The sequence below is a fragment of the Haplochromis burtoni genome, unplaced genomic scaffold (genome assembly GCF_018398535.1).
Source record: "Haplochromis burtoni strain Fernald_Lab_line unplaced genomic scaffold, NCSU_Asbu1 Contig_46, whole genome shotgun sequence".
In the NCBI taxonomy this organism is placed as follows: Eukaryota; Metazoa; Chordata; class Actinopteri; order Cichliformes; family Cichlidae; genus Haplochromis; species Haplochromis burtoni.
Genome location: NW_024582407.1, coordinates 290,922 through 435,100, shown reverse-complemented (window position 1 = coordinate 435,100; position 144,179 = coordinate 290,922). Strand labels below are relative to the sequence as shown.

The 144,179-nt window shown below is 38.0% G+C and overlaps 3 protein-coding genes and 1 long non-coding RNA gene across 8 annotated transcripts in view; 1 reads left to right on the top strand and 3 right to left on the bottom strand.

Annotated features, from left to right (window-relative positions):
- LOC102313319 overlaps positions 1-17,564 on the top strand; it is an 85,227-nt gene extending 67,663 nt beyond the window's left edge. For both annotated transcript variants that reach the window (XR_006054340.1, XR_006054339.1), the window contains one exon: positions 89-17,564. This is a non-coding gene — a long non-coding RNA (uncharacterized LOC102313319). The remainder of the gene's footprint in view (positions 1-88) is intronic.
- Positions 17,565-42,553: 24,989 nt separating this feature from the next.
- On the bottom strand, positions 42,554-74,272 carry LOC102313613. Of its 2 annotated transcripts, XM_005941297.2 has the most exons (4): positions 74,104-74,272; positions 71,270-71,655; positions 64,227-64,348; positions 42,554-47,514 (listed from the first exon to the last, which is right to left on the bottom strand). In XM_005941297.2, exons 1-4 carry the CDS (start codon positions 74,112-74,114, stop codon positions 47,362-47,364), a joined length of 672 nt encoding a protein of 223 aa, XP_005941359.1. In that variant the 5' UTR covers positions 74,115-74,272; the 3' UTR covers positions 42,554-47,361. The 2 variants fall into 2 exon arrangements, 1 of the variants encoding a protein (XP_005941359.1); XR_006054338.1 differs by lacking the exon at positions 71,270-71,655 and having other exon boundaries at positions 74,104-74,271.
- A 26,519-nt stretch (positions 74,273-100,791) lies between these two features.
- LOC102312780 (monocarboxylate transporter 12-B) lies at positions 100,792-110,401 on the bottom strand. 2 transcript variants are annotated; one of them, XM_005941296.3, is made up of 10 exons: positions 109,956-110,401; positions 108,502-108,578; positions 108,145-108,378; positions 106,427-106,530; positions 105,735-105,878; positions 103,639-103,734; positions 103,258-103,414; positions 102,177-102,896; positions 102,021-102,082; positions 100,792-101,463 (listed from the first exon to the last, which is right to left on the bottom strand). In XM_005941296.3, the coding sequence occupies exons 3-10, from the start codon at positions 108,291-108,293 to the stop codon at positions 101,276-101,278; spliced, it is 1,620 nt and encodes a 539-aa protein (XP_005941358.1). In that variant the 5' UTR covers positions 108,294-108,378; positions 108,502-108,578; positions 109,956-110,401; the 3' UTR covers positions 100,792-101,275. The 2 variants fall into 2 exon arrangements, with proteins under 2 accessions (XP_005941358.1, XP_005941357.1); XM_005941295.3 differs by having other exon boundaries at positions 101,823-102,082; positions 109,956-110,390.
- Positions 110,402-116,258: 5,857 nt separating this feature from the next.
- Positions 116,259-140,514, bottom strand: pank1a (pantothenate kinase 1a). Of its 2 annotated transcripts, none has more exons than XM_005941293.3 (8): positions 139,576-140,514; positions 126,125-126,271; positions 125,719-125,924; positions 123,779-124,032; positions 121,897-122,073; positions 119,369-119,492; positions 117,596-117,721; positions 116,259-117,440 (listed from the first exon to the last, which is right to left on the bottom strand). In XM_005941293.3, exons 1-8 carry the CDS (start codon positions 139,865-139,867, stop codon positions 117,381-117,383), a joined length of 1,386 nt encoding a protein of 461 aa, XP_005941355.1. In that variant the 5' UTR covers positions 139,868-140,514; the 3' UTR covers positions 116,259-117,380. The 2 variants fall into 2 exon arrangements, with proteins under 2 accessions (XP_005941355.1, XP_005941356.1); XM_005941294.3 differs by lacking the exon at positions 139,576-140,514 and adding an exon at positions 138,879-139,539.
- Positions 140,515-144,179: the final 3,665 nt, after the last annotated feature.

The window sequence follows — 144,179 nt, the reverse complement described above, 5'->3', positions numbered from 1 at the left end:
TTTGTTTACAGTTTTTGGACCCTGACTCTTTCTGACTTTAACAAAAAAAAAAAAAAGTCTAAAAAGAACTTATCATTTACATTGACAGTATGCAGCCAGTTATGGCCACCAGTGAATGTCGGCCGTGTCTTGGGAGGCAGATGGGACTGTATGCTAATGAGAAGGTTAGTGCTGAAGTGTCCTTGGGCAAAATACTGAACCCCAAAATTGCCCCCTACATCTGTCTGTAAGCATGATAGTTAGAAAGTGCTTAAAGGAAACCACTCCCTATATTGAGAGATACAACGGATGTTACTTTTCTTTCATGAAATATATCAAAACCTAATGAGGTTAGAATTAGAACAATTACGCATGTCTGTCTGGAACAGCTCTTTTAAAAAACAGCCCCAGAAATGGAATCGCTCAGGAGCTCTCATGACACATTTTTTTTATTTTGCATTTCTGGATTTAGAGCATGTGTCCCTAGATTTCTCTTCTCATCTTGTATTTGATCTGTTTTTGGGGCCAGTGATTTTTTTTCTCTTCCTTTCACAGGATTCTTTGCAGTTTACTTCTCTTTGGCTATCTTGGTTTAAAAGCAAAGACTAAATTAGTACAGATACATTTCTTTTTATCTTCCAAGATCATGACTAATAGGCAGAGAAAAGCTGTTGCACTTCAGTTCTCACTGTAAATGGAACTTAGTCTTCATATGCAACAAAACTGCACAAATTTCCTGCTCTTTTTGTCTTTACAAAAACACACAAAAAAAGCTTTAAGCTTTGCTAAAATTCATCTTCCTTGAAAGAGAGAGAGCTACAGCTCCATACAAGGTGCATGGAAAAGAGCACAAAGTCTGAAGAGGTTAAAGCTCCAGCAGTGCTTTTAATATAAAGAACAGCTTCAGTGCATTTCGGCTTAATCGAGCACTGACATTGTTCTTTAAAAGCAAAATAACTTGTATCCTAAGAAAATTCTGTCATGGCTCCTGGGTCATTGACTCAGTATTTTGAGATTGTTCTCTTATTTCAGTTAAGATTTTTCTTATCTATGATATCCAGTGTGCTTATAATTATGTTTGGATTTTGTGCTTGAGTTCTAGTTTCCTGAATAGAATAGAATAGAACAGAACAGAACAGAACAGAACAGAATAGAATAGAATAGAATAGAATAGAATAATCCTTTAATTGTCCCACAAGAGGAAATTTGGTGTATCAGCAGCAAAAACACACATATACAAACAGAACAGGACACAGAATAGAAACACAATGTTTACATATTCACATCATGGACAATAGTTGCCAAAATTTGAGGTGATGTTTTTTTTATTAGCATTCTGCTTTGGGTAATTTGGTATAGTGTCTTGTTATTTTCCGTAGCCTTCCCTCAGTGTAGGAGTTCTAATGTGTCATTGTTTCCTTATTTTGCCAGTCCCTCATCTTCAGTTTTGTGGTTTCTTGTCTTGTTAGTTAAATTCTCTTCACCTGTGCCTCATTTTCCACAGCCGTGTCCTCTCCTCAGATACTTTGTGTGTTTTTAAGCCTTCAGTTTTCCTCAGTTCCTTGTCGTGTTCTCCTACGTGCTCTGTGCGCCTTCCTTCTGTGGTTTCCCTTTTGACTCCAAGATTGCACTTCTAGCTCCAGCTTAGTTTTGTTTTGCATTTCCTTGAGTCCCAGTCTCATGAGTTTACCTTTACTCTGCATACTGGGTACTAAATCTGCCTAACACACAGCATATCGTGATAAATTCAATCTGCTGTCACAAACACACAAACGGCATCAATTTAAAGATACAAATTCTTAATTTAAAAGGAGTGCCTTTGGTTGTTATCGCATCAAAAAAAAGTGTCAAGATGAATACTAAACTTAATTTTCTTAATGATTCATTTGGCAATCTGTCAAAACCGAAACCTTTCATATTTAAAAGTTAGAAAGCACAGCGATGATGCCATTAAATGAACTGATTAATATTTATTTATTTATTCATACAGAGATGCAATAATGTTAAATATCTTAACACATTCAGTTTTATTTTGATAAATGCACTCGGTAGGAGCTAAATGCAGATCCACTAAAGCAAACAGGGAAGACAAAGCACCCACTCATCCATCAGACTGGTTAATCTAGTCCTGTACCTTCAGTAAATTATTCATCAAACTTGTGTTTTTGTCCTGAGAGAAAAGAATCACTGGAGTGAACGGGCACTCCCGTTGTATACCGCTTTCTTCAAAAAGTTGTTTACTTTTGAGGAGAAGCAGATTGTGGTTAAAGTGCTGCGAGTGTGAGCAGTTTGAGCTCTGGGGCTATTGTACAAATTAGTAAGGGTATTTATATAACGGATATAAAACACTATGTTTTTTCTCAGTGTCCTGAGATCCGACCTTATGCAGCTATGCTTTTGACAATAATCTCAAACCCTAAAAATGCAGCTTGAGCTGCATGCTGAAATGTCTTTCACAGCAATACCGAGTCTGAAACTAAGTGGGCCTCCACTTTAAAAGGGCAACAGACTAATTTATCTCCTTAGCTCTTAGCAGAATGATTAACAGCATCACCAAAGCAAAAAAATTTCTAGCCGTCCGGCCTGTAATAGGTGCAGTGTGAGGAGAAAGGGTGGGTTATAAATGGAAGACTGTAATTTATCTTGTTGCACGTCTTACAAAGTCTTTAATCACAGTGTTCACCTATGGTACTTTAAGATGGCTAAAGACATTCATCCTCAGGAGGAGATCCTGTCAGTTAGGGGACAACTGTAGAAATTTGTCTTAATAATGTGGTTGTGTACACTTTGTATACTGTGTCTGTTTTATATTGTGCAAACTTACATAAGAGAGCTCAGTTTCCGGGGATTTTAGCTGTGTCGTTTCTCCCAAAACTAATTTTAAATAAAAGCCAAGAGCAGAACATTTATAGTTGTGTAAAATGCTAGTGGCAGCTGCTCTTTAAACATAGTGTGCAGAGACGAGCAGGAAATACAAATTATTACATTATTTGTGAAAAAAACCCCCAGGTGATTTTAGAAATTCCTTGCTGCAAGTGGATCTGTATTAGAAAACATGTATTTCTTGCTGAAATAAGACATAAATTAACAAAAATAGTAAAAATAATAAATGAACTGGAGACTGGAAACATGAAGGACGAGTCTTAATGATCAGCATGTTGTGTTAAAAAGTAACCTCAATCAAACGGAAAACATATGGTTCATCCTCAGTTAAAACACTTGCAACTAAGCATAAGGTTTCCAAAAAATTCATCTGCTAAAGGCCTTAAGCGTAAATGTCTGCTAACAGCTTTCATCTTTTTCCATCTTTTCCACCGATCCACAAAGCTAGGGTTCCTATTGTCTGTTGTGTAGCCAAAACTGTAAGGCTCTTTCTTCAGACAGAGCCACAGAAACACTTTGTTTTAGTCTGTTTAGACTGTGCAGACAGGGTCCATTGTGACTTAGCACAGCAACCGTCATCCTAATAATTAGCCTTAAAACTAAATCTGATATGGTAAATTCTGTTTAAGCAAGTACAAGTTTCAAAAACTTTAACCTTGACCCCACATGCATTAAACTTTGTTTTTAATTATGAAAAAGTACTTATTATTTTAACAACTCCAGAGTTAGAGCGTGACATTCAATGGAAAGTAAATAATGTCAGGCCTGTAATATTTTACTGACTATAATTTAACTGTATTTCTTGGCAGAGATTATACTTGTATGCTCAGTGGGGTGTTATAAGATTGTGTAACAGAAGAAATAACCACCAATTTAAAATTGGTTAATGCCTTTGACTTAGAAGCTCACAGTGAGCGTTCACTTTTTCAGCCCTGCACTGGAAGTAATTACTTATTGTCTTCAGTAAAAAACTGCAACTCTAGAAGTACAAGTTTAAGAGTAGTTACTACAGAACTCCAAAGGGTTCACAAGCTTTTTCTTGAAACTGTTATCATCTTACAACAGTTTATGGTGCAGACTGTTTCCTCTATATTGAGGTTCTTTTGAACCAATAGTTTATGCAACAGTTTTTCTCTTTAGACGTCTAGGCTAATAACTTAGATCTCACCTGCTTCAGAGCTGGTAAGGCTTGTGAGAAGTCTCAGATAAATTAAGGATGAACAAGCTAATCTGTTAGATTAAATGGTCAGGGTAAAGGTAGCTATCCAAACTTTTCTCCAGGTTCCAATTATTAGTGGAATACACACACGCACAAGCTACTGTAGCATGGTACATATTCACCTATAAACAGATTGCCAACGTATTATGCCTAGTAGTCTGGACAAACTGGTGTAAACAAGAAAATGAATAGATGATGGGAGGATATCTTTGAAAAGTGAGTGTCTTTTTAATTATTTTCATGTCCAAACCTAACCTAATTGCTGTGGCTTTGTCTGTGGAAAAAGGAAGGGAAAAGAAACGACATACACCAATAAGTTTAATAAGAGTGGAGAATCATCTCTGGATTGTGAATTACATTGTATTTTTAGTCATGATCACAGCCCAATTTTTCCTTTGTTTTGATGATCGTTGCCGTGTGTGTGTGTGTGTGTGTGTGTGTGTGTGTGTGTGTGTGTGTGTGTGTGTGTGTGTGTGTGTGTGGAGCCAAAGTGGGAAGCTACAGAGATGTTGGACAATTTGACACAGATGTTTCTGTGAATTTATAAACACTAGGTTGTAGTAAAGAAATAACATCCACTACATTTGCAGTCCAGTTGTTTTTTTTGTCTACACTTGTGTTTGTGTTTGCAAAGGCGGTACTTATCTACTCTAAGTGCACAGAAGCTCACTTTTCCTAAAGTTTGAAAAAGTTAAGTCTCCTAACTTTGCTAATGACTACATATGAACAGTTGAGAACCGAAACATTTTAGAGATCAAATTGTGCGGTAGCCTACGTTTCAGTGGCATAATTTAGCTTTATACATAGCTCATAAAATGATACATTTCATAAACTTTTGTGAACTCTACAGACATGTCTAAAGATTAAAAACCTACAAACTTTAAACTGTAGCTGTATACTTTCTGATAAAGAACTTTGCATGTCTTTATGCTGTTCAGTTCTAGTATCTAAAAAGGAAATATGAGCAGAGCGTCACTCCCAACGTTTCAGATACAGTCACAGTTTACTGCACTGGGCTTGGAATCAATTTTTAGCATGCAGGGCAGGAGACGTTGCTTTCAAGTATATTTTTGGGTGAAAAATTTTGAATAGGTGTATATTAGATCTTTTTATAGTTTTGTAATTGAAATTAATTTTAGCATTATAGTAGGTTAATATGCTAAAACAACAGTCTACAGAATATTGCCAAAGGATATGTGTCATAAAGCGCAGACTGAACAGAATCAGAAACGGAGCAGCCCTGGGTTCCTCGGCGGCAGATATTCAGATACCTTCCAGTTCTCTCCCTTACTTCCTACTACTACTTCCTTATGTGGCTCAAACACTGATAAGTCACCTTATGAGGCCTCGCGATGCTATGCGTCAATAGCCCATGAAGAAAGCCTGAGGGTGCAGGTGCTCTGTCTGCCACTGTGTTCAGAGCTGTATGTGGATTACTCTTGTGTAATATCATCACACGCACACACAAGCACACCGTTCGCCTGAGACGAATTCTAATCGCTCGAATTTGAAACACTCCGTGTGAGATAAATGCAACATTTCTAAAATAGCAATCGCTGTGACCAAGATTCTTGTGCTTGACACAATGAGATACCTTCCTTTCGTGTTTTATTTACACCTTTTAACAAAATACACTGATTAACTAAAGAATATGGAGTAAACATACTCATAAAATATTCAACATAAATCTAACTAGTTCTAATGATTAAATGTGGCCAGAAAACAAAATGAAATGGCAAGTAAAACTTAAACTGGTTAGTAATATTCCTCCTGCAAATTGAAGAGATGATTCAGCCGCCACTCTGGTTAAAAGGGAGTAGGCTTCTGCGTTCAGATGTTGGAGACACTTACAGCTTTGATATGAATTTGATTTTAATGTCAGCCTGATACATACATTACTATGCACCAACCTTCATCAGTAATGCAGTGTGTAGTAGCCCGAGAAAGAGCTCAGAGTTATAAAAAAAGATGCTGCTATTTAAGCAGTCCTGTGAATTGTTTGATGAAGTTCTTTTCACAACAACAGTTGTGAAGTGGTAGTAAATAAATCTAGTAGCGCTTTATAAATAGATTGATTTTTGATGAGTTTAGAAATGTTGTCAGTGTGGTATCAGTTGAGAGGGAGACATGCCCTCATCTCCTAGGATTTGTAAGTCTAACTAAGACATTTGATCCTTCAAAGGAAAATTTCCAAAGGCTTTTAGAAAATAATCAGACGTTGAGCATGAACATAACTGAAAATGTGTAATTGTAATTGAACTCAGCAAATGCAGCTCAGGTTGTGCTGCATATAACGAGAATGCACACGTGGTGCCAACTACAACAAGTGCTGTAGCTAACTTATAAGGGTTTATTCTAAAACATTTATTTTTGATGTTGGAAAACGTATTGTGATTGTGTTGCATTGTGTGCTTTTCTAACTACAGTACTAATGATGCCTAATAATATCAGATGACCGCTTAATGCAGCGTCTCCTTATGTTTTAACAGTTTCTTTATGTCTTTTCCTACACTTCATCATTTCCATGTTTTCCATGTCTTGCCCTGCATCCTAACAATATTTTTCTCTGGGTTTGTTCCAGTTGAGATGTTGCTGAGGCACTTTGTGGTTATGACCTCATCATCATGAGATGGAAAGGCTGGTGACTGCAGGCAGCTACAGAAGAGGTGGTGCTGTGTTGTGGTTTGCAGCTGCTGGTTCTTGGCAAAATAAATTGCACTGTGGAGATGCCTCAGGGAATTATTTGCTCAAAGGTTGAAAGGATGAACAAAAAAAGGAATTCAAGAGGTATTTGTGATTCAGACTGTGTTTGTCTGTAGTTGTGACTTAGATGTATCTCAGATCAAATTTCGTAATCGATGGAGAAACTGTTTTTAAAAAAATATTTATTTATTATTTTTAATCAGAAATATCTTTTTACACCAGCGATTAAGTTCCACAGTTTAAGGACTAACTGGTCTGGTTGACTGACACTGCTGAGTAACACTACAGTGTTTTAAAACCATTAACAGGCTGCCATTCATGGGGCGAGTGGGCTTCATGGCTATTGTCACACATTACAACCACGTAGTAAAATTTTAAAAAGCCGTTATTGCTGAGAACATGTCATTCATCAGAAATGTGCACACATTTTACATGATAGGAACTGTTTTTTCCCCACTTCTCCTGAAATATACTACATCAGGAAAAAATGGTTTTTACCCTAAAATTCCCATGTTTTGAGCAGGGTTTTGAAAAATTTTCCGTCCTGAGTCATAGGTATGACTTCAGCAATGTTAGGGAACTTCTTTAGATGGTGTTAAAGAGCTTAACAGGCGCCTCCTTGTAGGAATGTAATGACTGCGCTTCTGTTTGGAGAAACCCCAGATCTAAAGAGCTCCTCTTTTCTGTGTTTTAAGAGAAAGATATACTCCTCTCTTTTCTACTTTTTAAATGTATCCATACTCTTGCATTCATAGGAATTGGCATTAAAACGAGTGGATAGAAACTACGTGAAAAATGAGTCATGCCTAGAAAACCCTGACCCTAGAAAATGTTGATATACACCGGTTTATTCCCTTAACTATATAAAGATTGGTGCCTGAATTTTTTTTTCTGCATGTGTAAGATTTGTAACATGTAACATTTCCATTCTACAACATGAAGTGGGAAGACTACATGTAGTCTTGTACCTACAATCTTGAATTTCAAGACCTGATGTGGATGCTTGTCTCACCTACTTTTTCCCTGTACTTGTTTTGCTCTAACATTACCATTAATTAATAAACTAATTATCTAGCCTATGGAATTGATACATTTGGCTGTTAATTATTAAAAAAGAAGCACACACTATTCTTATGGGCCAATCAATAATCTAAAAGAAGCTTTGACAAATCAACACTTTTAATAGTCAATTAATAGTCAATATATGACCCCACACCCCTGCACACACACACACACACACACACACGCACACACACACACGCACACACACACACATAGAAAAAAAACATGAAAACATGACTTGGTTTAGTTTGACCTCTGTTACATTGAGGCAGTGATATTTGAGTGCTGAGCAGGAAGCAGGTTCTCACAGCCGTGTCTTTTTCCCCATGTTGAAAATGGTGGCACAGAATGTAAGATTGTAATGTATGAAGTACCAAGGAAATTTTGCTATGAAATAAAAAAATTTAATAAAATGCAGTTTTTCTTAAGAGTCATGGAGTTTTCAGGTATCATGTTTAGGAAATGCTTCAGTGAAGTGATACTTTTTAAAGCAAGTGGGTGATTGATCGGTGAACTGAGGAGTTTAATGTGGCATGGACATTCAGGTTCAGGTGTAATTTCTCGCACAATATGCCGATCAGTATGGTACATACAAAAGAGTGGACAGGAAAAGAGCTCAGTTTGTTCATATGGGTAATGCAGACAAAAAAAATACATTTGCAGTGTGTGTGTGTGTGTGTGTGTGTGTGTGTGTGTGTGTTTGTGTATTGTAAAAGGAACCGTGTAAACTTAAAAGAGGGACAAAGACCAAAGAAGGAAGAGTGCATGTGAAAAAGAGAAAGACAAAGTGGTGAGAGAGGGCGTATATCTTTAGCTGCCTATAAAGCTCTGCGTGCTTCTCATTTTAGGCAGAAGTGAATCCTGGCTGTAAGAAATGATGACAATACACTAATAAAGCATCTCAAACTGAGGAACTTGTCTGTTGTGTTTGTTGGTACACTTTAAGGAGCCACAGTTCACATTTCAATAAAAGATGTTCACATTCTGTACATTTGGTTTAGTTCATTCAGTTCACATTCCTTTTTCAGTTTGTTTTAACTGGACTGGCAAGTATAACTGGAAAGGAAAGAATAACTGAGATGTTTACTACAAATTGGGTATCTCTTTCCTGATCTATTAAAATATTTATGATGACAAAGCTTCAAATGGATAGGTGGCACACGTTAATGTGAATATCAGTGTTATTCAGGGAGTGTTGCTTCCTCTTGGCTAGGACATAGAGTGCAATTGTTGATAGCTTCAAATGTAAACCGTGTTCTCACACTTTTAGATGGACACTTTGGCTCCCAAATATAGACCTTTTTTTTTTTTTTTTACAGCATTGGCACTTAGATCAATTGAGCTACAAGTGCCATGATTATCTCAATTCTTTTCCTGGACCATGAACTGACTTGTGAAAATAAACAAATAAAGTGTTGTTTTTGTTTTTGTACAGATTATTTTACAGATAGATTATGACGATCATTTTCATTATTATTATTATTAGCTATTTTTGTCATCACCACCACCTGTGCTTATAGATATATGTAAACCACCACCTCCTGTGCTGACTTTTAAAGTATTTAATAAAAACTATAAAAATGAGGTGGGACGTTGGACATGCCAAAACAATCACACAACAGTTTTACCATTACCAGTGAACTGCAAGTGAGGCTAATATGATTAGTTTGAGACAAATATGCATCCATAAACTTTCGAAATCTCAGTATAAAGCATTATTTCCTGAAAAATCTTTCAGCTATCTCCTCTGGAGTCCTGGAAAAACTCACACCTGAGTGCCCCTTTATTCTATAGTGTTCATTTGCTCTTCAGTGTTCTTCAAAGCTGTTGAGATCATACAAAACTGCTTAAAAGGTCAGATCACTAAATGGTTTGAAGGTACTTCACCTCAGTAGTTCAAAGGTCATTTAGCTCAGTGATGTGTAGCTAACATCTGCCTGCTACTTATTTCACTTCAAGTTTTTACAAGGTGCTAATTGTGTGCAACCAGTACTATTCTAAACGCATGAGAATGGCATCATGTCATTTCCGTAGCTACAGCTTTAAATCACCAGAGGCAACAGCAGCTGTGACACATGCACACTGACGTTTAGGTACATTAAGAAGTCATGATACATGTAATTTTAGATTCAACACAACTTCTACTTAATATGCATACATAAAATCTATATTGGACAAATGACCACAGATACTTATTTAGAAAATACAAATTAAATTAAGCTCTGTATAACATGAGAACTTTTTTAAGAACAAAAGTAATCCAGTGATAGTTGTCAGTTGGTGGTGATGATGGTTTGTCAGCAGTTTACACTATTGGTGTGGGGGGAAAAGGCAGTGGAGATTTCTTGAATAAGTTTAGTCTGAAACAGATATACCTCTTATGAGTAAAAGTTTCAATTTGAATCTATCATTAATCAAATTCACTGGTTTCACAAATGGGAGGTTCATTTTTTTAAGCTGAGGTTGGATAAGGTCACAGATATGCATAAACAGGCACTGGTTGCTAATTCTACACATGTCAGAGGGTGTCTTCTGTGTTTCTTTGAAACTGTTCTTTTGATTTCAACAAAGTTACTAATTTGTCAATTCCAATAACAGTTTCAGTAATCATCACATTCAACCTCTTAGCTTGCAGACTCTAAGAAAATGCAGTGTTGTAAAGTACTTTGTTCCCAGTAAACTAAGATTGAAAATAAAAAATGTTAATAAATGAGTCCACAAATTGGACAGCTTATTGTTGTGCATCCTTGCAGAGCAAAGAGCAGACTGGAAAGTTTGGTGTGTCTGTGGCTTTGGTTTGATCAGTTGATCTAAACAGAGATTAGATGTGACAGACAACAATAGAAACTAAAAAGGACTGGCTGTAATACTGACGTTTTGATCAGGTCATGTGCAGTGATGCACACAAGATACACCAACAGATGGATGAATGCCAGTACACAGTGTCAGTTTATCCCATTCATCTGCCTATAAATGCTTTATCTTGACTGGGAGACAATCATCGGGAATAAATGGGAGACGAAACAAGGCTGGTGTATCTAAAGGAAATGTGGCTGCATGGTTACAAATGTTATTGACTGTAAAATCATTTTATTTGGACAAGGGAGTGAAAACTAGTGAAAGCTCTAGCATTGTTTTTAAGGCTCCAAGTAAGTATAGAAACCCAGTCTTTCAGATTTTAAGGCAGATTTTTTTCTCTACTTCAAAATTTCTCTCTCTAGTATTTCATAAGGTTGTTAATTTTGTCCCTACATGTTTTATGCTTGGATGTAACTTTGAGCCGCCAGTGAGCTGACCAGTTTTGACGTTAATGTGTCAAGATGACAAAGATTTCATCACATTACACTGAACCCGACTGCAGTGTTGATCACAAGGACAGTGTTACATAAATAAAGAAAACGAATAATCTGTCAAGTTGTTTTACACACAGTCATGACAACAAACTAAAGAAACACACACAAAATTATAAAACGTGGCTAAAGACTGAAAACTGCATAGTAAATGGAAGGATTTGTATTTGTGTACTTTTTTGGGGTTCCTTTTACTAAGGTGTGTTTAGTGTGTTTTCTTTTGGCTTAGATTAGATTTGGATAAGATTTCCATGTACTGAATGTTAAAAAACTATATGACAGCTCATCTGTCTGTGTGTACCTCACTCATTGTACTGCCTTAGGCCTCTGTGCGGCACTTACTGAGAATACGCCCAGACATGTCCAAGAACAAAATTACCACAGGCACACGCACACATGCGCACACTGCAGAGATACAAGCACGTGCGTGCGTACACACACACACTTAGGTGCAACACATACGCACACAGAGCCATGGACTGTGGTTAAACCAGCTGCTCAGCTGGTTTACAGCCCAGATAAGGCAGTCCAATCCCACTCTCACACCATGGATTCACTTACTAGTAAACTCAACAACAACCGCTGACCTCAAACAGCCAGTTAGAAAAATCCTAAATGTACAAGCTGCCCTCTTTAATGTGCTGTTCTATCCAAAGTACAAATGAAATGGCAATGACACATTTGTAGTCATATCTAATTATACTCCTGGTTTGGGAACTGTTTACTGAAGACAGGAAATATTCACGAGACCCATTTGTACTTGGCTGCTTTATTATTAAATTTTTTTGAGACAATTTTGCAATATTGATGACAAAGAAAAAAATGTTTCCCTGTAAATCCATCTACATATCATCTTTAACATCAGGAAATTGAAAAGATAAAATAAGAAAGATCAGGGGAATCAGGTGCAGTTCTTTGATCTGATGTTAATTCAACAAAATGCAGCAAACTAACACTCCTTCATAAACTCAGATACTGAATCTGGAGTACATCCCCTTATTGTTTCCTCCACCCTTGACAGTGGGGTTTTCCATGGTAGCAAATATTCTTATCTATGAAGAAATAGTCATCCTCAGCAGGATATAGGACAACCTCCAGAATTTATGGGCTTGTTATGAACCGCCTTCACAACATGTAATAAATTAGGTAATCATGTAACTGCATATGTAGGCCAGTATATTAATGAAGCAAACAGCTTAACACAGTAATTTGTGATACTAGAGTTATCAGTGTCATCATGAATGTGAAAACAGTCTCAGCCAATAATATAAATGCAGTCACTTTTTCATTAGGTCTTTTCGCCATGTATATGAATATAATTATTTGCAGTATAGCCTAAAACTGCATAAATTAATCATCTTATGTAGCACTAATGACCTCTCTGCCCTTCTGCATGTGTTAAGAATGCATCAGGCATGAAAAGCAGCAGCAAGACATCTGTAACAACAGATAGCAGAACATAAGAGAACATTAAACATGCAGTTACTAGCTCATCTGTACTGTCAAAAGAAAAAAAATCTGTACTCTGGTTAGAGCTGCCAACTACATGTAACTCTAGATAAATCATGTAAAAGGGAAGTACCATAATAAGAAAAGGAGAAATAACTTTAAAAAGTGGAATGTATATATATATATATATAGGTACCTATAAGCTAATGTTTTTTTTGACAATAAGAAAGAGAAAGCAAGCAAAGCCAAAGGGTGCTTCCAAAGAAATCTTTTTATAGAATATTGTTAAATTTACCCACATTAAATATGAGGAAATGTTGCTTGGGAAAAATAAATATGGTGTGTTTTATTATGTTATATATGCTTATATTTTACTGATAAATGACCTCTTTGGGTTGTGCCAATCATGTCTATAATGTCTCAGAACTAAATGCAGAAGTAGGACATTTGAGTACCAGCAACCCTTTTATGGAGGAAGTCATGGTGGCTAAACATCAAAATGTCAAACATTTTGTATATTTCTAGTAATTAAATTAAATTTCTTAACTATGATCAACATCGGAGCTGCAGAGATGATTCATGCGATGGCTGATTTGATAGATAAATGTGAAAATGTGCAGCTTTTCTTAGTCTCACATTGTAGTAAATGCTTTTTGGATTTTTATTGTTTATAATTGATTGTTTTCAAATAAGAAAATCAATTAACCAAAATACTATACTTCCTCCTAATAACTATGTGAGCTTTTCAAAGTTGAATCTATCTATCGCAGAAGATGAGAAACACTCACTTTCCTGTGCTTCCAAAATACAGCCTGAGTGCCAGTGGTGCCAGCAATTTATTTGGCTTGTGGGGGAACAGAGAGAAAAGAAAGTGTAGTCATCTACAGTTCATATCATACTATAAAACAGCAGGGCAGAATGAGACCATTTCAAATCTTTTGAGTTTTCATACACGGACTTTGAAAACAGACTACAGTTGGTGTCAAGGAATCCAACAGCCACCTCACTAATGGTTAAAAAATATAAAACAGCTAAACCAACATAAAACACCAACAAACAAATCATAAATACTATATTAAAGTGGATTTTACCTGTACAGCTTTTAGCTATGTGCTGGTTCCTTAAAGCAGGACTTGGTCATCAAAATGTTAAAAATCTGCTCTAGAAAAACAAACAGAAACAATATCTGATCTGACTTCAGTGTTAGCAGACAACACAACCTGCCCTGTCATAACTATCACTCAAACTATGAGAAATCACTGTACATTGTTGACTTTCATATTTTTTGCTAAATGTGGTAAAGGTTGGGCTCCAGTCACACAGTCCTGGAGCAAGTTGGTGACCTCCTGGACATCACTAGTCTTTAAGAAAAAATATGCATAACTGGTATCTTCAGCGAGTGGTTGCTAAAGTCCCAATCATGCAGGCACAGAGACTGGTCACTAACCCCTTGGCAACAACAGGTGGAGTATGAAAAGTGTGTGTTTCCCAACCAGTTGGAGATGGGAGTCACCAGGCTTAATCTGGTGCGCAGAGGTATGGTCCTGCATTGACGGTCAACATTGTTAATTTTGTGTTTGTGGTGCAGTTTGTCTTAGGTTTATTTCTGTTCTGGAAGTAGTTGGCAAGTGTTTGCAGACAAATCAGTATCTTCTTTGCAGCCAATTTTATTTAGCAACAGTTAGCAGCCTCCAGCATGCCATTGTGTTCATAAAACAAACCAGCAGACACTGTGGTTGGCAAACAGTATCGATGATTCGGGTAAGTTTCAGTCATTTACTAAATGACAAGGTTCTGATGCATTCATGGTCATCTTTCCGAAGAAGCATATTTGCAGTGTGATGCTTTTCTTTTTGTTCTTTTTTTTAAGCAACTAGGACATGAGTAAAACCAGCCAGTCAGAGTCAGCTGAAGGAAGGAGTAATGCCAAAGAAGGGTTTACTCCCAATCATGGGTATATAAAATGAGATCTACAACATGATGTGAAAGGAACCTTAAACTATGTTTTGAACGGTTCAGAATTAGATTTATACTCTGATATAAGTTTACGCTGTGACAAAAATGTATACAGTTAAAATTTATACAGAAAAATTATATTTAAAAGACACATATTTGGACTAATTGACATTCTATCACATTCTACAAACTGACTTTGGGGTGGTGCATGTTATTCCAAAACAAATCTGCAACTGTAACTCTGCAAGGTCTGGTTTTCTATAATTTGGCTAAAATGTTTGCCAGTATTTGACCTATTATTACCAAAGTAGTACTCTTTTTGTTGTTGTTGGTGGTGGTGGTTTTTTTTTTGTTTTTTTTACATAATTTGTCTGTCTAAAACAAAATATTTGCAGTAGGGTTGAAGTATGATGAAGACCTTTCAGGCTTAAATGTCATCAGCTAAGACACAAAAGACAGAAGGAGGAAGAAGACAGGAAGGAAGGAAGGCGTTTTTGCAGACTTTAAGACAGGGATGGAAAGATTCATGTGAGAAATATTTTTGATTTAGTTTCTCTTTCTGTGTGACTCAGTTTTCTGAAACTCCTGCCTAGCTGACACATCGTCTCGCCTCGATCCCACAGCTCAAGGAAGGCAACACAGCAGATGAATTTGTTCTGAGCAATCATTTCAAGTGCTGTCACACTTAACAGTACAGTAAATAAAGACTCATGATTTCATTCAGCAACAACATTTAATGGAAAAACCAAGGGCTTTCAGGTGCTTCATTTGTGGTTGCACAGTTAAGTATATTTAAGGGTAAATGGAGTGGAGTTAGTTTAGCTTACGACACTACTTTATTCTACAATGTAATCCTCTCGAAGTTCTCCTTTCTGTAGAAAAGCCAGACTAAGGATCAGGAGTATTTTATATCAAACATCCACTTCCACTGTCACAAGACAAACTTGTGCCATTTTCTACAACTTCCTTATGCAAATAAATTGCAACAGCAAATGTGTTTCAAGAGAAGCATAGTGCAATCAGTTTCTGATTAATAAGATAAAAATTACAATATTTGGCAAGTCCACCACCAAAAACTTTCCATTTGCAGTGATTACAGCTTTATTAAACCTTTTTAAGCACGCACAGCATTTCATTTTAAATTTAGGTAAAGATTGTGACTCCCGACATGACACAAGTTTTTGCTTATTACTAGCCACAGATGGGACTGAGTCACACACTTTGTACACCCTATCATCCAGCCTAACCTTATGCAAACTCTGCTACGGTTCAAAAATGTAGTGTTTCAATTATTGACGTTTATTCTGAATAGCAATGTAATTTCTCAAGTCATTTTCCCACATGCACTGTAGTCCTGAAGTCTTCTCAACACTTTTGTGATGCATCTGCATTTGACAAGGATCTGACACAATCATCAGATACAACCAGGGCTAGCCCATGTGGCATCTAATTGGCATCTCTTAGCAAAAACAGCAGTCTGAAGAATTTGCATTATTATGCACAATATGTGTCCTGCCTACTGCACACTATCCAGCTAGCACTCTTATCAAAACCAAATGTAATATTTCCAGACGAGAGACCATCTCTCACCATGTACTCCAGTACATGTGAAAGAGAACAACTCTGGACAATATCCCAATGTCCTTTTATGCATGAAAATAATGCTAACATGAGATTAGAAAATACAAAACTTTTCCTAACCTTCATACTTAATCATGCTTAGAAACTATGTAGAGTACAGTTCAACTATGAGTAGATATTGTATTGAAACAGTAGACATTATAAGGCAACATGTTAATATTTTTGCAATACATATATTTCAGATACATTTAGGATTAACATGTTATGACCCGTCAATAACAACATGTTCTCATCATGATCAGTAATAAACACAATCAAAGCAAAATAATGTTGCAAAAGGGACTTTTTACTTTGAACACCACAAAGAGAAATACATGCAAGTTGTAACAAATTAGAACTGCCATTTAAAGGTGAATTACTGTGTAATGTGTCAGAAACAAGTCATTCGTTTTATAAAGTAGTTGTCAACTAATCAAGCCTTATCTCTGAAGACATTCTTTTTTTCCCTTGTCATTGTTGACGCTAGTAGTTCAGTGAAATATGTTTATCAAAGAGGAAGAGCTGAGGCATAGATCTAACCACTGGCACTCCATATGGCATCTTTGCCTGAAAGGAAAACTGGATTTGGTCAGAAGGGTTTGTAATGGTGCCCACAGTTTACAGTTTTACTTAAACATTTTATTTTATTTTATTTTTCCTCTGGAATGAAGTTATAGCTCCAAATGATAGCTGGTTTACAAGCAAAGGTGGCTGCTGAATCATAAGGGAAAGCTTTTGAAATGTGTTGAGAGAGCTCACTCAGCATAAACAGAAATGCATCTCATGCATCTGTGACTAATAAAGAGTTCATATTTCATATTTCGTGACCACTTTCGTTAACTGTCAAGGTTAAAATGTGTAAAGTTGGAACTCTGCGTAGCGCTCAATGGTCACACTAATTTGAAACAAAGTGATTAGAATCCAGTCCTGACATGTGAAACCACACACAGATACACACATACAAATGTGACACAATGTGCTATTTTGAAAGTTGTTGAGTAGATAACATTTGCATCAGTGGTGTGGGGCATATGGTGTGGCCATTGCAAACGTTAAATGTCAGATCTATGTTTGTTAGTTTGTTGCTTTGCACTCTGTGTTTTTGTGATGTCAAAGTCAAATGAGAAAAGATGAAAACGTGTCTACATTTACAACATCTAAATTTAAAAAAAGGAATTTAGTGAATTATGATCTGTCTAAAAATTGTTTACTCACTTGGAACAAAACGAGACACAAACTAGTGCTTTCCTGTCATGAAAAAGACATGCGGTCACTGGTTTTCTTCTGTTCAGAGTAAAGAAAATGTTTTTTCCCTTGCATTTTGCAAAAAATAACCATTGGCATAAAAAGTCTTTTGCAACCCACATACACATGAAAATGAAGACTCTGGTTAAAATGGTGTAGCGGAGGAGGCATGAAGACACACACGTATACATCCCCCAATATGGTGTAGTAAGGCTGCTGGTGAGTTTAGGGAAGGTGCTGACTTTCTTTTCTTTTTGTTTTTTAACAAACCGGACATCAGGCGGACATGTTGAAATCTGAAACTGCACAGTCATACTCACACTGATGTAGTCATGTGTGATGTCATCCGGAAGTGTAGCAATTCCTTTTTCGTGTCAGGGATATAAGATGAGAAGTGCTTTCTGTACCTGTCCTTATTTATTTAGTGGCTATTACATGTATTTACATTCCAAACCATGCCCTGCAGTTAAAACTTCAGCAAGGACTAGATAAATTTTGTTTGTTAAAGGGCTGTGTCAAAAGTCCATATTAAAATAGTTTATTGTTTTCAGTCTGATTTTGTATTTTGTAGTAGCCTTCAGTAATTAAGATTTAACAAATCAGCTTTGGGCATTTGGAGAATTTTGCACATATGAAAACCACTTAGGGCACCCATGAAGAAGTTTCAAGTCAAATAAAAAATCTGAACCAGGAAAACTAACATGCAAGAATGAGCTATAAAAAGAGCCCAAATCCTTTAAGCAACAAAACCTGTAACAAGGGACAGAAAAAAGTGTGATATATAACAACAGATGTGCTTTTGAAAACTTCAAGTGCACAGTCAGAAGAGCTATGACTGGGCAAGAGGTGCTCGTTATAAAGGGGGCATATGCAGGTTTCTTGAATTTATGGGCTCCTGCGATGACTATTCACTGCAAAGCTGGCAAGGATAAAGAAATGAGAGAGAGCAGGTGGCATGGAGCACTTTACCCCTGGATCATATGTTATAGTAAAGGATAGTAAACTATACTCAGGATAGTAAACTGAGTAAACTGAGTATAGTAAACTCACTGCATTTGCAAAAACAGACACTTGCTAGATGAGCATTGAATTTAACAAGACCTCTAAAGCTGGGCACCAAAACATTAGCAGAAAATCCTTTGTAACCTAGAAGTATTTATGTGCTCTATAAGCTAAATAAAATTAAAATTGGTAAGCTAGGAAATTTGCTCTCATACTATTTTTGTTTTTAGCAAAACACAGATTGATCTGAGATCTTCTGCCATCTTTTTGCCAGTTAAAAGACGCATCAGGATTTAGCATTCATTTGTTTGAGTACATAGGGCACATAGGGAGACTCAAAAGGTGGTTTTAGAGTCAGGGTTACAATTTAGTTATGTTAGGGTTATGCTTTCATTTTTGGTGGTTAGGGTAGGCAGCTAGGGAAAGCATTATGTCAGTTAGATGTCCCCACAAGGATATGGAAACACGACAGTGTGTGTGTTTGTGTTTATAATTTAATGATGTTTTATATTCCTCTGTAACCTGGAGTAGTTTAGAGCAGGGGTGGTCAATTAATTTTCCCAAAGGGCCACATGAAAAAACTTGGACTGTTGTTGGAGACCACACCAATAAACTTATAAAGAGCTAAAATTAATATTGAGCAGAATTTAGTGAACTTGTTGGTCTAGGCCTCTACAAAAGTCCCAGTTTCTCATTTATCCCCATGGTAAAATTCATTGCCCACCCCTGGTTTATAGGCTGAATGTGGGAACAATGGCTATCATTAGAAAATTTACAAGATTTTCTCTTTAGCAAATCTGAATTTAAAAAAGCCTCTCTCTACCCTGCTCTCTTTCTGTAAATAAATCTGCAAAATCTCTGCTGTGTTTGTATATCTGTACAAGAATTGCTATTCAGTGTGTAGAAGATGAACTGCTGGGTTGGCAGTGTGAGAAGGATGAGTCATTATGACTAAATAGAATGAACACCTCCAGGTCAAAACGCCTACCTCAAAGGCAGGATGCTCCTGCTGAAAGAGGCCATAGTGCCATCAGGGAATACCACTGCCATTCAAGGCTGTGGAACAGTGTTTAGATAGGTGGAACATTACAAATGAACATTCACATGAATGCCAAGACCATTATCAACCTTTCAGTGGACAATACAATCCACCATGACATAATTTCAAAGAGCATGGCATAAATATATCGCTACTTGTTGAGCTGCTTTTCAAAAGGAAAAAATAAGGTTAAACAGGGATGAAGCGAATGTGTTGTTAAAAACAGTTTTATGGTAGGTATATTATTTTATTAATACAATTTTTTCTTTATTATAATTTTATTACTATATTATGACATATGCCTATAGGCATAATCTGATTCTAATGTGTTTTCAGATTCAGGTGCCTACTTTAGATGCTTTCAGCGATGGCAACATCAAGCTTCAGAGTGCAAATGCACAGTGCTGTGAAAAGTATTTACCCCCTTATGGATTTCTTTAAAAAAATAAATAAATAAAATTAACAAGGGAGATGAAGCAAACGTGGGGATGATGCTACAATGAGCATAGAAAAACAGGGGGCTTAAATATACACAGGTTAATGAGAGGATAGGAAACAGGACCTGGAACTAATACAGACTAACAGGACAGGGAAAGCAAAACTGAACATGCTGAACACAGGCAACTCTCAAAATAAAACAGGAAGTACAAATAACCACGGAGACAAAGACTATGACGGGCTTGACAATGCTGACTGGGGAGATAGAAAGGGAACAACAAAGGTGGAGACAAGACTCAAACAAACATGATGACAAGGCTGACAAAACAAGGACCGTGAAACACAGAGGAAACAGAACCAAAGGACCAGATGACAAAACCAAGACCAGAAACTAAAAATATTAGACAAAGCAGAAAAACAACTAAAAGAGCCAGAACCAAGAATATACACTAAATCTCAAATAAACTAGAATCCAAAAGCAAACACTGGGTACTGTAACAAAGATAACCTCAGTAAATACAACATGCATTTTTTTAATACGGAGCCCCGCAAGGGACATGGGAGAAAAAAAAATTAAGACGGACTTTTGCGAGATCTCGCAAAACAAGATCTCGCAAAACAAACTCGGGATCTCGCAAAACTTTTAGCCGCATTCTTTGGAGGCCGCCAGCTCAAAGCCAACCGGGAGGTCGATGCACGATGTGCCGGGAGAGCGGTGTTCCTCCCGGCTGTAGTAGGTCTCAACCTCCCGTTAGCTTCGAGATAGTGGGTGTCAGATCTCCGAAAACGTCGGAGCACTTTTGCAAATATGTGATGTCTTGTAAACCGAGCAGATATTTGACGTTTACACAACTACATTCACGCCTCAAAATATCTTAAAAGTTTATTTTGTGACCCAGAATGAGTAATATTATACGGAGCCCCGCAGGGGACATGGGAGAAAAAAAAATTAAGACGGACTTTTGCGAGATCTCGCAAAAGTTCATCCGTATTTTAATGATGATTCATTAAGGGAAAAATCTATCAAACTTACAGGTGTGAACAGCCTGATTGGATATGACTCTGGTCTTTGACTAGGCCACTCCATTATTTATTTATTTATTTATTTCTGAGCCATTCAGAGGTGGACTTGCTGGTGTATTTTCTTATCATTGTCCTGCTGCATAAGCCAAGTATGGTTGAGCTTCAAGGCATGAACTGATGATTGGACATTCTCCTTTAGGATTTTCAGGTAGAGAGCAGAATTCATGGTTCCATCAGTTACAGCAAGTCATCCAGGTCATAAAGCAGCAAAGCATTATACTATCACCACCATATTTGACTGTTGGTACGATATTCTTTTTGTGAAATGCTGTTAGTTTTACGTCAGATATAATGCAACTCCAAGTGTCTCATTTGTCCATAGAAAAACTTCCCAAAAATCTTGAGACTCATCAAGGTATCTTTTAGCAAATGTTAAATTAATCCTTTTGTTTCTTTTGGTCAGCAGTGGTTTCACCTTTTAACTTTCTCATGGATACACTGACCTTAACTAAGGCAAGTAAGACCTACTGCTCTTTAGATGCTGTTTAGAATTCTTTAGTGACCTATTAGATGAGATGTGCTCTTGGAGTAATGTTGGTAAGCCAGCCACTCTTGGGAAAGTTCACCAATTCCAGCTTTTTGCCATTTATGGATAATGGCTCTTACTGCGATTTACTGGTGTCCCAAAACCTCAGATAGTAACCCTTTCCAGACTAATAGATGTTAATGACATGTTGTCCAGCTGTTTCATTAGATCGTCGCATGCTGCATTGTTTTTTGAGATCTTTTAGCCTGTGGATAGTGAAACTGAAATCAGCTTCTCAAAAAAACATATGATGACTCAAAGTTAAATCATGTTTTAACAAAGGGTAAATTAGTTTTTCACACTTGGCCAGACAGGTTTGGATACGTTTTTCCTCTTAATATAATAAATCTTAATTTAAAAACTGATTTTTCTTTTTAGAGCTTCTATAGGACTGGGCCACAATGACCGTATTGTGTCCACAAGCATAATTTTGGGTGCTCATAAAATTGGGCAAGGCTGGCTTTTAGACTTTATATTATGAACTTTATTTCATCTGCAACTTAAACTTTGTCAAGAAATGTATTCAGGTGATTATGTGTGTATGAAGCCATTAAGAAATAAAAAAATTTCCCTTAATTTGGGTGTCTTTATGTTTCTTTTTAAGCAGGTTTACCTCCCTCTAAAAACTAGTAATCTTAATTTGCGAGTAGTTTTTTATTTTATTTTATTACAAATTGAAAACTAATATTTGAAAACCAAATATATCCCTGCATTTATTTGTTGTAGACTTGAAGTAAAAGCAAGAAAGTCTTTCACCTCTATTTTTTTTCTGGATGGATAAAACATTATCTAATTATCAGATTGGAAATCAAGATGTGACTATATGTGCCAAAGAATCACTTTCCAATCTCTTCACTTTTATTCAGCTTGCACATGCAGTGGGTATGCTTACTTCACTCTGAGCTTGGTCACAAAATCTCAGCTCTGTTTATATAGCTCTACAAGAATAGCCCAACCAATCACAAACAGAGACAGGTATTTTGAATCCCCCAATCAGCAGCCACATTAATGCTAGGGAGATGAGTCACAGTGAATAAATAAAAGTAGACAGCTGACTGGTGAGAAGTATCTGAATCACCAGGCAACAGTGTCTCATTGGTGGACATGACAACCAATGACAAGTGTGAATGTTTATGTTCCTGAGAAACACCATAGAAAAGAAGAAAATGAATGACTGTGTCATAGTTAATGAAAGGAGAGCAGTTTTAACTTTAGCTATTAACTAATAAGCTGTATACTGACTATTTTCAAGAGTCTTACAGTTGTTACAGTCTGAATACAGAAATGAAATATGATTTGTAATTTCATCCAGTGACAAAGGATTACTTTTGTACATTATAATAAAGCTGTCTTACCATTCCTGTTTATTGTAATGTTTTAAATGTTTTTCCTGTTTTCTTCACATTTCTTCTTACGTGTTCTGTCACCTTAACTGAATGTTAACTTAGAGAAAAAACTACTAGATGCAGTTCAAACTTCAAAATAGTCAATGCAAATCAAACAGTAGCTTTAGCTTTGTCAGACAACCACAATATCAACCAAAGTGTTTTCCATCAATGCTCACACATTTTTGTAAGAGCAGCTTTCTGCACTCCCTTCATCCCCAACCAGTCATAGTGGATGGCTGCGTCTCACTTAGCCTGGTTCAGCTAAAGGTTTCTTCCGGTAAAAGGGAGATTTATCTTCCCACTGTCACCAACTACTTGCTCACAGAGAGTTGTGTGATTGTTGGGGTTTCTTTCTAACACTGTAGGATCTTTAACTTAGAATATAAAGTGCTGCAGGTTTTCCTCTCTCTCCCTGTGTGCCACTAGAGGAACACAGATTGAAAGTCCAAATAAATGTCCAATAAAAATGAGTAGGTATATTGAAGTTTACCAATTGTTAAATATCGTGCTACACTGACTATTTTGATACAAAAACAGTGCAGATAAAAAGTAAGCAAAACAAATTTCAGCTGCTGCCTGAACACAATATATTGTGAGTTTATAGGAACTCGCAGTGCAGGAATACAGTATATGGGTAAGACATTAAATATTGGACCACTACATGATACCAGGAAAATATGGTACAAAAATGATACAATGAAGCATCCACTTCATCTTTGTTATCTTAAGCATTCTTGCCTCATATATTAAAGTTGTTCGGGCAAATTTTGACATGAATCTGCCTTTGTTGACGACTCTATGAGCATCATGTCAATAAATAACAAAATCACTGAAAGGAAAATGTACACAAAGACTGGAAACAGCTGGAAGGGAGCAGCTGTAAAATTGACTGAACAATGACAACAATCTTATTTATTTTGGTTCATAATCTACCATAAAATGTCCACCATTAACCAGTGATAAACAGTTTATCTGGTTCTAAATATTCTGCGGCTTCATACAGGGATTCCCCTGCACCCACACACACAGCTGCAAGTGTAAGGATCTATGCGAACCTCGTGTTTTGTTTTAAACTACTTGATGGGTATAGTTTATTTTACTCGAGACTCGTCATTTATCACTTGTGGAGGAATTTATTTACCTAAAAATAAATAATAGAAAATATTGTTCCATGGTGTTTTGCTAAGAGGATTTTTATTAGGCAGCAGAAACGGCGTAAGGGCGTGCTTCTGTCAGTTCTTTGTGTTTGAGGTCTCGCCTTGGTGGAACAAAAGATAACATCTATACTCACTCCAGAGTCAGTGGAAAATGCTACAAAATGCTCAGCAGGAATGTTCTGTGTTAATATCTCGGGAATTTTCAGCTCTAAACATATCCTGATAAACATTTCACTATAGAGTGCTTACAGACAAAACAAATAACCAAGACAAAGTAGAGTGTAGGCATGCATCACATTAGTTTGCTTACCTTTGTGACAAAACCACAAAAATTACTGCTTCATGTATTTGTTGAAGTGATATTTTTTAATTTTTTAAACACTGGTGTAGCTTTATATGATTTGTAGTTCAATAATATTATTTTTTTAACTAGTCCTCTGTGCAGCTCCTCAACGCAAGCCCTTGGATCACAGGAATAACCTCATAATTTGAATCATTGGCCCTGCCTGATATAAGCATTCCCCATTGTAACATAGAAGTCGTTTTGCTCCCCCCACATTCCTACTGTAAAATTGTCATAATGATATCTAATGCTATCTATTGTGTCTTAAAGGCTCTTTTGGTTTTTGTTTGTTTTGCAGAGGTTATGGGTTGGGTAAATGAAACTGAAAGTCTTCACAACTGTCTGTCATTCAATAGTAGGAAGCTCAGTGACAACATCCATTGGCATTACGATTCAGTTTTCATTTCTGTTCAATTCCATTTATATAGCACCAAATGACAACAACAGCTGCCTCAAGGCACATTATATTGTAAGATAAAAGACCCTACAATAATAATAAAAAAAAAAGCTTTTCCAATTAAACCTGGTGTTGTTATTTTAACGAGCTCATGCATAAGTAATTTTGTTCAGTGATAGTATGAAGCTCTCCATTTAGAATGTGAAAGAAGCCACGATTTTGTCAGATTTCAAAGTTTAGCCCAGTCTTTGGATTGGCAGTTTCTATTCTCACTATAAGTAGAAAAGTAAGCAAGGAAAATCATGTGATGTGTCATAGACAGTATCACATTCAATACAGTAATGTGATTATGAGGAGAAATTTTAGGGGAAATTCAGTGCAGAGGGCAGAGAAAGTAAGAGGTTCTTTTTTGTTTTTTACTTTAAGGTACATTCAGTTGAGTGCATACAGGTTTATGCATGCTTCTGTGCAGGTGGGTTTTTTATTGTTGTTTGAATGAGAATCAGAGCTAGCTTTGCTGCCAGGTACTTTCATATGGGACAAGAGTTCACCTTGGTAAAAAAAAGAATAATGAAGCACAATGCTTTCATTCATTAGGTATCAGTGATAACAACTTCGGGAAAGCTTGATATTTACTTTCTTTGCAGAGGTATTTTTCTCTGCCAGATACTTTCAGCTCAAGAACCATTCACCTCTACAAATAAAAAAGACTTAATTTGTGCTTTTCTAAAAAAAATCGTCATCCCTCTGTGTGTCTTGGTATTAAACCTTTGACTAAGCTCTGCTTTATAAGAGGGTGACTGCATTCATGAAACTCGGATGTCAAGTTCAGATTGCACCCAATTAAATTAATAGACTTCTAATGTAAGTCAGGCTAATGACTACTATAAAATTACCATTCTGAGTCATCATTTCTCCAAGGAGGCTGCTGCTGTAAGTGCTGGTATTTTTGGTAGTCTAGTTGAGAGAAAGCCATTTTACAGAATGCAATGCTAAGTATCTAAAAGGAATCTTGTACACTAACCGGCCACTTCATTAGGTACACTAGTTCAACTACTTGCAAATGTCTAATTGACCAATTGCGTGGCAGCAGCTCTATGCACACAGACATGGGCTAGATGGCTGTTTAAACTGAGGATCAGAAAGGGACAGGAAGACATTTAAGTGACTTTTACTATAGCATGGTTTTTAGCTGCTCCGAGTTATGAGCTTTGTGCTAATAGGAAGGCAATAGTAAGAACATCTCTGAATGTACAGCAAGTGAAACCTTGAAGCAGATGGGCTCAAGGAGCAGAAGACAACACTGGGTACCACTCCTGCCAACTAAAAACAGGAAACTGAGGATATAATTCACACAGGCTCATCAAAATTGGACAACAGACGACTGAAAACTAATAAGATAAGATAAGATTACCTTTATTTGTCCCACAGGTGGGAAATTGGTTTTGTTACAGCAAAAGTGCAAAGTTATGTAGCAGAAATTAGAAAACACTGGAATGCAATAAAATAAAATAAAATACTATATACAATAGAATAAAATAGAATAGAAAAATATATACAATAGAATAAAATAGAGATACAAATGCTATATACAACTGAGTAAGAAAATACAAAAGTACAACTTCGTCAGAAGAAGAATTGTACAAGAATTGCACATATAGCAGTCTTGTTGCACGTGTGAGGGTTTGATCAGCTGCAAAAGTCTTTGTTGTGGATTGCCTGGTCTAAAGGATCCAATCTAAATTCTAGAAGAATTTTTGCTGTGACATTTGGATGGTAAGGTCAGAATTTGGTATAAACAATATTAAAGCATGGAACCATTCTGCCTTGTATCAACTGCTCAGGCTGCAGGCTGATCCTTCAACATTTGGCTAATTCCAATAGAATAACCAACATTGTCAAGGTCAACATGATGGTGAGTTCAGAGTACTCCAAAGTCCTCCACAGTCACTGAATCTCAATCCTACAGAGCATCTTTGGAATGTAGTGGAACTGGAGATTCCCATCATGGGGGTGGGAGCTGACAAACCTGCAGAAATTGCATGATGCTGTCATGTCAGTATGGACCAAAATCTCAAAAATATTTCTAGCGCCTTGTTGAATCTATGCCACAAATAAATAAAGCAGTCCCGAAGGCAGAAGGGGGTCCATCCTCGAACTAACAAAGTATTCTTGATGAATTGTCTGGTGTTTATTTTATGACTCTATATTTTTAAAGCCAGACTGTGAAGACACAGTACACACTGTGTCAAATTAAACTCCTCTAAAATCCTAAAAATGGTGTTAACTGCACACAAGAAGTGAAGTGAAAATTCCCATGAAAGAATGCACTACAGAAGAAGTATGAGTCATAGCTTTATACACTCTGATGCTAGCATGAGCCATTGAGCTTAGCAGAAGGAAAAAGTTAAGAATTTAAAATCAGATATTTGTATTTAAAGTCATATAACTCCATAACTCTGAGGCAGGCTCTATGCTATGCTATGGTGGCAAATCTGGGTCAACTGTGTATGCTGGTGAGATAATAAGTCTTCCCACATGCTACCTCATACAGCTAATTTCTCATTTTCATTACATTGCCATGCCTCTGTAATGTGCTCTGGAATGCAGGTGCAGGTCTCTATAAATACAATTATTTTTTTGTTTTGTTTTACTTTGTCATATAACATTTGTCTGAATATTGTGAGTTAGATCTTACTCAAAGACCTTGTGAAAGTCAGAGAAGGGAAGTTTTTCAAGAACCAGCTACACCAGCTTGCACTCTCAGAAGAGATCAGATTAACCTCAGGCTGTGAGACACAATCCTCTCTGATTGGTTCCTTGAGAACAGAAAAGGCGGAGCTTTCTGTGTGGTGTGATTACCAGTAAGTGAGGACCCATCCATATGGAAAGTACCTGGAGATTTCAGACAGGACAGGAGTAAACACGGGGTCAAGTGTAGTCAACTCTGTGTTTCTACATGCATTACTGATGTTGTGAGGACATAAATTTGTCAGGCTTATGTTTTGTCACTGACTTCCTTTGTGGGACAAAATGCAAGTCATTTTTTGTTTGTTTTGTTTGTTTATTTTTAACCATATAAATCATTGTATTTCAGGCTAATTTCTTGGGTTAAGATTAGGTTAAGGGTTAAGGGTTTTTTATATTAATGTCCTCTGAAGTGAGGGAATCATCACTATTAAAAGAAATCTCACTGATTTGAACAGAAGATAGCAGGATTCAAATTGACTAATATTCATACTCAAGCCATTCTGAATATTTGTTTTTTATTGTGAATAGAGTCTAACAAAAATCAACAGATGTGCATTTTGCATGACACACTATGTAAATCCCCAGCACACACACAGAAATGCCACCCCAAATACAGTTACACACAATTATTATTTTTAGTACACAAGGAAGTTGAGAGCTTTTTTCATCATAAGTTCATAGACCTATTCGGGGAAATAGGGCAATGGACAGACACAAACAAATAAGCTGCCCTCATGTTAGTGCAGCTATACATTGTTTGTTTTACCTCACTGACATCCTCTCTTCTGTCACCATCCAGTAGGCACTTAAATGCATCCGACTGATCAAAACAGTTTCAAATGACAACATCATGTCTACCAGAAAAGCAAAGTGAAATGTTTTCATTTCACTTTACAAAGTAAAACAATGCAGCTAAAGTTTATATATAATATTGGCTGCTGCACATAAAAGTCATAGCGTTAAAAAAAAATAAGACAGGAGCACAAGATCAACCCCACCTCAACATCTAAAAGTTAAAAATGGGGATATGATTAATCCAGTTCAAAAATAATGCAGAAATTATTAATCTGATAAATAATAGTGACATTAGAACATGCAGTGAAAACCAAATGTACCTGCTGTATAAATATTTAAACAGTATAAGTGTGCTTTAACTATATTTACGTGTACATTTATGACATATTTCAGTTTTAACTTGTTGAAATAGTAGCCACCTCATAAACAAGGAGCCTTAACATTAAGTTTTGTTCTCGGGAGCTGTCATCCTAAATATAAACACTTTCATAGGAGTGTCTAGACAATGACGCTACGTTCAAGCACTGAATTTACTAAAAGAAATCGGAGACTGACGAAATATCAATAAGAAAATATTTCTAGGAAAAGATATGCTGTAGTTAGATTAAAAATTATCTGTTCATTTTTACAGCTACTGAAGCTGCGACGGTTCAGCTGTCAGTGAATATGAGGCAATTATAGGGACGTGCACATTCCTGGACTGTAACAACATACTTCACTTTTCTGCATCGCAACCACCATGGTATAGAAATATAGAACAGGAAAAACTCTGGTTGCCTGCACTATTATGTTACAGATGTTTCTCTCTATTGTTTGTATGTCACCTTTTTTTTTCTCAGACAAGTATCCACACGTTTACAGAAGGCTAATTACATTTTACCAGTTTGTAGCTGACTGTAAGTCATGAGCAAAATTCTGATGTATGAGTTTACTGCACTTTACAGTGTGATAAACGTCACTTCCTCTTTTGGAATATCTTAGTTTCCATTTCTGGGAAACCAAGGTATCTTTTTGGGCACAGTCAGGCATCAGGAAATACACAATATGCTTTTTCACTATAGAGTTTAAATTTCAGATGTCAGTTCAGTGTGCATTTTATACAATTTATAAATATTATCACCCACGACAGATATTTAGTAAAGTAGAAAACATATTTATTTGAGGTGGTTAGAATCAGATACTCAAATGACTTGATGAAGAATGTTCTGGCCTGTGCTTAAATCTTTATTCTATGGCGCCTTCATTTGTAGCAACTTTGAATTAAAAAAAAAATCACTGACTGTATTAGATTTTTTTTTTTAAGAAAAAATAGGAAGCAAATAGTGGTCTCATTGTACAATGTTCTACAACCAACCACCAAGACCTTGTCCCTCTGTGGATTGCAGTGCTGTACAACATCATTTCCTCTTTTGCTTTCAAAGTTGTACCTACACCTGCAAATTACTTCAAAATGTTTCTCATACGCAGGAAACTAATCTCTGAGCATCTGATTTCCAATAAATTTGAGAGGGAACTTTCCAGAGGTTCATATTAGTGCTGACTCATATCAAACAGTATATGCAGGATTATCCTGCATATACTGTTTGATATGAGTCAGCATATTTATAAAAGTATTTCCAATCTAAGTGAACTATCTGAGCCACTTATTCTGTTCTAACGAGAATTTATTATTTCCACTTCCACAAAGTAGGATATTTCATCACATTTAGTAATAGCTGGGTTTTACCAGCACTCCATTTTATCACTAACGGTATTTGATGACTCTAACTCTTCCGACACACAGCAGAGTTGTGACAAGTGCACCAAACCCTGTTTAGAGAACCATTGGCATCTCTTTAATTTGCAGAGATTTTCAGGTAAATTTTCAGCTTACTTTTGTGCATTTTTAAAAACAGCAGAAAACAATATAACGCAACAGAGAGCAACCTGACACGATGCAAAAACACAAAAACAAAACAACACAACAACAATGACATGCAACACAGTGCAACACAGAACCTCAAAGAAGCACCGCATATCTAAAATAAAAATAAAAAGGCCCTAAATGAACACCTTAACAAGAACGTTGCACAAGCCTTTCAACTTTCCACTTTAGTCAGGTGAAGCTCCTCACATTATTTTCCCCGGAGTTCAGCCATTCCAGGATTGTGAGGCTGTTTAGTTGCCTGGGGTAATGTACTAGCTTTGATACCTTTGTTTTTGAAGATGTGAAACCTTTTGATTCTGAAACCTGTGGTAGAGTTTCTGCAACAGGCAGCACCTGAGTTTTTATCCCTAAGTGGGGTTTAAAGGGTTTTTTGCCAGCTTCACAGAGATTAGATGTGTTTGTGTTTGCTTTAGAGGTATACACTGAGTCAAATGGCTGATGAAATATTACAGTGTGGTGTAATGAGGCACATGACAGGAGGGGAGGAAATCCTGTGATGGAAAACCAGAACATGTGTTGCAGTTAAACTAGAGCTTCACACATGCATGTACACTGTTAATCTTTCCCACTGTTTACATTTCAAAGTGCTCAGTAAAGCATCCCTATATGCTCATTTACCCAGAACACTCCATATCACAATGACTTTTACAGAACCCTGACGGGTTTTATTTCATTTTACATAGTTAAATTTTAATAATTACATTTTAAAAGCAGTTTCATATAAACTGTTAAGTGCACATTAGCTGGATATGATTGTGCAGCTCTCCTTCATTAAATGGTAAATAACTAACTCTGCATACTTTAGCTTTTTTGGATTAATGGAGTTGGTCCCTAGGCATTGCACAGTGGCCGTCCATTGTATGATACCAATCCTTGGAATAGATTAACTGCAGAGAATGAGTTCCTCCTCCCAAAATAAGCCAAAAATGTGGAAGTTTTGCAGGATCATTGTCAAAATCACCAAACTCTAATGGAAAAATCCTGGAATTTACCTCTCTATTAGGGTTAACTTAAAAAAGCATCACTACCTTGGCTACATTCAGTATCATGTTTTTATGAAATATGCAGCTCTTACTCTATCAGTTACTGCGCAGCCTGACATTATTTCCATGTAAGTAATTGAATCCATCTTTTAGCCAAGTTTAATTCTCTGTCTAGATCCTAAAACATAATAAAATTTGAAACAAAATCTGATAAAGTAACGATGTAAAGTTGTGTAGTTTTTCTTAAACTAAAGGCTTGTTACAGCTCTTTTGTTAGTGTGATATCAGGAGACAGAGAAACACTGAATTCTGCTGTGAGTCACTGAATGACGTGTTTGCTCTGCTAACTGCCAGCGATTATATGTTGTGTGAGACAAACCTGTCATTAACCTCAGGGCACAGCAGCATGGGCTGAGCAACAAACTCCTCCTGAGCAAAGTTAAAATGGTTAAAAATAGGCACGTTGTTTTCTCAGGATTTGGTGAGAAAACTGAATAACTTCTTGACATTTTGCAAATTCACGCATTCACATTTGTCACACTTACATGTCACATCAGAGACAAAAGCTTACTACCCAAAATACTACGCACAAAAAGTAAAAAAAAAAGAACATTGGAGTCCAAGGTGTAGCTGGAAATCCAACCTTATAGCTATGATTCTTTTGTGCATATAAATGTGTGAAAACTGTACATGTCAGTCATTAGTCCAAGTCCCCTGCACAGGAAGCATTTGTAATGCTTCCCATTGGCAAGTAAAAGCAGTTTTGCACAGACTGATATGGCGTGAGAGCAAATAGTGATGCAAAACAATTGTAGTGGTAAGTAAAACTATAATCTTACCAAAGTGCAAATTTCCTGTTTGTTTCTGTCAAAAAAGAAGGATTCCACATTCACAAAAGTATTCCTCTTTCATAAAAAGTAAGGGAAGTGGGGACCTTTTTGGCAGTAATAAGATCCAAATCAAGGACCCCATACAAGTACAAAGGAGACTAAAAGTGCAACAAATGGAAAATAAATAGTGTTGTTTCTTCTTCCGAAAAGTGTTATATGAGAATGGTGCTGCACCGACAGTAGTTTTTAGCAAAATATTGCAAATACTGAACTACAGACATGCAAGTACCTATTGTTGGCCTTTTAAACCCACTCGCGTGCGTCACAAACTTCACAGTAAAGCAGAAATGAAATTACAATAATCTCTAAATGGCTTAGTCACACTCAGGTAGCTGTAGACTTTGGGCCTGTGTGAGGGCCTCTGTCTAGCATTTCCTATATTAGAGGAGCAGGGGTTTGTAGGATGTTGGAGCTGTAAACAGGAAGTTAAAAATGAGCAAGAGAGCCAGTACAGGAAGTGCATCTGTCAGAAAGAATTTATCATTTCCAATAACTCACTTCAGTTTGTTACCTGTTACAGTAAGTAACAAATATAGCGATATAAACAATACCTACTATTAGACTGTGAAGAAAATGTCCTTTCCCTTGTGCCTTGTCACACAGGTCTCTGTGTTTGTCACGCATAGAGGGCAAATCTGATAAATGCAGATTTAGTCTCACAGCCACAACTAATGATAGAATTTTTGTAATTCTTTATTTATCCATATAAAGTGTCAGTGACACTCCCTAAACCTATCTTATCATGTATTTATATATATATATGTATGTATATATGTATATGTGTGTGTGTGTGTGTGTGCCTCTGTGTTATGCAAACAATTATAGTAGTCAACTTGCGTATATTTCAGTGGATATATAAATGGTATGATGAGTGCTTTGAGTCATTTCTAGTTAGTGTTTGTTTTTCCTGTAAACGTTACCCTTGAAAACATCAAATTCACAACATGAGTTCATCATTCCCATCATTCAATATTTTCTAGGTCCAAAGTCCACAGAATTTTCTTTAATATGCACAGACATTTATATCAGCCTTGCAGGTTTTAGTAGACATAGATAGATTACCATAATAGCTATTACACAATATACTGTACTTGGCACTGAATACAAACAAGCTGCAGTAATCATGGTTGTTATATATAGAACAGCATGAAATTGTCTCTGCCATGGTCTTTTTTTATTCACTTTTTAATTTTCTTCTTTTTCTGTACAAAGTGGTATATTACTTATTCGCTTCACCTTTAAGTTCAACTGAAATGTACAGCTCAGGACAATTCAAATGTCTTCTGGAGAAAAATTTATGGTTAGTAAAGGCAAAGATTGAGCTCCGTGGCCACAATGACAAGTGGTATGTTTGGAGGGGTAAAGGTTAGCAATCTAAGCACAACAGAAAAGGATCCATACAGGTGAAAACACTGCATGCAAATGTAGCAAAACAAAGCACAAAGGACTAAGTGTCTCTACCACAGTAATTAACACAACCATATGAAAGTTGAGAATATGAGAATGGCGAGCAGGAATGGATATTCTGCTGGTAATGAGGCGATAAGCCACAGGTGTTTGTGCTGACAGGCACTCAGACGGAGAAGGGCGTGGCTCTCCTGTGACTCACACATGAAACAAAAAGAAAACAAGTGACAAAAGGAAAGGGAAAATGGGGGAAACAGGGGGAGAGGTTATGACTAGAGGCATGCTATTTATTAGTCCAAAATGGATTAATAAAATGTTGGTCATATTTGTACATCTGTACATCTCTTTTCATTTGGAAGCCTTATATTTGCTTTATTCTATTGAATTTACCATAAATCTATGAATTATGCTTGACTCTTTATTTATTTTGATTTGTATTTATATACTTATGTATTTTCATGTATTTGGGGTTTTTTTTTTAAAGTTTGAGTGCTGCAGAAGTCCTGAAGAGATTTCCTGCTGCACATCATTAACCTAAGCAGGAAGAACTGTGAACTCTACACTGAAAGACCGTGCATGGAATCAAACCCAGAACCTGCTTGATAGGAAGCAACAGTGGAAACCATTAATCTTTTTGTTGTTGAGCTCCCAGCAGGCCATGATCTAAATACTGAAAATCAATTCACTTTGTAGGCCAGATATTTGTTTTATTAAGTATTTGTTGTCATGTCTGTGAAGATTCTCAGTGATCCAGGTCATCGTAGTGTAAGGAGCTTGGAATGAAAAGCGTCTGGACTTCTTTAAGTTGCTTGAACAACTGCTTGTACAAGCTGCCAGTTGCACAGGTAGTAATGTACCCCATACCATCATATATGAAGGTTCTTAAACTGAGATAATAAGCTGGATTGACCCTCTCCTCTTAAGTTTGATGATGATGTCTATGTTTTCCAAAAAGAATTTCAAATTTGATTAATCTGACCAGTTATCCATTTTGCTGTATTATGCTGCTGAGAAGACTGCACAGTTTCTGGATCATGTCAACTATAGCCCTTTCTTTGCATGACGGAGCTTTAACCTATATTTGTGGACACAAACTGTGTTCACAGACACTCATTTCTGGAAGTGTTCCTAAACCCATGTACTGAATCCATGACAGAATCACGCCTAGTCTTAATGCAGTGGCGCCCGAGGGCCCGAAGATAATGGATATGCATTACTGAATTTTGGTCTCATCCCTTGTGCACAGAGATTTTTCCGAGCTCAAGGGCTCTTTTGATGATATTATGTGCTGCAGATGATGAGATATTCAAATTCAGCTTTTCACTGAGAAACATTAGTCTGTAATTGTTACACTGCAACTGCAATTTGTAGTTTACTTCTGAGAACCTTTGCCAGTCTAAGTTGCTCTGTCATGCTGCTGACCTGCTGTGAGTTAAACAAATTGGTAGAGCAAAGATTCGTCTAGCTGTTACTTTTCCAACCTTTTGTTGCCTCCTTCCCAACTTTTTTGAGGTGTATTGCTGCCAGGACAATTGAAGATGAGCTAATCTTTGCCATTAAATAGTAGGAATTCTTTCTATGCTTTATTGTGGAAAAAATGTGGGTTAATCTGATTTGTGATTTTTTTTTTTTTTAAATGTGATTTTAGTTACATTTTTGACTTTTTTGGAACAGAATACAATCATGGGCTCTGCACAACTTTGATACAAGGTCAACATTTTCTGAACAGTAAAATTGTTGTTAAATTGTTTGTTGCCAACAGGAAAAAAGTCAAGTAATAAAATTGTCATACTTATCAGGGAAACACAAAGACTTTAGATACTATTGAAAAACCTTGTAGAAACCAGCTATTCATGCACAGAAGTCTGAGGAATCTTCCAGGAGTGGCAATGCTCTTTTCCATAGAACTGGATAGTAGGAATGGATTTAAATCTGGAATCTAATTGCCTGAGCAGGTTGGGTTTGCAACAGAAGTTACTCTGGCGACTTACCCCAATATAAAGTGAACCAACAAAAAGCACTCAGTTAACTCTGAAGCAACCTGGATACGGTGAAAGCCTGCTTTATAATGCAGGCCTGAGAACAAAAAATGATTGTTTGTCTGGTCTGAAGCAGGCTAACTCTCAATTTCCATGTCTTCCACAAAAAATTCTGCCAGAATAGTACGAATATCCTCACTTAATCTACTTTAAGCTTTGTACTGTTTTTACTAGTCCCAAGAATGCACAACGGACACAGCAGAAGGGTAAACAATAAGAAACTCAAGGGAGTTGTTACAAAATAAAAACAGGAAACAAAGCACAGCAGAAAATCTAAACCATTACAGTGTTTTGGCTGATTGGCTAGCTAGCTGCAGGCTAGTTGATTTGGTAACTGATATGATCTATTTGGTCTGCCTGTATTTCCATGGGTTTTTTTGTGTCCAGGTTGTGTAGCCTTTGTTTGATTTGGGTGTTTTGATCTGGATCCTGTTTGTGGACTCGCCGGGGCTGCTTTTGGTTTGATTTACTCTGACATGTTTTGTCCTGGGCTGGAGTATGTCAGACTCTTGTAATTAGTCTCATTACCCAGCATTATCACTCATGCGTACCAACTGCATGTTTCTGTTTGCCCTCTTACATGTCACTGTTCTTCTTTGCTGTGGGTTGTTTAAGTTGGTTTTATTTCCTTCACTTGGGTTCACTTGTGGTTTGTCCCCTCTTTAGCTTGGATTTGTGAGTTTGACTCTGGAGTGGCTAGCTTGATTTCCCTCAGTGAATCTGGTGGTACATGCTGGCTTGGACTATTCTAGAGTGGCATATCTGCCTGAGTGAAGCTGATGTAACACTGAGCCAAATAGCTGCAACAGTGTGCCTGACACTGCGCTGCTCACATGTAAAGATGCTTTGATACATGACTAAAACAGCTCATATGCTGTATGTGCGTAGACATACACTGAGACAGCAAGAGATTCTCTTAGAAAGCCACATCCTTCTGAAGAGCAAAGTCTTTTTTTTCTGCAGTCATCAAAGGGAGAGCTTGTATAATAGGAAGCACTCTACATTTTAATGAGGAAACATGAATATGATGTTAAAAAGTAAAACTCTGCACAAGGAAACATGCCATGAATAGAATATAACAGGAAACAACAGCTTCCCTACAACTCACTGTTTTTAGCCACATTCTTCTCTTGAATGTTGTACACACTGTGGGGTATTTCCACTGATACCGTGTGTATATTGGGGCCCAAGAGAACAACTTCCTTAAAGTGGACTTGCCCTCACTCACCCTTACAGAGATGAAAAAAAATCTTCCTTTTGTTCTCTCTGAATTTCTGTCCTGATGCTAGATATGACTAACCAGTGTAGCAGTGTATTCTTCTTATATTTCTTTTTCCCATATGGCAAATACAACCACAAATCAAAAGTCATATGCCCATTTCATTCTAAATTTTGTATCCGACATGTCAAAGTCACAAGCAAATACGCGATTGATTGTGTGCATATTGGATGGGATGCATATACAAACAGGGTTAAAGACAAATTCAAGTCTTCTTGTCCTGTTCTTTTGACTAATGCATAATTCTAATTGCACTCATCATATATTTTGCTGCGATTCTTCAAAACCATTCAGGCAAAGATAAACTTAAGTTTAAAATAAATTATTTCAAGCACACAAAACAAAACATGCTATGCTAGTAGGCACCATAGGAATATTCATTAGAATTTGCTAAACAAAACAGCAGTCATATAGGCCTAGTGACTTCCCAGGAACCCTAATCCCTTACCACTTCCAGCAATTATTGAAAAACTAAAATGAAAATATTGATTTGATAGGTGGTTGTTGTCGGGGAATACACATTTTTCTCTTGTGACCAATAGTTGCCAGGAGGTCACCGACTGCTCTCTAGGCCTGTGTGAATAGGGCTTAACCAAACTCACATCTGCAGTTCTCTTCCCTAGCTCTGTTGGAGAACAGCAGCTTTACTGTTCTCCTTCAGACAGAAAAGGCTTTGATGAAACCTTTATGCTAATGCTGCCAAGCAACAAGGAATACTTAACCACTGAACAGCAGAGGCTTTAGCAGATAGATAACTAGATATTTCCTTCCAGAGATGATGGAAAGCATAACCAGACCAAACATAAAAATTAATGTTTAATGTTAATGCATTCATCAGCTGGCTAGAGTTCAGGTTGTTGGAAATCTTGCTCACTGACATCGTGTATTGCAAGCAGGACTGAGTCATGTACTTTATTTTTTTCAACTGCAGTTGCTAAAGTGTGTAGGTGCATCACAAAAAAATGAAGATTATTGCATTAAGCAGCAGCATCGCAGCCTAATGCTAACTAAAATTAACGTTGTTATGAGAATAAATATCCAGGTATATCTATTAAATAGTCTAGTAAACGTGCATACATTCTCGGCATTGTCTGTGGAAATATTTTTACACAGCATATTTACATTGTTTTATCATAAAATTTATCAAAAGCATTCCAGAGTCAAAGCTGAGCACATATTGTGTCATTGTTGCTTATCTCTTTTAAGTACTGAACATTAAGATAAGACATTAGATGTATAATGCTCTAAGCATTACGTATGTAGTTTTTCTGCAGCTGTCTGAAGCTGGGACTAGCAAGGCCATTGTGTTTCCTTTTCCCAAGAGCACTGTTATACCCACTTCTGCTTTGAGGACTCAGCAGTTTATGACAAACTGAGACTACCACACATAAACAAACCTCTTCATCATGTTTTCTGCTCTGTTTTGACCTCAAGTAACAGAAGATTACAGGAGACATCATTAAAATTGAAGACCTAACTTACAATCACCCATGCTCATCTTCAGTTTTACCATGCTTGTCATGCTCTTTTCATGCCTATATTGTTTATTAGACTAATATATAAAGTATGTGTAAGTATAATTATATGTACGCAGTATTTTTTGTGCTGCTGGCACTGAATTCAAATTTAACACATAAGAAGTATTTTTCACTCATCAATATTTGGTTCATGACTATTTGTAGCTGGGTCTGAAATTTTAAAAATGCTGCATTTTGTTTTTATCTCAACTCGACGTGTTGCATCGCATGTCTCTCTAGTTTGAGGTGTGCTGCAAGTACAAATGAGTGGTTTGCTGTAATTACCTATAAAGCTAGCATTTTCTCAAAATTCAAAGGTGTAAAAAAAGAATCAAAGCCTGATAACATTTTGATGATGGAAGTGAAAAAAAAAATAGAAGTTATTGTCGTACTAGAAAACCCAACAGTAAAGACTAAGAAGAATCTCTTTATAGCCAAAGCTTTGTTGTATTTAGAGGAAAGCTGGCCATATCCTTTAAAGGTTTTGCATGCAAAGTATTTGCCCCTGAAGCTGTGTGTGTGTGTGTGTGTGTGTGTGTGTGTGTGTGTGTGCGTGTGTGTGCGTGTGTGTGTAGTATATTAGTGACATTACATTACAACAACAAGTACTTTAATACTTATTCCACTTTCATCAGCAGTATTATCAGTCAGAATCAGGCAGATTTTCATGAAGTTAAATTTTGCCACAAGCATGAATCAGTTTTTGCATTTTACTCTTCCTACATGCACATGGTTGTGTGCGTCAGCAGTCAAAACTAGGAAACAGATGTGTTTTGATATCTCTGTGATCCTCACTCATTTAGAGGGTTAGCTGCCACTGACTAATCCTGACTGAACCCACAAGCTTTGTGTATAGCTATCTTATGTAAAAAGAGAATATCCACTAGGAGATACTGATTATGAGTTCTGTTATGAAAAGATGGCTAATCTGTTTGTCCCTATAGCTGTACTGTGCATTGTGAGACACACGGAAGTCAGAGTCTTTGTGGGGAAATTTGTTATTGTGACATATCGCCTTTTACAGAAAGCTTTCTTGTACGTAATGTTTTAACCATCCATGTATGGTGTCTGTGTGTGTCTGTGTGTGTGACAACACACAATAAATGAATAGAGAAACACCAGAAAATGCTTTTCTTATTTTGTTTTTGTTGTTATTTTTTTGAACTTATCAGATTCAACTTTTGCCAAATAGAAGACAAATTAAAAAAAACAAAACATCCCAACCAAGAGTTTAGGTTTGTTTTGGTGAATGAAGAAATTCCAGCATTTTATTAGTTTGCTAAAAAAGCACTAAACAACATGTTTACATGTCCTTGTTCAAATACATTTCAAGATCTAGATTTTGCTCAGAGACATGAAGTTCACTAAAAGTGCTGCTGGAGTCATATGTGTACATTATTTACACATGCAGGTGCTATTGTGAAAACCTGAGTGTCTAATTCAGCAGAAATTCACCAGACTTAACAAGTTCACTTTTTCTTTTTAAGTTATGATTTACAGGAACATCTGTTTTTATATACTGACAACTGCAAGTAGTTTCCATTTCTGTTCTACCTGAGTGTATACATTGTTTTGCACTTGTGGAAATGTAGTTATTTTGTGCTCTATACTTAATATAAAAAGTTATTATAGGCTAGCCAAAGTTTTACATCAATTAGATGTGAATACTTTTATGTATGCTCTTTGTCGATAACACTTATATACTTGCCCCTTAAATGCAGGACATTTTTTTCCCCTGTGGTTCACTTTTCACACAAACAGCACTCAATACAGGAAGAGAATAGACTGGAGGTCTCTGACCACAGCATCCTGAATATGTCTCCTCTTGGCCCTAATACAGAAAGAACTCTGTTACACTAGTTGTATGTGTGAAAAGCAGCAGTGAGGAAACTATGCGCACACCTGGTTCCTGCTGTGTTTTACACAGTAGGTAGTGTAGTCTGAAGGAGTCAAACCACAAACCATTTTTATAAGTACTTCCTATATAATCATAGTGTGCCCAGCATGAGTGCCACTGTTGCCAAAAATCGTAATCAAAATACTTTTTCAAAATTTAGTGTTAAATCTTTATTTTTGAAATTGCTTCTTATTAGCAGGAATTTCTGACAATTGGCCCTAAGTACTTAAGAAATGTCAACAAACTGTTGGTTGAATGACTGCAAATGCACCAAAATTGCAGCATGGTTCTTTGATTACACAAACATTTTTAAGAATACGTCATGTAACGATGAAGTCCTTGACCTGCCTTATAAAACTGAGATAAGGCATAAAGAGATAATGAATCATGGCTGTTGATACTTGGACTTTAGTGGTGCATAATCCAAATTTTAAAAACAAGAGCACACTTGTTTTCCCACAAACCAGTTGCTACTTGAACCATTAAAGTGACTGTCCTGAATCACTGTTGGCGCAGCCTAAATAATTATCTTCAGACACTGTACCTTCATACTGAAGGTAACTGATAGCACTTTTATCAGGTCAGGTGCAATACACAAAATGCTACTTCCTTGTTAAAACTACTGAAACCAGCGTTACAAAAAGTGAAGCATTCCTTTACCACATTACACTCCGAAGAGCTAATTCATTCTCTTCTTTTAGAAACAAAAAATACAATCAAGACTTTGTTGATAAGTTAAGTCTGACCTGTCCTGATCCTGAAAGGGGCAGTGGCGTTCTTAGGCAAGGGAATAGTAGATGCAATAGAATCAACATGTGTCATGGTTGTGGATTAGGCTTTAAGGGTCTATGTCAGGGTTCCCCAATCCCAGTCCACTAGGGCCAGTGTCCCTGCAGGTTTTAGATGATCCATCACAGCTGATTTAAATGGATAAATAACCGTCTTTAAGTTCTCCAGAGGCCTGGTAATGAACTAATCATGTGATTCAGGTGTGTTGACCCAGGGTGAGATCTAAAACGTGCAGGGACACCGGCCCTCGTGGGGCTGGGATTGGGGACTCCTGGTCTATGTAAAACATTCAGGGAAAATAATTTCTCAAAAGAACAAAAGTCTGTAGTACTGATTACGAAACAGACTAAACACTAAATATACGACAATTCATTGACCTGTACATAGGACATTAGTGCAACTGAAGTGCATGTTGAACTTCTAAAGAGTGCACACCATATAATACTGAATTATGTTTACAAAGCAGATCTGTATGCTGTAGCAGAAAACAGTCATACATTTTCATTTTAGTTGAACTTTGAGCAACACAAACCTGCTATATGAAAGTCTTTTTAGACACCTTTTGTTCTCTTACCTTCAAACCACTAAGAGTTAAAACTGTTACTTCTCTCTTTCTCTACAGATGGAGGAATCCACCCCGGCTGGACTACAGTTCTGACTCACACATGTGTATGAATGTGTTTGTGTTGGTGTCTGTGTGTGTGTGTGCCTGCAGGCGTGTAGAAACCATTTGTGTGTGTGACCAAGTGTGCGTGTGTTAATGAGTTGTGTATGTGAGTCTGAATGTGGAAGACATATAATTATCTGAGCATGTGCTTTTGCCAAGTTCTGGAAGGCACCGTACTTTCCGTGTACTGCAGATGAGCACACGAACACACGCACGCACACAAACACAAAAGGAAAGGGAAACAACTTTATTCCATTTTTTTTTTGAGATTTTATGCCAATAAACAAACTGATGTTTGATCAAATACAGATCTCATAAAAATAAAATATATTTGCTAATAAAATATATTTTACTTCTATAATTTCTTTTCTGAAAGATGTACCTAAAGAGATTTTATATGCTTCACTTAGATGTTTCACTAATACTTCCAAATAAAGTGAGCATATTGGATGTGTGTGGATGTGATATAAAAGCCTTCAGCTGAGTATGGCAAACAAGTATCTCTCAAAGTCATAGTCTTTATGCATAAAATTCAGCTGCAAATGGGCTACTGGGGAAAAATAGGGGGATTCTGTTTTCTTTTAAAAAAGAAAACGTACACATGACTGCCTCAAACAGAAAGTCTGACCTTTACATTGGTTACACATTCACAGTTGTTCAAATTAACAACTAAATTCTATTTAAATAAACAACTTTCTATAACCAAACATATGCAAATTAGAATAAAAAGATGGTTTCTATTGACAAATAATCACACTGCTCTGATTTTTGGATTAAATTGAATGTAAAAAGCTTTATTTTAAATTGAAGCAATAATTACATGTTCAGTGTACAGTTACAATATTAACAAAAGACAAATTTGCTACAATTTTACTGGGTCATTTGGAATTGTTTGTCTCAGTTCTTGCACAAACAACCTCCATCCAAGAGATGCATTTCTGTACAGCACTTTCAGCAAAAGCAAAATAAACCGCTATGTCTCTGGGTCCACTATACTGTGTGTTTTATCTTTTTAACAATTCCACTGATTTTTTTTTTTAATCTTATTTTCCTGTCATGAGAATAGTCTTAATAGTCTGGCTTCTTTTGGCATATCTGTTAAACATTTCATAAAATGCCTATGGATAAATGTACTATGTAATTTTTCCATGTAAATAATTTGAGTGGAAAAGGTGTTTCGTCACACCTTCAAAAACCAGAACATTTCAACCAGGGTTTAGAACCACCTTAAATTCCAAACAAAGGCAGACTGATGCAAACTGAAGTTTTCATAAATCTAAAAGTTGTAATCACAAACTCTGAAGGTATCGCCTATAATTGTTGGCATCAACATGTATGCATCACTGGACCTCAACTGTATTTATTCATTCATAAAAAAGCCTTTGCTATTCCCAAACAAAACAAAACTCAAGACAACAAACAGAAACAGGGGAGATTTTAACTTCTCAGCCTATGCAATTTCAATTCTGGAGTATAGTGGATAATAATTTTGCTGTTGATTTCCCACCTAGGTTATTGTCTAGCCTGCCCGTCTAGTCTTTGATTCAGCTGCAAATATGTTTACCTTTCAGCAGCCCAAACGTGCCATAAATTATGCCAGTCTACTAAGGAATGCCTCAAAAAGAACATGTTGAGGGTTATGGATTTGATTAACCATGAAAGGTCATATAAAACAACCCAAATATGATCCCATTTAAAAGTTATGGGGGGATTAGAAAAGTGCAGCAATATCAGTAAAACCCTTAAAAACTTTTGCAACTTTAGACATTTAGCAAGGACAGTTATAACAATTATACAAAACACCTGCTAAAAATGATTTCTGCCGAAGGGGACCAAGACCAACGGTGACTCTCTTTCTCCACACATCATTACATCTGTTCATGCTTTTGTCAAATTCATGATTGAAAAATTCTTGTCATGTCGACCACCTTTATCAGTCGGCACTGAAGATATGCCAAAAAAGCTAACAATTTGCAACTTGCTTTTTCACATAACTGTATGTAGATAATAGCTGTTATCTTAAAGCCCCAAAGAGCACAGCACAATATGCGAACGCAGCCTGAGCAGGGTTAAAGCGAGTCAGTAAAACCCTGAATGTAATACAAGTGTTTCTGTGCTCTAACACCTACAAATGATAGGCGGAGAATCTGCACATTGCCAGGTTTCCATATCAGTTTCATAAGCCGTTAATTCATCTTTCAGTTTCCTCCCTGCCATGCTTTTCTCTCACACTCCAGCTGTAATACAGTACTTCAAAATGAGGTTGTAGGTTTCACATGGCACGATATCAAAAATCAACACGCAGTTACAGCGATCTCAGTGTCACAGCAGAGACAAAAGCAAAAGCACTTAGGTTTGGTGCACATGAACACACACCTGGAACGTGTTCAATTCCAAACAGAGACAAATCAGAAAGGTTACATGGTATGCAATACATTACTCCAACAGGAAAAGATAGAACAAAGAGGAAATACAACCAGAAACAGAAAGTAGTGTAAAACAACTTTTGCGTTTTCTGTTTAGGTTGCGCTGTGGCAGTTTTGCTAACATAAGTGGACAAATGTGGTTCTCGGAAATAAACAATACATTGGTAAGAGCTCTTTGTGGTTTTCTGTGGTTATGTTAAATCTCTTTGTATCTTTTAATGTATTTTTTATGGCCATTAATGTCTCTTTGTTGCGATTTTTTATTTTAATCTTGTACCAATAAACCAGATGTGTATGGTGATGTTTATATGACAAATATAATCTATATGACACTGCTGTCAGAAGTGGATTTTTAACAATACAAGTACAGATTATTCTAATGACTTTATCCACTACAAGTAATGCTAAATATCTTTAGATAACACCTGCAAAACCTTCAATTAGTGACCAGTCCTAAACCATCTCATCATATCATAGGAGAAAGCTTGAAAATGATTACTTATAGCTGATGAATAGCTATTAATGTAAGATTACACAGCTGACAGAGTAGCTGAAATTCTTATGTAGCAGTGATAAATACCAGCACATTAATGTATCAGTGATTTTCAGTGGTGTTGACACAACTGTGCAAACGTACATTTGATTATTGCTGTGTTACAACAAATTTTTGAGCTAACCTCACAGGGAGTCGTCAACAGTGATTGAACTACGTTGATTCTGAAGTTTTAAATCAAACACATGTATCACACATAATAGCACAGTACATCTCCAAGGTTGCTCACAGGGGCATAAAAAATACTTCCCTATTTTTGTTTGTGTCATGCTTAAACAAACATGCACACTAGGCAATGTCATTTTATTATTATTGGTACCGATCAAGTTAACGTATATTATGTCAATGAATTTGGGAATATTCAACTTGTACCATTCAAACCAACATGGAAAACACGAGTTGTACACAAATATAATTGGTCAGTGTTCACATTGGACCTTTGAAATACAGTGTTTAATGCTTACTACTCCAACCAAACCTAGTCAGTCTGCTTGCTTGGTAAAGTTTGTCAGAAAAGTTCAAGGAGTTGGCTATGCACCATGCTTTAAAGGAGGTAGGGATGTTGTGATTATTCTCAAAAAAGCCAGTTAAACAGAGCGGGAATTCTATCTTTGTGTCTTTTTCTCTAATTTTCATGAATCAGATCATAAGAAGTATTGGTTGATTTGGTTTCGCACCTCCAATAAACTGTAGTGCACAGTTGATTCCTTCAACTTTCCTAGTAGAAGCATGCACTTTTGGTATTATAAAGTGCTTCGGTTAAATGTATTTTTGCATAATCCATTGACACCACATTATATTCAGATAGCAAACAATGTTCAAAGTCAAGAAAATGGACTGATTTATATTTACCCTCAACATTCAAATGGGAGTAAATTCTGATATTTGTAAACACAGACAAGTGTACTCAGTTGTTTGTATTTACTTCAGATTTAATCAGGATTAAGTGGTAACATTTATTTTTTCGTAACATAACCCAATATCTATTTTTTTTAAAGGATCATGAATTCTTACATTATAACACAACAAAGGTTTTCATTGGCATCAAGAGTTCAAAGATACAAATACATGTTTTTAATCTGAAGCCTCTATTTCCGCTGTTCGCTAATCACTTAGTTATTTAAGAGTCTTTGACTTGCACTATTCAATGTTTGGTGTTTGTCCAAAACTCAAACTAACTATTTAATGACCTGGCAAGCGTATGGAGACTTGGCCAGGTCTGAATCACTGTGCTAATATACGGATATCGTGATATCGTGACCTTGTCAAGAAACCATTGCACTCTGCCTGCTAATGGTAAAACCAGATGCTTAACGAAGAAGGTGGAAGACAGTAATGGTTGATTCGTTTAAATTTAAAGGTTGCATAATGCATAAACAAGACACTATGAAATGACACTATTTAATAGTTTTGTTGTTCACTTTGTTCATCAACACCACTCTGCTAACTGGATTTCAACTTAGTAACAATTCCTCCAATTTTGTTATTGAACAAAAATGGAACACTCACATTCAGATTTTGGTTATTAACACACTCTTTTTCTTTGCTTTAATGCTGAATACAAAATAACCAAAGAAGAAAACTGTTATTGCATTTGGATGTCATCTTGTAGGAAGCCATTGTACACAGATAGTATTTGGTGGTATAACCCATTTTTGAGTTCTCTAGTGGAGACTGGAAGACTTGTATCTACTACTGCAGGAAGTTGGTTCAATATCATCTTGTGTTATGATTAAGGGTTTTTTGATAAAGTCTAAAAGATGCAGGTGGTAAAATCTACTTGGGTGGGCTCAGTTCATTATCAGGTTGTGCTGTATATTATGTATATTATGTACCAATTGTTGTTAAAGTAGTCATGAAACACAGTGATAAAACATCAATTTTGCAGTTTTAGAAGACAACAAATTTCTATGCTATATATGTTTAGAAAACAAATGAAGATTCATACAGATGTCTCCTGCTATATATCAGTAACTTAAAAGTACCTTTTAAGGGATAATAATCCAGATTATAGATTCAAGAAAAACATAATACCCAATTCATTTGAGTTCTAAAATGCTGGTGTGCTGTCAATCTGCCACAAGTATTTTTAAAAACATGTTGGATACTGATGCAAGTCTGGTCCGGCTGATTCCTACAGAGGTCATGAGTCTGCTGCATGATGGCAATGAATGTGATGCAGGTGCAATTCCAAACCAAAGTCATCCATTTTGACAGATATTTTGACCTGGGGAGAACATAATCTTTGTACAAAAAAAAAAATTGTATGGAAAGCTAGCGAAGTAAACGAGAAACTGTTCAAGGCACATTTGAATTTCCACAGGCGTCATTTTGCAGAGGCATATTAAGGTATTGCGACTGCCCCTGCCCACAAAGAATTGCAAAATCTTGCCTCTTTGGTAGCATCACAAAATCTTTGAGGCCATGACGGAAAAACATTGGTGCAAACACAAAAAAGGATTAGAGTTCCAGGAGTCTTTTTTGCAAATGGAAAAGCAGAGAGTAGAGGCTAAAAATGAGTTCCCCCCAAAAAAAGTAGATCCAAAAACAGTTAGTAAAAAAATGCTACATCTGCTGGGTTTCTGGGTCTACCACTCTCATTTTAAACCTGGGTGTCCTGGGTGTTTGTATTGCCTTGTATCCAAATCCATCGCCCAATCAGTATCAGCAGTAGGCCTACACAGATAAGGGTGACAGGCTCCTGGTGGATATGAGGCACTATGTTCGGCAGGAGAACAACCGGTCTAGGTGCCCTCTGGAACAGAAAGAACAGAGAGAAGAAGAGATATTTTAGTTAATGACAGTTATGCTTCATAGAATACACATGTGACTGCATTAAAATGTAACAAAAACCCAGTTATTGAAACAAAAGCTAACTCCTTGTTCTTACTAGAATATCTTGTTGTATATATGTGGGCTTATATAAAATCAACCCAATGCTCCATGAGTTGGTTAACAAGTCTGGTGTTACTTAACTTTGCTTCTTACTGAGTTATTTGACAACAACAACTGTGTTTGACATGTCTTAAATATTCACTTGAGAGCTTCTTGATGTGGAACTATAGACTAATCATTGTCTAATCAAGACAAAAAGGTAAGTATTTTAGGGTGAGGGTGCTTGATGCTAATCCTTGTGCAAGTAATTACCAAGAAAGTATTTATTGTATGCAGTTTTATATGCCTAAACTTAATAAAACGGTTAAACTGTTTTATTTAACAACATGTACAGAAAAAAAAAAAAATATCTACATGAAGAATTTGCATTAGCATTTGCATAGTGTGTTGCCATATCGCAAAATGTTCTGAGTGTGCAGTGATGTAGATCTAAAGCTCATGTAAACACCCTGTGATCACTTGACGTTTTAAATCAAAGGGGCAGACACCTACTGTATGTTTACGTCTACAGGAAGCACGTAAGTATAGTTCTCAACATCCTGCCACAACTCTCTTTTTACTCTCTCCATCTCCAGGTGTGAGTGCATTTTTGAATGTACGTGTTATAATAATAATAATAATAATGGATTGGATTTATATAGCGCTTTTCAAGGCACCCAAAGCGCTTTATAATGCCATTATTCATTCACTCTCTGGTGGAGGTAAACTACAGTTGTAGCCACAGCTGCCCTTGGGCAGACTGACAGAAGCGAGGCTGCCATATCGCGCCATCGGCCCCTCCGGCCAACACCAGTAGGTGGTAGGGTAAAGTGTCTTGCCCAAGGACACAACGACCAGGACAGAGAGCCCGGGGATCGAACCGGCTTCCGGTTACAGATACGCTTCCCAACCCCCTGAGCCACGGTCACCCCATATATGTATATGTCTTCTTATATTTTGGGTTCGTATGAAAGCTTCTGATCTTTCAAGTTCTGACTTTTTTAAAATCTTGTTTTATATGTTGCATGACAGGAGAATTTATACAGTTGATCACACTCTGAGAATATTAACTACCTTTACATGAGAGCATACATACACATTCCCAGAACAAGGAATGTGGTACTGTAACAAAAGCTGTCACAGTCCTTTCACTCCAGCACACACTTTTAATTAACAGTAGCTAACCTGAAAGTTTGCTGCAGCCGATATTAGCAGCACTTCAAAAGCCCCATCTACTGCCCAATGCTGCCTGATAAACTTCATGTTACCATTTGAGAAAAGCCCACAGCAGATGTCAAACATTAATGCTGTATGTATTCTACAGTGACAATGAAATGGTTCAGTACAAGAATGTATTAAAATGGTAATTTAATGTTGCACTTCCATACAGTAGTGGAAAACCAAGCAAGATACAAAAATGTGAAACAGGAAAACCTCTAAGGTTAAGCTTAGGAAATGCCTGATACAGCAAGTGCCGAAATGCCAAGCACAACTGAAGATGATTGGTTTGATATAATCTGACCACAGAAGATGTTTTAACAAACATATATTATGCAAACTGTTAAAATAATAAAATAAATAAATAAATACTAATGAAATTAGATATATTTGTCTTCTGTTACTGTTACATTTCATAGAGTTTCTCAACTTTTTTGTGAATGAGGGTGTGCTACTGTACTCCTAATTAGTTAATTGCTTTATAAACTGTTCAGTCAACTCTGCTAAAAAGAGAATTGTCAATACAGCGAGTAAATTAACTCATTCACTGCCATTGACGTCTATAGCCGTCAATGGCAGTGAATGAGTCAATGGGTTTAACTCATTCACTGCCATTGACGTCTATAGCCGTCAATGGCAGTGAATGAGTCAATGGGTTTAACTCATTCACTGCCAATGGCTGGCAGTGAATGAGTTAAGTACTGAACATGTCACCAATTTTCTATGTATTTCTAAATGTGCTGTTGAACACATGAAGAAAGGGAGGCGTAACAAAGCATGCAAAGTCATGACACCAGCTGAAATCTATTAGTAATTAGAAAGCAATCCTGCCAATTTTTGCAAATTAAAATCAGCTGCTTCAGTCCCAACTGATTGGCCTATAAAAAGGTCTCATTCCCAGGTGTTACACAAGAAACCGCTTGTGATTGATAAAGTTACTGAGCAGACCGTTGTAGCCTTGATGGTGCTGGTTACAAAAGAATTTCGAAACTACTGAAGGGTCCAGTGAGCACTGTTGGGGCCATAATGTGGAGTTGGAAAGAACATAATTTCACTGTGACGACCACAACCAGGTGCTCCCAGCAAGAAGAATGAAAAGAGTTATCAGAAGTGTTATTTAAGAGCTAAGGAACATATGTGGGGAGCTACAGGAAGATCTGAAATCAGCAGGTACAATTGTTTCAAAGACAAAACAATAAGTAATGCATTCAGCCGCCATGGCCTGTGTGCTCCTACACCACGCGAGACTCTATTGCTGAAGAATAAGCATGTTGAAGCATGTTTAAAGTTTGCTGTACAACATTAAGACAACCTGTGAAATACTGGGAGAATGTAGTCTGGTCAGATGAAACCAACATTAAACCCTTTGGATGCCATAATACACACCACGTTTGGAGAAAATAGGGCACTGGATATCAACCCCAAAACAATTTCACATAACTGAAGTTTAGAGGTGGGAGCACCATGGTGTGGGACTGTTTTTCAGCATACAGCACTGGCACGTAATTGAAGGACGGTGGAATGGAAAAATGTACCAGGATATTGTGATTAAAAAAATCTGCAGCAATCTACCAGGATGATGATGATGATGATGATGATGATGTTGAAACGAGGGTGGACCTTTTTAGAAGGAAGATTGTCCCAAACACACTGCCAGGGAAACTCTCAGCTGTTATCAGGGATTCCCAGGGAATGGCTCACAGTAGTCCAATTCCTTGGAATCGTTATTTTGCCTGCCTATTGATCCCGCTTATCGGTTCTTGCAGTCTCGTTACATTTAGCTGATTTTAGTTTGTGTGTAGGAGGAAAATAGTTGCAGTCTGCAGCATAGATATAGACATTACTTTTTCTTTTTTTTTTTATTGCACAAGGATGAGAGTGTGATGGTAAAGTGGAAACCGCTCCAGGACAGAAACAACTGCATTATACTCTTAACATAAGTTTGGCTTTTTGCAGGCACCTGTACAGACGGCATGCTAACGCTAAGCTAGCCAAGAGCCCAGGGTGATGTTAAAGCTGAGTAAATGCGGACCCCTGCACAGCACCGTGATAAAGTGAGCCATCATTTGTGGTGAAATCAGCCACACGTAAGCTCACACGTGTCTTCATTTGGATAGAGATTTGTGCTGGTGTGTAGGGCTGTAGCCTCAGGTTAATGCTGTTACATGGTAATTATGACACCTTTTAGAAATACATTTCCTTAGGAAACTGGTGATGTGTTCAATACTTATTTTACTTGCTGTAGCTCCAGTGACACATTCAAGCATTATCACAATGTCAAGCTGAATTTGCTCAAATTTTCTTTTTCAAATCATTAAAAAATAAAAGTTGAAGCAAACAAGCTGAAAGCTGAGTCTGGTTGGATTTTGGGTGCCCAGTCCTCTTGTCTGCATGTTATAACAGAAATCATCTGCCTTGTTTCACATGTGCCCCTCAGCTGTGTCTATTTGTAACTCCTTGCCTCAGTCATCTAGATACACTTGGCAGGCTGTTGACTGAAACAGGTGTTTTCTTTTCTGTACAGTAACCCTGCAGCTGATCGCTCAGTGTCTTGGCCTCAGTCCATTTCTTCAGCAGCAGGAAGAGTAACTTTTCAGTAATAATCTCCCTGGTCAGTAGAACAGGAACACATCCTCAGGGTGGATGCTCAAAAAAAAACCTCTCTCCAGAAACAACAAGGCTACTGTGGAAGGGGATCCCCACAATGAAAATTATGTAGTAACTTGTGTACACAGAAAGCCATTTTAGACAACAACAACAGAAACTTTAGCTACTTCACTCAGACACAATGTTGTGCAAGTTACTGAATGTATTTTCTTCACCCACTTTAAACCTATTTTAAGAATAAAACACCTGAGTAACTGAATCCTCTCTTATATAATTAACAGCTCGAAATTACAGCCACAACTACCCGGAGTAGCTAACAGTGGATGGTTTTGGTTGAACTGCAGCTTTCAGGTGTGAGTTTTAATGAGTTCCGTACAAAATGTTTGCTTAAACTGCCATACATGAATAATTTAAAGAGCAGCTAAGGAATTTACAAGGGTAGGAAGAATCTTTTTTTCTTTTCCCTCACGTTGTGGCATTAAGCCTTTCAGATTTAGTCCGGATGGACAGACTGTGCAACATCATCCAGATATCCGCTGGCACAAAATAATGCTGCCTGCCCCAGGCCACACTGTACTCTGAAAAACAGGATCTTTACAGATGCAACAGGGATATAAAAGCTGTGTGGTTTAATTTGAAAAGTGAGCCAAAAGCCACAGAAGCCTCTAATGCCAGAGGAGGAAACAGGTGAGGGGAACACTAGTTAACCCTGAAATGAATCACAATGTGCTTCTAATTCCACATCTGACTAAACAAAGAAGCAAGTTAGATGACCAAAGAGCTAGCAGAATGCTTATTTGAAGAAGACATGACCCTGATTTTTTACACTGAAACAGTTATGGCAGGTGAAGGTAATGGGGTATAGCTTGTCAACCGTAGGGTTAGTTCTGGCAGGCAAATCACGGGTACCAGCTGATAACATTCCTAGAGCTAATCTCATACAGGTTGGTGTGCCATTTAAGATATCTATGCATATAGTTTTTGTAGTTGGGGTGGCTGTAGCTCAGCAGGTAATCTGCTAATCGGAAGGTTGCTAGTTTAATCCCTGGTTGCTCTAGTTTGTGTGCCAAATATCCGACAAGATATTAAGAGCCTGGATTGTTGGAACACCCAAGTTGCTCTCCAATGCATCCTTTGTGAATGTTTCTTAGATAGGAAGCACGTGTATAGAAAAAGGTGCTTATGCGAATGAGACAAGTTATATCAAGTGCTTTGACCCCTTAGGTACTGTAGAAAAGTGCTATAAAAGAACTGATCCATTTGCCACTTACATCCCAGCTAATGCTCTCCCCACTTGAGGCTTTCCCTGTGTGGGTATAGAAGGGTGGGAAGGCCACAGAACATAGCAGTGGTGCCAAATATAAATTGCTGTAGATGGAAATAACAATCCCACTTTACTAACATCTCCTGACAGAAATGCTCTCAAATGGTAACGGCAATCTGGAGACAATCGCTTGGAAGATGTTAACATTATATCTGTTAAATATTATCCTGTTAGCATTGTGGTGCTAGCATTTGGGTTCAAGTACCCTTGTGAATAGCTTCACAGAGCTGGTGGGACTGAAGACTTAGTTTTATTATCTGTCAGTGGTTTAAATCAAATTCACCATGACAGAGGGGGAAAAAAATTGCACATCTGGAAAAACATCTTATTCTGACAGGACATGTGATACTTTTTCTTCCTTTGTGGATTTTTCCTCCAGTAATCATCACTTTATGAACTTTTTAACTTTAAATCAACAATTCAGCTACACCAGTGTAGGAAGTAGCCGATCACCGGCAGAGAGTCAATACAGTAAGACTGATTTCTCTAAGGCTCAGTTTCCCTGAATGTCATCAGGGGACTGTTGTATTTGGCAGCAAAGTGAAGAGTAAATTCTCCACATGTTGATTTTTTTGGCAATTTAGTTTCATCTCCGCAACCTGAACGTCTGCCATTACTATATATCAAGACTCTTGTCTTGAGTGAAGTTAATACCCATTAATTCAGCCTCCCCTTTCATTTGGCATCAAAAATTGGCGTCTCACATCACACATTACCATTAGAGCTTTGCCTTTGTTTATAGTAGAATATTACACTGGATTTCAACCCGAATAAGAACTTTTGTAAAAGCAATAAAGAGTTGCAATTTTCCTTCGGCAACTTATTTTCTCTAGGCCTTCAGAGATGTTATTATACCTTCTTGTTATGGAAACAGTGAGATTATTATTATTATTGTTAATTTGCTTGCAGCAATGTTTATCATGTTGCACATTAGAGACTTGTCTCTCCTCAAAGCAGCGTTGGAACACCGACACAAGGTTTGTGGGTTTTTGTTTTGATTTTTTTTGCTTTAGTTGGCAGCATTTCTGCGCTCTTTCGTCACCTCACCAACCACTGTAATGATTTGACTGTCATGATGGTCTTCAGCTTGCAGAGTAAGGGAAGGGCTCCTGTTGGCAGATGTATGGGTCTCATGACGCAAAGCAATCTTACTGAAAGCTTTTTTCATTATAACGTTTTATTTAATGGTCCATTGATGTCTAGATACTATTATAATATATTAGCTGTTTTTGGTACACTGAAGAACATGGGTTATGTGGTTTATCAAAACCAGTGCAATGAAAAACAGGGAAGCTCAATAGGAACTGCTTGGATTCACAGCATGTGAATTTATTCCAAATTAAGGATTTGGATTAATTTCATATCCTGATCAAAAAGGCCAAAATGCCACTTCTGAATGATCTTCCAAATCACAGTATGTGCTGATCTATAGTCATGCTTGGCTGCAAATGAAAGCTGAGAAACTATGAATGACAACATAACAGGAGGATGTGGTGTACCTGAGAGGAGCCTGTATGCAGACTATCTAAAACCACCTCTCATTGTTATCAAATTAACTGCATCTAAGCTATAATTAGAACTGGACTAATAATACTTTATTTGATAACATGCATGCTGGAAGTTTCTTTACTTCATAGAGTTCAAAGAAATAGTCTGCCGTTTTGGCAAACAGACTTGTTTGCTTTCTTGCTGGCAGTTTGATGAGAAGATCAATCTCAGTGTCATGTCCATGCTTTGAGTATGAGAGCAGAACATTTTTAGCTTTGCTTATGATAAAGAACAGCAAACAGTGCTTTACAATATCACACATCAACATGTTTTAACTACTTTCTTTTGCTGTTTTAACATTACTGTGAATCCAGGGATAAACCAATAAACATCTTAAATCAGAAACAGTGTGTATAGGGTTGATCTGTTACTCTGGACGATTGGTTGTATTTCACAGTCAGTACAAGAGGTTTGAATTGCACTGCAATCAGAAGCAGATGTATTCCTTTAGCTGACAAACTGCGGGCTGAGAGACTGACATGAAGCCAGAACCAGTTTCCCAAAAAACTTTTCATTTTCAAGCTTACTGTATACCTCAGGATTACAGAAAGGAAACACGCACATGCACACCCAGACACACATTGGTAATTCTCTAATAGTTTCCTCATTTGAACTCTTACCTCAAATAACCTCATCCTTCATCTGAGAATAGAAAACCTGCTGCCACAAATCATTTTCCTGCTGTCACTGCAACTCTGCAGGCTCCTAACAAGTAATTCAAACAGCACGTGCAAACACACGAAGGTACCGTGTACAGTGCATGCATTTTCCCGCACACACCCACAGTAATTGCTAGCGGGATGTAACAGCAGGCAAAGTGTGACAAAGATGCCAAAGGACGAAAAGCCAAACTTTCACAAAAACAGATTCAGAAAGGCAGGAAGTCAGCCAATCATCGGCAATTCACCAGTCAGGCATTTAATCAGTAAAAAAACAGAATTCAGCCCATCAGTCAAACAAGATGATACAATTCATCTACTTAGAGATAAAACAGTTTATCACAATTACTGCAGATTCTTTCATGTTTGCACAGTGAATTATTTTGGTCTGTTTGTTTTGGGAAGCCACAGGTAAATGAATCCTTTACTGTTAACATCGTGCCTTTTAAAAATGTTGCTTACATTTATGTTGCTGTATAATTTGATTTGATTTCAGCTTAAAGGAGCGACCAGTTTAAAATGTTTCATTGGTGATCTGAGACTCCAACATTGTTTTCCACTTTTGTATAACAGTAGTCTTTTTTTCCCCCTTCAACATCAGCACAATTAGCAAACATGCATGAGTCAATCTGCCAGTTTTAGAGCACTAAAGGAGATTTGAAGTCGAAGATTCCCCACTGGCTTTTGAATGCAGCATATTTAAAAACCTTTGCAGTGTTACCATGACACTGAGAAATATTAAAAGTTGACAAGATGCACTTTGGATCCAGAAATCTAAAAATTGTGGATGCAAAAGGTGATGCGAATGAAAATACAGCCAAGTTGTGCGCATTCTGCAAGTGATTGTTTCTGCCCAAAGTCTTTGAAGACAGACATCTCTGATGCAAGGGTTTTTAAGTTTCTCATCTTTCTATCTTGCTCTTCTTCTTGCCTCGTTCCTTTCACAGTGGAAACATTGAGTCAGCCACTTCCAAAGAGCTCGTGTGATTTTATTTGGTTACCACAACTTACTATGCTGCTTCTCAAAAATAGCTTTCAAAACAAGGCTACACTTTCAACCACACACATACACACACTGATGCACACAATGCAAAATGACTCAGGTTTTGCTACATTATTTTTCTATCTACTGTTACCATCTCTGTGGTGTCTGTGCCACTTTGAATTAAAGTGTTTTTCTTTTCTTTTTCAGTTGTCTCTCTTTTCTTTTAAAAAAAGCTTTAAAACAAAAATATGCCATGGGTCTTACATGCATGCTATAGCTTCACTTAATCACATACCATTGCTAAAATAAATGTAAAATTTAAGTACTGAATGCAAAAGTACTGCAACCAAGTATTAACAAGTTCCTGTTCCTGTAAAAAATGTCTTTACTGTCAGCTTGAACATCTACTCATTGATCTTGCACAATCTGTCCAAACTGACATTCATAGAGTTGCACTGGGAAATATGCATAATAACGGCTACAAATACTTGCATAACAATGCCCAACTCTTGCTACTGAGTTGAAAGATTTAATTTTTTTTCTGTGTACTTTTTCTGTGTGTACTTGAATAATGGGTGAAAGGTTGGGGTGTTCTGAATACCATTCTTTTGAGGGCTTTGGAGAGGTGGTGGTATTCAGAAACAAATAGTTACCATAACATTAATTCACCATTGTCGCTATATTTACAAGTAAAATTATTCCTCTGAGAGAAAGCTCGAAGCACCAGATTGGGTGAACATCACAGTGATGCAGTTCTCTGCTATCTCACTGGAGAAACGGAGGGAAAGCTGTGCTAGCATTGACCTAGAGATTTTATGTTATCCTGAGTGGGGTAAATATTGATAAAAGGCCATGATAAGTTGCCAAATCTTGCAGTAATAAAGTAAACTGAGGTGTGGTGTTGACTGCCATGACTGAGAGAAATAGGTGATTATGCATTTATAAAGATTTATATTAGAAACCTGAAATTAGTCAATATTTCAAATGAGTCAATAGTGAAATATTTGAAGCCCCCAAATAGAAAAAAAATGTATTGATGCTGAAATAACTTTCCTCTCTCAGTGACTACTGTCCTAGTTTCTTTGAAACTTTGAGACATCAAAGTTCCTTCCGTTACAATAGCTGACAGCAGAAATTGATAATGGTGTTTAAGTTCAGAAAATGCCTTTAACAAAACAACTGTTCAGCTAGCAAGCCATAAACAGGCAGAACCTACGGCAGGCACTGTGTAGTCACAGAAACAGTGCTGTGGGCAAACCTAGATGGTTAAGCAAGGGTTAAAAATATTGTCCTGCCCTTTGTCTTTCATACATACAATCACTCTCTCACACACACACAAATACAAGCAGTCAGCCAGTGACACCCAACTGGTCCAGAGTGTTCCTCAGAGTTATTTCTGTCTTCAGGACAAAGGCTTGTACCTCTTACTGAAAGACAGTGTGTGTTGGGAGTTTCTGTAAGCGTGTGTGTGTGTGTGTGTGTGTGTGTGTGTGTGTGTGTGTGTGTGTGGACAGGATAATTAGACCTTGTGCTTTGCTCCCTTAGAGTTCTGTAACCGCAGGTTTGAGCCATAATGAATCTACACTGTCACGGACACTGGGCTGTCGCACCACACACACACACACACAAACACACATGGGCATGGACACCATTTTGGGCATGTTCACAGAAGTCTGAAAACAAACATGCACACATTGTGTAAATGTTTGACAGAGAGAGAGAGACAGATATAAAGACAGGGAGGAAGAGAGAGAGAGATTGGATGGATTAACTGAGGGCAAAGGAGAAAAAGCTAAGTGTGTGGAAGATTACTAAAAAAACAAATGCTTACTCATTACATTTGAGATTATACACTGCTGCATATGTTTTCCAGCAAAATAATTAACCACTATAATATAGTATGGTTGTATGGTATGTTACAGTAGTAAGTGCTTTTCAAACTTCGCAGGCAGTAAAGTGAACTAAACCCAGAGTCTGTGTCAGTGTAGCGTCTCTGTGAGTCACTCTGCAGTCTGAAGTGAGGCAGACTGTTTCTTATCCTTCAGGCATCTCTTAGGCTTCAGGCAATGAAGTCGAATAAAGCTCTTCTGTCAACCTTAGCAATGCTGGCAGCTAAGTGTTCAAAAGTAATGTGATACGGGCTGATAATAATGTTTTTCATTTTGAAGCTAAAAACATAATAAGTTCCCCTATTAAGTATAAAATTTTGTTAACTGGATCCTGTTTTCATCGATATTTCAAGACACCTTTGGATCAGTGACTCGCAATCCTAAATTGAGGAGTGCCAAAGAAGCAGGGTTGCGAGATGAATCTAAACAGGGTGGTTGGATGTGTCATTAGTTTTCCTGCTCATAACCCAGAGGTCCGGACAGCTTCAAGCTCAACTGTTGACCTGGTGGTAAGAGTTTAAGTTCATTCTAATCTTTCTTATAACTGTTATAATGTTTCACACACGACCAGAAACGTAATTCTAATAACTATAGAAGAAAAGAGCATATCAGCAAAGTCACATAAGGATAGATCATCTTGGAACCGTGATTTACCAAATGTGACAATCCGTGTACCATGTACCAAATTTTGTAGCAGTGTAATTAAAAACTGTTTGGAAATTTTGGTAAAAATTTTGGTAAAAAAACAAAAACAAACAAAATGTCAGCATTTTAGATCCGCTGGAAGAAAAGTTAGAGGCCCATCAACATTAGTAGAAATCATTCTCTGTGGAGCACGTAAATGTGCAGAAAAGAAGACTGATAATTTGATCTTATATTTTTAGATGGTTTTATTGGATCAGTAGAGATCCAAAAATGTATGTGAAATAATGCAACTTGAAGAAATGCTCACAGCCGGCTTGGCATTTTTGAGTTAAGGAAGCTGGAAGTGAAAACTGTTTTAGTTTTAAGGAGCAACAGGTCAAAAGGGTGTAGGCTTTACGTTGCAGGCAGTCACACCACATGCTTTAATCACCTCAGTTCAACCCTTGTCTAGCCCGGCTGTACTGGAGCCAGATGATTCATCATTTACTGCTGTGTCGGTTTGATTACGGTGTAAAGTTCGTGGCAGTGCTGAAGACTTCTTATATTTTCTTGTATTCAGAAATCTTCCTAAAGTTCAACTCTCCAGGTCACTTCAAGGATGCAGTCCCACCAGGATATCTCAATGCAGACACAGCCACTCACAAACACTCAGATAAGACATAAGAAACCTGAGGGATGTGAGAGAACATCTGTTGAGAATTTGCTTTCTGAATTACATGAGAATGGATTTGAGTTCACCGGGTTGAACAGGTGACTCATAATGCAATAAGGCTATTTTAGAGCCTGCATGTCTTCCCCCTGCTCTCTCCCAGCTTTCCTGTCATAATAAAGGCTTTAAAAAAACATAAAAAGAATGCTAAATGTAAAACTTCAATATTTGAAGTGGTAATAATTCACATTATTCAGATAGATGGATTTAATTATCTTTAAAAAATATCTTGTTGCTGACCTTCTGAAAATGTAAGTATTTTGAGTGACCAGTAGGACGTACTATGAAGCATGCTCAACATAGCCAGGATTTCTTTGTATCAGCTGGCTTGAAAAAGTCTAAAACCTAGTCAGAGAAAATTGGTGGTTATCGGATTTGTTTGTTAACTCAGGCTTTCTGCTTTAGGCTCTTAGTGCGCTCACATAAAGCAAAGCTTCTGATGGGTCATTTGACTCTTCTGCGCAAAATAGATCAACTGAGCACGAGGTGCTACAAGAGGAACGGGTGATAGATATCTATAAAGAACAGAAAAAATATAACAGTAAAATACAACCCTGCAGCTGCAAAGTAGACAAGAGAATTACGCTGCAGAAAATCATTAATTTTATGAATTAATTGTCATCACAAACTCACAGTGGTAGAAAAATATATCAACATAAGTTCATATGTTTATTTTACTTCTTGGTGCACTCAGATGTTTATTTCTAATGTTGAAACTTAATGCATTTAAGGTTGATCAGTGTACTCTTATTTCAGCTACTGTTCTGTTTCATAAAGATGCATCGACAGATAGCCCGATCTTTTTGTAAACCGCATATTTCTTGTAAGACTGCTTTCATACTCTCATCCTTGCAAAACTGCAAGATAACTATGATTAAAAACTGGAAAAAAGATCTCTGACAATCATTTCTCACCAGTTTCACTGAAACTTGAGCAGTTTCTCTTTCACTGTTTATTACAGCTGAATTTCCTTTTCCTTTTTGTAGTTACCATCATATTACACTGAAATCTGTATGACCTTAGGTTTTGTAATTGCATGCAATTTTTTAAATTAGCTATAGCTCAAGTAGATTAAACAGCACTTCACTCACGATGACCTCCTTGTATGCTTTCTTTAGTGGATAAAATCCAGACATCAGAAGTGTGCCTGTGTCGCAGTCCTGGTGTTTGGAAATTTGAGCTAATCAAAATGCGCACTGTTGTCTCAATATGTGGGATGAAAGGCGAGGGATTAAAACTGTGCAATCACCCATAAAGTGAGAAACCTGGTCAACCTTATGTGTAACCACACATGTGCATTTATACACTGCAGCATCAACACCTGGCAAGAGAACAAGGAACAAGTCTCCACGTTCCTCTTTTCTCCGTCTCATTATTGTTCTACAGCAAGAACAAACACACCTGCACTTACTTTCTGGATGATTCTGCAACCACGTTCACAGATGATTTCCCACTAAGACACACTGGAAAAAAACACACACACGCACACCTATCTCTTCCTGTCTTCCACAGCAGTGCGATAGTGTGACAAGGTGTTGAGTCACAGCCTTAACTCATTTTGTTCTCACATGTATCCAGCCTCTTTGTGTTTAAGTTTGTTTCGAAGCCGTTGAGGCCATGGCAGGCTCACGCCACTGACGCTTATCACGTACTAAATCCCAGCTCGTGGGACTGTTCACATATGGACTAAATTAAATACTTTCCCCGACGTTAGTGCACTGAGTTGTAATACTGTAATCTGTTAAGCTCTTGAGTTCAACCAGTCTCGCCTACTTTAGTGAAAACAGCATAATGACATTATATTTTATTAAGGCAGATGGAGTTAATTCATCAAAAAAAACAACAAATAAAGGTAAATGAAGGCTTTCACTTTATCTCGTTAGCACTTACATTACAGGCTGGGTGCTGACATATTGTTTGGTGATGCTGGCTATAAAACTAAAGGGGCTGGAGGCCACTGTTCATGAGGAAGTACTTTTTGTATTATGTATGTTTCAGATGTTCATCCATCCGTTCGCTTCCGCTTATCCTTTTCAGGGTTGCGGGGGGCGCTGGGCGAAAGGCTGGGTACACCCTGGACAGGTCGCCAGTCTGTCGCAGGGCCAACACACAGGGACAGACAACCATTCGCATTCACATTCACTCCCACATTCACAGCTAGTGGCAATTTGGATTATCCAGTTAACCTATCCCCACAAGCTGCTTGTCTTTGGACGGTGGGAGGAAGCCAGAGTACCCGGAGGGAACCCACACAAACACGGGGAGAACATGCAAATTCCACACAGAAAGACCCCGGCCTGATGGTGGAATTGAACTCAGGACCTTCTTGCTGTGTGGCTACCCACTGTGCCACCGTGCTGCCTTGTTTCAGATGTTATAAAACAAAAACTACAACATGGGTGTGTCAAGGCTATATACAGTCTGTCTTTTACCACAAGCACTGCATATTCCTTCATTCAACTATAAATCTCCACACATGTGTGGCATTAATATATGACTTAATGAACCGATCAGTCTTACTAAAGTGGGCTATAGTAAGCTAATACTTTTGAGGAACATATAGAATCAGTCCCACAAACTACAGGTCACTTTAACATCAGTAATTTAAAATGTTGATTAAACTGACGGATCGAAAAGTCAGTGTGTTTATTTCTTTAAGAGCAAAAAAAACCCCTCCCAAACTGATAGTTATATCATAAAGGTATCTACATGCAATAGAACTAACATAGCCTATACTTTTTTTAACATTAAAAAATGCAACTTTATGTCACTTACATATATGTAAAAGTAAACTATATTCTGCCTCATTGTGTATCGCATCCTGAGCTCCTTTGTTTGGGCCTTTAATCAGTCACAGTGCCTTACGTTTAACGTTTGACCTTCCTGTGCAAGCTACGTAAGCTTCAGTGCTTCAGTGCAACTGCCAGTTAGCCGAGTAGGTTAGGGTGAACGATCACAATGTCAGGACAGTGGATAACATCCCCAGCCTATTTCTTTGTAAGTTTGTTAAGTTAGCTAACACACATGCGCTCACTTTCTGGTTGGCTCTGCAATCAAGATAACGGAGGCACTAAAATACACACACGTTCCAAACTTGTGTGACAAGGTGCTGAGTCACAGCCTGTACTCTGCTTTCCTCACCATCTTCAACACTGAATAATGGAAATTGCTCACAGAGGATGTGAGAAACACCAGCTTTTTTACTGCTTTTTTACTGAAAACATTCCAAAATCATGACTCCCGCAGCTGAGTAACTGTATGGTCAGTGATTACAGCACTGGCTAATTTAGGTTTGTTTAGTGTGTGGGGGAGGAAATCTAAACATTAGAATGCTGAGAAATATTAACAAATGTTGAAAAATAATTTTTAATCATCGATTTCTACATCTGTGCTTGTTTATATTACTAATGCATTAGCAGTTTACACGGCTGAATCTCTAATACGTAAGCGCAGGGTCACTAGAGATCAGATATATGAGTTGGTTAGGAAAAAATGCAGAAGCAAAGTTGCAGAAAAGGTTCACTCTATTCCTGTTTGCAGCTCATTAGTTACACAGACAAAAAAAAACACTCAGTGAGTGAAGCAGATTTCTCATGCATCAAAAGACTCGAATGGAGACTTGCAGCTTTGTAACTGTTAAGCTTTTGACACTGAGGGAGTGTTTTAAGCTCCTTACTGAGATATAATAGGCCTGTCATGCATTTTTCTTGACTTCTATTTTTTAACCCATTTCTGTGATGAGATTAAAGTGAATTTAAACTAGATCATGTTTTCTCCTCGCTTCCTCTCTGTCTTCCCAAAGCTCCAGTCAGCTCTTTGATAGAGGAGTAAATAAAGCCGGAGTGATGCAATATGCCGAAATATTGCCAAGGAAAAGAAGCCAAGAGGAAATTAAGTCTGATTACAACTTCACAACTGCACCATTCACAGGATTTATACTCCCAAGAATAATATGAACGTGTCTTTAGCAGAGCAATAGTCAGAATACTGCAACTGCAATCTCATGGAACAAGTACCGAAGCAAGCAAGGTGATAGGAATTTTCTTAAACCTGTATTTTTTGTGTGTGATTTGGCCTAAAGGGTATATAGTAGGAAGTTTCAAGAATACTGTAACTGAGAGGCTAGAGCAGCATAGCATGCAGAAAATATTTAACATCTCAAATGCGATATATATTAATAAACTGAAAAAGCTCTGATGAATTTCACCTTCGGCATTTACAAATACATCTATGTAACATATGTGTTTTCGTGTGCTACATAATGAACTTCTTTCACTCTCCCCACATTAAAAGGTCAATTTGTATCACGGGGTTTATTTTTGTTTCTTTTCAACTTCTGTAAACATTGTTTTCCTCTCTCTACGCTTAACCTATCCATCACCTGCTCCTGCACTGTTGAGGTTTTTCTATCATTAGGCTGTTTTCCTGTTTTTTGGTATGTTTTTTAACTGCAGTGGTAACTGTGGCATCTGGATTTTCTGCAGATTCAGGCTGTCTGTTCGTGTAATACTTTGATCACAGGTCTTTTTATTTTTATCAACCAAAGCAGAGTGGAAATGACCAGCTGCTAAGAGACTCTGATCACACACACACACTCACACACACACACACACACACACACACACACACTCACTCACACACACACATTTTGTCCTGTTTTTTTTTTTTCCTTTCTTGTTTCCTGCCCTGCTGAACATGTGGTTCATTTCAGCAGCATCCAGCTGCAAATCTGGATTCACAGAGAAACAATGAATGAAAAAGGCAATTTTCCAACAGCCTATATATTTTTGAGTTGCTGAGATGAGATGATTTGGCAAAAGTCGTTTATATCCTTTAGTTAATGGCAGTCTTGTCTGTCAGCTGATCAGCTTCACTACCACAGCTGCAGGGTGTTCAGCCTTCTGGTCAAGAGATGTAAAAATGTATCCTGCTGCAGGCTGGTTTTAACACACATATGACTTCTTTCTCTCTCTCACGCACACACAGAAATAGTGTCAGTGATCACTAACCCTTTGCAATAGGAGATGATTATACTCGTCTCCTATTCGTCTGAGCTGTTGTCCGAATGTCTCTGCCTGCATGTCCCCTGCTGCGTTTTGCTGCCACGTCCTAGAGGGGCTGGGTGACGGATCTGCAACACAAAGTAAAAAGAAAACATGCCATCTTTGCATATGATGATCAGGTAAACAACTGTTATACATCCTGCGTGTCAGTTCCAGGGTGCAACAGCATTAACTCACATGATCTTTCATTACATTTCTGAAGAGGTTAAATGCTCAAAACTTATCCACCGAGACAAAATATGTGTTTATTTATGCTTCATATAAGTGAAGCATAACCAAAAAGTATTTGGAGCTTTATTTGTGGTTAGGGGTTCAGACTTGAAAACACTATGAAACTTCAGCACAAAGATATTTGAAATATGACTTGTAAGATTAAGAGAAACCACAAAGGAACACAGAAACCGAGTGCATGTATTTACATAGCTTTACATACGAGGTGTTTCAAAATGGCGGCTCTCTGATCGTAACTTATGTTAACAATAGGTTGCCCAGAAAGAAAATAAAGTCCTTTTGGGCATCACCGGGCACATGGCTCAGACTGTGGTTACACCAAATTCACTGCAGCCAAGCTAAGTTCCTTTGAACTTGATTCACTTGTTGATATTGAATCTTTTAAAAAAAAACATGAACAGATGTAACAGAAAAGCACTGTAACTCAAACCTTCATCGTTTTTTTTTTGTTGTTGTTGTTGTTGTTTTGGAGAAAATCATATGTGATGTGCATGTTCGGCTTTCCCGCCAATCCATGACTGCTTTTATCAAAAAAACACACCAATAAACTCCTTTTAATGGTAAAATTTTGAAGAAACTATACGACAGACAAAGAAGAAAAACAATCAGAGTGTGATTCATAAAGTGAGACTCCTTTGGTTTTGACCCAGTTCAGTTTATTTGATGTTATAATCGATGCATGCTCACAGTGACATAATAAAAACCCCAGAGGAGATGTAAATCAGGGTACTTATTCAACGAGGTGAGACAGAATAGGTAAATGACAAACATATTTGTTAATTATTAACAGTAGAGAAGGTTATCAGACACATTTAGTGCACTTTGAGTGCTTCATGGTGTTACAGTTGCCAGCTGACCAGGATGAGGAAAAGTGTGAGTGCGTTCATGTGTCAGTGCGCGTGAATGTGTGTTTTCGTGGTTAATCTGTTAGATTTTCAGTCTGAACTACAATACGATTATGAAAGGCTCTGACCTCTTACCGATCTCCGCTTATGACTCATGCACGCCATTATGAAACCCAGACTTAATATTTCTCACATCCTCTGATATTGACGAGACCAATACAGCAATCAATCCATCAAGCTGCTGACTGCAGCGTCAGCAAGAGGGATTTTAATGGCGATATGGGCAAGGAGCTACGCTACAATGCCTCAAAGTGTAATAAATGCTGAGTAATCACTGAATCTCACTGATTTATTCGGGTTTGGAAGCTACGAACGGTGCAGGTAGGCAATGGCAGGATGCTCAAGACATCAAATAATGAATTTTAAAACACAAAACAAGAACTCCTATGAAGTCTTGCATATGTTACTTGTTTCCTCCTTTCAAAGATTTCTGTACTGACGTCCAAGATGCTTTTAAGTAACACTGCATGTACTTAGCGGGCTAAATACTGTATCATGCACGAGAACTTACTTTATCAGGATGTTCCTTTGACAATGACCACAATAACCAAAACGACAGTTATACATAGTATACATGATGATACTGATTTTGTATAGGAGCAGTTCTAAGACATCAACCTGGCTGCTGTAATGCAATCTGCTGACAACCAATTTTGGCTCATAATCCACAGTTTGCTCATGCCGAAGGGCATTCAGTTAAAAAGCAAAAAACAAATGCCAGCAAACAGTCGCATCTTAGATCAAAAGAGTACCAGAGTAACCTGAATAAATAGTGAATTCCTCTAACAGACAGTAAGTCGGCTTTGTGCAGCTTAGTAACTTGAATTTCAGCTAAAGTTTATTTGTAAGATCAAAGCCTCAGGCAAAATCTATCTTTGTTCCATCCAGCCCTGAGGTTGTATTATAATTAGACTGTGTTAAGGACAAAAACTCACAAGAGGCATCTGTTTTGCTCTAAAACTGAAGAAACCTGACTGCACTGCGAGTGTGATCTTCCTGCTGCTGCAGGAGGAAGTACTGCGATGTCGAGCAGCAACAACAAGATAAACAGATCTTCCTTAAGCCCCTGCACCATATCTAACACACAAACAAGTTAGCAATCTTGATAAGTGAGACTTTTGTGTGTGATTGGGGGGACAATGTGTAACTTATTGCACAAGTCAGTTTGTGTTTATTGGTCCTATCTTGCAAATGCAGTGGACTGATTGAGATGCAAGTTACTGTCTGCATCTTACAAAAGACCTGAAGCCTATTTTGGCTACTAAGCGCACATACTGAGTCCTTTTTTGAGTGGCTTACTTAATAAACAACACGTAACCACACACATGGACTGCTCTGTTTTGACTGCTATCTTGTCTGTCTGGCTTCAGTGAAAGAGAATAAAAGAGACACAAGGCAATCAGCAAAGCTACTCGCTGCTATTATGGAAAAGAATAGCGACACATACAAAGCAGAGAATATGCTCAAGTTTTCGGAAGTTTTATTTCAGCCTTAGGAGATTACTTTGATATTTACAAAAAAATAAAACCCCATTGTGTTTAGAAAAACAAATTGAAGGATTGAAGCTGAGATGTAAACAGAGAGGGTTAGACTGTAATGTAACGTAACCGCACAATTTTACCAGTCTGAGCAAAACAAATAGGTTTATTCTCATTAAGATGACAGAACAGCATTATTCCATAGAAGATTTATTTGCCTTCCACTGCACCAACACTGTGAAGGCATTTACTCTGTTAGTTCTTTTATCTGTTTTTTTTTTTTTGCCAAGTTTTAACCTCCTGGCAAAATTTTGTTTGTTACCAAGCAACAGGATGGGCAACTTTAGCCAACAGCATCACAGCTAAAAGTATGAGCCTTCTGTTTTTAAGCTGTGCTGATGTAAACAAGACAACTGGAGTACTATTTTAGACCAGTGATGCTGGAGGTGGCAGTTCTTTCATTTCTGTTTGGGATTGAAATAAACAGAAAACAATAAAAATAGGATCCAGGCTGTGATAACCGATAAAAACATTTTGGGGAATCCCTCAATGTATGCTCAAAACCGTTGGTCATAAAATTGCTGTGGGAGTATACACTAAATATTTAACGTTTAATGAGCATCTAAATACAACGGTGGCACGAATGATTTGTAATGAGTTTGTGGTATAGAGATTAAAAAATAATATTGGCACAACATTTTAATGGCCACATTTGAAAATGTGTTTATGTGATGATATAATCTAAGCTCATAACTTGCACTTCCTGTTTTATAATATTTAAAACTTTATCTGCTTTCATCTTTTATTATGGCAATTTGAATTTCATTTTAAGCTCTTTGGATAAGTTAAACAGCTTCTACTTCTACTTTAGTATCAACTGAACATTCTAATTAACAGCTAACTGACATGTATTTAGTTACTTTACACCTCAATCGATATATTAATTCCATAAAAAGGGAAATACATAAATTCTTAGTAACAACCTGCTAGCATCCTGAAGGCCTCAAATACTGCTGTTACCGGTATGTTTGCAGAGGACATATGGATAAAGGTACTAGCAATAAGGGCCTCAATCCACACTCATCAGATATGCTATATGAACGAAAGTACCAGGCCACCTACTCAGTACACCTGCTGGAGCTGCTCGGCCATGGAAACCCATGCCGTGAAGCTCTGCAGTTATTGAGTCAGCAAAGAGTTGGTGACTTTTACACACTATGCACCACTGCCTTTGGTGACCCTGCTATGTAACTTTATGTGGCTGAATTGCTGTGGTTCCTACACGCTTTCACTTTGCAATAATACCACTTACAGCTGATCGTGCAATATCTAGGAGGGAAGACATTTCTAACTGACTTGTAGAGGTGGCATCAACGTAAGCTCTTTAAAACGATTCATTCTTTCACAAATGTTTGTAAAAGCAGGCTACATGGTTTGGTTAGGTGCATGCTTTTGTGCACCTGTACCAATGAGACAGAAAACACCTGGATTCAAAGATTAAGAGGTGTGGTCCAATACTTTTAGTGTCACATTTAAACACACTCGGTAAGCCTTATGTTTCAGCATACTAAATTAATGTTGAGAAGGGACAAAGTTCTTCATCTTTAACTCAGTGTAACCGAGTACTTTTGATGCCTAAACCTAACCAACAAGAGTCCAACACCAAATGGACACCTTTTCTGCAACAACAGCAGCATCTGAGGAGCAACAGTATTTCACACTGTGGAATGGTATAACCTGAGTCTGCATCAATGCTGATGGAGGCTAAAGTATGACACGAAATTGGTGCAGTTTGGAGAATCAACATGTAGTTCAGCTTATACACATTTTTTTTAGCAGAATGCAACCCTAGACTATCTAAAACACAACCTTAACCTTAGTTTATGAATCCTAGAACTGAGCATGTTCTTTGTCAACTTCTGCAATATAATGGGTGAGAGGTGGATCTGACTGTGAAACCCGGGGAAACCACATGCTCGCTGTCATCCACACTTATGATTGACTTATTATTTATAATCAATAAGATTATCCAGGATGAACACTTTTCTTTTTTACTCCAGTAATGACAGTTTACAAAAACTAACTTTATTTTTTATAAATGTGTCCTAAACCAGCAATTACCCCATTGGGTAAGTCTCTTCTGAGGTTGAAGAGCAAAAGAGCTGAGGCCTATTTTCCCACATAGGCTTTTGTACTTTACAACATAGGTGTCAAACTCTGGCCCGCGGGCCAAATTTGGCCTGCAGCCTAATTACATTTGGCCCGCGAAGCCATACCAAATTATTATTAGAGCTGGTATTATACAGCTAATATATATATTGTTTAGTATTAAGCTTTGCTTGTCCCATATTCAGTTTTCCAGCAAAACTTATTTGAGTCCATAAGAAAAGATTCATTCTTATATCTGGAGGAAGATTTTTTTTTTCAATAAATATTAATGTTAGCCCGCAACTTTGTTCCAGTTTTGAATTTTGGCCCACTGTGTATTTGAGTTTGACACCCCTGCTTTACAACTACAAGTTTATTGCCAACCTTCAGTTGCACCCCTACTGGCCATTAAACAGAATGCAGCTTTAAGGTACTTCTGTGTTGTCACTTTTCAAAGCAGGAAACTTCAGCCATCTTTAATACTGTTAAAGCATGCAAACACAGCCCACTTAAATGTGACCAACCAATACTACTTGGACTACAAACTGAAACCTGAAAGATTCCATTACCAAATATCATGCTCAGCCATTGCTCAATGTTTGTGTGTTTCACATCTGCATTTCACCTGCAAGTTTGCTAAGTGATACTTAGCGAACGCTAAATAATGCTTACTTTGAGGAGTCAAGAGTCTTTAAGAGTACAGACTCAATTATCATTATGAAATACTGATACATTATGACTCTTTCACATCATTTTAAGTTTGACTAATAAAAGTGTATATAAATCTGACATCCATTAGGAGTGGCAGTAACGATGATGTCAGTAGAAATGTGTTTCTTTAGGTTCACTGACAGGTTCCTACATTGTGTGTGGAATAGTACACACATGCACACATTCCTGGGCATGGCCCTGTTAGTCTAGCCATGAGTCGGGACAACGTCTGAAACAAACCAACATCAGCAGGATTAACAACTCCTAACAGAAACATGGTACAGAATGGTCATCACGCATTACACCATTATGTGTTTGTCTCCCTCAAACCACCAATGTGAAGATGAAAATGACAAACCCTTACAGAGTAAGGGTGGGATTAAGACTTTGAAAACTAATGTGAATACAAGTTGTCACCGTTTCTGCTGGTTTTTTATGGGGGTTTTTGTTTTGTTTTTTGCAAAACAAAATCACACATCCAACCTATTGGATCCACCTTTGTCCACAATGTTATAACTATCACTCACCCTTTGTATAAATAAGTCAACAGTTTCCTTTTAAATTAAACCTGAGAATGTTATTCAAATGTATCCTGCAGGTTTTAGAAAGGTTTTACACACTCGAAGGCAGCAGGCATTACTCGCCAGAAAAACAAAGTACTACTACAGTGGAATGAAAACAGAGAAGCAGCAGAAGTGGATTTAGCAGCATGGAGGAGTCATTAGTGTGTTTTATATAAGCATGTTTCCACCTGGATTTGTTGGATTTCTCTTCAAGGGCAAACAGAGTAGCACATGCAGAGTATTAGTCAATAAACCAGAATCTCAAAAACAAAAAAGCAACAGCCTTACTCATGTGAGAATAGCAAGCATAGCACATCAAGGTAGTGGAAAAACGGCTCTCTTTCATGACTAAGCTCTAGAGTGAGAAAGGGGTGAAAACAAACACATCTTAAGTATGAAACTAGATATAAAAACATCCTAAGTATGTTTTTGTTCATCTTTTCACTATCATTGGTAACACTCAACACCACCGACCGCCCAAAGCCCCAAATCTTTGATAGAGGAAACGTGAGGGAACTAGTTGTAGACTCCTATCTAGTTTCCTATTAAGCTGCATACCCACACAGCCGTCTTACGTCCAGGGTAGTCTTTATTGACTGAGTCAGGTCAAACTTTCACCCACACCTATAACAGTATTAGCAGTGCGTTTAGGCATTTAGACAAATTCCTACACTTTAATTTGCATTCTTTATTGTGAGCATGAAAATTGTACTGTGTGCATGTCCTCTTTTACCATCTACAACAACAGCAACATCATGACGAAAGGCGCAAGGCGAGAAACACCTTTACCGTAATGTGAAGTACAGCCACCTTACATTACCAAATGGAGTTCCTGCATCTCGGTTTGTCACTCCATCACTTGGGAAACGACTTTACAAAAAGACACCTGAACATCTTCCACGTGCGTGCACTCACATTAATGCGGGAGTTATACATGAAGAGTCTGTGCTCACCGTGTTGCGTGCCCGGTCCTTCACCGTGCACCTCACCCATGCGCTGCAGGGCGTGTATTAGCACCTGTCCGGTGAGGCTCGGGGTCTGTATCGCTTTGTCAGACATCACTGGCTTCGGGGAGAGCGGGGAGCTTGGCAATGAGTCGCAGTCAGAGGAAAAATATCCACTGGAGGAACGGCGAGGGAAGCGGAATATCGTCCGGCTCTGAAAAACGTCAAAGCTCTTCGGGGTTCTGCACCAGGAAGGCGAATCCGGTTCTCCTCCTCCGGTAGAGCCGCGGTTTAAACGGGACGTTTGCGCTCCTGTGGCACCGACAGGTGGTAGATCTCCTCCGCTGGCCTCCGATGCTGTTACTGCGGTCGAGCCATCGGACGAATTTGGTGGTCTGTTGAATGAACAGAGCGGCACCGTCAGTTTGGCTGGTCATCCCTGTGCTCAAACAGCCAACAGCCTCTCGCTGTTGTTTCGTCTGGAGTTTCAGGCGCACGTATTCCAGCGATCCGCTGGCAGGACGTGACTCTGTTTCCAAATATCCCATCAGAACTGCGGGACTTCTGTCACTTAACTTAATTTTACACACGCGCCAACTTTTTTTTCTCCTTTTTTTGCCAAATCATAGCAGATGTAACGTGCTAACAATAAGTGACTTTTATGAAACGGTACTGTATTGTAACTTACTTCTCTGTGTAGCTGAAACTCAGATAAGCACAGGGAGTTCAGGAGCGAGTGTTTGGCTGTGCGCTGAGCGTGTTCCTGCTCTGTGGCCCAGGTTTCCTGTCCAACTGGCTGCCCGGTGCGCCTCCATTGTTTGAAAATAAATTTGCTGATTGCGGCACATCTCTGTTTGCCTGATAGGAAAAGCATGAGGAAGCCCCACAGTGACTTCAGCTGCGTCACAGAGAAACAGCCAGAAATAAATGCGCCGCAACAGACCGCAATCAGCCTGCCTATCAGCATTTTCAATTAAGTAAAATATAACAATCTTGAATTTCTCACATCGGTGCTTATTAGCCGTTAATAAAGGGATTTGTGAAATCATGTTCACTCAAGTAGTCTACTGGTTTCTGCAAAGTCAGTTTATTTAAGGTGATTTGCGCTGAGATAACAACGATTTACACATGTGCTATTTTCCGTTTGGATTACTGAGCTTCAGACTCTCAATGTGACAGTCTTACAAAACAAAATCATGAAAATGATGTTTTGTTGCGGCGCTTCCTGTTTGTCCAGAATAAACTGCAGCTTCCTCGGCCCACGAATCCCCCGCTGTAATGACCTGTAGTGCAAGGCGTCTGCCAAAATGAAATTCTAGGCAGACATTTTTTTTATTCGCCGGTATTCGCGCTTTTATTTCGCACATCTCTAATGTAAATATTCATCATAGCGTTGCTTTTAGAGGAGCAGAGGAGGAGCGACAACTGTGTGAACCGGGCGCGATGGCCGTACTTCAACCATATGAAAATTTTTACTTTCCTTGTGGGTTTCAGTACCGATCCGAGCGCCTCCGGAGACAGTTTGCGCACTAGAGAAATAACAGTGACACGTTCGTGCGGCTACTACGCCAAGAGGGAAACAACACAGTGGGAAGGAAAAAAAATCCGCAAAGCCGGTACGAGAACACTAACTCGGTGTGTTTTATGTAGGTGCAACAGGGCAGAAGATGTAAGAAAATTCGCTCGGCGACACGTCTGCACCGAAACTTTATGAACACAAAGAGGTTTCCGTGTCTTCGTGGGTGACGGCTGACAGTATCATCGGATAGAAGAAAGTGACCTCTCGGTTAACATATTAGGTTTCACTTAACTATTAAAACACAAACAGCAAAATAGCTGAGCGGCCGTGTGCGCGTACGGCTTTACTCGCTATCCCTCGCATGGTTATCTGCAAAACCAAGTGGTGTCGTGCGCCATCTCCAGTCCTGGGAGTCTCATAGTAGCATGCCCAAACATATCCATTAGTGTCCGTAATTGCCCATTATCACAAGAATTAATGGGAGAAAAGTTCAAGCCAACTAGCCGGAGTGGATAAAAATCTCCCACGCGGGCGTCATCGCCTGACAGTAGCCGTTAAGTAGAAACGCGGACGAACTCTTTAACCTCCCTTAACAAGGGAAAGATGAAACAAAAAAACAAACAAAAAAAATCAGCTCTTCTGAGGAGTTTAAATGGAGAATTGTCGCTTAAATCTTCAACCCACTGAGCGTGTGCTTATTTCTTGAAAGAAGCTGTCGTCACTCTATCGAGCAAATAAAACGCATGTTTTTCCCCTCTCTGCATCCCTGGGGACACCGGCATTGACAGCATCTCCTTTACAGTCAACACAACCGATGTCGGGTGAAACCAGACGTTCACCCGTCTACAGAGTTAGCAGATTAATAAGCTGAACTCGAGCCAGCGCGCCGCGTTGCCAAATATACCGGCGGAGTCAGAGGGTCGCTGCAAAATTCACACCCAAATCCAGATTAATGTAAAAGAAGAAAGTCCCATCAAACACGGGACGGTCGTTTCAAACACCCACTGCACTACTTTGTTAATTGCTTTAGTAACCACTTAGTAGACATGCGTGGGAAGAGCACCTTTGTTTAAAACACCTTTTAAACAAAAATGTCTTCATGGTGATTGCAGTGACATTTCACAATAATATGAATAATTCAAATTTAGATCTACTGATTTCTAGATTTTTCCAAAAATCTACCAATATACTAGGCAGGTGTCGGCTGTTTGCAACGTGACACCTGACACAGCGACTGAAACATCTAAAGAGCACGTTTGTAAAGATTTGTGTATTTTTTTTTAAGTAACACACATATTTTTTGGAGCCCGTCTTTAAAACTCACCTTGAATGCATTTCAGGATCGTGCCTCTGAGTACATAATCCAAGTAGAGCTTAAAAAAGTAACATGAAAACACAACAAAAAAGAATGAAGTGTTTTAATCAGTCTGCAAACCTGTAAACAAACTCAACCCTTTGTTTGCTTCCTCTCCCTTTCTCTATGTCGCGTCAATAAGGCAAACTGTGCGTAACAGTACACTATCTACTCCAACAGTCGGTCCGCCCCTGGGAGGGACCAATGCTTTAAAGCCTATTACAGCTCTTGAACGACCTCTGTATGTCAAGAGGAGCATTTCCAGTGGCTACCCATGAGGCTTTCTTTGTGCTCAATGTAAGGACACCAATTATTAAAAGTTACAGAAACAAAATTTGCAATGTAATTACAAAAAGTTTTGTTAAACCAAAATTGTCATTGCACTCATTATGCCACAGGCTATCTGGCCCCAATTGTTTGTGTTTATAACTTGGCAAAGGCAAATGATTGATTCCCAAATTTTAAAGAAGTGCTGTATGCACGCTGGAACAATGACTGAAAACAGGGAGGGGGCACTCTGTGATCTCTCTGGCACTTTTACATCTGCCTACATTTATAATAATAATGGATTGCATTTATATAGCGCTTTTTCGAGAACCTCAAAGCGCTTTACAATACCACTATTCATTCACTCTCACATTCACACACTGGTGGAGGCAAGCTACAGTTGTAGCCACAGCTGCCCTGGGGCAGACTGACAGAAGCGAGGCTGCCATATCGCGCCATCGGCCCCTCTGGCCAACACCAGTAGGCAAGTAGGGTAAAGTGTCTTGCCCAAGGACACAACGACCCGGACAGAGAGCCCAGGGATCGAACCGGCGACCTTCCGGTTACAGATGCGATTCCCAACCCCCTGAGCCACGGTCGCCCCACATTATTCAGTATTATAAGATTTAAGCCTATTGCTGGATTTTTTGGTTTTCCCTTTTTCCCCTGCAGGACATTAACAAGGTGAAAAATAAATGATATAATACTTTACCTTCTTCTTTTTGCACCCTTTTTAAAAGGTGCAAGTACAAGTTTGCTCATCCAAGTTTCATAAATCTGGTAAAGTGCACTAGCACAGTCCAGATGTAAGGATTTGTATAGAAAATTACAGTACCCATCATTTCTTTGTATTTTGCTAGGAAAATGGGAAATCTGTGCAGCAGTTTTTTATGAAACATCGAAACATAAATGGAAATGCAGTATATAAGGCAAAAACAAAGTTTCTGCAACCACAATGAGCTTGAAATGCTATGCCATAATTCTTCACTACAGTCTAAACTCTCATAGGTAAGCTTTCTTTTAATTTCTTTACATGGTCTCCAGGAATAGTTCTCCAGTCTTTGTGGAGGACATTCTAAAGCTTCTTTGGATGCATTTGTTGCACACTGCTTTAATAATGCTGAGGTCTGGGCTCTGAGGAGGACAGTCCATGAATGATAATATTCTATTGTGTGTTTTTCTGTCCAGGTATGCTTTTAGCACATTGGCAGTGTGCTTGGGATCATTATCATGCAGAGAAATTGAGCTCTTCAGATGATATTACATAGTGGAACAAAATCTGATGACACCTCCTGCATTCATAATTCCATCAATTATGAGAAGATCAGTACCAAAGAGCCTCCATTGTGTTTTTCAGATGGTTGTGGTCACTCACTGTTATATTTCTCTCCTGACTCCCTCCCTGCATATTGATAATTTGAACTACAAATTGTAACTTTGGATTCATCGCTTCATAAGATCGATTACCACTGATTTTCAGTTCAGTTTTTGCGTAATTTGGAATACCTAATCTTTTTCTCGCTGTTTCCCTTCCATAAGACAGTCACTTTCACTGAGACCATTTCTGATGAGGCTTCAGCTAACAGTAGATGGGTCATCTGAAAGCCCAGATGCGTTCTCAGGTTATGTGTCAGGTATCTGACACATAACCTGAGAATGCTCACATCTTGATATCTTCCTGTTTCCTAAAGACATGACTTTCAGATATGTTTATCTTTAAGTTTTTAAGCCTGCCACCTGTCCATTTTTCTACATTTTTTCCAAGACATCACACATTATGCTAATATATATCAAGTTTTCAGTTCTTTCAGAATCACTATGTTGGTGCAGAAATACAATTTCTTTACCTGTCAAACTGTGTTATCTTTGGCCTGTTATTAGATTTGACTAAAGAAACTGGAACAAAGTATCTCTTTTTGCAACACGCTACTAGTTACAAAGTGCTTAAAGATACCATTTAAAACTTATTCATTGCTAAGTTGTCTGGTATGTGTAGACAGTCCAGTGGTTCATCCCTTGAGTTAGGTGCCTTGAATGATTTGTAGTAGTGTTAAGTACCTTGTCAGGTACAAGGTCTGGATTAAAAATGAATGAAAAAGCAGCCAATTCTCAAAGAAAAACTCTAAAAGACATTCAGGAAACTTAAAGAAATATTGCTGTAGAGCACTTTAAAAAATCTGGCACCTTGGAAGCAAAATATAAAGAACTGATTGGTCTCTCAAGGCTTTCGCACTCTGTCTAGTTAAAACTACAGAATGATTTGCAAAATTAACACCTGCCCCTGTGCACCCAACCCCCACACACTTCTTCAAGAAATTCATAAACTGAAATTACTACTACTTTTTCCTTTTAACTGCCATTTGGCCTCATGCATCTTCCGCATTTGAAATTGAGACATTCACAATCTGGATGAAACTGACACCTACACATATGACTGCTAGCGTGAAAGTACACATGAGATAGGACTGCTGTTATGAATCATCGTTAAGGCCGTCTTAGTACCATAACTGTATTCCTTAAGATAGATTTAAAAAAAAAAAAAACACCTAAAGAAATGTAAGTTAGTTGGAGATGCAACAAAACATGGATTTTACAGTTTATATCTGCACTGCAGGAAGTTCATATGTCTGATTCTGATTAACAACATACAGTAAGATAATGGAATAATTCAAACACAGGTAAGAAAAGCTTAAATTCTGGTGTGCCATTCTCTAATTAAGAATATATTCCTTCACCACATGACCGCTTAATGATTTTGTTGTGAAAGATCCATAAAAGTCCAAAAGTGTACCTGTAAAAGTTATCCAGTCTCATACTCAAGTTTATCTTCTCAGGTTTGACCAAGCAGCTTCTAGCATGGCTGCTGTATAATCCGCAATTTACTCTGAGAGTTCAAACTTGGGCAGAAAGCAAATGTGATATGAAATATATTAATGAGAGCTTCATATCTGGCTACAAACAAGCAGTTTTCAGTTGAAGAGTCCACAGATTTCAAATCTGAAGGCAGAAACAAAATTGTATGGAAAAAAAAGAACATTGTTATACACTGACACTTTCAAATCAGGTGAGATGAAAGACCGAAAGAAATCTCATCATTCTCATCACTATTTTGCATACAAGAGTGAGTTTGTCAGCACACAGTTTCTAACATCCTTTGATTTCTATTGAAAAAGATTCAGAAGACATTTTAGGAACTGTGGTGTGCTTACTAGCACATGCTGCCACAGTAGGCTTTAAAAATCTAGCAATTTTATCCATTTCTCTATATCAACCTTTGTCAATTTCCTAAAAAAATAAAAAAAATATGTCATGTCGAAGGACCAGCATTTCGACGCACTGGAAGAGATCAAGTGCCCATCACAGAAGCACATGCAAGAGAATATAGCAAGACTTCAACTGAGAAATCATCAAATAGCAGCACAGATAATGGTCCTAAGGGGCATGAGCCGATGACCCTGAGTTGTAAGAATTTGTTTAAATCTTGTTAAAACTTTCAGTTTTTATAGACTTGTTCTCAGAAACCTCTGATCACATACATACATATAATTTAATCAAACAGGTAACCATAAGTTTGTATTGTATTCCTTCTTCAGCTAAGTTTCACACCGTATATGAGCAGACATTTGACATTTATACATTTCTACTGCATTCAGACAAGTCTCCCATCTTGTTGCGAGTGCCTGCTCTGTATTGTGCACGGTGAGGCGCGGAGGAGTTTTGCTGCAAAATGGAAAAGTTGCATTACAGTATCAACTGCCAAGAAACAATAAGGGAGGCCCAATCTACACAACTTCAGCACCTGCAGTGATAAAGGACTAAGGGAAAAGTCGCACACACGTATGCACAAACACACACAGACAAATCAGTATGAACAGACAAGAGTGAGACACTCAGTACCATTTGCATGTAATCAATACCAATCAGTTGCTCAGAGTGTGGGAAAAATGTGTGTGAACTGCTCTACAACTCTGCCTTTTTGTGTTCATTGGGAGGCTTACAGCTCTGTTTATTGTGATGATGATGCAGGTGATATTGTCGATGGTGCCAGTGATGAGAAAGATAATATAAAGAACTACGAGACCAAAATAGCAAGAGTGGTAAACAACATAATAACCTTCATCTTCATCAAGTGTTTTACAAAACCCACCTGCTGATAACTGGTTATAAGTCAAATTGAGCAAGATAAAAAAAATATATCAATAAGAATATATTTATAAATATCTTATATCACTGGATTTTCACCACTATGGTCTAATATAATTACCATTTATGCAGTGCTACAGAATTTTATAATTTGTTGGTTTAGTCACAAATCCCTTTGGAGTTGTGTCAGGAAGGGCATTCACCAGAAAAACTTTGCCAAAACATGAGGAGCTACCGGGTGTGGTGAATATGGGAGCTTTATCTAAATAAGCTGCTTTCAGTTGGTCCCTTAATCACAGGGGGTCACCACATGTTAGATTTTTATACCAGATGCCTTTTTTGACACAACCCCAAAGGGATTTGTGTGTCCTCTGGGGATCAAACCAGGAAACCTTTGCTTGTTAGGCAAATGTACAAATCACTACACAATGGAACCACTAAATACACACTGGCTAATGAGCATGAAATTAGGTAAATACTTTAATTTCGTGTAATAACTTTAACAATTCCTTGATTACAATTTAAAATGGTTTTATTACTGCAACAATGCCACGGGCAGTAACGCCTGAATAAAAGAAAGTTAAAGCAAAATGTGTGTGTCCCTGATTTTGTTTGATATTAAAACACACTAATTATTTCCATTGGCTACTTTTGAATGGTTCAATAAGTACAGTCTTGGATTCTTCAGACCGTATTAGAAACATGTCTAGATTTCTTAAATTGACAAAGGAATTTCTACAGACTGGAATCCATTCCCCAAAGGCCTATGTATTTTTATTCTGGCTCATGTTACATATACTCATGTCTGCTGAAAGCAATGAACAGCCATGACCCTGAAAACACACCATCATTATGTTTCTTTTAGCAAATGAGCAGAAATTTTTTTTCTCTCTGATTTCTTAGTTTATATATATTTGTTACACTACAATGTTACAGAGAACCCCAGTAAATAAAAATACACATTTTAAATCATGATTTCATTTACCAATTGAAAAAAAAGATATCTAAACCCAGACCTACCCTGTGTGAAAAAAACGAGTGACTCTTTAATCTAACAACTTTGCAGCAAGAAATGCAATCAAGCATTTGTGATATCTGGAAATGAGTGTTTCACATCTCTGTAGAGGACTCTTCTTTGCAGAATTGTTTTAGTTCAGCCACACTAGAGGGTTTTTGAGCACGAAGAGCCTGTTTAAGGTTGTGAAAAGCATTTCGGTTGGATTTAAGTCTGATGTTTGACTGGGCCTCTCCACTTCATTTTTCTGAGCCATTCAGAGGTGGACTTACTGGTTTGTTTTCGATGTCCTGTTGCATAACTGTCAGGATTCTCTGTTAGAAAGCAGAACTAATGGTTCCATCACTTACAGCAAGGCATTCAGGTCCTGAAGCAGGAAAGGAGCCCCAGACCATCAGACCAACACCACCATCTTTGACTGCAGGTATGGCATTCTTGCCAAATGTGAGCTGAGCCATTGTCTTGTTTTTAGTTACCAGTGGTTTTCACTTTGGAACGCTCCCATTTTTCCTCAGCCTCTTTCTTATTGTTGAATTATGAACTCTGATCCTAACTGAGGCACGTGATATCTGCAGCTCTTTAGTTGTTGTTTTGGGTTCTTTTGTGATCTCATGGAAGAGCCGTTGTTGTGCTCTTGGACTAATTTTGGTAGGCTAGTCAATCCTGGAAATCATCACCACTGCACCATTGTTGCAGTTTGAGCCTCAAAGCCTTAGAAATGGCTTTGTAACCCTTTCAGACTGATAAATGACTTTGTTTCTCAGCTATTCTTGAGTTTCTTTTAAAACTGATGGCATGGTATGTTGCTTTTAGAGATCTTTTAGCCTGCTTCATTTTGCCAGACAGGTTCTACTTAAGTGATTTCTTAATTCCACAGGTCTGGCAGTAACCAGGCCTGGGTGTTGCCAGTAAAATTGATCTCAGCTTTCTAAAAACGATGGTTTCTTCATTCATGATTTAACAATGAGCACAATTACTTTATTAAAATAGGGCTAGGTAGTTTTGGATGTAAGTGCGACAAAAATGAGAAATCAGAAAGGGAGAATAAAACTTAGTTTTATTATACAACCTCACCTGTACTTACAGGTGTCACCATGCTAACAAGCTAAACTTAGATAAGCACCTCGATAAGTAATGTGCTTTCAAGGAACAGCATGATAGCATGATGACATTTTTTAAGGTGGTCATAGAAGCTGGGTGGAATTAACATGCCATCAAGGTAATTGAAATACACGTGGCCTTTGTCACGCTATCACTTCTGCTGAGTTAACAGAGGGGCGAGATAAGAAAGAGAGACGTTCACGCATGGCTGATTTCACGGCTGTTAAAGTGCTTCCCGCTTTACAATGATGTTTGTGGCTGCCTGCGCTCTCCTCAGCAAATCGGTTTAAACAGGCAAATCATTGTTGGAGCTCAACACTGCAGGAACACTGAAACTTTCAGCTGCCCCCAGGGAATTTAACAGTAATTACAGATTATTCACTACAGTCGACACAATATGCACATAAATAGCTGTTAATTCTACTGCAGTGCCAACTTAGCAATTCTGTCATACAAACAAAATGATGGCCATAGGTCGCCTGTCTATATGACCTGATAAATAGTAGGTTGGGGGTGACAAATATTTCACAGTTTGTCCACAAACTCTATCAGTGTTATAACAGTTATTATGGCAGTCCACTCCCCCAGGCATCAGTTCCCTATTGAGAAACAGGAGATATTAACAGCTGCACCCTCAGTAGTTGCTGGTAATGTTGGTAATAAACAAATTAAAGCTTATTTTACTGCTGTGATTATTGTCACTGCACTAAATATGTTGCCTCAGGACAGGCTTCATTACAGCTTATCGACCCAGGTGTTAGTCAATGAAGCATTGAAAATTTGAGTCAGGCTTCTCGCTGTTTACTCAGCAAGAAAGACACAACTTATAGTGTACAGACAGGACTCTTTTGGCCTTGAAAACCTATATATTCTATTTAAATATATGTACATAGAAGCTTCTTTTCTTTTTTTAATCAGTCAAGAAAGTAAACATTAAGCAAATATACTTTAGAAATAGTCAAAAACAAAATAAACAACACACAGGCAGAACGTTAGAGCATTAAATAGAAAAAAAGAGCTATGTTCAATAATATACAGTGATACACCACATTCTCTGAAACACATTAAGATTCACATGAACATATGCATCAGAGCTGTTTAGCAATAGATGAGGTTGCAGCAGCAAACTGTTACGCCTAGCAAGCCTTGTAACCAGCTCTTTGAACCGCCATCTGTACGGCGTACACGGACATCGCAGCATCAGAGGCAGAAAATGATAACGCACTTTCATTTCAAAACTGCATTGCAGAACAAAAACGATCTCAGGTTACAAAATGCTTCGGCACCATTTGAGAAATAAGGACTATTACACAATGTTACATGACAATTCACATTCACTGGGTATGCATGTGCCAGTCTAAACAGGAAGTAGAGGCTCTGTTGCTTTGTTTCAGCGCGATGAATCAAGGAAGGACAGTAACTGAGTGAGAAGGCCCAATCAGGAAGCAAACGTTCACCGAACGGTCACTGAAGAATCAGTTTCTCCCTCTGTGGACATCAATACTGCAAATGAACTCAAAGCTGTGTGTGTGTGTGTGTGTGTGTGTGTGTGTGTGTGTGTGTGTGTGTGTGTGTGTGTGTGTGTGTGTGTGTGTGTGTGTGTGTGGGAAGAGGGCCACGTGCGTCATAAAATATCCATCCAAGCTTTACTCACTGCCTAAACCAGTTGTGTATCACCCATTACCTAAGCTCTACCAAACACTGCCCACTTGGTCCTGCCCTGTTCTCAGCTGTTACAGAGCTACAAAAAAAAAGAATTACCACTTCTGCCAAACATTGTAAACGAAGAAATCAGAAAGAATAACATGCAACACTTCTTATACTGGAAACTATACAGTCTAAGTTCAACTTTACTGCCACCTGCTGCCTATTTATTCAAATAATAAATATTAGAGCTGAAACTATTTGGTGATTCAGTGATTGACAGAAAATGAGTTTTCTGCAATGCAAAATGATAATTAACGCTTTGAGTCCCTTCAGGTTACACAAGAAATCATCTTGGGTGCTGAAAAGTTTTGATTACTATTTCTCACACTGAACATTCTTTTACTTTTCAAGCACTTTTCTAGACAATGTGATTAATGATTAATTAGTTGAAAAATACATTAATAATGTAAACCATTATTAGAGGCATTCTGAGTTAAAACAAATTATTTAAAAAGGAAGCGGAGCAACGGGCATATATTTAAGTCTGAGTTTTAAAAAAGTGTGATTACCAGGCTATTGAGTGGTAATGGAAACTACCAGCTAGTGCTCAAGCATTGAAGCAAAGCATCCCCCTCCCCCAAGAAGACAATACTGACCACCTGGACCAACAGTGTGTGTATGAGTGTGCGTTTGTGAGTGTCCAAGCATGCAAGTATTTCCATAATACTTAGTGTTGACCGGCTGTAATGTGAGAGGTCAGGACACAATAGCACTGTGACTCTGAAGACCTAACACCATGCTGAGAGAGGTCACATCTATGTGATAACCACCCCCACCTCCAAGCACACACACATACTCACACATACACACACACACACACACACACACACACATACTCACGCATACGCATACACACTCACACATACACACTCACGCATACACATGTGCACACACATTTACGTTTTTTTTTCGTTTTTTTTCTATTTTTTCATTAGGCATTGTGCCTCTACACATTCTCCTTGAAGTAAAATCATGGACTTTAAAAAAATATAATTTATAAACTTTGACTTACTAGATTTGCAACATAGACAGAATTTTATGTGAGACAGAAAAAGGAATCAAAAGTAACTGATTGGTTGATTCTTAAATGTTTCTTAGCTCCTTGTGTATTGTTACTTGTTATTTAAACCACACTTAATGATGAGAAGAACATAAGATTTGTGGATTGCATGGTAAAGTCACAGTGTCCTTCAGGATATCAGCAATGTTGGGTTGTTACAAAGTAACATATTGTAATGTAAAGTAATGTTACAAAGGAACGCATTACTGTAGTCACATTCCCTTTTTTGAGTAACACAGTTTGTAACGCATTACTGTACTAATACATTTCTTAAGAACATTCTTTTATTCATTCTTTCTGCATTACAAAGTTTCTTCTGTTGTCTGTTCTCTGGGCACATAGAAAGAAAAAAAAAACATCAGACATGCCGTATTCTAGCACTTACACTATCATCAGCTAATTTCAGTTTGTGTGTGGGAGGAGGAAAATGGTGGAGCAATACAGCCACACAGCCTTTGAAGAGTGAAGACGTGGACATTACTTTTGTTTTTATTGCACCAAAAGGACAAGAGCGCAGTGGTGAAGTGGAAACTTCATGCAGGACATAAACAACTATTACACTGCTAACAAAATTTCGGCTCTTTGCAAACATTTGCAAAGACAGCATGTTAACACAAAGCTAGCAGAGAACCTAGAGTGATTTCAAAGCTAAGTCCAGCAGCCAGAACCTGATGTTGATCAGGTAACAGAAGCAGTGATGAGCACAACATTTCTGCCTCTTTGTGTTTCTAAAACAGAATCACTTTAAAGTTTCTTATGGTCATATGATTGTTGGGTTTTTCTCTGTATCTACTGTACAATATAAAGCGCCTTGAGGCGACTTTTGTTGTGATTTGGCGCTATATAAATAAAATTGATTTGAATTAAGGCTGCTATGCTTTCAGCTGTCAGCTTTCTGATCATACATAAAAAAACAAAAGAAAGATTGTCCTCATTAGGATAGGAATTTGTGTTTTTATGTGGGACTTTAGTCTAAGATGGATATTGTCTCACATTGCATTAAGAGATAATGTGTTTCAGTTCATTTTTCAGACTAACAAGAAAACAGTGTAAAAAAAATATACTGTAAGCAGCTACTTTCTCCAGTTAGTAGTTGACTAACATGCTATACCAATAATATGTAATACATTGCTTTTCTGGACTCTACACTGGAAATCCACAAATATGTGTCCATGTTAATAATCAAGGTTTAACCTCAGAAAATTCAGCACAGGATGTGGAGCTCTACCAAATTTCAAAATGAAAAAGATTTCCGTTCATAAAACAATTGAAACTATTTAAGCTTTGCAACAAAGTACTCTGGACTTTAGTTTTTTCAGTTCATTTTTATCTGTATAGCTCTAAATCACTACAACAGTTATACAATAATACAAAGAAAAGAGAGAAAATCCCAATAATCATATGGCACCCACTGAGCAAGCACTTTGGCGAAAGTGGGAAGGAGAAACTCCCTCTTAACAGGAAGAAAACTCCAGCAGAACCAGGCTCAAGGACGGGTGACCAATTGGGGTGAGGGGAGGAAGACAAGACGAAGACACGCTGTGAAAGAAGCAACTCAGGACACTCACCTTATATCAAAATGATGAAAAGAGAAGAAAAAAAGGACAGTTTACTTTTACTATTTACTTCTGAACATCAAGAGTCGGGCACTTTATGCGAAAGAGGCTGAACTGTTTCTTTTATCCTACAAAAAAGACTAAACAAACAGCGTGTCTGCTTATGTGAAAAATGTACGTTTTTAATAGAAGCTGAATATTTTCCGAAATATCACGATAATGTAACTTTTAAGATTTGTTGCTCAAACAGGATTTAGTTGTCTTAGGGACAACTAAAAAAGGGAAACTGCAATTCTTCCAGTGGCCACTTGAGGCTGGCTCCAAAGCAAGTCAGTCCCATTAGACTCTTGAGAAAATCACTAGCATCAAAGCAGAAGCAAGAATGTTTACAGCCTGATACACAAAGCATTTTTGTGTAAAAGGGTTCATTTTTTTTTCCCATAATTCTGTTAATAAGTCTTTAAAGATAAATACAAAAAACAAACAATGCTACAGAGATACTTTTAAATTGGTACATAAAGGTTGAGAGGCTGTTACATTAGTAATATAATAACCTGCACTTGCACAGTAGATCATTTTATATATATAAAAAAACAAAACAAAACACAAGCAACATCTGAATCCAGCTCATGTACTTGTGGTGATTGCCCATGACATCTGTTTAAATTTAGATTATAATCAGATACCAGGTGATCCAGTAGCCTCCGTCCTGTCTGCTGAAAAAGATGAGTGAAAAAGGTATGTTTTTTTTCTTAATTCAGCCTTTTAAATGAAAGTAAAGCTTAAAATTAGGGGTGTGGCCACTTTGAATGACGGGTAAATGCTGATACAGAAGACTTTGTGGTGTTGGTGCATTCCTGAGGTTTTGTTCATGCGCAGTGATTATGCAGTCTTCTGTTTAACGCCACATAAGACTGTGTTTAAAGAATCTGTGATCCATTTTTGGTGAATGAAATTCTAGGCTCACCTCAGTATGCTCGTAGTATGTTGGTGGACTAATTATGTCTGTCCACTAGCTCATCCAAATATGTTTTCAAACATATCCAAATAGTGAGTCTTCTGTACTGTCTCGTCTCAATGGTCCAGTTCATTTGGTAAATCTATGCCAGCACAGAAAATGTTGATTAAAAATAAATAAATAAACAAGCCATAAAAATAGAACAAAATCATTTAAAATGTTTTAAAACTTTGCTACACTGATATTTACTTTTAAAGATTTAGGGTTCAATTATTCCCCAAAATGCACTAACACGCAAAAGAATCTAGATCCAGTCGAGGCAGCTTAAGATCATACATCTACGCATCTTGTCTTGGGAATTGAATAAGCTTATTTATTATGCAATTCTACCCCCAGAGGGACAAAAGCCTCTATCTGTTACCTGGAAAATCTGTAGGAGATCTTCTGCTTTGATGAGAAACTGTCAGTTGCAGTCTGTTGCTTCATGACCACACTCGTTAACCTCACTGGAAGCCTAACTAACCTGTAAAAGAAGCTCCCTCTACATAAATTTGTTTACTGATTTGCAAGACACAAATACAGGAAGCTGTATAGCACAATGACCAAAGTAACCGCTCCCTGTTTGCCTTTTTTTCTGTCTCTACCCTCATCTTGCAGTTCTGCTTATAATCCTTTATACTCTTGTTTTGCTCCAGCAGTCCAGTAATACAGTTGTTCTCACTTTGCTGTGATCAAACACTAGTGACAGACACACTCCTGTGCGCGCACACACACACACACCTTGTGTCGTGGATCATTCTAATTAAATACTTTACTCTGTTGTCACGTTGGGTTGGACCCTCTTTCGGCATATTGTTTATCCTTCAGGCCATGACACACCAAACAAACCTCAAAGGCTAACAGATAAAAGACCAACAGAAATACTGGTTTGCAATTTCTGCTGAAATGTGCACTTTGAGTACGCCACAAAGATGTAAACTGATGGGCAGCATACGTTCAAGTGTTCTGTGCCTCCATTAAAGGAATGAACCATTCTAAAATACAATGAAAGAACACAAAATGCCCAACAAGAAGCAACGCAAAAAATGCCTCTGTGATTCTTGTAACTATCCTGTCAGAAGTGTTGCATGTGTTATTTGTAATACAATTAAAAAATTAAGCTTCTTTTCTTGCGGCAGAAGAAGAAAAAAGACAGAAAGACGCTGACTGGGGGAAATTACCAGTTCCTCACATTCAACAACAAAGTGGATTTTATACTAATAACATACATTCAAAGCAACATGTTGGTTTGATTGTTAAACACATGCTGTAATTCTTAGCTTTAAAGAACCCTCATGGTATTGAAAGAGAAGTGCAACAACAACATGGACTGCAGGGAAAAGTCAGAGAGAAACCGTCGAAATCAAAATATCAAAGAATCTTAGTGTTTTTTTCAGATTCATGATGTGCACATGCAAAGTGGTTCATTTCAGATATGGTCTTTTTTTTTTTTTTATCAATCCAGCTCACTGTTAGCCATCATAAAGACCATGTTTTACTCACACTGCATACCCATAAACACTAGTGTATATATTTATCATATCTACTTCCTATATTTTACTACATATCTACATGTAGTTTAACAGTTTTTAACTGAACTCCTGCTAAGTAAACCTTAGGTCAAGTTAAACATTAATATAGCAAAGGGGTCCTTGAGTAAAATCTGCGTTGAGTGGATTAAATATAAATGCGAACATTTACTATTCCATGACGTGAATTCTACAAACTTCAAGTTCAAGCTGATGGCTTTGTTGCTTCCTTTTGTGGCCTCCAGGCTGACCTTTGAAGTATTTGCAGTAGTATTTTAATTGACTGATTTTGAGTCCTTCAGCTCCTGAATTTGTCTGTCCCTGTGATTTTGCATGAGATCTTTCCAACCAAAGTCTTGTATGGTTATTTTGATTTTATATATATTGAACACGGCTGTTTTTAACGCTGCAACTTTGTGTGGGCGAATTTTGCCTTAGCAGTTGCTGAACCTGGGGACTGTTGCATCTGAAGGGCCACGGCGGGTTTACGAAGCAGCAAAGCAAACAAAAAGCACATTTATTAAAACCGTCAGGTGCTGAGCAGTGCACGTGCACAGCTTCACACAAAGGTGCAAAACAAAGAAAATGAGCTGCGTTTTGTGAGGTGAAAGTCAATTTCGTTTTTGGAAAAGAAAAGCACGTGGTTAGAGAGGTACCTCAACAGCTTAGTGTGAACAGAGGAAATGGAAAAATAGACATGGTTGCTCTAATAGATGGTCTCTACAGTGCCTGTGTATGTTTGTGTTTGTGTATCTTAACTGCCACATGTGGTCAAATCAAAGAGTGGAAAAAACACACACCTTTGTGCTGTTATCACATTTGACCCAATAATTGGAAAAAAAATGTTCTGAGCTCATCTCTCTATGCACATTTCAGTCTTTCGTTTCATCGTGTCAGGATGTTTGTTTGTTCTAAGCACTGAGTTTGGTTAATAAAAATTACTTTTGTCAGGGCTTAAAATGGGTTTGTGTAGATACAGATAGCAGCATAACGTTAGTAAAAAAATGTTACAAAAATTTCATTTTAGCAACATTTTAGCCTTCTTGTGGTAAATTGGTGCCAGATACACGTTGTCACTACACCACAATTTCATTCCACAGGCCTTGTTCAAAGCAGGTATTTTGAAATTTTGAGATGAGGCAATGTAGCAAAAGGGCAAGCACACATTATACACCTGCATGTGAAAGATCAGTCACACATCCCCTTTTACTGCTGTAAAAGTTATTTGCACAAAAAGACATGGCATTTAACATGCCAACAACCAAAAAAAGCTTTTGTTTTAGTTTCAAAACATAATGCGAAAGCATGTTGCCAAAGAAAGGATTGCTGAAATGTCAAAGCGGTCTACCTTGGAGCCATCTAATTTCAACAACATGACCTCATAACATTTTCTTACCTGAATTTTCCTCTGTGTGTGCGTGTACGTGTGTGTTTAAAATTTCTGTCTCGTGCAGCACACGTGCACAGCACATGTGAAAAATAAACCCACCACAAACTCCCCTAAAAACCCAAAAGGTGATATTCTGAGACGGTATGCATATTTAGATGAAAGAAGTAGAAACAGAATATGCACTCGGTGTTTCCCCCCGCAGAGGGCTGGTGTCATTTTAGTCCCACATTGGGGTATAGAGCAAAAAATATCAATGTCATTGTGCTATAATACTAAAAATGTTGTTTGTTTGTTTGTTTTTATTATTAGGAAACTAATGAGATTGTGAGATAAGAGGCAAGTTTCTGTATTTTCAGTGACGTTAATACATTGGAGCTAAAATTGCGATTCGATTTTATGTTTATAATATTAGCATTTTTATGACATACATACATAAATAAATAAAATAAGCATGCTCAAACGTTTTTGAAAGAGATGTAATATTTTTAACAGGGAACCTGCAGTTTGGTTTATTAAAGGAAAAATAAAAACCAAATGTAATTTCTAACAAGCAGAAGAAATAAAACCAAAATGCTGGATTTTATGTAGGGGGAGATAACCGCCATTGCTAACCGTCTGAAACAATAACTCAATATGAGGTGGACTTCCCCTTAAATAGACCTGGACTCTTCTGAAGGCAACACAATTTGAGTTTGCAAGCAGTCACAAAGTCATGATAGATTTCTCACAAGTAATGTATCATATCTTGACTTTCAATGAATGACAGACTTAGAAAAAACAGTTACGATCAAAGGAAACTCATTGCCGTTTTGCCAAAAGGTAGTGAGCCTGACTGCTAGATGCCGTTTACATTTATTGCTTTAGCATTTCATTAAAAGCAGTGTGCAAGTGAGCTGCAGTCCAAGCCACAGAACCAGTCTGGACATGAGCAAAATGTTTTCTCTGTATCATGATTATGGTCTGCAGTTATGTGGAATTGTTTTGCGTAAATTGTGAGTGGATTAGATGTCATTGCATGTCACTGATTTACAGCAGCTTTGCTGCGAACTAACGCTGGCCTGCAGAAATGTTATCAGCCAAGTACTGACACTCCCTAACACTACATCCTCTCAGTATGAGCAGTAAAATACATATCCCTGCTCCTCTGAAGTACTGCTGACTGGTTAACCACAAAATAAGCCTCAGGAATACACAAGAATCTCCCCCGATACACCTCTCTGCCCAACAATGAATCTGCATTAAGCTGTGAACTGATACTCTGTAAAAAGAACATATATGAAACAACTGTCTTCCTCAATTCTAATGGTGTCTGCACGAGAGAAGAAGAGAAAAGCTTCCTATGAAGCTGATGGAAAGTTAGGTCAATTTGAATACAGGTTGCTGCAACTGTTGTGAGGCATGTGATTCCTCTTCACATGCCTCATTTTGCTTGCAAATGGGCAGATTAGTACAAAGGAACACAATATGCAAGAAATAAGGTTTTTGTTTGAGGTTTAAGGACAACACAGCATACTCTGAATGTGGAATAATATAGCCAGTACTCTTTAGCATGCTTGTTACTTGTTTATATTGTTCATATCAAAATATCAGGGTTTTATTGGTAACAAACCAGACAGATACACACATGTTAGCAGCATGTTCCATCATATACCATATCTCTTTGTTTGTGTGTGATTGTGTGTGAAGTTTCCATTGAGAACAGTGGGCTGACTCAAAATGAAAACTCATTGTTTCCTCTACAAGCCTTTGAGACAGAAGATGAGTGGAAAACTGGTTTCACACAGACATGCACACATGCAATATTCAATAATGCAAAGATTATGCACTAAAAATGAAAGAATCCAAAGCACAGTGACACTGACATTGACACATGAATATTGTAATGTGAAACAGACATGCAGTAACATCACACACCATTAAACAGCCAAGGCAAACACAGTGTTGTCTTTGTAGAAATTAGAGCAACTAAAATACCAACATGCTCATCAGAAGAGATCAGATGTCTAAAGAGGGAGCTGAATTTACATTATTTTAAAATCTGAAAGAATGTCAATTTGTTTGTTTGTTTGTTTGTTTACTTAAATGTTAGTCTTAACGGATCATTTCTATTCATTTCTTCCTGGTGTATTTCCCATTAATGTGGCTATTGTGGCTTTGTGGTTCATGCTAATGTTGTTCTCACCACCTCCATTGTAGAGATTACTGCAATTGAGTTGCAGCAAAGTGTCAACTCATGTAAGCTTTCCAAGACACGTGACTTTACATGGATGGTATTCAGTTTTGAATTTGGCCCCAAATTTATGTGAGTTGACTTTTTGGTTGCTGTATGTTTGTTTGTCTGAATCAAGCTGACGTTTTAGTTTGATGGTGGATGCACAAACGAGGAAAATGGACTAAAGACTAAAGAAGCGGCAGAAAGACAGCTGTATCGACTTGAACGACACCATCCAGAAACCAGTATCCCTGCGCTGGAGAGCTATTGCTGCAAAGAGTAAAACCTGCTCATGCTACACTTGGAAAATCCCGACATGTTGACAGAGATAACGCTCGCCCGTGAGCACATAATGGGATGACTCTGGGATGACACATGGATGGAACAACTGTCATCTATACTCTGTTATCCATACGTAATAGAAAAATAGCCGTTCTAGATGACTTATATCTTTATTTACTTCCTTTGAGACTCATAAAAATGCTTTCCAATGCAAGATTTGCAAATTGGGAATAATAAGATTATTTTTTCATAAATATTCTGTAAGATCTATCGCTTTATTTTTTTGTTGATTCTGAACATAATCATACTATTATCCAGGCTAGCTTGTATTACATCCTTAGATCATCCAAGGAGACGCAGAATTTTGTATGTATACTTGTATTATGTGTGATAACCACTCAGCAGGTGGGTCTGCCCATCTACGTCTTTTGAAGATTAAACAGCAGACAGAAAAGAGTAAAAAAGGACAAATTATGTACAAAATATTAAATACATAAATATACATTATGGCAAAAAATACTGTGTAGTGTTAGTTGTAATTAAAGATTAACACAAGCATTCAGGTAAAACCTTCTTCACTGTATGCCTTGTAAGTTTTAATTTGAGTTGCTATCATACAGTATTGCAGTCTGTAAGACTGCAATACTGTAATCAAAACTCTTGTGGTGAACATAAAACAGCAGGTGAGAATCGGCAACAACCGGCAAGGCAGAGAAATCTCCCACAACAAAGCAGCACACCTTTAACTTTTCTTTTTGTGTCTCTTTTCTAACCTTGTTTGTTTTTCATCTGTGTTGTTGCTTGCACGCTGTGAGGTTTTTAAAATTTAGACGCAAATCCCTTTTTTTACTCACTATCTCTGTCTCTTTTTGTCTCTTTCTGTCTCTGTCACTCTCATCAGCGCTCTCCTTATTCTTTATTTCCTCTTCTCTTTTAACCTCTTGCAACTCTCTAAAGGTGTGCGCATTTTTGTGTGGGAGGGTAAAGAAAGGGGACTGGAAAGATTATAGCCTTTGGGGTGTGAAAAAGTGTGGTTTACTTTACCTCGACCGCCTGAAGCAGTGTGCATAAAGTTAATCACAATCTAACTTTGTGTCTACTGCACACCCTGCCAAAATTTTAGGTAAAAGAAACACATGACTACCACTGATACTGGCACGGGAGATAATAGCATCATGCTTTAATGTGTGTGTGAAGCTGGCTGACAAAATTCTGATATTTTGAACATCACATTCTAATTTTTACAGATTAATAGTGCATCAGTTTTACAATCCAAATCCACACAAACTAGTCGAACAATCAGTAGCCAGCAGTATCACACTGGCTGTTCACCAACTTAAGTATTACCAGCTCTTTATACGTGTTTGTGTGTATACTTCAGCTCCAGGAACACTTGACACCATGAAGAGTCACATCTTAAGCAAGTCTGTCCACTTTTTTCCCCTCTATGTTTCATTAATATCATGTGACAGTGTCTAAGCCACTAGTTGTGGTACATTCAACTGCAGTAGTAGTAGTAGCAGCCATTGTTCCCGCTCACAGATCACACATTCTAGTTTGTAAATTTGGCAACACAATTCAGTAAGGTGTCATGTTACAGCACACAAGCACACTAAACTAAATAAACAGCGCCTCTCAAAGGTTATTAAGTGCAATTTATTTATTTAGATCCCCAGTGCTCTCTACATTGAAAAGCATTAGATCTTCAAATTAATATTATTTGTTGAAAATTCTCCCACCACATCCCAAAAGGGCTCTGTTGGATTGAGATCTAGTAACTGAGGAGGCCATCTGAGTACAGTGAACTTACTGTCATGTTCAGATGATCTGAGCTTTGTGACAAGGAACATTATCCTGCAGGAAGCAGCCATCACAAGATGGGTACACTGAAGTCATAAAGGAACTGACATGATTGCTAGCTGTTACAAAGGGGAAAAAACTGTTCCCCACATAATTACACCACCAGCAGCCTGAAATGTTGATAGAAGGTGGGATGGCACTTAATTTTGACCCTTGCAACAAATGTTGCAGAAGAGAAATTGAGACTGAGACAATGTCTTTCTAATGTTCCAATGACCAATTTTGGGGAGCACATGTAAATTGTAACCAGTCTCTTGTTCTTAGTTGACAGGGGTGGCACCCGGGGTTGTTTTCTGCTGCTCTAACTCATCTGCTTTGGAGTATGATGTGCACGTGTTATGCATTCAAAGATGAGTTGAGATGAGTTTCTGTTGTCTACCTAACAGCCTTAAGCAGTTTGACAATTTTCCTCCAGCAAGAACTACCACTCACTGGATATTATCTTTTTTCCACCCATTGCCTGTAAACAGTAGAGATGGTTGTGTAGGGAAAACCCAGATCAGCAGTTTCTGAAATACTCAGATCAGCCTGGCTGGCACCAAATACAATTAAATCACATTTCTTCCCCATTCTTATGCTTGGTTTGAATTACAGCAGGTCATATTGACCAATGTCTACACGCTTAAATGCTCAGAGTTGCTGCTATGTGATTGTGTTAACGAGCAGCTGAACAGGTGTGGCTAATGAAGTGGTCGACGAGTGTATATAAAGTGTATGTAGTATATATATATTGAGTTACTTGGTTGAAAGCGAGTCAGTAGCTATTCACTCCGTGGAGCTTTACCTTAATCATTATTCAATGTGTTAGTAGCCCTATATGAACCACAACTCAGTCCCTGATGTCGACTCAAAAAGCAGCAGAAGAGCGGATCACATCTGCTTGTTCCTTATCCTTGGATTGATGAGAACTGTTTTAGGACTGCCCATGAAGATCTGCTGTTTTTGTTTACAGAAACAAGCATCTTTCTGGTTCTGTAATTTGGTCTGAAAATGCAAGTTGCATGTCTTATGTGGTTTTTAGTGAGATGTACAAAGTGATGGGTTAATATAATTACAAGGCCATGTCTCCACAGATCAGCCATCACCCTAAGTGAGCCTGCTGAATTTCTTGCTTGTCATCAGAGCAAGGAAAATCTGATTTTCTGCACTGGGAGAGGTCACTTAATGCATTCTGGCTTCAGCAGTTGACAAAAGTTGCTTTCAAATGTTGAGTGGAGCTGAAGCCTTGTGACTGAACGTGAAGAGTGGCCTGCTGCACATAAGGACAAAGAGTTCCGTTTAGAGTTCTGGCTTGTTAAAATCCTATTTTAAAAGGCAAAGAGAGTAAAGTCCAGCCATATCTTTTCTAAGCTAGTCCTCAGCCAAAATATGCATGTTAAGAAGTACATTTATATTCCAAATATTACAGAAATGATATATGTAGTTATTTATAGTGAGAAATAGCAACTTCTGAAACATGAATCCAAGAAAACTTTGATTATTTACAATGCTCTAAAGAGAAAGCCTTATTATTGTAATCCCAGTTCCAAAAACGTTAGAATGCTGTGTAACATCTAAACAAATATGTGTGTCAGAAATATTGGCATGAAACTTCTGGAGGAACTTTGCAAGTCATTAGATCTGGAATTGGCAATGAGTCAGCAGCATGACAGAGCATTTTACAAAGGCAGAGTTTCTTTGAAGAAAAGATGGGCAGCGGCTCACCACTCTGCAAAAAGCTACATCCACAAATTGTGGAACAAATACAGAATTATGGTCCTCAATAAAATGAACTGTAAAGACATTGAATATCTCAACATCTACAGCACATAATATCATCAAAAGATTCCTTGACTGTGGAGAAATCTCTGTGTGCACGGAGAAAGCCAAAAATCAATCTTCGGTTCCTCGGGCGCCACTGCATTAAAAACAGGCATGATTCTGATATGGAAATCACTGCATGGGCTCAGGACAACTTCCAGAAATCACTGCCTGTGAACACAGTTCATTGTACCATTCACAAATGCAGGTTAAAACCCATATGTGAAATCAATCCAAAAACGCTGCCGTCTTCTCAGCAGCATAAAATGGATTGAGGCAAAGTGGAGAACTGTTGCCACGTCCTCTGAACTGAAGAGGAAAAGGTTTATCTGGCTTGTTATCAGTTCAGGTGGTATGCAATCATATTTTAAAACATACATGCATACAATTAATAGATATGCAGACACTGCATTAAATGAGGACTAGATAGTTTCCTACATGCTTGATTATCTTATATAAGGACATATTATGCACACTGGTGCCTTTAACATCTGTAGCAAACGTGAATCCAAATACAGGGACTTCAGTGAAGAGGACAGATCAGTCACAGTTAAAATTACAACAAATAGCCAAGGAAAAAATTGCTGTACCACAGCTGAGGAAGCCAACCAAGAGCATTTTATCTGCAAAAGCACATAAAACACAACCCTGTGAACCAAACCCTCCAAAAACACCCGAGACCTGAGGCCACAAACAAAACAAATACAAACAGCCAGCCACAGGACTAGAAGCAGAAAGATTGCATTAAAAGCTTAACCCTAACACAAAACAATATGAAAATAAAGATGAAGACATCTAATGAAAAATGATCATGTCATACATGCATATTTTTAAACCCTTTCCACGTGGGCTAAACCCTATCTCAGCTAACTATGGTTAAGAGACAAGGCACACAGTGGATAGGTCACTATTTCAGAGCAAACATGGCAGACAAAATGTTACAAAATAACCAAGCCGGGTTGCTATTCCAGAGTAAACATGACAACTGAGGGAACATACAGTATCTGTCTGCATGCATGCGTGTCTACATTTGTCCTTCTCACCTGTGTTTCCTCAGGAGCATCTTCTGTTTTTTCACAGTGTTTGTCTTCCCACAGAGAAGTGTGTGTGAGTGATGTGGTAAAGCACACACACACAGAGACATACAGTGGCATTATGCACCTGGCTGCTGCATGACAAAAGTTTATCAGAGAGTGAATCTAGTGTAAACCAACAACGCAGGTGCTGTCTATGTGTGCGTATGTGTGACATCACCTCTCCCCATGCACAGCAGCAGTGCTGTTCTGTAGTTAGACAGTATCGGTCTTTAAAACAGCAAAAAGATATTATTTAAATCTAAATTACAATAATTCACTTTATTGAATTTAAAGGCAGATCAATCCTAAGGTAAAATCTTGTTTTAAGGCAGTAAAGCAGTAAGTAAGCACCCAGTAAATCTGCATGTGCTGGCCTCCTGTGAACGTGTGATATTGGTTTCTGTTAGCCACAACCCACACTGAGTTCTTGGAATGAAATATTAAGCAGACACTGGTTTAAATATCTGCAAGAAAGATAAGCTTCTCCACAGCCAGCCACAGTTGTATTACTTGCAGGGGTCAAAGCAGCATAACATTAATGGGGATGGTTGCAAATTAGAATAGAACAGCCCTTTATTGTCATTAAACATGTACAATAAAGTTGTGGTTGCTCCACATCAACAGTGCAAAAAATATAAATAGTAAGACACCAGGAATAAATAACAAACAAGAAGAATATATGCAAAACAGGAGAAAAACACATTAAAGGACAAGTTGCAAAGTGCTTGAATGTATTGCAGAGGACTTGTTCTTTAATATTCTGAAATTCTCCCAGAATATCAAAGAAAGTATCAAAGGACACTTTGAAACATCATTATGGTTTTTGCCCACTCATGTGGATTAGTAATCTAATTGAATCCTGGAGCAAACGTAAGAAGTACATTAAGAAGAAAGAATATCATGATGACATAACAAATGTGTTATATATAAGATGAGAAAATCTGCTAATGCAATGAGACTAAAAAAAAACTCTTGTACAAGCAACCAGGCAAATGTATGAAGAGTTCTAATGTGGGCCTAATCAGTTAAATTTATGCAAGCATGAACATGAAACAGGAAGGAGAAATGTGTGTGTGTGTGTGTGTGTGTGTGTGTGTGTGTGTGTGTGTGTGTGTGTGTGTGTGTGTGTGTGTGTGTGAGTGTGTGTGTGTATTTGAGTTATTACAGGGGAAGTCCTTTTTTCTGTATTTTTTCTTTTTTTTTGGTGTCTTCGGGGATGCCAACCTCAGAGGAAACCCCTCCTCTGCTTGCCTCCCACGCATCCACCTACACATTGGAAACTTCTAACTAAAAAGTACACACACACACAAACACACACACACAAGGTTTAATCACCAAGGCCACCTGTAAAGGCTTTCAGATGATCTAACAGAAGTCATGTACCCAGTTACAGATTTGAGGTATCTGTATTTTACTTTAGCATTCCTACTTAACAAAACAATTACACAAGTAAGAACTTGTGTATTTTTTATGCCACCATTTATCTGACAGCAATTGTGTGCTACTAACAACATTCACCAGCTGCTTTAAAAAACAAGTGAATCAATGAGGTGGATTCTCTTTCACACACTTCAGACTAAAAGAGAGAAACTATAACCAAATGCAGTGGATCACCTTCATGAGCACCTAATGTATGCAACTGTATATTTTGGATTACAGCATAGTTTAACACAAAACTGCTTACTGGAAACAGAACTACCTTATCAGATTTCTAGCTTCACAGAAAACATCACACGTCTGTATACAGCTACAGACAGACCACAACAACCTTTGTTGAATAGCTCACCCTTTTCTAGACTGGGTGCTATCAATCGTTTTTCACAGCACACTGCATCGTATGAAGTCATCTCGGTAAATGGTAAATGGCCTGTATTTGTATAATGTTTTACTAGTCCCTAAGGACCCTTAAGCGCTTTACACATCCAGTCATCCACCCATTCACACACTGAAGGTTAAAAGATGTTTGTGACAGATCAACACAAACTATGTTGCAAGTAGAGGTCTAAGGAGCTCAGAAAGAAAAGCGCTGGACTTCTTTAAGTTGTTTGAAGATGTTTCACCTCTCATCCGAGAAGCTTTTTCAGTTCTAGGGTCTAATGGTGGAGAGTCCCAGATTTAAGCCCTGTGGGAGTGTCCCCCCCCCCCAGAGGGATAATAGACCCCCTAATGATCCTCTACCTAATCACACTGCCAAGGTGTGGAAACAGGTCACAATGTAGGTCACAATCAGCCAAGGTTTCGGGTGGGCTCATTGTGAAAATGTAGAGGTAAAATACTTTTATGGACGGCATTCTTTTTTTGACGGATACTGATATAATTGATTGATAAACTGATGTTTTCCTTTGATCTAAAAGTATAGTTGTGTAGTATTTTGTCGTAAAAATGCTTAATTTATTGTCATTTCTGTGTGACGACTTGGTTCTGGCTTAACAAACACAAAAATGACAAAGAATAACTGAAGATATTAGGGTGCTGATAATTTTTAAAAAGCCAGACACATGCATTTACTGTGTGATAGGTAAACACACACAGACAGAGACACAAACGTCACTGTTCAGAATGCAGAAAAGAAAGAAGAAAAAAAAATACCCAGCAGACACACACACACACACACACACAAATGGTGGTTTCAGCAGCGGAACAATGCAGGGCTCCCCGTGTGTGGGCGGATACACCCAGAACGGGATGTTCTCTTTAGTGAACATCCCCCACCCCACACCACCCCCACCAACAAACACACACCTGAATGCACAGGCACCAACTCACACGATGCACATTTCTAAATCCATAGATAACACACCACAAATCATAAACAAATTCAGTGTATGTCCAGCGTTCAGATGATTCACAAAAGCCCTAACTGGACATTTTTCTTTCACACAGAATTATTTATTACACATAAAGGTCCAAATTTAAACCTGTTTAAATTGTCACCATTTTTACAGTTTGTACTAACATTAAATTTGACTTCCACTTTTATAAAGATAGCTATTCTATATTCTTTATTTTTCCAATAAAGGGATCAAACAATGCACATTCAGCACAAATACGGTCCTAGTTTAGATTCATTCTAAAACAGCATAGACTTCACAATTGTTGGTGACAAGGGAATTTCGGTTGTAAACTTTCATTTATTTTGCTTTGTTGTTTTGGTTTCCTCAAGCTGAATTTACACTTCCCCACATCAATAAGCAGTCTCTGCAAGAACATCTGTTTTGAATGAACTTTTTGAAATGCATTAAATGATTTAGTGACAGAGGGTGAACAGTGCACACATGGGCCTACTGCCCCCTGGTGGCTAAAAACAACCCCCTCAACCTTGATGTAATTTTCCAAGAAAAGTTTGGATGCTGCGTAAATTGCAAATAGAAACAGAATGCAGTGAACTCGTTTTTTATTCACAACAGAACATTCCAATTTTTTTTACATATCAATATGATGCATCATTTTTAAAAAATTGTTAATTTTGATGGCAGCAATGTGTGTCAAGTAAGTTGAGACTGGGCTGTGTAGCTTCCCCTCGTGTTTTAACATTAATCGAAAAATGTCTGTGAATTGAGCTGTTGCTCGACTTCTAGGAGAGCAGTGTTGTCACCCCAACCGTCGCAGCAGACGGCCGCCCCTCCCTGAGCCTGGTTCTGCCAGAGGTTCCTTCCTGTTAAAAGCGAGTTTTTCATTCCCACTGTCGCCAAAGTGCTTGCTCATAGGGGGTCATATGATTGATGCATTTTTCTCTGAATGTAGTATTCTAAGGTCTTTCCCTTACAATATAAAGCGCCTTGGTGACAGTTGTTGTGATTTGATGCTGTATAAATAAAGTCTTTTTCATTTCTTTATGCTCCAAATCTTTTTAGTCGGTAAAAGGGCTGAATTGAAGTAGGGAAATTCAGCACCCTGACTTTTCTACTGAGAAGCTATGCTGTTCTAATAACTGGAGTATGCAGTTTAACATTGTCTTGCTGAAATATGCAGAAAATACTGCCTAAAGATGAGGTGAAATAACAGCACCTGGATAGGACAATATGCTCTAAAATCTGCACAAACCTTTCAAGCTTGATGGTGTCTTTCTATATTGCAAATGGCCATTATAGACACTGGACTGGTTTTTGAATTGAGTGCTGGCAGCTAGCCGGATGGTCCCAGTCTTCTTCTGTTCAGAGGAGGCAGCATTCATGGTTTCCAAAAAACATACATTTCAAATTTTGATGAATCTGACCACAGAACAGGCTTCCATTTGCTTAAGTGAATTTAAATGAGTTTTGACCCAGAGATGACAGCAGTTTTTCTGGACTCCACTTTTCATGATATTTAACCTCTATTTGTGGATGCCAAAGTGAACTGTGCTCACAGACAATGATTTCTGTAAGTTTTCCTGACCCCATGTAGTTATTTCTATGCCAGAATCATGCCTGTTTGCAATGCAGTGCTGTCTCAGAGCCTAAATACAACAGACATCCAATACTGGTTTGTGGCCTTGTGCTTTGAGCACAGACATTTTTCCAGATTCGAAAAGATATGACATCAAGTATTTAAAGTCTTCACAATTTTTTTGTGTCTTCAAATTGAATATAAGGAGCTATTTTTCATGAAACAGTAAAATGTGTCACTTTAAACATTTGATATGTTTTCTATTTTCTATTGTGAATGAAATGTGGGTTGCAAATGAATGCAATCCTGTTTTATTCACATTTTTCACAGCGTGCCAACATTTTTTGGAGGTGAAGTTGTAGAATCACACAAAAAAACAAAAAAACAAAACACTTAGGATTAGCTTACATTTTCACATTCAGCGGGTCTTCAATATAAAAACAGAAATAAAGAGACATGAGGAACTTTCATTTTTAAATTATGTTGGAAGGCACTTCTCAAGTATCATCTTTTAAAAAGCAAAATTACTTCAGACAGTTAGTAGACTATACTGTTAATTACTATAGAAAATATTTATCCAGTCATTAAAAAAACAAAACAACAACAAAAAAGAAAACAAACAGGAAAATGTCACTGTGAAATAACTAAAACTCTATGTTTTTTCCTTCCTGGCCACTTGCTTCTTGATCTTTAGCCCAGTCACACATTATTATTATCTTAGTACATCCACAGACCAGCGGCACCTGTGCAGACAGTGAATAAGAAGCAAGGTTGACATGTCATAGGATGCTCTGCAGAGCTGCAGCGGCCGTGTGACTGGGGTTTAAATGTGCAGCTGAGTTCAACTTGGACCTCTGGCAGTGTCTAACTAACATGGCTGCTGCTAGGACTGCAGAGCTGAAGATAAAGGAAGCCCCACTGAGGAAGAAAGTTGCTGCATAGTTTCCAGTCCGATCAACTAACCAACCTGGAGAAATAGGAAAGAAAAAAGATAAACACATTTTTTTTTAATCCATATTTTAAAGTAGGACTTATTTTCCTCCAAAATGGCATTGTTTTACAGAGTTTATGCTCAAACTTCTGCACAGTTATTTCTGAAAATATGGATGTAAAAGCATGAAGAATGAAAATTAGGTGGTGCCTTATGGCTTATGAAACAAAAACAAGTGGAGAGAGCTGCTCGTTCTTTGCAAACAGCAGATTCTAGAAGGCAAAAAAGACCTAAAAAGGTTGGTATAGAGGCTAGAACATGCATGGGGGAATAATTAGGATGAACAAACAAAGTTTGACTCTTAACTCTGCTGTAGTATATTCATGAATCCTTACCTCCAATGGGAGGGCTGAGCAGGTAGGGGATGGCATGAAGGAAGTAAACCACACCCAAAGCTGAGGTGAGATAGGTGGAGCCCACAGTGTCAGAAGTCACCACTGGTATTAGTGCTACATATGCACCATCAAAGTACCCATAGAGTATGGAAAAAGGCACGAGAAGGGAGAAGGAGCTAAGGAAAGGCATGAACATACAGCAGAGGCCTTCCATGGCCATCGCCACCGTGTAGCTCAGCATGCGAAACCTCCTAACACACCTAGAACGAAGGAAATCCATCACCACTGAACTTTGAATTTAATACAACAAACTAATTATTAACTAACAAAAATACACTCCAGGTTAATACTTACCCCCTATCTGTGATCCATCCAAATGTGATATTGCCAACAATTCCACAGACTCCAAATACAGACATGAGTAAAGCAGCATGCTGAGGCTGCACCCCCAAACTGAGGGCATAAGGAACCAGGTAAACTATTGGAGGGCTGCAACCATACGCCATAAACAGGAATGACATGGACAAAATCAGGAAGCTGGGTATCAAAAGGAAGCCAAACTCCTCCCTGGACTCGAAACAAAAGCACTGAGCTCTGGATGAAGGGTTTACTAAAGGATTATTGTCATTTTGTCTGGCTTCATTAAATTTTGAGTCTTCTATCTTTCCATCCATGTCTGCCAAGTTTTTGCTCAAGCTAATGCTTTCCACCAATATCAAGTCCTCGGTCGTGTTGGGTAGCTTAAGATCTGAAAATTCAATGTTGCCTAGCATTGTGTCTGTTAGTGAGTTGCTAAATAAAAAGCATTTCCCTATCTTCAGATCTATTAACTTCCGATCAGATGGCTCCAGGGTTGGAAGAAATGCTATGTTACCTAGTTTGCCCTTTTCAAGTCCAAAGTTTTTCAATGTTCCGTTCGGTATGAGGAGCCCCTGAGGACCCTTTAAGTTCTTTACATCCAGCTGCTTGTGGTCCACTTGGATACAATCAGCAGATATTTGTTCAGGGACTTTAAAATCCAGCACTGTCTTCATGCAGTTTTTCCCAAATTTTGTCAGCTTGCTCTCCCATGTCCTTCAGATGGAGTGAGAAAGATAAGAAAATAATTAGATTTCAATTTTTTAAGGATTAGGTGATCTTTTAAATCTGTGGCAAGATGGATCAGGTTTTTTTCCCTAGTGTATCCTGTAGGTAGTTAATCGAATTGGGATATTTGGAATTTGGGGGTAAACAACTGTGGCTCTTTGAGCAGTTTTTGCAGATTGCTACACTGCTATACTAAGTCATGAGCTGCCATTTGGGTAACATTTACCAGAAGAACATTTCATTGTAATGAGATGAATAATGTTATCCATTTTACCTGTCAGTAGTTTTACTTTGGCAACATATTTCTTTCATATCCAAGTAAAATACACCAAAATACCCAAGAACTTACCTTTGACTTCCTCTTGGTTCCAGCGGCCTCATCAGGGCACCACAGACACACAAGTTGGACACAAATGCTCCAAGAATGAGCAGCGCTCCTCTCCAGGAATAATACTCTATAAGGAGCTGCACTGCAGGAGCCAGGAGGAAGGTCCCAATGCCACTGCCTAAAGATGAGGTAACATTGGATTTGATGGAATGAAATAAAACACGAAAAGAGTGAAGGGGGAATATGGGATGAGGAACTTAAAAGCAGACTGAAAAAAGCACAGAGGAACACAGTAAATACATACAGGTGGAAATGGTGAAAGGAAGAATGAACAGGTGAGGTGAGAAAAATAAAGTATCAGTGAAAAGAAAGAAAAATGAAGACAAGTAAAGATGTCACTACCAGACAGAGCGATGCCATAAGCCAGAGCTTTCCTCTCACTGAAGTACTTCCCAACCATCGCTATGGCTGGTGTGTAGCTGAGAGCAAAGCCAAGACCTGCAGAAAATGAATAAAGGGTTTTTGTAGTTTGGGAGACCTGCCATATGTTGCCAAATCTCATCAGAAGCTCTCATATGTGCCATTCTACAATCTGCTATTTACTTAGCAAATATTTTCCCCAAAGCAACTTGGTATAACAATATTTAAACTCCACAGTAAGATCATCATTAACGTTCACGGCTCATATCATTATATTTTCCCCTGTAAAAATGCTTCTGTTTTTTTCTCCTTTTTAACAAGTGAAAAAAAACTGTTTCCCTTTCCCTTCAAGTGGTCACAATATAGGTCGAGGCTCCCTGAGGTTCTGTCGGTGGTATCTTTCTGTTAAATGGTTTAACCCACAAACCCTTTGAAGGCCATCTGTAGTAAAAATGTGCCAAATCAAACATGTGTAGCTACCCGCTGTAGCGACCAGTCAAAAGTAGCTTGTGTCTTTGTATATAGATGTTTGTACAGTACTGTGTCAAAGTCTTGAGCCACACATCAAATGTACAGACATGTGTGGAAATGCAGTATATAAGTAGCAGAATATGTACAACACATTGTGAACTCTCTTAGGCAAGCTTTCTTGTCATTTCTTTTAAGTAATCTTCAAGAATAGTTCTCCAGGCTTCTTGAAGGACTTTTGAAGTTCTTCTTTGGCCACCTTTTGTTTCATTCACTATAGGGCTGCCACAAACGATTATTTTGATAGTCGACTAGTCACCGATTATTTTTGCGATTTGTCGACTAATCAGATCATCATCCATTGGACGTAAAACGTACAGCTTATTACACCAGCAGCATCTGCTCTTATATAACTATCATTAGCTTACAGCTTTAAATGTTTAAGGTATGTGCTAACTAACAGTAAAGACAAGATGATAGTGTTTATTAAATTTTAATGAAATTTGCAGATTGTTTCGGTGAAGTTTAACAAACTCCTTGCTATCTAAAATATAACAGCACACCGGAGTATATTCTCGAGCATCTCATACTTCTGATGATCAGTTGTCTGCTTGACGTTTATTCAGCTGTGTAAACTATAACTTTAATCTCAGCCAAACCGATTTACTCAGGAACAAATAAAATACTAAAAAAAGGCCAAACAATAACATTTTTAAGTTATCTAAGTGACTCATATATCATGTTTAACCTGAGTAGCGAAAGACGGCAGTGGGTTTGAAAACGATTTGCCGGGAGTCCGGTGTTCTCACGGGCTCTAGTGAGCCTTGCCCCCGGCTAGCTATCGAGCTAGTGGGTAACAGACGTCTCCGAAAACGTCGGAGCGCTTTTGCAAATATGTGGTGTCTTGATAAACTGAGCAGATATTTGAGGTTTACACAGCTACATTTTCGCCTGAAAATATGTTAAACGTTTATTTTGTGACACAGAAAGAATAATAAGACTAATATTAAAACTAACAGCTTAACGGCAGCTGGCATCCTTGTACATGCAGTGCTGCCATCTTCTGTTTCAGTCCGTTATTACACTCTTAATTCCTACTACTTATTCCTGCGTCTTTTGGGATCTTTCAAAGCTTCAAACGACGCGTCGACTATTAAATCAGTCGTCGACGATTTTGATAGTCGACGTACTCGTGACTAGTCAACTAATCGTGGCAGCCCTAATTCACTATAAAGATGATCCCACAATGCTTCAATAATGTTGAGGTTTGGGCTCTGTCCATGACTTATGTTACACTGCGTGTTTTTCTATCCAGGTATGCTTTTAATGCATTGGCAGTGTGGGTGGCATCATTGTCCCTCCATGACAATCAGGAGCCTTCCAGATGATTTTGACAAGATCTCCAACAACCAGGCAGGTTCCCTGTTGACGCATGGCTGTTACCATTTAATCTTCTGTGCTTACATTTAAGATCATGCTGTGTATGTTAGATATGTGTGTACAGGATCGTGTGCACATGGAGTACTGCTGCAGTCCCCCATGCGGCTGTTAACTGTTATCTGCAGTACACAACAGATAACAGATAACAGCAGAGTATCATGAACATGTACCTGTGAGGACACCCAGAGACATATAAAGATACTCCAGGCTGTTAGCGAAGGAGCTGATAATCAGACCAGCAGATGACAGCATGCCTCCGAGAATCACTGTAGCTCTGCAGGACAGACGGTTCCCAAGAAAGCTGCCCAGAGGAGCTGCAGAGACAGTTTCAGTAGATTTGTTTTATTCATAAGATTTTCTTTCCAATTAATGCCTCATTTTCAAAAGGAAAGCAAGTTTGTGTAGATGCCTGTTAATCGCAACAAGATTTGTTTCTTCCCCTTCTGGCCAAACTATACCCTCCTAACTTGTGTATGGTTTGATAAGAATATAAATTTTTTTTAAAAATGACCTGTATTTGTATAGCGCTTTTCTAGTCCCTAAGGACCCCAAAGTACTTTACACAACCAGTCATCCACCCATTCACACACTGGTGATGGCAAGCTACATTGTAGCCACAGCCACCCTGGGGTACACTGACAGAGGCGAGGCTGCCGGACACTGGCGCCACCGGGCCCTCTGACCACCACCAGTAGGCAACGGGTGAAGTGTAGGACACAACGACCGAGACTGTCCAAGCCGGGGCTCGAACCGGCAACCTTCCGATTACAAGGCGAACTCCCAACTCTTGAGCCACGATCGCCCAATATACACTGTTAGCCTTTGAAGTGCTTTTGATAACTGGTGCAAATGATCATCTTACCACAAAGCATAGTGGTGGAGTCTATCAGGCTGTGGATCCAGGCCGTGTTGGAGTAATCCTTCTCAAAGTGCATTTGAAACTCAACAAAGAACATGGAGACACATCTGCATACAGAGAGATTGTTTGTGACATGAATAAGGAAGAGTGAAATAAAGCAATAAACTGATGATAATAGGATTAGTAGCTTTCCTCAATAACAACTTCAAAGAGGTTTATTACATTAAGTCAATAAGAAAAGAGAAAGTCTTCATATCGAAGAACAGATAAAACATAATTAGTCTGTCAGTTGGGCTAACACCGTATCTTCAGGTCAGTATATGATGGGATCTTACATCCACTATCTATATCATGTATATATTAACTTTTGGGTGATGATTTGGGCCAAATGCAATATTAATTAGACTATTTAATACTTGCCAAATCCTAGTCTGTCAGACTTGGCAACCAAGTATAATGTTTATCAGGTTATGACAGGCATTTATATCAAACAGTTGGAGGGCTCTGCACTCCATGACCTGTATTTTTATTCACCCTTGCTGTCTGTTACTTAACACCAGGCAGGACTTCTTGTTCTTGAAGCCTCAGACAAGAACAGTGCTGTAAATCACTCACCGCCTTGATAAAATTCACATTAAAACAGAATTCGATGCATTATTATTTTCATCATTACACACTTTTTCATTTCTTGTACTTTGTTTGCCAGTACTACAAAAGCTTTAGCAATGTTAGCTTTTATTTCAGGCAGAGAAACAAACTAGAGGATGAATGGCTTTGTTCTTCAATTTTACAAGCTAAGACATTTTCTCTAACATCCTGTTAGGTGTTAAAAAACAAAACAAAAAAACATATTTTTTCCCCCCAGGAAAATCTACAGTTTCAAAATCAAATGTAAACTATAGGGGTGACCTCACAGGGTTGAAAGATTATATTATCTATTGAGATATATGGCAAGTGACATTATGTCCTGCGTGAGCTGGGGTGGTTGGGAAATACTGAGTATTATAAAGAACATGTTCGTAAATTACATGGAAAAACACAACACTTCACCAAACGTCTTCTTCCCAGCACATGCTGTAAACTATCCAGGTCACTTTTTTTTTTAAATTACACATTTCACCCAGTTTGTTCACCCAGTCAGTTTCTATAGTGTAAATCTAGAGATAACCTTCAATTAAAGCCAAACACCAGATTGTGGCAGACCTGTGAAAGTAATGTACAGTGACGTAAATGTGGAAACATCTCTGTAGGATTTCAAAGTCTTAGTAGAAAAAAAAATATGGCTGCTGAGACGCTTAAACCTTGGAAGTGAGTCAGAATGGATTATTGCCAAGTAATAACTTTGAGGTGTTAATAATCTAAGAACATAAAGTCTTGCTAAGTACAGCTACATGTCAAAACTGCATATTGCATAGTAATAATCCTACACCTGCTACAAAAGGCTAAGCTGGAGCTTTGTACACCTGGAGGTGAAGTCATGTTGAGTAGTTTGTGGAGAATAAAGATTTAAGTGCACCAACGAGTGGAAATAATTTGCTGTTGGCCTGGTGCTCTTAAATTAATAACAGATTAAATCATACAGTGAAATACTAAATGGAAGCTGTATCACAAGCATATAAAGAGTGTGCCCAGTAGTGACAACGGGAAAATCACAGCAAAATCTATGGATAAGCGATTTTGTAGTTTTTAAGCATAATTAGCTTCAAAGTGAGGACTGGTACCTGGTTACTGCTCGGGTGCAGATGGTAGCGAGAAAACAACCAGCGACAATCATCCAACCCCAGCCTCCTTCAGGCTCGGTCCGGACTCCAGATGCACTTTTGCCTCCTTCAAGTGTCTCCTGCTTGGTAACTGCCATCCCTCCAGCCATTTACAGAACCAGCTGATGTCAGCAAACCTGTCTGTTACATGTCTCTTAAATCACCCTCATTTGTCGGTGTGCCTTCTGCCACCTCCTGAGAAATTATAGAAATTACATTATCAATAAGTATAACATTAAACCTATTTTCCTATGTATTTGTTATTGTTATGTCACATAAATACACAGTGTAAAACTTTTTTATTACACATTCACATACCAGTAGGAGACGCAAATCCCTGGGAGGGTTGTGTCAGGAAGGATGGCTGCAGCGTAAAAGTCTGTGCCAACCCCTTCCTAATATGGGAGCAGTCAAAAGAAGCAATTACTGAACATTTTAATAAGAAAAAACAAAGAAAGATGATGTAGTCTTTTTGGACACCATAATGGCCTTTAGAGTTTAGAGTCAGTTATTTTAGTTACCGACTTCACAGATTTCATGGTTGAAAAGTAGGTCAAGAAACTCAAACAAAGTACATTTATTGGAAACACTGACCATGCAAAAGCTACAAACGGTGCATATGTAGTTCACTTAGATCCTTTAAGTTAAAACTTTTGTATATTTTTAGTATGGGACTGTCATTTCTACCTGAAGTAATTTATATGTGTTGTTATGGCTCTGTTGTAGGCAGGCAGAAAGATACCAATATGATATTTATTTATTTAAATATTGCATGAAAGCAAGGGATGGGGTCGAAGTGGGTTGCAAAACAACTTGCAGCAGTGCAGGAGATATGGGCAGGTTCAAACAGCTTAAATAGCGAACCCTATATATGATTAGCCAACTCGATTCACAGGCGAGGATCAGCTGAGAACATTAGCCAGTCTTTAACCTGCCAGCTCCTGAGTACAAAGTCTGTGCGATGTCAGATTATGTTGATATGCAAAATGTGTATTTTCCATTTCTTAAGCTCCAGGTTTCACATTAGCTAAATTTGTGTTTACAAATCAGCTCCTGGGTCTTAGCTTTATGTGTGGTGACAAATACAACAGAATAGCCAGTAGAACAGCAAACCTTCAAAATAAAACACCAGAAAAAAAACAGACAATTAAAACCTTAACAAGAAACTAAAATGTAAAGTATTGCACTTGGCCTATCTGTGCTTTTGCAACTCCACTCATGTGTTTGTCCAAAGGTTTGTGTGCAGCTTCTTTTGTTATGTCATATGTTGCTCAAAATGTTATCTTAACAAAATAACAGGTTGTTAGTCTGCATGCCTGTGCTACCAGCAAACGTATGAAACACAGAAATTCCACCCTGCAGTAAAATGCAAACCTTTTGGCTCTGAAACACTAAAAAGTTTACATTAAGTCATTGAAGACTGTAATTTGTTGTAAAATGTGGCCACAGAATATTTGATTTCACTTTATATTCATTTGAAAACAAAAAGGGGAAAGCATCCATAAGAAATGTAAATTAGTTCAATTCATTTATTATGACTGTCATCTAAAAGCATGCTTTGTTTTTTCAGGTAAATGCATTTTTTCTGCTGTTTTTCGCAGCAGCCTTTTGCAGTACAAGTCAAAACAGAGTAAACATCAACACATAGCCTATGTGGGTTAGAGGGTCAAGGAATGGAACTGGAAAGAAAAACGAGCAGGAACAGAAACAGCAGAGCAGTACTGAACAAGACTAAAACACAAAACAAGTGAGAAGTACGGGTGTTTGCTTACAGCCTCCAGATAATCTCCGCTCCCCTCCGTCACCGTTCCATGACTCAAGTGTTCATCAGTAACACAGAGAACTTCCATTGATAAGAAGTGGAAGCTAATTGGCTGATCCTTCGACGCATCAGCACGCTGCAGTGGAGCTACGCTTCCGCCATTGGAGGACTGAAGATGAGTTTTTTTAGACTTGCACAAAACGCTATGCACGCAATAATAGTGATAACAGTAAAAATAATATTGTTTTTTCAGGTACACGAAACCAGCAGATTCCCAAGCATTTGTTGTGTGTATTTAGTTATGAGTACTTACAACGACCCTAAACGTTTTTTAATGTCACAACAACACGTAAATGAGTCTTTTTCTCGCTACCCAACTCTGCTCAGATCTATGTTTTGTGTATGCAAAGTCAACTCTTTTAACATGGCCGAAAGGCGTTTCTTCGACTTTTTACTTGTAAAATTTGTATTTATTGGCACGTAAATTACAAACAATTGTAATAATATCTGCCAGCTAATATACCGCTGGGTTTTTATAATAATGAAAAAATATATATATATTTTTAATTTTTTTATTTTCACTTTTTTGCAGTGCCATATTTAAAAATGTTCAAAATTTGTTTTTTCAAATCTGTCTTGCAATTGATTTTAAAATGTTTTCTCCCAGAGGTGGATTGTTTTGCCAATTTTCGCCCTGACTTACCAATGAATGCCCGCCAAAAATATTTTAGTGGAGACTGGACGCCCACTTTAATATTCAGTCCCAGTGCATACAGATCTGTATCTATTTATATATGTTTTATGTTCAGAAATATGTTCAGAAATTTATGTTCAGAAACTCATTAACCTGTATGAATCTGCAGCACCCCCTCTGGCAAAGTGCAGTATTTTTTGCAGATTTTATTCTAAAGAAGCTCAGCATCTCATTTTATGTATTTACTTGTTATTTTTCAGAATATAAAATAAAGTGGTAATTGTTCACCCCGCTACCAGAAAAGTGCAACCATCAGATCATAATATCCATAATACTTTTACTGTGTCATCCAGTCAGCTTGAAAAAAAATGTTTTTTTTTAATAAAAAATAACAAATAAATAAATAGTTAAGTACTCTAATTGTAGCTTTCACCTTTAAACTAGCTATAGTTTATTAGCGTTTTTTTCTAACTACTTCATGCTTTTCATCTTTATTCTGTATAGATTGCAGTGTACCTTTCATTTGAGGTCAATAAAGAAATATCCAGAAAAAATCTCATCCAGTTTTAGTTTTATTTCTCTTTAGAAAAAAAAAATCTCTTCACTTCAGTACATACACATTGCACAAGGCAGGGAGCCATTTTTTTTAAACTGACTGTTTTAAAACCATTTCCCCCCAAATCAGAGTTAAAAGCAGCAGCAGAACTGACGCTGACAACCAGCACTGGGATTCCCAAAACTTCCCAAATGCAGGCGAGCCAAGGTGAACAACCAGCACTGAAATCCAGCAGACAGAAGACAGGCAACCCCCCCACTGAGGCCACCAAAGAGCATCCAAACAAGCTTTGATTCAACAACTACATCTTTCATCGCCACCTAATGTTAAGTAATGTTAAGTTGAACTTAGATTAAGAAATAACCTTGGTAACGAAGTAAAATGGATTTGAATTCAATGGGGAAATGTATATAAACAAGTGGTAATAAATGTAAAATATATATATATTTATTTATTTATTTATATTAATTATATATCCAATTAGCAAATTTAACACAATTACATGTTAATGTCACAAAACTTAGTGTCTAGTTAATCTAATCAGTCACAGCACAATTAGCCAACAGTTTTAAATTACAGCCCCAATAGAATTATTAGCAAAGGTAATAACTCTGTCTTGTGATGATGCATTTTCTGTCTGCATTGGGATTGTGAGTCGTGCTTGGGAAACCTGGCTCTGAACAGTTAAAACAACTTTATCAACGGACAGATTGCTGGTGTAGAATATATCATATTAATATTTACAAAATCTCTGTACAATCAAATACACAATATCTGCCCCGCCAGTCAAGCATTCCAGAAAACAGTTAAAAGGCTGGATGTCTTCTCGTACCAGGATGTTCGACCAGATTAACAACCTCTGAGGAAATGTTAGGAAAATGGTGTGAAAGATATTAGACAAGCAAAAGGTCAGAGGAACATGTCATCACAGTGGCTTGTATTTAATATTAGGTTTCACTAACACTACAGAGCTCCAGGACATTTAAAATACTTTTCCCCCTCAAACATCCATCCAACATGATAGACTGGATTAGAAGAACACCTGGCACCATTCAAAAATAACTGTCACACACATCTGGAAAAAAAAGAAAAGAAAAAGAGCTTCTTCTGCTGCATAATTGGGTCTGAAACATCCTGATTACGAGCATCCACCTTGATTAGTGTTAACTAAATTAGCAGGACAGAAACTTCAGGAGGAGAAACTCACTCTCTGTCAAGATTCAAACAGGATTTTTCAGAAGGAAAAGCTAACAGGGTTGCATATCTTTTAGAGTAACATCAAGTCAAATCAACTCTGGTAGGTATTGAAGAAGAGACGTGGGGACAAAGATATCAACAGACGAGATACTGCATAGCTTGTTGGTTAGATTTCACTATGATGACATAAGATTTGCAGTTCAGTGGACACTGTAAGCCAGGGGTCCCCAATCCCAGTCCACGAGGGCCAGTGTCCCTGCAGGATTTAGATGTGTCCTTGATCCATCACAGCTGATTTACATGGATAAATTACCTTCTCAACATGTCTTCAGTTCTCCAGAGGCCTGGTAATGAACTAATCATGTGATTCAGGTGTGTTGACTCAGGGTGAGATCTAAAACCTGCAGGGAAACCGGCCCTCATAGACTGAGATTGGGGACCCCTGCTGTAGGCCAAGACTCTGTACAGTACATAGAAATACATACTGGTCTGAATACAGATGGTCCCTTCCTATGGGAAATAAAACACCAAAAAAGTGTTAGTGATGTTCAAACAGCAAACTCTAAATTCAGACAGCTGTGAAAGCAGACAGACACCCACACTGATCACTTATGATAACAGAAAAACCCACCACTTAGTAGTTCATTTCCTTAAAAGGACTTAATTCTTGTTTCACATTTTATCTACAGCATGATGCAGTTCCATAAACATTTTATCTGAAGAATTTAAAACCCAGCAAGTGTTCTCATTAGAAACAGTGAAGCTACAACAGTATGCAAGTACACCAGTTAGTTTCAACAATACTAAACGTATCTAAACTCAATATAATCCCATAATCCCACAACAGTCTATAACACCAGCTTCAAATTTCTGGAGTATGAAAATTATGTAATAGCTTGCAATTGTTAGTGGGGATATAGGGCTGAACAGTAAAATTAACAACATATCATTTATGTTCTACAGTGATTATGTATCATCTCAAAATGCTTCCCCTAACACCAAGTAAAAAGATACAACCACTGGTTTCCATAAAAAGATGTTCCCCTGTGCTGCGAAACAATGTTCTGCAGACAGTGGTGATATGTGTTCAAAAAGTAAAACTTTCAACGCTTTCCCACAGATTTCTGCACATTGACAGATTATGACGGCTGGAAGCAATTACACTGGTCTGTTGGGCCAACTGAAATCAATGGAAATATCAATAGAGAACAAAACAAAACAAAACAAAAACAAAAAACAGGCATTTTAGACATTTTGAAATCACACACACAAAAAGATGCCAACTCACATTATCACTCCTTACTGGCCACAAAAAATAAGGATTAAAAAAAAAAAGACAGTCACAACCTCTACCAAAATAAAATAAAAAACAAAAGAAACCAAAGCTAGCACTGAAGGTTAATGTTGTTTATGTACCAAGATCCACTTGGGACTGCAGGTGGACACTTTGATATTCAGACTCTGAATGGGTATTAACTGCAATGAATCTTCTGTTACAGTACAAATGAAAAGGAGAAAAAAAGCAAGAGTAAAACTTAAAACTTGTAAAAATGAGGTGAAGTAGCAGGGAACTGAAGGACACAAACACGGTGCAACCAGGCTAACACATGTTAAAAGGCAAATGATTTGGTTTTTTAGATTAAATGAAGTGGTGGCACAAGTTATCAAACTCCAGCCTGATTTTAAAGCAGAGTGGCACCTGACAGATTGAGGTCACTAATTAACATCCAAACATCAGTTGGTACAAGGCAAAGGGGGGAAAACAGAAAAAGAAAAACACACAGAGAAGAAAGCATAGCTTGTGTCACAGTTTGCAGTGTCATCACAGTTAAAAGAAAACATCAGGAAACCTTGATCATTTTTGAGGAAGCAATTGCAAAACCTCTCTTCACAATATTATGCCTCCATTATTTCACTACACTGTTACTAAAAACACTTGCATAAGTGACGGCATTTACATTGTTCAAGCCATTACAAAGCTTATAAAGCCTGTTAACCTTTCAGCAGAAATTAAATACAAACTTTTAGTATGAATCACACTGGCTGGACTACAATGAGACAGATAACCCAAACCATTTGTCACAAAAAAAGTATAATTATCTATTTTGATTCTGTTCAATCACCAAATGGGAAACAATGATGCATTTTCAATTCACAAGAAAATCTTTTTAGGTGTTATTGCACTATGGGTGTCAGTTTAAAATAAACGTATCACAAAAAGTGGTCTATGATCCTACCCTCCTATGTGTTAAACACAAACAGATCAGCAAAGCAGCTTAAGGGTCAGGGTCAAAGTGTAGTCAGTGTGTATGTTAGATCAGCGGTCCCCAACCCCCGGACCGGTACCGGTCTGTGAGTCGTTTGGTACCGGGCCGCGAGAGTTGAGGCTCAGGTGTGAAATGTATAGTTTTCAGGGGTTTTATCGGTTTTCAGCGTTATTTTGTTATCGTTTTTATCATTTACTCAGTTTTCCTTGGTCTTTTCACGTGTGTTATGAATAAATTTTCTTTTTTTCGGTACCGGTACTAGTTTTATTTTGTTGTATTTATCCGCGACACCTTAAAAGCCGGTCCATGAAAATATTGTCGGGCATAAACTGGTCCGTGGCGCAAAAAAGGTTGAGGACCGCTGTGTTAGATGGTGAAGTGGGGACAATATTTGTCAATAAAATGTTGAGAATACTTTAGTAGGCTACATTAAGCTAGATCCTTAGGATTTTACCCTTGTAATTTTAAGTTTATATCTGTGTTATTCAGGTACTGTAGGTAAGATTTTCACAAAATCCGCAATACTGAACACAGCTGGAGGTGTGAGTGTTGATAAAAAGTCTAATGATTGAAGGCGAATTAAGCGACGACTAACTCGAGATTGCGTAAAGCGCATAGTTTCTATTCGGGAGAGTAAAGGCAGGTAGACAGTTACGCCTAATATAAAACAGTGGACAGTATTTCCTGCTTTGCCCAGCTTTATAGCTCAGCTGCTTTTATGATAAAAAGAAAGGCTGGAAAGGTTCAGGCTAGGAAGTGAAGGTGGGTGGGACATAACAGCGTAATACACTTGTGGTCTGTTTCTCGAAAAACACTAGACAATTCTTATAGCAAATGGAAAACTTACTAGTAGTGGGTCTCCCTACAACTGTTGTTTCTAAGCTTAGTAAATAACACAAACCTTTCCTGTGTCCATGCAAACATGCGCTCATGTTAACTAAGTTTCAGCATTCTCAAATAATCGCAGATCACGCTATGTTTCCTTTAAAAAATGGCAATGCTAAATTATTACATATTAAAGCTCTATGTGCCATTTTCAAGTATATGATAAATATACAAGTGTGTTATTTCAGCCCCGGTTACCTCAGTGCAGAAATCTGGACTGGCTCTCGGTTCAAAGGGTCTGAGTCTCTGATCCTATGGGTATTACCCTAAGTGTTAAAAATAGACTTGTTTATAGTGCTAGTGTCAATATAGACTTAGATCAGTGCAAACAGGCAGCAATAGCATATGAAGCCCATTCTCTGTTCAAAGTCTACCACATAATTGTGGCTAATACTCACCAATTATTTCAATTTAGACAATTTGGATTTGGATATTTTCCAGGTTTTTATGGTTGTTTCACAGCAAGCCTAAAGTACCTGTTTAAAATTCTTGGGAATGTTGGGCAACTCTTAAAATTCTGTAAGTGCTTGTTTTTAGAGACGAGTAATTGGGGTTTGGGGGAAAATACAATTAATGGTCCAAACCTAAAACAGCTACCAACAGTGTCGGCACCAGAATGGTAAACAGTCTAACATGTTGGGATGACTCCTAGCTGTCTCCCCCAAACTGACACTTTACCTTTGCATCATCAGCTAACTATTTTTTATGTTGGGATTCTGAGTCTGAACATTTATTAAACTCACACTACAAATCCCCAAACAAGGCATCAGCGTGGCAGAAAAGCCAGAAAAGGATGAATGAAGCTTCCATCTTCCTGACACTGACAGAAAACAGGGAAGTTAAAGAAAAACAGAAATAAATATAAAGATCAGATCAAGTATTTCATACATCAAAAACACAAGCAGCCGAGTCAGACTGGGTCCTTAACAGTAGTTCTGGCGATGCCAATCAGAACAGAACAGAACAGAACAGAAATCAATGATGCACTGCAATCTGTTGGAAGACAACGTCTTGGTCCCGTCACCTAACACTAAACTCAGCAGGTTGAGTATGCATGCATGGCAATCTGGTGGTGCTAGTTTTGCTTACATATAGGCAGACAAAGGAGAGACAAACAAAAAGCAAAGGCCATATGCAGTAGAGCAAAATAAAGACCGTTTTTTGTTTGTTTGTTTTTTTGCTTCCCATTGGAGCTGAAGGAGGCAGGTAAAGTATGAATCTCAACAGGTTTTGGCTTCAGTGCACTCTGCAGAAACAGTAGAGCAATGGGCTACTTTTTGTGCAACAAACCGGCAACCACAGCTGCCCAAAGGTGATGTTTCCTTGAGTTGCTGGTGGTACAAATCCCTCATTCAGCAGTTAACTCTTCTGCAAAGGTATCCCATTTTAAAGAACTGTTGCACAAATTGTTTCCCGGCGCACTACTGTCCCCAGGATGTAATGCTACAGTAGCTATTCACACAAACACAATAACAAAATACACCAAAATACTTTTTGTCTCTGCTTCCTGACATAGGGCTGATTACACGAATCAGCAGACCCCATTAACGGAAACCATAAATAAAAGATTACAATATTAAACGTCTATGATAGGGGGATGATGGGAAATTTAAGAGATGAATATTAGAGGTCATTGTTATTTACAGGTGTTAAATTATTAAAAATGGCTTTTATCAGTTTCTGTGTTCTCTCTTAGTGTTCCTTTTGTGGCCTCGACGAATGGGACCTTTCAGCAGCTTCAAAAGTTGATGATGTCACAGCATTAAGACATCACGGCCTTCAAGGGCAGGTGACATCGTCTTGTCAAGAGTTGATGTTGTCCTGACAGAATTTCCTTCAGGGGTCCTCTGTTGTCTTGAGCAGCTCCATCAGTGCTCCCACAGCTCCAAAGTAACCCTGGAGCAAAAAGACAAGCACATAAATATATCTTATAGGCTTTTATCATGTAACCAACCAGTGGTTTGTTTCTGAGGGTAAATATAATGATTATAATTATTATAAACACATTAAGTAATCGCTTTAATTTAATAAAAGGACAGCCGTTTGCTTACCTCGTGTTCAAGGAAGAGAGCTCTTAGTTGGCCTTTGGACCAGTAGTCCATGGCATAAGCTAGCAGCTTGGTGGACACTGTGTTGATACGGAGGAAGTTCCCAACAAACACCACACGCTCAATTTTCTTATGAGAAAAAGAAGAAAAAAATAATTTTAGAGAAACTGAGACCCAACAAACAAGAGTTTAAACAAGTAATTCACAAATTGTTCTGATAATGAAGAAAGGTCATTTCTAAACGCTCCTGTCATCTTAGTAATGACTCATAAATAGCTACACATAAAAAATGTTAGGTTATGTTCTCTTTATCAAGAGTTCCGCCAATATACTTAATTTTTAGATCTAATATTTTTATAGGCTTTGAAAATCCTTTATTAGTGTGACACTAAAATCCTTACATATGGCCTAACAAGGAATAATGAACTGCAGAGTTCTTATTTTTCTCCGCTCTGTCCCTGGACACGGTCACCAAAGTGATACTAAATCCCAGGTCTTTCATTTGGTGAAATAAAATATTTTAAAGGTAAATGTTTCTTATGAAATTGACAGTTAATCCATGCCATGCAAATTTGATTAAAAACTGACTATAATAAAAGGCATATAATCTGCAAATATAGTAATAAAGAAAATATAAATAAAATAAAGGTTCTCTAGCACCACCACATGGTGGTGCTAGAGAACCAATAAACAAACACTGATGAAATCTGGTAGAATACCAAAGACACAAAAATCTTGAAAAACATCCTGCTGTGGTGTATGCAAGTGTGTAATTCTTCCTGAAAACTTAGCAGGGTAACTTTGTGTTTGTCGATGTAGCTTAAACAGCACAATTCTTTGCCAATATAATGGTCAAATACAGGACTAAAATCCAGTTATCAAGATTTTTGTTTATGATAAAATGCGGGTCTTAATTTTATTACCAAGTCATTTAAAAGAAACCCTCCATAACCCTATATATGCACGTTTTTCTTCGCTGCAGCTCTGCATGCAGTGATAGCCCTGTACAATGCTGCTTGATCGCCATGCCACAAGGCAACACTGTAAAGAAGCTCACAGCATGTAGAAATACTCCAGACTGATCCTTTACTTCAGCTTTAGCTGCTATGGTTTTGGTTTTTAAATTAATTTTACAGTTGCCTATTAAAACTAATAAATTGTTGTCACATAGTACGAGTAACCCCAATCCCAGAATTGTTTTATAGCTTACAGCTGGCTATTTACAAAATATTACAACATAAGTGTGAAATCTGGTGATTTTGTTTTTGCCAGCAAAAAAACCCCCAAAACATAAGCATGATTTAAAATATAAACAAATCCAGCAACCTTACCAAAAAAAACCCAAAACTTAAAATTAAGGAATATATTTGGACTTCTAAAAATGCAAAAACAAAAAAACTAAACAAAAAAAAAAGCTCCACCCCCCACCACCACGGACACACACAACAACAAAGAACTTTTCTTTTCTATTGTTAAATAGCTATAGCAAGCCATAAGATGTAACTTTTGAATGTGTTTGTAAAGAACAATTAGTTGATTTTATGTTTTTGGTAATCCTGAGTAGCCAGTAAAGAGTAGTTTAGGTGTAGGAGTGTCGATGGGTGATGCAATGACTAAATTCTGGTCTGGGTGTCTGTTTCTAAGAACTCAAAGAAACTATCTTAGAGGTTTATGAAACAGTAGATAAACTCATGCAAGTATCTGTATTACATAACCTTTATATGGCTGTTATGATTAGCTGGGTATAGTTGACTGATTCAGCGTGTGTGTGTGTACCTCGTTGACTGCACACATGCGTGCTATGGATCCTATGTTATTAGTGATGGTGACCAGAGTGGCTCTGGCCAGGTCTTCCTTACTGATGCTGTCTCGCTTCTCTTTGCTCATCATGTGACCAAAACTATAAAAGAGACCATAAAAAAACCCAACATGTAAAAGACATTTTCCTCAAAGTCTGATTAACTCTTCACATTAAAAAAACCAAACAAACAAAAAACGGAAACAAAAAAAAAGTGAACCCATAAATTATTTAAAAACCTTTTGAAGCAACTGTCACTGGGTGTGTGTGTGTGTATTTGTGTGTGTTTTTCGTTTCATTAAATCACTAAAAAGAACACCATAACAAAACACTGATTAGAACTTGATAACTGTGATTACATGTGTTTTTACAATGCTTTATGGATCAACTTTGGACCCAGAGCTGCAGGTTTACTGTATACATGGTAAATTCAGTTTAACCGGAGCACATGAGCACAGTGTGTCTCTGTGTAAAATATTTATAACTAACTGTTCATTTATTGGTATGTTTTTGCTTTTTTTTTGCAATTAAACAATGTCCACACAATTTTGGATAATTTATCCTCTTATCTCATTGTGCTAAATGAGCAATTTATGTGAGCACATAAATCAGAGCTTTTAGCTCACTCATCAAGTTCCAAGGCAATTTCATCCACTTTACACAATTAGATTATTGATTAATCAGGTGTGCATTTTAGTGAGTAAATATCAGTTTAGGTTTTCCAGCTTTTAATCAGAGACACAGATTAAGATTTACTCTAGTGTTGTATCTGCATCTACAACGTGTTTTTTCCCCATTTTATTAATCTTTTATAGTTAAAGTTAGGGCTGCTCAATATAACGATATATATCGGATGACGATATAAAAACATTGCTATCGTTTGTTTTGTGGTGTCGCAAAATAAACTGTTTACGGCAATATTTTTTCATAGTTTTGATGGTCACTGTAGTGGCTATATTAATTTCTTAAAGTTCTCTCTTTCTCCTATGTTTAATATAACCACGCTACCGATGGACAAGTGCCTGTTTTTTATGCGTTGTCGTTAACAACGACGATGGTAAAACCCTCCATGTCCGCTTATTTATTTTCCACATAAACCTTTCACAATAAAGCTCAAGATCCTGTTGAGACTTTTCAAAATAAACTGAATCACGTGAAAGAGTATGCAGAGTATTTACGGATGAGAAGCAAAAAAGAGCCATCAGGTGCTAAAAAATAAACCTTTGACTCAAACGTTAGAACAGGCTTTTCCCCGCAGCACGCCGTGTAATAAATACTCACAAAGAAAACGGCAGCTGTTACAACTTATGTCTAAAAATGTATAGTTTCATGCATCGGTTAAAACATTCGACTCCAGGTACACGACGCCCAGCTTGAAACACTTCACGCAAGTCGAGCTGCCCGAGATTCACAGAATTTTCAGAAAACTTTGAATTTTTGTGATTTATATCGTTATCGGACGATAGATGTCTTATATTGGGATATGAGATTTTGGTCATATCGCACAGCCCTAGTTACAATAACCAAATAGTATTTTAACAGTAAATAATGCAGTCCACCACAGATGCAGTGCAGCCAGCTGAAATAAGCTCCTATAACATCTCCTGTGACATCTACAAAAATTACAAGTGTTACATAAACAGTGTCATGTGAAACAGCATAACATTGTGAAAACTACAGTACACTCTTATTGCTTCCACAGAAATAAAGAGCAGACAGACTCTCCTAATCAAATGCAACAGATTAATTTTTTATAAATCATCTGCAGCTGTGATCACCTATATAAAAGCAGATGGTTTGCCAGTTTGCTGTTCTGGAGTGTTCAAGTTAGTTTTAACACACAGCCACAATATTCCTAGGAGTGGACATGCTAGAAACCTAAGAGCTACATCTCAGATTTTACAGGCCTCAGTTAGCATGTTAAAATTCACTACAATAAGAAAAAGACTGAACAAGTAGGTCAAATGTGAGGACATCCGTCTAACATTTAAAACGTGGCCCCAATTTGGACATGCAACTGGACAATGATCCCAAGCAAACAGAACACCTGAGAAATAAAACAATCAAGCTGTTGCAACGGCCCAGTCAAAGTCCAGACTTGGTGGGACAGGCCTCTTAATGTCAAGCAGATAGTCAGAGATAATGCTTACTTCAAGTTAGTGCTTCTAAAGCTGGTTCTCCAAGCTACTAAATCATGAAATGCACTTAACTAAAATGTTCAGTTTCACATGAATTCACTGGTTTTCATTGTTTTCATTTCATTGTTTTCATTATCATGTCAGAAGCGAAGACACCGGACAACCAGATAAATACAAGATGTGCATCCTGGTCAAAGTTCAGTAATACAAACCAAACACAGCTCTGTTCATTGCATCACACTGTTCTATTTATTGTCTATTTTATAGTATGTATACAAACACTCCTGGGATCAGTCTGTATTTCATTGTACCGCTAAAAAACAAAAACAAGAAGCTTTAAATATAGAAAGAAAAAAAAGAGATGTTACCTGGATGCTACAGCAGAGCCCTGTAGACCAAATCGCTCGTAGTCTCCCCCATAGATATCTTTCACCAGTTTGTCCACATTTGTAGAGTCACCTTTGCTAGCCATTTCCAAAGCCTCCTCAAACGTCTCGCAGCCAGTGAGCAGACAGCAAAGCCCCAGGAATGTACCACCTCCCAGACTGAAGGGTGTAAACAACAAATTATAGATCAAAGAAAAAGAAGGGAGAAAAATGCTACTGAAGTTTAATGAAGCAATTGAAATAGTGTGAACACTTTAACACTGACAGTACACAAAAAATGCCCATATCAACTCCAACCTTGGAACAAATGTCAAGTCCTAGGCCAACAAAATGTCTCACACATTATGCTTCAACTGTAAAATAAAGCTCATAATACAAATCTTAACACATCTATGGTTTTTATGGCTTTTGGGTGACTTGTCATTTTAGTATTCAAGATTTAGTTTACTATGTTTTTCTACTTTTATGTCTTTATTTAAACTCCATATTATTCATTTTATTTTTCTTTGTATCTTTGCATATGCTAGAGAATATTTTTAAACTGGCTATATAAATACATTCGATTAAAATATGCTACAAAATAAACACCTAGTTGGTGCCAGAATAAGTGAGGAGAAACAGAGCCAACACGAGACAGTTGTTTTGAAATAAAATACTTTATACAACATTAATGTATAAAGCCTTTGTGCCTCAACTAGCCCACACTACTCACACCCACAACAAGTGAGTTCTGTTTGATCATGTTTCTCTTCCTGGAACAGTGCAATAGATTCAGATGGAGGCTGTACACGCACACATAAACATTGATGTCACGGTGAGTAGCTGCAATAAGACACACTTGCCATTTACAGAACAAGGAAGTAAAGAATGACCAGAGGTACACTGCGACAACAGCGACTGGCCATAGTTGAAAAAATTTGTTTTTAAGGTCAAATATGATTTCACTGTATTACAGAATACTCAGGAGGCTGAGTAAATCCTAATATCATCAAAGGAAAAACTCTTTGTAGAACTCATAATGGGTAGAAGTAACTTCATTTTCTTACAAATATTTACAGTTCATTCTATGATCATATCTAGTTCTACTACTTTGTAAGTACTAAGGTACACAAGATGATAATGAATATGACTGTCGCAACTCAAGCAACTGAGTCTGGCATATCTGCCAGATCTACTAAAGCCATAAAAGTGCCACCTTCACCTTTTGCACATACTCTTGAAAAATACTTCTCATGCAGAACTTCATGTTCAAAGGACACAGATGTAGGGCTTAAGAGGAGTTCACTACAACAACAAACAGCTGTAATCCTTCTGTTGTTTATTAGGTTGGAAATCACTTGGTTGAAACAGCACCTATTTTCTATCACTGGCACTTTTTCTTCCATAAATTTTGCTTCAAACAATGAGTTTATTTCACAGCCGGGTTATAGAAACATTTTTTTAACAAGTTTGTTAATGTGAAGAATAATGTGTATATTCTATTATTGAGTGAAAAATAAAAAATAAAAATAAACACTTATCTATAGTTTATAGTTTAGTTATAGTTTATCTATATATATATAATTTTTTACTTTTCTTAAATTATTATTGGAGCTGAACTCCAATATAGTTTCTCTGTGCTTAATTAATACTTCTGTTAATAACTTATTGGTATTGTCTTCTACTGACATGGACTGTTCTACACACCATCACTTGCCTGTGACAGTAGCCACACTGCATCATTAATCTCTTGATCAGTTTTTTTTAATTATCTTAAAACTTATCTAATTTGAATTTTTAAAAATTATATTCTTATTATTATATTCTTCCACTCTGCTTATAAATATTCTGTGTGCACCATTAAAGAGGTTCCCATTCTCCTCACCTGGTACCAGTCACCCGTTTGTAGTTGTTCTCTGAGTACACAGCCAGTATGGAGACTCCTGAGCCAATGTTGACCAGCAACATAGGAAAGGGGTTGTCCAAAGTGCAGGGCTTCTTCACACAGCTCTGGGTATCTGATGGGTTCTGGAAGTAGTAGCACTCAGGGTGTCCGTTGAAGCCTACCCGATCGACAAACAGCAGACCACGAATCAAGCAGTCTAGCTCATCCAGCTTAAGCAGCTCCAGGTCAGCCATCTGCTCACAAATGTAGGAGGTTTAAAACATTGATAAGGCACTACTTTATCTGCCAAATTGTTCCTGATTATTTAAAGTAAAACATTCTTTGAAACCCTTGATTTGTCAGTTGTATAGTATTAAAATGACTTTCAAAACCTCACTGAAAATGGTCTTTAAAAATTAAATAGTTCCTTATCCAAAAGCAGACTAGACTATCAACATTCCTATAAAAGTATACAATGTGGATTACTGTAAATTGGCATGATGGTAACGGCGTAAAAATTAAGAAGAAAACTGGTTGCTTGTAGAAAATAGTAGAGCCCAAGAACTATGGGCTATGACTTTTAGAGATAAAGAAAAAAAACATGAGTGTAGACGTGAGACATTAAAATATTTTAAAACACATTGAGGTTGAATTGATGACATTTAGCACAGTTTGTGCAGTGTCAGAGATTTCACTGATCCTGCTGAAGTGCAGACATGGTCAATGAACCTAGGTAAAAAGGTACTGTGAGGGAAGGCAAGAATTTCTGAGGAAATTACATTGAAACACGATTCTTTAAACAAATGACCTAGATTTTTTGCACTTTTTGTCCCATTTATTCATCTATTAACCATTTTCTTGATTGTTTATCTAGAGTTTGAATTAACATATCAAAAATGGGCACCAAAGACAAAAAAAAAGTCCCCTTCTGAAACCCTATATGCCACAAACTGATATTGACCTCCCTAGAAATGTAAATTCCCTTTGCTTGTTCTGTACAGGTGGTTACTCCTGTGTATTTCCAGCTACTTTTTCACTGCAACTTTTGAATGGATCAGTGAGAGACTAAAAGTCACCTCAATATAAGAAATAATCAAAACCTCAATAAAAGTAGTCACGACTACCAGCAAACTCCTGGAGAGAGACTGCTGAAACTATCAGAATGGACAAAGATGTAGAAAAACTTGAGGGGCAAAGACGACTGCCTTAACCTCCTAAGACCCGAACTCTTTCATGGCATGCATTTTCAATTTCTCTTTGCTATTTGGGCTGATTGGGACCTGATGAATGTAAAAACAAAGAATTACCTGATTTTTTCTTTTTAACCTGATTTTTGTTTCTAAGAAAAATGAGATCCACATAAGAGGACATTCGTTTTAAATTTTGATAGAACAGTGGCAGTATAATGTCCTCGTAAGTGGATATCAGGCCCTTGTAGAGCAAAATTTAGTATTTTGGTCTTGACAACCAAAAATGTGACGTTCACATATGTGGACGCCAGGTCCTAGGAGGTTAAAAAAACAACAACAAATACTGTAAAATACTAGGACATGACCAAAATGTAATTAACACTTATTGCACCACGCAAAGTATGAATCCTTGCAATAGTGCTGGTTGCTTGCATTGGTTACGTCGTGGGCTGTATAAAGAGTCACTGCACAAAACTTTAAATCTGCCGTTATTTGCAAAGGTTAACCACCGTGAAGTAATCTGTATATTTGAATTGACACAGATTTTCAGACATGAAGGATTTGTGTCTCCTCCCAATCTTGCACTGGGGAACTTTAACATGTTAGGCGAATGTGGTAACCACTACACCACATATCTATTTTCAATCAACTAAGTATTTGATTAATCAACTATTCACTGTAATTATGTCACAATGTTTAATCAGTACCACTGATACTGAGATGTTATCTCTGTATATACTGCACACTCACCATTCTGAACTCATTCTCAAACTTGTAAGCCCCGCCTCCAGTGGCACAGAGTGTTGTGTGCAAGCTAGAGAAGTTCTTATCCCGTCCCATCTGAATAAAGCGGGGCATGGCCTGTGTTGGGAAGCGAATGAAGTGCAGGTTTCCTGTCCTGCCGCACATGGTCAGATTCCTCAGCTCCAGGTGAACGTCACGGACACCTGTTTTACCTGAATAAGGAAAGAATAATTTTACCATATGGTATTGCCTCCTGATTTGTGTTATGCTTTTAATTTCTTTTGAACACTCAAGTGACCCAAAAGCTGAATTTGAAGCTGATAACAAAATTCATCTCATAAATTGTAAAACTGTAAAATATATCAGTGAGAGATACCTACGTATATCCATCTGCATGTGTAAATAGTCATACCATAGGCAACGTTTGAGGTGAGGTAGCGGCGGATTGACTTGAGGTTTTCCACTTCCTCCTGTTCTTCCTCTGCAGTTATATCGACTGGCTCAAAGTACACCAACTTGACCAAAGTCCCACCAATGTCCATACCAAACCAGGGGAAGGCTAGAGAAGGTAATGGAAAAGACAAGTAAACTGTTACTTTAAAAAGGAAAACAAGACATTATGCAGACATTTTTGCATAACATATTGAATTCTGGTTGTTATGCTAATAAAAAATAAATACAGGCCTATTTCCTTTGCAAATGATAAGGACATACCCCTGAACCATGATGTGCTCTAGACCAAAGCTGCATGAAATAAGCACCAGAGACTCAGAGTAATAATCCTTAATAGAAATCTATGGAAGAACTCAATAACGGCAAGGCATTTATCCCCCAATCCCTTTGCCAAAAGCCAATTAAAAGCTAAAGCAGGAAACATATGATACAACTGTGTTGCTGCACAGATACATGCAGTTGTGAATCATAACACTTTCAACTGTGATGTGACAGGCACATCTGCTCATTATTATCCAAGTCTATGGATATCATAATAAAGGAATGAATAAAGGAAATGAAGAAAATTCCAGTAATTCTATCAATGGAGTTTATTACTAATGTCTCCCCGTTCATTTAGATAGGAGTTGCAAAATAACTGCCCAAAGGCAGTTACGATGTCCAAATTGCCAAGACAGTAATCTTGCTTCCAGGATGGTTTTAGTAGGAACACTGTACATCGAATGCTGCAAAAAAACAACAACACTCGAGCGAGGGGAAACAATCTGGACTTGATATTTTTGGGTAGAACACTGAGTTCAGCACAAAAAAATGAAAATCTTCCAGCACCACTGGCTAGGAAAAAAAGCTACCACAGCACAACAAGATTGCCATAGAAACAGTTACCACTCCCCATCATCTCCTGTTCGCTCGGTATCTCATACACTGTTCAGCCTCCTATTTTCTCTTTCCCTTAGCTTCTCCTCTCCTCTCCACCTCTCAGCCTTTATCACAGTCTCATACACACCATCCATCTTCCTTTCTAGACCTTTCCCACTTCCTCCCCTCCTCCATCTCCATCAGCATTCTCTCATTTGGAGTTTCTTGCCTTTCACCACACATTTTTCCTTTTTGTCTTTTCAGCTTTTTATTTTAGTGAACACCATCTTCTTCCAGCTTCATTCTCTTCCACTCCTCCTTATAGCTTTCCCTTGTTTCTCATCTGTCAGTCACTTTAATTAAATTAACATTTACATGGCCAGGATGACATAAGTGATACTGCAGGATGTTTTTAATTCACCACAAAGCAACGGATATTTGCCTCCAAAAACAATACATCAAATTGTATTCTTATTGATTTTTTTCAAGACATACAAAATGTATTTCTATTTTTAGAAGCTAACTGCATTGGCACTTCAGCAAAGAGAAAAGTTCTGGTTGAAATTTTGGTAAGAATGGTTTGATAACAAAATGAGGTTACACAAAGCTAAATGAGAGGAAAAACACTCGGCATACCTCAAGTTTAGTTTTAAGGTTTTGCTGCGCTGTAGAGAGGCAAGACAAATATGAAAAGGAAGGTTTCGCAGTTCGCACATGACATTTAATACTGGCTGTATCATTTAGTGTGTAGTTGGGAACAATGGAAACCATGTGCTAGTGTTCAAGACAACCATGCTCACTTAAACTGTGTTGCTGTGGAAGGCAGCATTGAACAAAAGAATGTGTTGAAGCCAACCATTTAGTACATAACTGGTAAACAGCACACTGAGACAATATATAATGTCTTTCACATGTAAAAATATCCTACAGAAACACAGATGACAAATGAAGCATGCTTCTATAACCCCTCGGCTGATCAGTTTATTATGAGATGTATGACCCAAACACTGACACTTGTGATGTGTCCTTACTTTATACATCAGCTTGATTTCCATTCTGAGCAATATATATTTCCCTGTAAATATAGAATAAGCAATTCAAGACTCCAGGCGTATAAACTTGGATTTAGTTCACTGAATACTGTTAGATGCTAAGAACACATTTTATTTTAAACCTACAATGAGAGTAAATGTTGATCAGTAAGCTTCTCTACTGAAGCAGCTACCTCTGAATAGAAGTTCAGCATATGATTAATCACTTAACTGTAAAAAGAGTGTGTCCCTGCAGTCATCAGTTTCCTATCAATTTCAAAAACTCTCAATAAAAACACAAAGAATAAATAGTAAATACAACATTCATAAATAATTCATTAATTAACTGTTTCAAATCCAAGTAAATCAGACTTAGAACATTGATATATTTGACTCTTTAGCTTCATGACAGTAGTAAACACTGAACTAATTTACCACCATTTGGACTTAAAAAGGTCAGCACGTGACTGTTCACTGCCCTCTCTGCGCCTTTACTGTGGCCCTTGCATGATGATCAAAGTGACTATTTCACAACTGACCAGTGAAGGGAACAGACTGAATGTCTGGCTTACTGAGGCAAAGTCCACTTTCAGCTAAGCTGAGGATTCCACTTCAGAGGATGATCACTTGTAAACACATACTTTATGATTTGTTAGCAATTAGTGTTAGCAACACAAGCATATGCACATGTGACCCTTGATCTAATGTTTATGGTAAATTATGTCAAACTGACATACTATACAGACAAAAGTATTGGGCCAAATGTCTTAATCTTTGAATTCAGGTGTTTTAAATCCACAGGTTTTATACACAGGTGTATAAAATTAGGCACCTAACAACGTAGTCTGCCTTTAAAAATGTTTGAGAAAGAATGTGTCGTTCTAAAGAGCTCACTGAATTCGAGTGTGGTACTGTAACAGGATGCCAAGATTGCAAAAACTAAGTTTGCTGCATGTCTTCCCTTGTAAAAATTCCACAATCAACTGTAAGTGGTATTATTGCAAAGTGCTAGGGTTTAGGAACCACAGCAACTCAGCCACAAAATGGCAGACCATAAAGACTTACAGAACAGGGTTGCTGTGAGCTGAGGATCTTAGTGTGTAAAAGTCACGAGTGCTCTGCTGACTCAATAACTACAGGGTTCCAAACCACCCTCTCAGAGTAAACATCAGCACAAAAACTGTGCACCAAGACTTCGTGGAATGGTTTTGGCCAAGCAGATCCTGTAGGGGGATGTGTCCTTATACGATACTGTTTACGGTTTGTCAGAAAAGTGAATGCGCAACAGTAACTTCAGTATTAATCTCTTTAGTATAACATCTCACTTTTGGTGAAACTACGTCACAGTCTCCACTTTTACACCTACTAAAATCTACTTTCTTTTGAACACATAAAGGATAGGCTTTGTAAATGATATACCACTAATATTGCTTTTAATGTCAGCAAACTGTCATAACCAAAGGTTACTCAGGTTTCACATTATTTTTAATATCTATAAAATGATTTGCACAGAACAATGTAAACTCGTGCAATACTTTTACACCTTTGTCTATTGAAAACTGAGCTAACTAATAGGAACCAAAACCAACTCTATGACTTTTAGCCCTGTTAAGGTTATCTGTTGATAACCCAACGCTACACCTGCTCCAACTCCACTACAGTGGCTAATGCCTTTCAGTCACCCACCACATTGTCTAGTGCACTTTTTTGCCACTGTGCCCTCTTACCCAGTGACCTTCTCTCATGTCTGTAAATAAGAACTGACAGACATTGATTTTCCAATGCCTGCTGTGGAAATCTCACCTGCTAGATTTTTAACTCAAACATTCCTCTTGTTGAGTGTGACACTAATGATTCTTAGATTCATTACTATCATTTTATCCTGCCAAACAAAGAGAATTTTTTTTTCTTTTTCTGGTTTTTTAATAAAGGAAATACATGCTTATAATAGAGACAGCAGCTCTCACCACTGAGATCAAGATTAATGGTTTAAAAGAGAAAGTAAAATTGCACAAGTATTATGGATTGTTACTAGCATTTCTGCCTTCCACCTTCGAAGAAATGAACCCACTCTGACAAAATGAAAGGCAACACTGCAAGCAAAAGGAACAAAAGCCAGCCAGCCAGGGTAGATGACAGGGTCTGTCTCAAGTGACAGTCATGTTTTTCTCCATAATCCCAGCCAAAAAACAAACTCACAAGCAGTACATGACATTATTCAAATTCAGAATTTAAATTTATACAAACAAACATATTTATTTAACATTACACTGTAAAAATCATGAATTCCTCCCTGAGACAAACATAAATAATCTAAGGATTTTAATTTTATCAATTTTGAGCTGCTTGGAGACTCTAACTATGTTAACATCACTGCTGTGACTTTTTAATGATCTGTGTGAAAACTACAAACTTCTTGTTTCCCTTTTTAGGGTTTTATGTTGTCATTGTGGAAATTCTTTAAGCTACATTTAAGCCACAATAATAATGTTAGTAAGGAAGATGTCAGTTATGGTTCAGATGGTACAGCAGAGTGTCCACTAATTGCAAGCTTGGTGTTTCAAGCTCCAGCCCCTTCTGCTGATGTCATATGTCCGGAACCTGAAGCACTGAAATTGCTTGGCCCATTACATGGGCAGCCAAGTATCAGGCACAGCGCCTGCAACACTGGTGTTTGCCTTGAACAAGAGGCAAAAATCACAAATACATTGTAAGAGAAAACTGTAACCCTGTTTTGAAGCCTGTTGGCGATAATGTACAAAATGTAATGCCAAAATGTAATAATTGAAAATGACTTTGTCATTAAGACAAGATATTAAATGTTGAAAATGAGAAGTTGTGGCTTCCATTTGATTACATGATACTGCATTGCATTTATTTAACAAAACTAACTATTTGGGAACTGATTTGACCAATTTTTTTTCTTAATAAAGGATATGAGCTGCTCAGCAGTTCAGTTATACTTTTCATTTTGTAATGCTTTCAATAAGTGACAGGTCTACATTTCCAGCCGCAGTCTTTTATGAAAGATCCATGCTGTTGTATTACATGGAGAATTTAGTGTGGCATTATTCTTCTAAATAAGCCCTTTCTTGAAGAAGACACTGTTCCATAAAATATTTACATATTGTTCAGCATTAATGAAGCCTTCACAAATGTGCAAATTATCCGTACTATATGACGCCTCATTCAGTCATAAGTACTAGCTTTTCAACTTCAAGCTGATCACAAGTAGGAAAGGTCCCTCTACCCCTGGCCCAAAAAACACAGCATCCATGATTTTTTTTTTTAAAAAAAGCAAAAAAAATAAATCCCTTTTTAATTTGACAGACCACCCGGACAGTTTCCATACCACCTCAGTCTATCATAAATGTACTCAATCTTAGAGAGGATAAAAATTAAAAATTAAGCTTTACAGTTCTTCTGAGGTTGTGTCTAAAAGTGGGCTTTTAGGGCTTAGTGGACAGGGGAAAAAGAGGAAAGAGCAACAAAGGGACCTCTTTGGATTTCAATGAGGGATGCTACATTTTATTCAACAAGGCCACTACATCAATGGGAAACAGAACTAATAGAGCACAGGTAGTCATCAATCACCATCAATTTTGTGTGTGGAAATCAGAGGCTAAAAAGACTGTAAATCCAAAGTTTGGGGACAATAGATAGCAGAGATTAAAGTTGTTAGTAAATGCATTAAGGTTTGTAAAGCCCCTCTTGTTTTACCATTTCTCTTTGTTACTTTTGTGTTCTTTCAGTAACCTTTTGCACTGCCTATTTGACTTGGACTTCTTAAAAGAAGAGACCTGGTATGTCTTCAGGAACTTTGTAACTAAATAAAGCATAAATAAAAAATAAAGAATATCAAAGAGATATAAAGTTAACTAAACGCAAAAAATACTGTTTATACAAATGCTCCCTTCTGCTTGGCACAATAGGTCAAGACAGACTACCACCAACTTTTTCTAACATGTTAACATTGGCTGTGTTGGGACAAAGTTTCCACTTCATGAAAAATGCATTTCCTGACTGATATGTCACCGTTTTGTCCTGAGGGTGTCTTTATCTCCAACTTGCGAGGATGCTTTCCTGGGAGAGATGTTATTAGCAAATAGGGCTGGGCCATATCATACCTTTCACGGTAATACCGGTATGGGGGGGAGTGGATGTTTGTGTCTGTGTGTGCCTGTATGTCTGTGTCTATATGTCAGGTTGGGTATCAGACACCACCTCTCTGGGGACACCTCAGGCCCTCCAAGGTTTGGAGGCCTATCTCCACCCACCACCACTTCCCCTGCCGGTGGCGGACTCCCTCAGGTGTCGGTGCGTTGGTGGTTCTTTGTGTCTGGGGGTGGGCGTCCAGGTACACACCGGCTCACTCCTTGGCGGCCGCTTATCGGGGCCTGGAGCCTGGGGCTCGCTCGGGCCCCTTCGGAGGTGGGGTGCCCCCGGCCTCTCGGCCTGGGGCTCGGTCACTCAGGCACAGCTGGCGGCCGGCGGAGCTCATGGGCGCGTCACTGCAACTCCCCCTGGCTTCTGCTCCGCGGCTGCTGAGGACTCTCCTCAGCTCTTTCTGGGACAGTGGCGCGGCTGCCCCTCTGTTGGTCTTCCTTGGTCTCTTGTGTTCTGGGGGCCTCTGGATGTCTGGAGTTTTGATCTCCTCCATACCTGCTTCACACCCTGGAGGACGGGGCTGTGGCCCCCCCACACTCCCTAGCAGATCGTTACATGGAGAAACCTTTGGAATACAAGCGCGCTGATCCACACAGGTATGCACACGGGTGTTCACTGCTCGTAGACCCAAATTACACCTTTCTTGGCTGCTACTTCGAAGCACATCTGTCCTGCGTGCTGCACAACAACATTGAATATTTAGTATTTACTGCTGTTTACACTTAGCTAGATTAATGCGATGGTGTTGTGTTTAGTATGTTGCTTTGTTTTTGTTTTTTTTGTCTTTTTTGCTTGTTTTCTATTCCTCTCTCAACAGGTGATCCAGGAGATTTTTATTTCTTTTCTCCCCCCCTTTCTCACTGTCCCTCTCCCCTTCTGTTTTCCCTTTCCTTCCTCTTTCTTTCTCCCTTTCCTATCCCTCACTCATGTCTGTCCCGTCTGTAACATCTGAAAATAAAATATAATAAATAATAAAAACAAAGATCGACCAAATGGACCAATACGGCAATGCCACGATGATCCATTTGGCAAAGTAAATCCATTGGGTATCCTTGTTGGTCTTCAGACAACAATTCTGATGGCTAAAGAACCAAATGGGACAGGCAGAAAAAAAAAAAAAAAAAAAAAGAAAAATACCGGTATAATGTTGGGCAACGATAAGAAAATGAAATCTCGCGATAGAATATGGGTAAAACGCGCATGCACAGTGCCTTTGTTTTCATACGCACATGGCGGAAAAAGCATGGCGGTGACCGAGAATGAGAAGGGCGAAAGCGGAACGTTGAATGAAACACACGAATCAGAATTGGTTTGTAAAAATGCTGCAACTTCAGTGGTGTGGCACTGGTTTGGCTTTCGTCCGTCAGATACACAACAAAGCACTATTTTTGGTAGAGCATGCTAGCGGGCCGTCGTTATTGCCGTGTTTTTTGGAAAATACGGCACACTTAAAATCAATCCTTTGATTTTTTCTGAAACTCGACAGAGCCCCTTATAATCCGGTGTGCCTTATGTATGAATTCTGGTTGTGTTTACTGACCTCGAAACGATTTTATGTGGTACACGGCACTCAAAAATCTGTCAAATATTTTAGTACGACTTTGCTAAGCTACGAACCCGCACCACTTGATGGATTGTCGGAGCATTACGGCTACCGTAGGCAGGCCAATTTCCACTGGAAATGCCTTTTGGTTAAACTGTCAGCAAGGAATTTGCATTTGCACTGTTAAATTTTTATATAACTTTAATGCACATAAAAAACAGCTGCTTGTTTAAGTTGTGGAGTTGTAAAGTATTTTGTCTAGTGTCAATTATATCATCAGTTATATAGTTATCGCAAATTTTCAAATGTATATCGTGATAAATATTTTTGGTCATATCGCCCTGCTCTATTAGCAAATATGAATATATAGCCTAGTCATTTGAGTACTATTTTTGTTATTGTTGAATTTCATGGACATGCCTGTGATAGACTGGCAGTCTGTCCAGGTTGTACCCTGCCCCCTCACACTATGATAGATGAGATAGGCTCCAGCACCACCAGAACCCTGAATTTGATAAGTTGAAGAAAATGGATGGTTGAGTGGATGGATTTCATTACATACTGAAACTTGATTCACTGCAAGGCAAATAGGAAAACTACTGTTAGCTGTTTCCATCACTCTTTTACTATTATGTAGAAAGTTATTTAAGGTATCCAAAGCATTTAAATCTCTTTAGCAATTTCAGGGTCATCAAAAAAACAAGTAGTCAGGAACACCTGACTTATTCAAGGCTTCAAAGAGCATACAGAGCCATATAACACAAACACACTTTGCCCACCAAAGAGCAAGGTTGGGGCATGAAGACTGATTTGTGTAGATGTAGGTAAAAGGTCCTTGGCCTAACAAACACCGATATTGCACTGCATGTCCCCATGACATACACAGATTTCATACACAGATTTCACATACACACACACTAAAATAAGGTTAGGGAAAATATTCTAAAACACTTCTTCAGTAAAGACTCAGAGAAGAGAAACACACAGAACTTCTTGCTAGCAAGGGCAGCCTCCAGACTGAGAGACTCGCGCTGAGCTTTGCCCTGGTCTTTATTTATACTTCAGTGGTGTGTGTGTGTGTGAGTGAGTGGTGTGTGTGTGTGTGTGTGTGTGTGTGTGTGTGTGTGTGTGTGTGTGTGTGTGTGTGTGTGTGTGTGTGTGTGTGTGTCCTGCTGATCAAAGGGTCATAAAAGCACAAAAGGTACATCCTTGGTCAGGAAAGGGTAGTCTCCCCCTCACCCTAAATACAATTTTCCATTGACACATACATATAACATTTCTCATTGCTTCACCTTTAAGCTCAGGTTTCAAAGAAGGGTTTGGTGTTTGTATGTGTGTGGAAGCAAATTATGTAAAAAGAAGAGGGAATGACACAAAAGTATTGCTTTTGCCCTGCATGACAAAAATGAGTGAGAGAGACTAAAAAGGTACACTATTGCATACCCTAGACAATATATTTACTGTTAGTAATGACAGGGCATTACTTCAGGTCACAGATTACATCTTTTTTCATTTAAAAGATTTTAACACGTTACAATGCTAACCAGAGGTTGCCTTTTTTATATTCTGGGATGATGTAAACAGCCGTACGACGATAATAAGGATGTTTTGTTCTGGATATTCTAAAGTCTTAAGATTAAGAGTTTCACCATTATCTTCATCTCTTTTTGCATCCACTTTACTTTTACTATTACCTATTACCTACATATTATTATAGTTACAATTAGAGAAGTACCGCCATCACCTTCACTGTTACTGCTAACACTTAATTACATCCATCATTTCTCACACTTGAACTTTACTTAGATGTGTATTTTTATATCCAATACAACAACACAATCAATTTATTACTGAGAAATTTTTGTCATTATTTGAAGCATCATCTGCTGTTACCACATAGTCTGGTCCGTCTGGTTTCATGTTTCCTCATGGGCAGGCTGGCCTTGAGTCTGTCTTACCTCAATAAACAAAAGCCTGAGTATTTTTTTGTTATGTTCTCAACAAAAATGTATGTTAAAAATCTCATGGTTGACCACCAAATTTTTTTAAATAAGAGAAAAATCCTGGATTTAAATCTCAAGTATTCCCTTGTTCCAGATTCTGTACTGTAAGTATCAATTTGTGATATCACAGGAAATTACGTTTTTCATTGCAGACTATTCTTTGTGCAATTTATTTTGTATACCACAAATATAAAATACACACACACACACACACCCTGGAAACAACTTATTTCTATTTTAAACCAGCTGCAGACCACTTTCTAACTGTATGTTGTTGATGGAGGCAGTGTACAAATTATGTGGTACAACCGGTCTGTGGGCTACTCTTCCTTGAGCTGTTGCTGGTGTCAGCCAGCCAAAGAGAAGAGTAAAGTAATAGCATAAAAGAGCTGAAGTGAGGCCAAGTGCAGCCACTGTGTGTAATTTTCATACCTAATGTTTTTTATATTATATCTCTTTTTTTCCCTCACTTGTCCCATTCCTGTCAAACACCATTCTCTATTCTGGAACACTTGTCAACCAATCCGCTTTCAACCACTGCACAACATCATCAAAAACCAGCAATTTGCAGTTGGGATTTTGGGGGACTGCATGGGAGCAAGTTTTCATTGGGTGAAAACCCCTTCAAGTGCGCTGGGACAATGGGGACATATATAGGCAAATAGCACTTTTCTACTCTTTAGAAATGGAAATCAGAAGACTTGTAGGACTCCACATAGTTTCAGCGTGGAGGAGAAGTTTCAGTCTGGAAAAGAAGTTTTGGTTGGTTTTTGGGTTTCATAGGTCAAGCACTTCCCATCATCTGAATTTACATTATCTCTGAAACACCTTCCCAAATTTCCTAAACGTTTACTGAAACTCGTCATCATGTCTTAGTCACAATCCATTAAATAAGGCAATAGTAGAACACTGACTGAACCTGTGGCATACCTGGATGAACCTGTATCTCTTTATCACTGCAACTATGTTACTAAATTATGCTCAGGTTGAACAGGCTGACTCAAATGAGATTGAAACTGGGTATGACACTGTTACTTTTTCTGTCTGTCTGTTTGTTTCTGACATTAAATGAAAAAGTCACAACCTGAATATATCCAAAGACTATCAAGGGTTTCACTTGTGAGAATGCTTTTGAGACACTTCTATATATAAGATATATATGTTTTCTGTTACTAAAGTGGCAAAAATAAAATAAAAATGACAATTAGTACACCCTTAATTAACTCATTCACTGCCAGCCATTGGCAGTGAATGAGTTAAACCCATTGACTCATTCACTGCAATTGACGGCTATAGACATCAATGGCAGTGAATGAGTTAAGGGACATACACACAAATGCCAAAACAGTTTCAGGAAAACTTTGGTATGAGATCCTCACACTAATTTAACTAAGCTTAAAACATATTAAATTCAATTTTATTGAATTGCCAATTCACAATAAAAGTCACCTCAAGGTGCTTTACAGTGTAAACCCTACAATAATACAGAGGAAACCCCCAACAATCAGATGGCCTTCTGAGTAAGCACTTGGTGACAGTGGGAAGGAAAACCTCACTTTTAATAGAAAGAATTCTCCAGTAGAACTGGGCTCAGGGAGGGACAACTATCTGTCACACCTGGTTGGGGTGAGAGCAACAGTGCACTTCAGTAATGGATGTAATTACTGTATATTTGTACTGTATTGAAACATTGTCTTCAACTTATATAACTTATACAAATACCTCTTTATGCCTGTTTGAAAAAACAGGATAAAATCGTATGTGCTGGTTTAAAACTAAAAGGTCAAACTGAAACATTAACTAATATAAAACTGTGAAGACAAGTTTCTGCTTTGTTGTTAACTGCATGTGCTAACTGCTGCCAAGTTGCTTTTGGTGCAAATAAAGGGTACTACAGGCAGTGTTACCCAAAAGTAACCCCAACCTTAAACCACTTCAAAAATCACACCCCCGAGGGAAACACATTCCAGGTTCAGCCCTCACTGAAGAAAAGCTTAGAAAGTTATCCGTTTGACAGAATGGCTGGCCTGCATCCAAGGATAACTCAACCATTAAGCAGAGCAGCTCTGACCGGACATTTCAAAGTTTACAGATGAAATAGTCCTTAATGTTGTAATCCGGGCTAATTCTGGTGTAGGTTCTTCTTTCCAGTGGCACCACTTCTCTTATGACTTATGCACCAGTTATCACAGAAAGCCAGATCAAGATGTGAAATATAAAAAGTATGTTATATTATTCTACAGTAACATTTTATCATGGTCATTTTCAGAATTTCTGATTATTTTTTCTCATATCACTCACAGATACAAACCTCAATACATACTATACATCTGCAGGGGTACATCTAACCAAAAGAAGTTATTCTGTCTTATCTTTTTGAACTTGATTTTTCATCCTACAGAATAACAACTGATAATATTTATTCTCTGATAAGTCGTTCAAACAGATTGCAATGTCATTCTATAATAATAAAAACTTTTTGTTGATTTCTGTCCATCAGTGAGTAAAGTGTAGCAGTACTATAAAAATATTGTGACAAAGTAACAATGAAAGAACTTTAAATATCAGAGCATAATTAAATATATTTCAATACTCACATCACTTTTTAAAAAGATTGCAATGCATTAGAACAACATGTAACAGTTTTCTTAGTAAGCAAACAAAACCAAGCACTTATTAAAAATATGTGTACATATAGTGTATTTGAGATCTCATAAGGGAGGAGATTAATATAGAACAAGCTTGTAACAGGTTAAAGTGACAAAAAATCCACTGAAAACCAAGAATTATGTCATCAGCCTTTGTCTCTCCCAAATAGTCTCTAACAGACTCACGCAATGCTGTCATGCTTACTTATAAACAAAGGCATTCAAAAGTCCATGTGGTCACTCCGCAAGCATCTCCACAGAGAAGTAACGAGATTTACCATGACAGCCACACTCAGCCATAACAAACCCAGTGGCTTTCACTGAATGCTTAAGTATGGCTGGGAATCAGCTGTGCACGACAGCATTACTGACTGCTATGTCCATGTAATTAAGAGTAATTCTACATATATTGTAATGCCTAGATATCCTCAGTACCAACAAATAAAATTAAACTAAAACTTACCAGGCTTCTTCTCATTTATGAGTTTCATAATGGTGTAATATATCGTCTCACGGTGTGAACAAAATAATAATAACAACTGAAAAACGTTAAAAACTGTATCTCCGCAGAAAGTCTTCAGTCCCGGAGATCAGAAAATACTTAGCTCGTTGAATAAAACGAGACTTTCACACATTCTCTGTTAAAACTTCCAACTTTACCCGGATGAACCTACTCCCATCATCAGAACATACTCGGTAAATAATGGGGCGGGACTGCTGCTCATTCGCCCTGACTCTTGTAGACAAGAGTCCAGTGCTTATTGGCTGCGGTAAACCAGGCCCACTTATCAGGAGCTTTTTCACCACCAGAAACCGACCAATCACAGCGTTCCAAATGCAACCTGAGGGTTCATTAAAAACAAAAGGGGGTCTCCCTGGCGACGGCAGGGCTTGAAGATTGGACAGAACAATTCGAAACGCATTCTGATCGGACACCAGTATGATCTGAAGCAGATAACACAGTTATAATAAATTATTAATCGTTAACAATGAGGCAGAACTCGCGCTGAGTGACAGCGTTTCCATTCCTGTCATTGCAACACTGCACGATTGTGCAAACACCGGCCGGTTGGTATTGCATTTACCCGGCTCATGTTTGGCACAAATGACAGCAGATACAGAAAAATCATGTCAGAACGAAAAAAAAAAAATCAACTTACGGGGTCTGTGTTTTCTCACCGACTCGGTCCTCCTCCGTAGTCTGCACCTCTTGGCCGGGGACCCGTTGCACTCTGCATCATCCCCGCGGTGCAGATGATGCATGTTTTCAAAAGTGCCGCTGCCGCTGGGTACGGTGCTTGAGCCGAATGCATTGCTGCTGCTGCTGCTGCAACAGCTGCCGTTAGTGGCCACCATGACATGACTGTGAAAAACCTTCTGGCTCTGCCCATTGTTAACATGAAAGGGTCCCGAAGCTCCTTTCTTATCCACCATTGACTTGGCTTTATCCATGGCAGCAGCTACCCTAGCCGAACGTAGCTTAGCATCTGTGAGGGAAACAAAACGTAGGAGCCCCAGCCGCTAGCAGTGTCTATCCCGGCTACTTTAGCTTAGCCAGCTAATACTAGCCCGTCTTCCAACGTAATGAGGCAGTCTAGCGACCAGCTAGCGTCTAAATATAACGTATTTTAATCTAAAGTATGTGGCTAAATTGTGTCGTATATTTTACTATAATGTCCGTAAAAACAAAACTGCGAACAGCCGCTAAAATACAGTGTTTCCCTTGAGGTCACTCGCGGTCATTTCCCTAAACTGAGATCCTGGCAGGCAGCAGCAGCCGGCGCGCGCGTGTGTGTCGGTGGACTGCTACGTCACATCAGCTCCTCCAGTCAAGGCCTGAACCTGTTCACCTCCTCTAACCGGTTTCCTCTGCTTTTTGCAGGAGATGCACCGCAATTCTTCGCTTTAACACAGAGACATGCAAGAATGGACTCATTCCCCGTCGCCTTCGATGCAACAATGAACTGCGGCCGCTCCCTGCTGGCTTACTCTTCACTAAAGTCTACAGTACCACTCCGTGCAGCGGTGGGCGCTTTATTTATAAGCGTCGCCGTTGGCCGTCATCCTCATTCCCCGTAGTCCTCTCCACGCGTGATGCGCGCACAAAGCTGCCAGTCAATGTATCAGTCATGAAAATGAACCGTAGTGACCCTGAAGTTGCATGCAAAAAAACGCACATCCAACTGAAAAATCTGTCTTTTGAGCAGTGTTTTTTGTTTGTTTATTTGTTTGTTTATTTTTTGCTGCAGAATAATTTAAAATCAGTATCTGATATTTTTTATTCTTATGCCCCTCTTATAATCCATTTCCTACAAACTTTATTAAAAAAATAATCTATAATAAATAGCCAGAAAAAAATCATTTACGTAAGACATTGGGGCAAAGAGAAAACAATGGACAGAACATTATATAATGAGCACGGTTCAGATAAGATACAAAGGTCAAACAGCAATATCAGCTTGAAAAAAGAAACTACAGACTAGAGCAACTAATACGGACGGCAAACCAGAAAGACGGTTTGTAAAGGTCTTAAAAGAAATGCATAAAATATCCCATTACAGACACATCACCACAAACTGATATCATTACGTGATAAATACAATGAAAGGTTTAAAATACATAAATAAAATATGCTACAATTGGACTCCCCATAATTTTAGAAGCCATACACAGAGAACAGTCTCAGTCACGTGTATATATTGATACAAGTTATAGCAGTCCCTCTTTCACTCTTTGAAATACTATAGTTACACTATAATTGAGACCACCATGCCACAATAAACAAGCATATCTCAAAATTCCCATTATGTGGCCAGCTAGTTTAAGATAAAGCCAAACTATCTTACCCCCCCCCAAATTGATGGAGTCTTGTACTGCTGCCATCTTCTGGTTAAATGGTGCTTTGGTTATACTGAGCTTACAATGATTAATTAAAACGAAACAAATTATAATAACCAAAAAGAAGAAAACTAACGCCAAAAATACAAACTAACGTAAAATTACACATTTGTAAACAACAAAAGCAAAAATAAAATGAGCAAACCCACTGTTGAAACTACAAGTGACATAATGTAACATGGACTGATATGGACCAAAAACAAAAGGAAACAAACAAAAAAACACCATATACCATGCAGTAACTGTTAGGTATATTATTTTACTGGCTGCATCATATTGTTGTAGTATAGGTTTAAAAGACATCCGGGTAAACAAGACTTGGTAGGAATCCGGTCAACCTTATATAAAAATCTCTTAACAGGGTTGAGTTCAGTCATTACCCAGCCAATTAGTTGAAGCTCACTATGCCTTAAGGCTCTTCTCTACTCTTCTTATGTCCATGTGTCCATAACATACTGACCTGAATGTGGTTTATCAGATTTTTTCCCTCACAGTAAATGTTCACAGAAAAGGGAAACAATCAGTTTTATCTACTAAGGCAGTCTATTTAAAATATTAAAACTGTTCCTGTTGGCGTCATGCTCCCTGTTATACAGTTTATAAATCTGGGTTTTTTCCTCTGACTGTGGTGGACCTCTAAACTTGCTTTTAGTTGATTTTTATTTTTAGGTTGTAGCTTCTGTGAAGCACTTTGTGATTTTTATCTTGAAAGGTGCTATATAAATAAAGTTTTACTTACTTACTTACCCACAAAGTTAATTAAACAAAAATATATGCTGTCTGAATGTAGCCTTTGTCAAAGATTCAGTGTTGTTTCAAAATTTCTGTTGAAATCACACTAGCTTAACACATATAGTAATTTAACTGCCTATAATCTTATTATAAAACAGGATTCATTTAGCAAAGAAAATATTTTAAATCGGCACTTAAGCAAAAGTTCTAAATCTGAAGAAATGTGCCAGGTTTATGTAGAAACTGGAAAGTTGCAGCTTTACAGAAATGTTTTGGGCCCCTACTTAAATTCCTCTACAGCAAACACAAATCTGTGTTAACAGGATTAAAATGTGATTAATTTTTTAAATAGTTATTTTATTTCTCAAAGTAGTTTTGGCTTGTGCAAAGGTGCCACAACCCTCCTCTGCACATGTCCAAACCATCTCAGCCTTGTCTTTCCAACTTTGTCTCCAAACCACTCAACCCGAGCTGTCCCTCTGATATGTTCCTTTCTAATCGTGTCCACTCTGCCAATGACTGTATAAAAGATCTTTTATACAGTCATTGGGTCAAACCCAGTGAAAACCTCAACATCTTCAATTCTGCCACCTGTCTTTTTTTCAGTGCCGCTGTCTACAAAACCATGCAGCAAGTTTCACTGCCATCTTGTAAACTCATCCACCTTCATTGTTACACCTGTCTCTCTCATTCACACATCTGTTTTGTGTTCTGGTTTTCATTCATCTTCTCTGCAGAGCATACCTTCACCTCTCCAGGTTCCTGTTCTTTAGCTCTTCTTTGGCTCTCGGTGGAGGCGGACGCATCTTTCCCCCTCTCCCTCCCTCATCTTCCCTGCTGGTGCTTCTGGGTTTGTCTAGTCTCGTCTAACTCTTACCCTCAAAGAGTTTCTCAGTCTTGTTCTTTAAAACCTAAAGAATTATGGATTTGATCAACTGGTCCTGTAATGGAATTGACACCCTGCTGGGCTTGGGAGAGCCCGATTGTCCTGCGGAGACGTTTGCTGCCGGATACTTGATGGTCGGTTGCGTCGTGTGTCTGGCGACACTCTCGATGGAGGACATTGAACGACATCTACCAATTTGGAACCACGATAACAGAGTTTGGGCTAATTGGAGCTGGCTTGGACCTGGCTTATCGAAGAACAAGAAGCGGACAGATGTGGACATCAGATCAACTGGAGGCGCAATCGAAGATTGCAGCGGTCCCAGATCAGCTGTACACACTGGAATATTCTCCCATGTTACTTTTCTGTGTTTTATTGTGTTATGGTGTGTTGATATCTGTGCATTCCTGTATTATCCTTTTGTGTTACACATTTCGATGTTTTTTTCCCCCCTTGCTACGTAAGCCTGACCTGTCTCCCCAATGTGATGTTTGTGTATTGTATGTACGGTCGGCAAGGTCTGTCATCTCGGTTGTGGGCAAAAGACCTGCAACTGACAAATAAAGGCTATCTCATCTCTCATCTTCCTGTTCACCTGCTCCCTACTCTGACATTGTCTACAAACATTACAGTTCATGGAGACGCCAGCCTGACCTCATCTGTCAACCTGTCCATCACCACTATAAACAAGAAGAGGCTCCGAGCTGATCCTTAATGTAATTTTACATGCTCTAAATAAAAACCATCCTCCGTGCAAAAACACAGTGATGAGGTGTGGTTGACTTTATTACTACTTGTGAAACATAGGTTGACTAACAATTATTGACCAACAACAATTAAACAAAAAGACACATGCTTTATAATTGACAGCAAAACCGACCCACCTAGTCATAGAAGTAACCGTGTAACTATGAATATTATCTTATATGTAGTGAAATCTTTTATTTAAAGTGTAAATCTTGTTTTAAAAAGCAACTTACAAAACCAAAAGCCTACAAATGCAGTAATCTATTTACATTATTGGAGTTGTATTCATTTTCTTATGATTACTTCTTATGATTACGGGGCGACCGTGGCTCAGGGGATTGGGAAGCTCATCTGTAACCGGAATGTTCTGTCAGTCTGCCCCAGGGCAGCTGTGGCTACAACTCCACCAGTTTGTGAGAGTGAATGAATAGTGGAATTGTAAAGCGCTTTGGGTGCCTAGAAAAGCGCTATATAAATGCAATCCATTACATATAATTACAT

Excerpts from the sequence above, each read along its gene's own strand:
- LOC102313613 (XM_005941297.2), bottom strand. Across the intron at positions 64,349-71,269 it reads AGGACCGGGCACGCAACACG|ATCCGTCACCCAGCCCCTCT; the intron begins GTGAGCACAGAC and ends TTTGTGTTGCAG. Across the intron at positions 47,515-64,226 it reads ATCATCTCCTATTGCAAAGG|AGGGCACCTAGACCGGTTGT; the intron begins GTTAGTGATCAC and ends TTTCTGTTCCAG.
- LOC102312780 (XM_005941295.3), bottom strand. The coding sequence starts at position 108,293 with ATGGCTGGAGGGATGGCAGTTACCAAGCAGGAGACACTTGAAGGAGGC. Across the intron at positions 105,879-106,426 it reads CTCCACCACTATGCTTTGTG|CTCCTCTGGGCAGCTTTCTT; the intron begins GTAAGATGATCA and ends CTGTCTCTGCAG. Across the intron at positions 101,464-101,822 it reads GCTCAGCCCTCCCATTGGAG|GTTGGTTAGTTGATCGGACT; the intron begins GTAAGGATTCAT and ends CTATTTCTCCAG.
- pank1a (XM_005941293.3), bottom strand. The coding sequence starts at position 139,867 with ATGGATAAAGCCAAGTCAATGGTGGATAAGAAAGGAGCTTCGGGACCC. Across the intron at positions 124,033-125,718 it reads TTGAGAATGAGTTCAGAATG|ATGGCTGACCTGGAGCTGCT; the intron begins GTGAGTGTGCAG and ends ATTTGTGAGCAG. Across the intron at positions 117,722-119,368 it reads GCATGTGTGCAGTCAACGAG|AAAATTGAGCGTGTGGTGTT; the intron begins GTACACACACAC and ends TTTTCTCATAAG.